General features: G+C 40.5%; 3 protein-coding genes and 1 non-coding gene across 6 annotated transcripts; 1 reads left to right on the top strand and 3 right to left on the bottom strand.

Moving 5' to 3' along the window:
• Positions 1-492: 492 nt before the first annotated feature.
• Positions 493-1,047, bottom strand: LOC101274174 (adenosine 5'-monophosphoramidase HINT1). Its single transcript, XM_004267323.4, has one exon. The coding sequence runs from the start codon at positions 1,036-1,038 to the stop codon at positions 658-660; it is 381 nt and encodes a 126-aa protein (XP_004267371.1). The 5' UTR covers positions 1,039-1,047; the 3' UTR covers positions 493-657.
• Positions 1,048-40,033: 38,986 nt separating this feature from the next.
• Positions 40,034-102,335, top strand: SP3 (Sp3 transcription factor). Of its 3 annotated transcripts, none has more exons than XM_033423590.2 (7): positions 40,034-40,174; positions 40,799-40,915; positions 41,417-41,539; positions 50,314-51,673; positions 92,209-92,401; positions 97,976-98,172; positions 100,558-102,335. In XM_033423590.2, the coding sequence occupies exons 2-7, from the start codon at positions 40,817-40,819 to the stop codon at positions 100,872-100,874; spliced, it is 2,289 nt and encodes a 762-aa protein (XP_033279481.1). In that variant the 5' UTR covers positions 40,034-40,174; positions 40,799-40,816; the 3' UTR covers positions 100,875-102,335. The 3 variants fall into 3 exon arrangements, with proteins under 3 accessions (XP_033279481.1, XP_033279480.1, XP_004267370.1); XM_033423589.2 differs by having other exon boundaries at positions 40,035-40,174; positions 40,788-40,915; positions 41,426-41,539; XM_004267322.4 differs by having other exon boundaries at positions 40,035-40,174; positions 40,788-40,915.
• On the bottom strand, positions 76,125-77,281 carry LOC105747877 (SERTA domain-containing protein 1-like). Its single transcript, XM_012532164.3, has one exon. It carries the CDS (start codon positions 77,173-77,175, stop codon positions 76,462-76,464), a length of 714 nt encoding a protein of 237 aa, XP_012387618.2. The 5' UTR covers positions 77,176-77,281; the 3' UTR covers positions 76,125-76,461.
• LOC117200530 (U6 spliceosomal RNA) lies at positions 91,294-91,400 on the bottom strand. Its single transcript, XR_004482124.1, has one exon. It is a non-coding gene; the product is annotated as a U6 spliceosomal RNA (small nuclear RNA).
• Positions 102,336-144,179: the final 41,844 nt, after the last annotated feature.

The following is a 144,179-nucleotide window of genomic DNA, read 5'->3' as shown; positions in this document are numbered from 1 at the left end:
CAGGCTTTTCGTTGCAGTGGCTTCTCTTGTTGTGGAACATGGCCTCTAGGCTCACGAGCTTCAGTAGTTGTGGCTCACAGGCTCTGGAGCACAGGCTGAGTAGTTGTGCCTCATGGACTCTAGAGCGCAGGCTCAGTAGTTGTGGCCCACGGGCTTAGTTGCTCTGCAGCATGTGGGATCTTCCCTGGCCAGGGCTTGAACCCATGTCCCCTGAATTGGCAGGCAGATTCTTAACCACTGTGCCACCAGGGAAGCCCTAGTCCCACTGTTGAGTCATTATGTTTATGATTTCCAGCCTCTGTTTTTCTATAGTGGAGAGAGAACATAAAGACACTTGTAAAACAATTATAAGTGGGGAGTTTTTTAGGCTTTACAATTTTTTTCTTCATCTTTTACTGTTTTCTAGCTCACAACTAATTTGACATCAATTTTTATTATTTATTTTTTAGTGACCTGCCTTTATAGAGTCTTTTCAGAAATCATTCAACTTCATTTTTTTTTTTCAGACCATGCAACAATGTCTTTTATTACGTATGGGTTTTTTAAATTATTTCTGCAATCTCTCCATACACAGGCAAAAAAAAGTATTGTTTTGCATATTGGAACTTGCAGACCTGATCACTGCATAGAGAAGGGAAAATGATCCCTACAATACACTTAACCAGGAGGCCAATTCATCTGCCGACCTCCAAGAACATGGAGATGAACATGATAGACAGACTGTCCCCCATCTGAACCTTCATTCACCACCATTCGATAACCCTTCTTCAGGCCCAGATCAGCAGCACATTTCTTGCCAACAATCATTAAATGTCCAAGAAGACTTTCATCGTCATCTTCTGCTGCAGAAATCTGGGATATATGTTTCTTGGGTATCACCAGAAAATGTGTTGGTGCTTGAGGGGAAACATCATGGAAAGCAAGACACTGGTCATCCTCATAAATGATTTTGGCTGGGATTTCCTTGCGAATGATCTTCCCGAAGATCGTGTCGCCACCAGGCCGAGCGGCCTGAGCCTTAGCGATCTCATCTGCCATCTCGGCCTCAACTTCATTTTTATATCATTTTTCATGTCCACTTTGAGTTTTTTTCTTTTGCACTCATTTCATTATTTTATGTAATAGACATCAACACATTTTAGAATAAATAACTGATTCTAAGGATGCAATTCAACTGTTCTGTAATGTTTCATTTAAAAAATGTTAGTCATGACCCAGTGAATTTATTTCAACCCAGTAAATTGATATGAAGACGTACAGTTTGAAAAATACTGTTTTAAAGAGTAGTCACCTAGCATTCAGTGCACCTGGCATCAGTGGGGGTTAGAGAGGGATAGAGAGTGAAGGTTAATCCAGTTAGTTAGTTAAGCATTGTTTCATTAAGAGGGCTTCTACTATATTAAAATTTTGTTGGATTAAATTTCTGGGTCAACCACCAGGGTTTGGAAATCTCCTTGCACTCAAGTTTTGGATGTGTGGCTTGAGTTTTAAAGAAACCTGGCTTGGATCTAAAACTCTCAAGCTTAGAGTTAGTGCTAATGGCCCACAGAGTTCATGTTATATAGTTAAGCAACCATAACTGAGCCATTTTAAGGCCATTTTTATTATATCCTTTTCTACGGATAGAACAAGGAAGTTAATTGATAAAATGTCTAAGCTAATATAAGAAAACAGTTTTCCTAGTTTGTGACAATATCTGGGCTTCTGAGAACCTCCATTTAAGTCCTGTATTCTTTCCAGGGACACAGCACTTGAAAGATATTTGATGGTACCAGAAAAGGATATGGCAAGCAAGAATATTTAAGTTGAAGTCAAGACCTTCCTTCTTGGTGGAGCTTCCCAGATAAAAAAGGAATTGGGGGCTATCCTGCCAGAGAGCATAGTAAAGACAGATGGGTATTTTCCTGGGTTGATAAATGTATTTACCCTGATCTGCAGGACTAGCTCTCAGAAGTTTACCCCTTTTCAAAATGCCTGTTGTTCACAGAAGATGTGGCCAGGGAAGGATGGACCATCTTTGGCAAAATATCTGGGAATACCTGCCTGCAACTCAGGTACCTCTAACCCCTTTTAAATGAGGGCACACAGTGTGATGTTCTTCATTTTTGAGGATGTTAGGCCTGGAACCTTAGGTTTGGTGTGGAGATTGCTTGGAAATAGGGCTTGTAAGGGATATGCACTAGGCATATCTCCTAGCTTCACGAGCTGTTTTTCTAAATCCTGAGATGGAGCTCCCTCTTGTAGATATAGAGAGAACACAATAATATCAGAGAGAGAAGCCAACCAGTTCTGCAAACAGGCCTAATGAGAGGTAATCACAGTTGTGTAGTCCCCAGAACTCACATTGTCAATGCAACTAGAATGATGAGGTTCTCAGGGACTGATTCATGCTAGCCAGACTCACTGAAGTCTTTTGAACAGAATGCCAGTTCACAATGGGGAAATTCATCTCCAGTGATCAGGAGACTCCTGTTTGTTCTCCAGGACCCTCACTGCTAAATCCTGTGTACCTGGGGAACCAGAAAGTTGTTTGGTGATCTCAGAATCACATGAGAGAAGTGGATGGTTTTATGGGTTGAATTGTGTCCCCTCCAAATCCATATGTTGAAGTTCTAGCTCCTTGTACCTTGGAATGTGATCTTATTTGGAAATGGAGTCATTCATTGCAGATGTAATTGATTAAGAGTAGGGTGGCCCATAATCCACTATAACTGGCATTCTTATAAATGGGGATGGCAGAAAACTTAAGTTGTTATCAACGTAAAATATACTGTTATAGATGTAAGTTGTTATATGTAAGCCACATGGTAACCACAAAGCAAAAACCTATAGTAAATACGCAAAAGAGAAAGAGAACGGAATATAGGCATACCACTAAAGCAAGTCATCAAACGACAAAGGAAGAGAGCAAGAGAAGAGGGGAACAGATAAGGACTACAAAAACAGCCAGAAAACAATTAACAAAATGGCAATAAGCACATACCTATCAGTAATTACTTTAAATATCTATATAACTGGACTATATTCTCCAATCAAAAGACATAGAGTGGCTGAATGGATTAAAAAAAAAAAGACTGAGGGCTTCCCTGGTGGCGCAGTGGTTGAGAGTCTGCCTGCCGATGCAGGGAACACGGGTTTGTGCCCCGGTCCGGAAGGATCCCACGTGCCGCGGAGTGGCTGGGCCCGTGAGCCATGGCTGCTGAGCCTGTGCTTCTGGAGCCTGTGCTCCGCAACAGGAGAGGCCACAACAGTGAGAGGCCCACGTACCGAAAAAAAAAAAAAAAAAAAAATACTGACCTATATGCTGTCTACAAAAGACTCACTTTAGATGTAAGGACACACAGACTGAAAGTGAAGGGATGGAATAGTCTGTGCAAATGGAAACCAAAAGAAAGCTGGAGTCGCTATACTTATATCAGACAAAATAGACTTTAAAACAAAGACTAAAAGAAAAAGAAGGGCATTACCTAATGATAAAAGAGTAAATCCAACAAGAATTTATAACACTTGTAAATATTTATGCACCAGCATAGGAGAACCTAAATATATATAGCAAATATTAACAAATCTAAAAGGAGAAATAGATAGCAATACAATAATAGTAGGGGACTTTAATAACCCACTTAAATCAATGGATAGATCATCCAGACAAAAAATCAATAAGGCAACACTGGTCTTAAATGACATGTTAGACCAAATGGACTTAACAGATATTTACAGAACATTCCATCCAAAAGCAACAGAATATATTCTTCTCATGTGCATATACATTCTTCTCTATCTATTTTTCAAGATAGAAAATATGTTAGGTCACAGAATAAGTCAATAAATTTAAGAGGATTGAAATCATATCAAGCATCTTTTCTGACCAAAATGGTATAAAACTAGAAATTGATTTTATGAAGAAAACTGGATAATTCACAAATATGTGGAGATTAAGCAACATGCTACTGAACAACAAATGGATCAAAGAAGAAATCTAAAGAATAATTTTAAAATCCCTGAGACAGATGAAAATTAGGAATGTAACATATCAAAATTTATAGGATGCAGCAAAAATAGTTCTAAGAGGGAAGTTCATAGCAATAAATACCTACCTCAAGAAACAATAAAAGTCTCAAATAAACAACCTAATTTTACACCTCAAGGAAATAGAATAAGAAGAACAAATGAAGCCCAAAGCTAGTAGTAGGAAGAAAGTAAGATTAGAGTGAAAATAAATAAGAGACTAAAAAGAAAAGGAAAAAATAAAGTAGAAAAGATCAATGAAACTAAGACCTGGTTCTTTGAAAAGATAAACAATGTTGCCAAACCTTTAGCTAGACTCACCAAGAAAAAAAGAGAGAGGACTCAAATAAATAAAATCATAAATGAAAGAGGAGATGTTAAACTGGTGCCACAGAAATGCAAAGGATCATAAGAGACTACTATGAACAATTATACACTAACAAATTGGACAGCCTAGAAGAAATGGGTAAATTCCCAGAAACATACAACCTACTAAGACTGAACCTTGATGAAATAAAAAGTCTGAACAGACCAATTACTGGTAAGGAGTAATCAGAATTATCCCAACCAACAAAAGTCCAAGACTGGACAGCTTCATTGGTGAATTCTACCAAGCATTCAAAGAATTAATACCAATCCTTCTCAAATTCTTTCAAAAATAGAAGAGGAGGAACTCTTCCAAGCTCATCTTCCGAGGCCAGCATTACCCTGATACCAAAACCAGTGTTAAGGATGCCACAAGAAAGGAAAATTACCGGCCAATATACTTGATGAACATAGATGCAAAAATCCTCAACAAAATATTAGCAAACTGAATTCAATAATACATTAAAAGGATCATACGCTATGATAAAGGGGGATTTATTCCAGGGATCCACAAATCAGTCAATGTGATACACCACATTAACACAATGAAGGATAGAAACCATATGATCATCCCGCTGAAGGAAAGCATTTGACAAATTTCAACATCCGTTTATGATAAAAACTCGCAACATAGTGGGTATAGAGGGAATGTACCTCAACATAGTAAAGGCCATATATGACAGGCCCACAGCTAACATCATACTTCATGGTGAAAAGCTGAAAGCTTCTCCTCTAAGATCAGGAACAAGACAAGTGTGTCCACTCTTGCCACTTTTTAGTCAACATAGTACTGGAAGTCCTAGCCAGAGCAATTAGGCAAACAAAACAAAACAAAACCCAAATTGGAAAGGAAGAAATAAAAATGTCACTATTTGCAGATGACACGATATTACATCTTCCTTCTTCTGTTTATACGTTCTTTTTTCTGATAGGTCAATGCCATGTATCATATCTCAATTTTCTTTGCCGTACTCCAGGTATGTCTTACAGTACACCTGGGTTGCTCCTGCCAAGCATTTACACGTACTACCCAGCCTATTCTGTTTTAGTTAATGAAAGAATCAGCTGCAGGCTGCTGATTAAAAGAGATAAATGAACACACCAAAAAAAAAAGCAGATTTGTGACCCCTGCCTCTCAAAATTTTGATTTGTAAGTTTATGGTGGGACCCAAGGATAATCATGTTAAATAAGCATCATAGGTGCTGTTAACCTCACTGACTATCTGTTGATTTGTGCTAGATTCTTTCTTAGAGCATAATCTAAATTCCAGGTTCTGGAGACACCCAGCTTGGTCCAACCTTGGTAGGTTGTACTCTTAGCTTTAAGGACTTAGGCATTCCCCAGCTAAGAGTTCAGAAGAAGAGTGGGTATCCAAGCCAGTCCAATTTGTTCATTCATTCATTCAACAAATTTTTGAGCATCTGCTATGAACTAAATACTGTTCTAGGGTCTGGAGATACATCAATAATACAAATAGATACAAATCCCTTACATTCTAGCTGGGAGTCAACAAATCAATAAATGCACTAGGTGAGCAGTGCTATAGACAAATACAAGCAGTGTAGAAGGATTGTGAATGCAGAGGGTCTGCAGGCATTACAGTTTTCAAAGGCGTGTCCTGGGTAGGCCTCACTGACAACATGACTTAGGTGCGCCACGTGGTTCTCCAGAAGAAGACTGTCCCAAGCAGAGGGGACAGCCAGTACAAAGTCCCCGGTCAGAAGCTGAGCACACCTGGCCTGTTAACAGAAACAGGAGGCCAGTGTGCCTGGAGTGGAGTACGAAAGGGAGGGAGGTGGCAGAGGCTGAGGTCAGAGGTTACAGGGGAGTCAGATCATGTCCTTACAGGGCATTGCAAGGCCATCGGCTTTTACTCCAGTGAGACGGGAATCAATTGGAAGATTCTGAGCAGTGACATGATCTGACTTATATTTTTAAAGTATCGTTCAGTCTGCGGTAGGAGGGACAGGAGCAGAAGCAGGGAGGACCAGTTAGGAGATGACTCCAGAAATGCAGATGAAATGTTGATGATTGGCAATAGGGTAGTAGCAGCAGAGATGGTGAGAGGTGTTAGATGTTGGATAAAATTTGAAGGTAGAACCATTTTCTGACAGATTGGATGTGAACGTTGGAGAAGACAGATGTCAAGGAGGACTCTAATCAGGGTGAACCTTACAATTCTTGCTTGGAATGCTGAACAGAAGCATGTCCAAATGAGGAAGCACATGGCAGGCATCCTATGCCCATGAGGAGAGTCAAACTGTGGGTGGCAGGGCAGAGCGGCAGAAAGAAATGGTCCTGAGGCCTGGTCCATCTCTGCACTTCCAGTTACAAGAGCCAATGAGTCCTTTGTTACTTGCCTCCGAAATAGGCTTATTGCTACCCCCACCCAGACTCTAAGGTGTCTCTGAGATGTGCTATTTGCCTGAAGACACTTATCACAGTTCCACCAGAGCTAGTCTTCAGACCTCAGGGATGACTCCCAAAATATTCCTTCTCATGCCTCCCTATCTCATTGGTCTCTTGGCAAATTGTAAGCCCCTTAGTGTACTGTGTCAGGAGCAGGGCCAGACAGACCCGGCACGGCAGAAAGTGTGAAATTATTAGCACAAGATCCCTGTTGTTGGTAGTAGTGGTGGTGCTAGTATCACCTGTATTTTACAAAATTGAGAGCAGAGATTAAGGGATTTACCGTGGATCAGAAAGTCTTCTATTTCAAATCTAAGATGGGTTTGTCTGATTAACCAATTACAATCCATCTATCACATAGAAGAGAGTAGAGCTTTTCAGGAGGAGATCATCTGGCTGGTTGCTTCACTGACTGGCAGTATACTGGTGCAGATACCACAGATGTGATCCTCAGCCTTACACATCAAATAACTACCGGGCCCCTTCCCTCAGGGTGATTAGGCTGGAAAGGATGAATTCATATAGCCCAACTTATAAGAAACAGACGTATAGACCAGCTTGTCAGATTATTTAAAATAGGAAATATTTCTCAAACTTGAGAACTTGTAGACTCTTGAATATATCCCACTTTGAGAAACATTGTATTCGTACTTACATCATGAGACTTTATGTGATCACTTGATCAAAACAGCCAGAAATGCAAATCTAGCCTGAACATGGGCATTATTCTATGAAAAGGTGGCAATCCAGGTGATGCTTGTGTTAAAATTTTTATATTATCTTTAAAATGAAAACACAAAATTTAAAAATTATTCTAAAGAATTCCTGGACCTCTAAGAATATGATTGAAGACTCCAATGTGAAAAATAATGCAATAGAAGAAAGGCTTTGTTTGAAAACGGGAGCTAGTTATGTATACAGGATGCTCTAAAGCAAGTCCACTCAGGAAACCAGATTGCAGATCAGAAGGCAGATTGGTGGGTGTAGAATAAGAACAGAGGGAGTTGGCTGTTCTCAGGGAACACAGTCCTCAGACAAGGATAGCTGGTGATCCTAGCCTGCATTTGCTCTACAAATATTTTTGTTTAAGACTCTACCAGTCATGGAGAACAGAGCTCCATCTTTCTTGCCTTATGATAGAGAAGGCAAGAACAAATTATTGTTCACTAACTTTCCTTTTCCTAGACTTCATCATGAATCCACGAACCCTCCCTGCCAATGCATCATTTCTAGGTAAATAGGAATTGTGCCCTTCTCCTGACAAGGAAGGGACTTGGACCAGATTAGGAAACTCCAGAGACCACACTCTTTCCAATTAGCACGTAACTAGTTTTTGTCATTCAACTAAAATTATGAGGGTCGCTTATATTCTATAGGAGACGGTAAAAACAACTTTTAACTCTCTTCCAATTTTGTCTACAGCAGACTCTGAGAAATCCATCATTCTTCTCAAATGACTTCTCCCCGTGTTGTCTGCCTACTCCTATTTTAAATCTGCCTTTGACCAACCCTCCCCTTTCCCACCTCCAGCCTCAGCTGAGTCAGTGCTAGGAAGTAGGGAGCACCGACCGCCCATTGCCACGTACTCTCTCCTGGCTCCCACACTGGACTGGACTGGAGCCAGGTTCAGCGCTGGGCTGCCTCCAAGCAGGCTGAGAGAATGCATCCTGTTCCTGGGCAGCGATTCCAGGGGCAACATTGAATCCTCGGAGCCAGGCAAGGGCATGTAATCCCTTAGGCCACTTGGCAAATGCCTATTGTTCTCTAGTATTGTCAGAACGGGGAGGGGGTGTGGAGGGAGCACCTGGCCAGTTTGGAAATGAGAGGGCCCTTAGGGAGCACGCGCTGAACCCCAGGGAGCCTTGATCCGGGCATGTGGTCCTTGCTGAGCCCCCTTACCTGGTCTGCCACACCACTCGGAGCAGATGCCTACACAGGCACCACCAGTGCCCTCCAGCGCCTTTCAGTCCAGCCACTGCTGACTTTCTCTACCCTACCATTTCTCAGGAATGTGTGCCGTTCATCTTCTTCCCGCAGTCTGGAATGTTCATCCCTTTTAGCTCCTCCTCGCTAAATCCTCCGCACCATTCATTCATTCATTCATTCATTCATTTCTTTTCCCTTCCAGTTTTATTGAGATGTACTTGCCATACAGTGTAAGGTTAAGGTGTACAGCATAATGATTTGACTTATATACATCATGAAATGATCGCCACAATAAGTTTAGTGAACATCCATCATGTCATATAGATACAAAATAAAGCAAAAATGTTTTTCCTTGTGATGAGAACTCAGGATTTACTCTCTTGCCAGCTTTCATATATGTTAATTATATTTATCATGTTGTACGTTATATCCCTACTACTTATAACTGGAAGTTTGTACCTTTTGACCACCTTCATCCAGTTCTCCCTCACTCTACCCCCTGCCTCTGGTAACCACAGATCTGATCTCTTTTTCTATGAGTTTGTTTGTTTGTTTTTGAAGTATATTGACCTACAGTGTTAGTACCTGGTGCACAACATAGTGATTTAATATTTCTATATATTACGAAAATGATCATCACTCCTCCCCACCCTTTAAAAGCCACAGCTGTAATGAGCCCTCTAGAAGGCCTTCTATAATCTACAACCAGAAAGGATCTCTTCTTTTTTTGTCAACAGCCATACCCATTTTCCTGGACCTATCCTAAAACATAGACAAAGTTCTGGTTTGTATTGTAGCTACTGAGATACATTTCTTATCTATTCTACCAGGAAATAAGGTAGGACATGGGGGCATGTGTGACTGCCTTTGCTTTTCTCATAAGGTTCCTCACATTGTAGTTACTTAATATTTGTTGAATGAATAATAAATCGGAAGCATTGTGCACATGGTGCACAAATTACAGAAGACGGGATCCTTTACAAGTTTCCCTTCAGAAGCTGGCCCTAAGCAGGGCTTTCCTGGAGTCTCCTCTAACCTCCCCCCACACCTGCAGCTACAGGGGCCTATTGCAGGGGGAGGGTAGCCTCTGGGTCCTTGATCCAGCAGTAAGCCAGCATCCCTTCTGACTGGTCAGTGCCTAGGCCATACCAGTTGTAAAATATTTTGAATATCACCGCTGCATCTAAGACAGGCAGCACTCAACCAAATGACATAGAAGAGAGAGTGTATTCAAGTGCATGTTATAGCAGTAAGACATTCCCATTGTGTGTGAGGCACAGGCTAGGTGTGTTGAGGGAGGCACTAGAGGGTAGGGGAGTTGGGTGTTGCTAGAAGCTGGAAAGCAGGGAATAATTGTACTTAATTACTTGTGTAACCTTGGGCAATAGAGCACCTCTGCAGTCTGGAGACCTGAGTTCTGGTGCTGACACCTGCGCTTGGATCTTGGGCAGATCACTTGACCTTGTCACAGTCAATTCATCTACACAATAGGGGGATGGTTGAGGTTATAGTGAGATACAGCATTGCTCAATGCATGTAGAAAGTCATGAATGGAGCCTCAAGAATGGATAGGTCAAGGGGATAGTGCTTGAGCTTTCCTGTTGAGCCTTCCTGTGGAAGAATCTATTTCCTGCCTGTGCTTTAACAGGAAGTATTTATTGGTTCTAGACCAAGTCTTGGAATTGAACATCTGGCAAAAGATGGAGAAAATAAACAGGGGTATTCAAACATCAGTCTGATAATGTGCCTAATAGTCTGAAGTTTTTTTTGCTTGAAGCAGGAAGTGTTTCTCATCAGGTCAAATCACAATTAAACCATGCGTTCTTTTCTCTGTAAAGTTCTTTTAAGTTCTTTGTTGTTTCTCCTCTGAAAGGGCTCACAACACATTGCCAGATGTCACCAGTGAGCATGGAGTAGGTTATGTAAATGTCTGGCATAGTTTAGTTTATTATCATTGTTTTTATTACTTGGTAAAAAGAAAAGTCACTTGTTGGTTATATTTTCCTGTGCAAATAGAATTGCTTAACAGAAGAAAAGGAAATAGAGCAACTGTTACTAAATGACCCAAAAGCAGAAGTTGAGTTCCTTTCACATGAGCATTCAAAAATGTTTCAGCCACGCACTCTGGTCTTGGCAGCCCAGAATCGGGGAAGACCTGAGCTGTGTTGAGCAAGGTCAGAGTGAAGATTTATACACCAGCAGAGGAATGCGGGCAGGAGGCAGGCATGTGGAGGTATTGGGGGTGAATCTTTGAGCAGAACCACTTAGTAGCCCTGAACGCCACTCACAAACCCAGTTATAATCATGTAACAGAAACACATGTTGTGAATTTGCTAATTTCTCAGACACATTGTGTTTCAGAATTCTTGAAAGTACCCCAGGGGAGCTCCCTCTAAATCGGTTTCATTCAAGGTCAACGCCTTGGCTAGCTGACCAGTAAGATAATTTTCTAGATTTGGGAGCCATTTGAAATATGAACGTCTTGAAGAGAAGCATATTACAATAGATTAGAATCTGGAAGAGAGATTACAAATTTAACAATATGCACTTAAACGTGAATTGTTATCATTGGTTAGACAGATATCAAATTTATTCAACCCATAATTCTCAACCTCTTTTTTTCCCCATAAAAGCCATAAATATAGTACCAAGTGGGAAATAAAGGCTGCTGGGTGATCGGTAAGACAGCTGATTGCTGTTTCTCTAGCAAAGGAAATTTTTGTAATTTGTTCATATGCTGCTGCATTAATGCTAAAACTTGCTGTCGGCTACTAATTATTCCCTACAAAAATTTGGTTTCTGTTTTTAATCTTGGTAAGAGAGCAGTTGTTATTGTAGTCTTCAGAGGAAGACTGGTACCTGAGAGAGAGCCCCACTGACAGGTGGGGCCAGTGTTTTTTTTTTTTTTTTTTTTTAAGGGAATCTTTTATTTTTATTTTTTATTTATTTATTTTGGGCTGTGTTGGGTCTTCGTTTCTGTGCCAGGGCTTTCTCTAGTTGCGGCAAGCGGGGGCCACTCTTCATCGCGGTGTGCGGGCCTCTCACTATCGCGGCCTCTCCTGTTGCGGAGCAACAGGCTCCGGACGCGCAGGCTCAGCGGCCATGGCTCACGGGCCCAGCCGCTCCGTGGCATGTGGGATCTTCCCGGACCAGGGCTACGAACTCGTGTCCCCTGCATCGGCAGGCGGACTCCCAACCCCTGCGCCACCAGGAAAGCCCGGGCCCAGTGTTTTAACGAGGGGAGTTGTGTTACACAGAAAGATTTTGGAGATGGTATTTTAACACAGTTTCCCTTGGAAGATTAAGTTTTCTAATTGCTTTTGTTGTTAAAATGCAAGTGTATAAAATATGTGTCTGATTAGTTTCATAATAAGAAGGCCAGTCCCCAATTCTCCTTATACCAGATATAAGCTAATGTTTTATTTTTACCTTAAGTTTGAAGAAAGACTTTAAATTTAAGTATTATAACTAATGGACAACACAGACAGTTATCACTTTCAGGTCGCTTATCAATATCACCTTCTCAATGAAGCCAACTTTGACCACCTTATTTAAAATTGTGATACCACCCGCAACCATCATACTCTTTCTTTTCTCCATGGTACTTATCACTTTCCAATCTACTAATTTACTTTTTTATTATATTTATTGCTTATCATTTTTCTCCTTCTACTATAAGGTAACCTTCATGAAGGCAGGATTACCCATGTTGTTTACTGATATATTTTTAGCGCCATAAACAGTGCCTGGCATATGTGTGTGTGTGTGTGTATGTGTGTGTGTGTGTGTATATATATATATATATATATATAAATAAATATATAGCAGGCACACAGCAAATGTTTGTTGAATGATTGATGGACATCTATATATCTGTACTTTCAAAACGTCTTCTGTTCAGAGAATACTACTAATATCTAAGAACCCTAAGGTGCATTTCTTAAAGGCACAGCCCCTGTGGGTGCATGTGATCAAAGTGTAGTCAGAGAACTGATGTATAGTCAGAGAACTGATGTTGGACACAAGTGTTTGATGCTCCAGTTGCTCTTTGAGCATTTACCAGAAGCAGCTGAGTGCCAAGTCTGCATAGGCCATAAGGACAAATCTCTCTCAGTGACTAGAAAGTCAAGACAGTCTGTATTTGTGAAGTGTTCATTTCTATGTACCCAGTGCTGAATCCACTGTGAGGTTCTCCTGAAAGGAGAAGGCCCCATCCTTGTTCTCAACAAGCTGGCCATCTGGCTGGGGAATTTTCTGTAGAAATGGCCACCTATGGTTCCTAAGTCTTATTAGCAAGAGGATCCACCTAATTTAAACCAAAGAACTGCTTGAATTTGAGGACTTAAAAACTCAAGTCAATGAAGATCATTAAAAGTACATGTAGCGCTTCCCTGGTGGCGCAGTGGTTGAGAGTCCGCCTGCCGATGCAGGGGATGCGCGTTCGTGCCCCGATCCGGGAAGATCCCACATGCCGCGGAGCGGCTGGGCCCGTAAGCCATGGCCGCTGAGCCTGCGCGTCCGGAGCCTGTGCTCCGCAACGGGAGAGGCCACAACGGTGAGAGACCCGCGTACCAAGAAAAAAAAAAAAAAAAAAGTACATGTAACCATTTGCTTAGACCAGTAGCCAATTCCTTTGACCTGGTATCCAAAGATTTTTAAAGGTAATTGTTTGTACAGTGAGGCTTAGCTGAATATTTTCAAAGTATCAGAGTGCCCTGGAGATGAAGAGAGATTGTATGTTTCCCTGCAGTCCTCTGCTTGCTGTAAACACCTCCGTCTCTTGTCTAGCTAAGACACAAGTTTGTGCTTGCCTCTTACCCTAGCTCACCAATCAGAGCCCCCAGGTCCTCCTGAGTGAGTCCCCCAGTGTTCATCGTCTGCTGGTCTCACTGTCTCTGGTCCCTCCACCTCCAGTCCCTCCTGCTCACTAGAGCCAGATGAATCCTTCTAAATCATGGCTTTCACCTTATCGGGTCCCCCTTTAGGAATTAATTTTACAACATGCATAGGACTAAATCCAAACTCCTCACACTACAGTTTTCTCCCATCAGATAGTTCCACCTGGCTTAGATGACCTCAGCTCCCTGCCACAGTGAATACTGTGCTCCAGTCTGGTCTCTTTGTTCTTCTTTCCCCTTCCACTTTCTCAGTTTCCCTTTCCCAGCCCTTGCTCTCCATACTTGGACCCGTCTCTTGTCTTTATTTGTACTGTTTCTCATTCATTCATTCTTTAAATAGATATTGAGCATATACCACATATGAAGCAGTGTTTTGTGTCCTGGGGATACAAACTCAGCGATTTGGATTATGCTGTCTTCCCTTCTTCCTTAATCCAAGGCAATCCAAACCATACACTGCCCTCAAGCGCCAATTCAAGCTTCACCTTCCTAAAGGTTTCCTGATTCACCCCTCCGGACAATGGTAGGCAGCTGAGTATAATGGTAAAGAGAAAGGGCTTGGGAATCAGATAAATCTGGATTGGAATTTTTTGTCTGCCACCCAATATCTATTGACTATTAGGCAAGTTACTCAACCTTTCTAAGCCTCCTATTACCTCATCTATAAAATGGGAATCATAGTCCCTCATGGGTTTGTTGTGAGAGTAAAGAGAGATAGTAGTCAATGGTGATGTTGCTGTTATCGTTCTCTTCTCTGAAACTTTATAGCAGATAAATGATGCTTGGTCACTTAAGAATGAGTGAATATTACTTGTAGTGTTTTTGTGTTTCATGAAACTCCTTCCTCATTCAGCAGCACTTAACAAGTGCACAGTGAATGTATGTACAGTAAGAGGACACTTGGCTGTCTCATTGCCTCTCTCCTATTACGTCCCCAGTTCCTCAGGGACACTGGCTTCTGGCTGTCCTTCCTATACCACCTCCTTGTCAAGATGAACCCTTTCCGTGGACTGAAAGCCATCAAGATAGAAATGGAGATGCCTCTATTTGATCTGGGGCTAATGGGAGAGGGAAACTTTTACAAACTGAAGGGTGCCTGAATTTCCAACTAGTGTTAAGTGACCATAGCAAAGTATAACCCATGGCTGCAATTTGCTCTGTCAAAGATGGAATTAAAGGTAAATTTGAAGTTTCACAACATAGTTCTCTCTATTACGGGTGCCGCTGTGCATTAAAATTGTCTGTGTGAGGCTCATTGGGATGGGCAGAGATTCAGTCACTGCTAATGCCTTAAGGAAATGGGGTGGTGAGAATTAGGGTCATTCATCCCAACTGGGGCAAGAAAGAGAACCAGGAAATGTGTTTTTCAGTCTTGACATCTTGCCAGCTGGAGCTAGAGGGAAATGTTTTTTCGAACTCATCGAGCAGCCTACTCACAAATCACAGAGATAGCTGCGCTCAACAAGAATAGAGAGAATTTTTATGTGGTCTAGTTAAAGATGTGCACCACCCATTCAGAGCTGTGCAGAGCACCCCTCAAGGACCCTTGAAACCAGACCACATCACTGGTAGAAGCCCACTTGAGCAAATGCTGTGATAACTGGTTTTATGCAACGAGGCTATTTACATATCCTCAGTAACAGTTTGGACTAGTATAAGAAAAATACAATATAGCAGGTGTGCCCACCAAATTCTGCATGTTTAGCCATCAACTGATAACTAAGATACTATCTAGTAGGTATAATATTTAGGTGTGGTTAAGTAGTCTTAAAAAGAATAAATATTCTAAATGGTTACAAATCAACTTTGCAGTTTTCAAAATAACTTTCGTATGATCTCAACTGGTTCTTATGACACCTTTGGGACAAGGGCAGCACAGATAATTATAACCATTTTACAGGTGAAGAAAGAGAGAGGTTAAATGATTGTCCAAGGTTACAAAGCCTCTAAGCAGAACTAGGATAAGACTCCTCATGGCCATTATTATTTTTGTTATTATTATCATGCTGGTTATTATATTGACTCCCTGATATACTTCTCTGTCTTTTCTGCTCTCTTTCCTATACACAGAGATTTCTGGAATGCACGTGCCCCTGAGCTGCTCTGTCTCCTCTGGGCTGGGGAGTAGGGTGTCCCTGACTGGGTTCTTGGCTTTTACAGGGGCAGATGGGGCTGGAAGCCTGGCCTGGCCCGGCTGGCTGGGTTTCTCATTTTGCCTGGGGCCAGGCCTGAGTGGGATGGTTAGAACTGGAGCCCTTTTTACATTTCATGTTTTTCTGGTTTCTAAAAACAAAACAGAGTAAGAAACCCCTCTAGCAGGAGTGCTTGTTCCAGGCAGGGTGTTCCTGCCAGTCTCCTCCTATAGGAGGACCTGCCTTTGGGCATTCCTATTCCCTTTCCTTGGTATGTGATCACTCTGATAAGTTTTAAAGATACATCACATTCAGTGTCCAGGTCTGACTGTTAGATTAGAATGCAAATACAGTAGGTTACATGGTTTCATTTCATTAAAAAAACACTATTCTTGAAGTTGGGAGGTACACATGTTTACTAATATTATGCTGAAGCTCTAAGAAGGGACCATCCCCCAGCCCCAGAGGAGTCAGCTGGACAGCTTGAGTCTGGAAGGAGTGGTGGTGACCAGCACAGGCTGACACATGCTGGTTTGGTGAGGCACAGCTCAGCCTGGCCTCTGGAGGTTCATTATCTGAAAGAGAGATCATTCACTCTCATTTGGTCATTGCTTGAACTTCTTTGGAGGAAAAAAAAAAAGAAAGAAACACACCCAGAATTTGAAGTAATGGAACTTCATTAAGTTGGAAGCACCAAGGTCATGTAAATGGGGAGGGTTTTAATTGAACAAGAAAATGTAAACCCCTACTCCTTCCTAGCTGGAACCCATCCGTGTTGCACATCTGCATTAGTCCTGCTGCCCGTGCTTTTCACGATTGTTTCTGAGGGCAAGGACCTGAGTTTTGGACGCTCACTAATCAGAACCGTGCCAGGGGAAACCCAGAAACATTTAGCAACTCTACCCAGAGAATGCAAATAGTCACCCGCTCCGGTTCAGTCCCCTTCACACAGCCTGGACACGGTTGACTCCAGAGGCTGCAGGGGAAGGCATGGCTTTGAAAGTCTCTTTCATAGCGGGTAAGCTCATGCTTTCCCACATAAACCCTGAGACAGCTGGGGAGAGAGAGATTGGAAGAAAGACAGGGAGAGGCAGGGAGACCTTGTCTGTATAGAAGAAGCCAAGAGCACAACAGCAGCCGTCAACGTGCCAGAGGGAGGCTGGCAGAGAGCCAAGAATCTCTGAGCCAGGGCTGAGCATCAGGGCAGGCCCCTCTCCCAGCACCGTTCCAACCAGGAGAATCAGACGGTGCCCACCAGTTGCCTCAGCAACCGGGGGGGTGGTTGGAAGCCCCGGGGGTTTGTTAGAACTCTGGGCTCCACGGAGGGGCCTCCTTATTCTTTCCAAACTGTGTGGGGAGCAGCTGGAGGGTCTGAAGTGGCCGTCGTGTTTGGGGGCTTCCGGAGCCACTTTCCCCAGGCCAGCTGAGTCCTGTGACCAGGAGTGGCTGAGTCACGGCAGCAGCTGTGTGTCTCTCCAGCTACGATCTGCATGTAAAATCATACTCGTTATTGTATCCTAACCTTTTCAGCATAGATGTGACTTAATTTTTAAATTGCCCTTTTGCTGGCTGGGGATTGTATTCTCTTCCCAAGTCTCTGCATCACAGTTCCTGAGTCTCCAGCGTCCTCCATAACTTAGTTTTCCCCCTCTCCTACCCAGGCAAGAAAGAAACTGAGAATTATGACTCCTAAAGTATCTCATACTCCAAGTCCTAAGAGAATCAGACCCTGGGGAGAGGAGGTGACCTCACGTACACCAGCTGTGTGCCGTCACATCCAGGGGGGCCCGGAGGACCACCAAGGCCAGCCTCCCCCCTGCCCTGGCACCTCCTCTCTTTTCAACCCCTTTCTCTTTGAAAACTAAACTGCATTCCCTAGGCTGTGGTACTCTATTTCCTGGCTCCCAGAAATCTTTGGTGTGAGAACAGGCAGAGGAATCTCCTGGGGTGTATTTGGAAGGAAGGGAGTAAGCTCAGGGTTGGATAGCTTCCACGAGCTAAATCTTAACGCTGCTGCACAATGGAATCATCTGGGAGCTGTTAAAAAATTGAGACTCTCAGGCCCAGGCCCAGATTCAGTGCATCAGACTTGCACAAAGTTTTTGTTTGTCTGTTTTCTGTTTTGTTTTTTGTTTGACAAAGGTACTTTTTGTAACCATTCCCAGGTGATTCTGAGATGCAACCAGGGTTGAGAACCACTGATGTAAAGGTGAATAGCCTGGGCATGAACACAGTCAAGGTTCCTGTGTGCTACATAATGGGTACAAACCTTATTTGTCTGCAGGAAGTCCCTCAGTCTGGGCCAGTCAGGCAGCTGTACTTGCTGGTGAAGACCTCTTTCTTTCTCTCTTTATCTACCAGATACCTCCTCTAACTTGTTCTAAGCTTGAGGGAGGTGGTCCTGGGTAAAAAGAACCCAGTTCTGTGGCACCATTATAGTAAGGGAGCTTTCGGAAAGTTAGCAGAGGAGGAATACAACTTCAGAGCACTGAGGGGAGAGGGGGTGGTTTGCTGATTTTTTCTTTACATCTAAAATAAAACCCAGAGGAGGGGTGGGCAAAGACAGAAGGAGGGAAGAAGCAGAAGTGAAACAGAAGATAGAGTCATGAACGAAAATGAGAGAATCCAGGAAGATTACCACCCCTACCCCTCACCCGCCCCCATACCTGTTCTTAGAGAATCTGAGAAGGTGGGGCTTTTGACTCTAATAATTAAAATTGCAAATGGCCTTCCTTGAAATCTGTCCTAAAATTCTGAATAGCTTTAGCTCTGGCAGCTGCCTTGGGACAGTTATTTCAGTGTCCCAGAGGAAAGATATTTTGGGGTTTAGTCCTTGCCAGAAATAAGAAGCCAAGGGAAAAGGAGAAACATTACAGAATTTCCAAAAATATTTTGATAGCAATGCAAAACTTTGTGGAGGCTTAAAGAAAAGTTAGAGTACACTCATTTCAAGAATGCCTACTGGCTTTGTATTTTGGCTAGTAGATTAATTATGTTATCCTATGTTGTCATCTGGGGAAGGGCAAGTTCACAGATACACATGTGGGAGTGTGTGTGTAAACGTGTGTATGCCATATGCCTGTGTACACTTATTTATACATTTTTCTGTTATGATTTGTGTATATGAAATAGATAAGTTCTATTTAAGTTTTAAAATAACATATAAAATAACTTTTCCTATTTGGAAAAGTGAGGGAGGTGACATCAAGTTCTAAGTCTGGCAGGAAAATGAAATAGGGAAGGCTTCAGTTAGTGATGTAAAGTTGGACTACACATCTCAAGAAACCAAATATGACCTACCTACCTATGGTCCTCAGGGCAGATGTGGGCCAGTGCTGCCTGGGCCATATGTGGGGACCTTTGGTGGGCCTGCTGGGAAGTAATGTGCTCCAAATAAAACTCGATGTTTTCCTCCTCCAGCCCTCTTCCCTCTACCTACTCCTGCTTCTCCTGCATTGCCTAAGCAAAGTCACTTCTTTCCAGTGCATCCCGGTGTTAGTGGTTAAAGGATTTTTTTCCTTCCCAGTGGCGCAGCAGTAAGGCTATTTTGTGGGTTCTTATTTTTAATGGGTTTAAGCTATTAGTTGTTCTGTAGTATTTTATTTCTTATAATGTGCTCATTTTCTCTACAAGTATCCAAGGGCTGTGTTGCACAGGGTGCAATTTTAAAAATAAAATAATTATGCCCTGGAGGTTGGCAGATTTGGGCTTAAGAATTATTGCATTGTAAGGGCATCCCTCAGTTATGTGCAGGCTCATAAATATCTGCCCATCAGTCGGCTTGTCTGGGCAGCCAGATCTGTAGAATCAGTTTGCGATCAAAAGTACTAAAAATGGCAAAGCTTTGTTTATCTCAGTAAAGAAAGTCTTCATGCAATTTGGGAGCAAGTAACAAACGTTTCTATGGTGTAAAATGAAAGTAGAGGATCTGATGAGACAAGATTTTCCTGCAGTCAAAAGTGTGAGCCCTTTTGTTTTTGTTTTTTAAAATATTTATTTATTTGGTTGCATGGGGTGTTAGTTGCAGCAGGCGGGCTCCTTTGTTGCGCCTTGCTGGCTCCTTAGTTGCGGCATGTGGGCTCCTTAGTTGCGGCAGGCGGGCTACTTAGTTGCAGCTCCAGGGCTCCTTAGTTGTGGCTCGCTGGCTCCTTAGTTGCAAGCACATGGGCCCCTTAGTTGTGGCAGGCGGGCTCCTTAGTTGCGGCATGCAAACTCTTAGTTGTGGCATGCATGTGGGATCTAGTTCCCCGACCAGGGATCGAACCTGGGCCCCCTGTGTTGGGAACGCAGAGTCTTATCCGCTGCGCCACCAGGGAAGTTCCGTGTGAGCCCTTTTGAAGGATGGGCAGCTAATACTGATTCTTACTCTGCTCCAGCACTCAGCAATTGAGTAAATAATATCTTATCTGCTCCCTGAAGTGTATATTAGAAAATTCACCCCAGTGGCTCTTTTTTTAAAAAACTTTTCCTGACAAGGGAAAGAAATTGTATTTTTCATTTAAAAGAGAAAGAAAAGTAATTTTTATTCGTATGATTATACCTGTAGGAATTTGTTTTGTTTCTTTGAATTTTAAAATTTTGATGTTGGTAACATGCAACCATCGCTCCTGCCCCCACCCCCAAACAGAGTGTCAAGTTCATATTGTTGCTAAATTTAAGATTGAGTTTAATTAGGAAAATTTTCAAGTTGAACGTTAATTGACAATGATAATTAAAATCTTATAGTTCTTTACAGTTTATAAAAAGCATTCATATGCTTGCTCATTTAATTTTTGCAACATAGAGAGTAAGATGAGGCAGGTTTTACTCTCTCTACTTTATGGCTGGAGAGGTCAAGTCTCAGGAAAGTTAAGGATCTTGTCCCAAGTCATAAAGCTGGCACATGAGGAATGTAAGTCTTCTGATCCCAACCCCATGCTCTTCTTTAACTGCTAACTGATTAGTATGGTAAGGACTGTTAAAAACTAATGAATTATGTATATGTGCCTTGAATCATATGGTTTCTTATTAAAGTTTTAAATTTTGTGAGGGTTCTTTAAAAGAAAATCTCAGCGGGTGGGCAAGCCCAAGCTTCCTATGGCTTCAGCTCCCTCTGTCCCATGGTCAGGTTTGTTGGCTCAAGCAACTGTTTTTCCTCATCCCAATATTGAATGAGATCTAGAAATATTCTCTTTCCTCTTAGCGGAGTCCAGCCCAGCTGTGACAACATTGGACCCTTTCAAAATTGGCTCACCCTAGTAAACTGAGAAAACAATTGTAAAAACACATACATGGATTAGTTTATGGAACACAGGTTTTTAAATTCTAACTTACCTACAGTCTGGCCAATAGCTGCATTAGCTTTCAGGACAGACCCCCAACTCCAGGTCCTGGGCCTTGCTTTCATCCTGTCTGGGGTGCTGGAGAGGATGTGATGCCAAGGTACTCAAACACATAAGCTAGGGTGGATTTCAGGTCTAACAAAATAGTCAGTCCTCCCTAGTATTATTCTTCAAGTGTGAGCTGTCTCTGAGTCTGTTCTGCTCCACCTCTGTTCTATACTCACTTTTGGCTCTTTTGGCCTGTTTGATCCCAAGAATTATGTTATTTATCATATGATAGAAAAGCACTAGACTGGGAGGAAGGGGCCAAGGGATAAGACCAGGTCCCCGTGTGTGACACTGGCAAGTCACTTTGCCTTTCTGGGTCTCAGTTTCCACATCTGAGAAGTATGTGGGTTAGACTGGATATCTGTCGTATTTTCCCCAACCTTTGTCCTGGAAGTCTCTCTCAGTAATCACAGATTTCCACTGGTCAGGCTGAGGTGGTGAGGAAAATGGCATGTTTAAATGTGCATATGGGAGAGGGTCAAGTTGCACCTGGGACCCAGAAATGTAGAGACCCTGCTTCTCTAAAGACTTAGGGAGCTGAATACAAACTCATTTGGGGTCCAGAGATGCAAATGACAGAGACAAGCAAGATAATGACCCCTAGACCTAGAGAAGATGCAAAACTACTGCAAGGATTGACAGATGATGCCCAGATAGGACTCTTTGCTGCTGGGATGTAAACTTCACAAGGGCAGGGATTTTCGTTCTGTTTAATGATGGATCTCATACCTAGGCACTCAATATATGCTACTGAATGACAAATGAATACTTCAAACTTGTGATAAGCTAAATAAGCAATGTGAGAGTATCTAATTTATCGAAATGCATTCACCCCAAAATACCCCCTGTGCCCTAGGGCCGATCTCTGGATAATTCTGAATCACTAGCTAAGCTACTATTCATGTAGCCACTAATTGGCTTGGCCTTTCCTCCTTCTACTTGCACTTTCTCTGGTGTGACCCTTGCCTGTGGAATGGTTGGTCTGACATTTATGGCTCTGCCATCATCAGTTAATAAACTTCCCCAGAATAATCATACTGTATCAATTCAGTCATTAAGCTGAAATGGTTAGCAAGATCACACAATCCTCCAGACTTTGATTGTGGAGAACTAAGGGTATGGTAACGTGTGGGTGGATATGTAAGTAAGTAAATATTAAACTGAGACCAAGAGGAGAAAAAGAGGAGAGAGCTGCCCTGTCTTTGCGCGTGCCTCTCTCTGATACTCAGGGATGTGCTCAGAGCAGTTGAAAAATTCTCCGCTTGGCTTGTGTTCCACTCTGAAAACAGATTTAACTTCGTAAAACAATTTCATTAACATCATTGCACATATAATAATGGCAGTCAGGGTTTTTTGAACACAAGAAAAGCCCGACACCAATAGGGAACAATCCAAATAGGGTAACAGGGCTAGGAAAAACCTGGCAGCTCTTGCAAAACCTGCATGGAGCCAGGGCCAAAGCTCTGAACTGCTGTCCAGCCACACCTCCTCTGAGGCAGGGCTGTTTCTGGTTCACACTCTTCTTCCTCAGGCAGGTTCAGGCTGTTCTCTTTGGTTTATCTCCTCTTTATAATTCAGTTCCACAACCTGATGAGTTTGCTCTTCTGCTTAGTTCCTGTTAAGAGTTGCTTTTTTCTTTTTTACCAACCTCTGTTCCATCTGAGTCTGTGTCTTCTTATGAAAGATTTCCTCTTGGGTGTGTTGGCCAAAGCACTGAACTCATTGGTTAGCCCCGTGTGTTCCTCCCAAGAGGCATGTGGGTTTACCTAGTTTGAGTTATACATGATCCTTGCCCTCTAAGCAATTTGCAACCAAGTAAACAGATAAAGCAGGTAAATATTGGATAAGGTGTAAAGAAGTAAATCAATTAACTACGACAATATAAATTACAAGGAATACGTTCAAAATGCATAATTTACAAGAAAATAGGTTAGTTGCTTTTAGTAGAGAGAGTAAAAAAGTCTGGCAGATAGGATGGATTTGTGATCTGTTCACTCCCTCATCCAGTAATAACTAAGTAAATATGCTATGTTGGACACGGTAACAGAAGGAAGATGGGTAAGACATGACACCTACTCTCAAAGGTTATAGTTTGTAGAAGAGACATGATGTGTGCACATGCCTATCTAAAATACAAGGGGGAAAGTGTTCAGTGTTTCGAGAGGTACACCAACAAGGCTCATGCAAGGGAGCAACACTTTTTGGCTGGGGAGGAGGTGCGGGTATTTGAGGTGGGCTTGAAGCATAGGTGGGATTTCATATTTTCAATGTTTCACCAGGTCACTGATGCCTCAAGGTAAAAATAAGTCTCGGTAACTGAAAAAAACAGTATTTTTCTGGCTTTGGTCCAAATCTACTATAGTAGCGTTCTAAACCTTACCCAGTCTGCCTGCCCCAGTATTCTTTGGCACTTGCCAGTTCTTAACCATTTGAGAATCATATCCTCTTTTCAGCATCTGTGCAACTTATAGAACCTATTTCCAGAGAAATAAACATACATACCCAGTTAGTTGCATGGAGTTTTCAAGAGTTCATGGACATTTGCAGCCTATTCTTGGACTCCCAGGAGTCCATGGTCTCCAGTTTAAGAATTCCTGATGCGGGGCTTCCCTGGTGGCGCAGCGGTTGAGAGTCCGCCTGCCGATGCAGGGGACACGGGTTCGTGCCCCGGTCCGGGAGGATCCCACATGCCGCGGAGCGGCTGGGCCCATGAGCCATGGCCGCTGAGCCTGCATGTCCGGAGCCTGTGCTCTGCAACGGGAGAGGCCACAACAGTGAGAGGCCCGCGTACCGCAAAAAAAAAAAAGAATTCCTGATGCAGACAGTCTCTGAAGTGTGGAAGCCATCAGTGTTCAGAGCTACGCAGCCAGGTCCTGCTGTCAATGCATTGGGAGCTGTCACATACGGAAGCCACGCTGTATTCTCTGGGATCCTCAGTGCTCCTGGTGCAGGCTGACCTGTGTAACTCTGAGGGCCAATTTTGGTTCCAAAGCAGTGCTCCTTGCTAGTGTGCACCCATGTGTACACACGCACACGCACACACACACACACTATCAGAATGGGGAATGCATTTGTGCAGGGTGTACACATTTTTAAAAGTTTCCCTGGTGATTCTGATACCTGTGATGTGCCCCTCCACGCTCACTGCCTTAGGATGCTATTACCTGTGAGCCTCCTGCATCCCTTGTGCTGAGAAACTCCTGCCTGGCAAGTGCATCAGACATGCCTAGACAGATCTGAATCCTGGCTCTGAGCCCAGCTTAGGCTCAAGCTGGGACATCCCTCCACTCCCCTTCCATGCTGAATTAATATTGCAGCTGGATGGCAAAATAAGGTCATCAACAAGGAAACTCTAGAAAGCAGGCAGTTTACAAGTGTTAAAATATTTATCACAACTTCCTTGAACAGGAGCTGGGCTGGAACCTTTTAGAATCAGGGATGTGACCTGGGGTTGTTGGCTGAATGTTGAGCTGTTCTGATCTGCAGCTTCAGAATTAGACTGGCTTCTGGGAGTAGTGAGTAGGTTGGGGTGAAAACCACATCCCCTTTCCTATTTTTAATACCACTGAACATCAGTGTGGTATCTGCCTCAGGACCAAGGCTGGATTACCTGATGGGCAGAGTAAGCATGTGCGTCAGGCACCAGCAGTGCCCTGTCCCAGTTCCTACTCCCACTTTAATCAAAGCTACATGGGCTGTTGTCCCCGTCAGGATCCCCTTCTCAACTGGAAAGGGCAAGTCAATCAGAACTTTACTCTGGGCGTATAACGGTACCTCTTTATTCTGGAGGGCAATCTGTATCTCTGAAGACTTGAGGACAAACACCTAGTTCATATACTCCAGTACTTTCCAGGAATTTCTACGTTTCTAACAGTTACTCACAAACACCCACTCTATCTGGGTATTGGGTCAGGCACTTCAGAAAGGAACCATTGGCTTCCCTGGTGGCGCAGTGGTTGAGAGTCCGCCTGCCGATGCAGGGGACACGGGTTCGTGCCCCGGTCCGGGAAGATCCCACATGCCGCGGAGCGGCTGGGACCGTGAGCCATGGCCGCTGAGCCTGCGCGTCCGGAGCCTGTGCTCTGCAGCGGGAGAGGCCACAACAGTGAGAGGCCCGCGTACCACCAAAAAAAAAAAAAAAAGAAAGGAACCATTTATGGTGAGTTTGTGGTAGGGAGATATTCTGGGGAATGTGTGAGGAGGAGGCCTTCCTGAGACCCCTTGATTCACAACACAAAAGCGACTATGTCTACTGTCTTGTGAACCAGGCCTTCTTCTTGCCTTATGTTTTTCTTTTCTATTTGTTTTTTCTTGGCTGAAATTTAATGTAAAACTTTTGCTGTCTTAAATGTTTTCATTAAAAAAAAAAAGGGAGGGGGAGAAGAAGGCTTTTAAATCTTTCCGGTTCTTTCTAATAACTTTCAGTTCTGACATTTGCCTTGAAATTGCCATGACTTTAGGCAAGAGGAAGGGGAAGCAGGAAGAGAACTCCTGGCCTCCCTGAGCCTGACTTCGAAGCCTAGGCTCTCCTCCCTGTGCAGAAGGAGCCAGGAGCCCCCGGGAAGGACTTGAAGGCGGGGGTGCTCACAAACAGTGGACTGGGAAGCCTTACTCTGCACAACACTAAAGCTGCTAAAACAGATGATTTTGAGGTTTGGGAGCTGATTTGTCTTAAGAGGTGGGCTTTTTTTTTTTCTTTTATTTTAACTGAGAGTTACTACTATCTTTGGAATTTATTTCCTTGGAGGTTGGTGGCAGCCTGAATTTGGCAGTGTTCAGGGCAGTGTGCTTTTGAATTTGCTTTCATTTCTTTTTTGTTTCTTTTTTTCCTCTCCTAAAGCTTGGGGTTGTGAGGACTCAGGGCATGGCTTCATTAGGAAAGGGAACATGTCAACCTTTGCTGAAACTGCTGTGCTACAGGATGCCTAGACTCGCATGATGTGCCCTGAATAGGGACAGGCAGGATTCAGGACTGAGCTCAATATTAAAACCAAAACAAAACCAAACCCAAACCCAAAAACAGCTATCAAAGGCAGAAAACAAATGAGAACATTTCACACCTCTGAATTTCAAAATTAAAAGACAAGTTAAAGACTGGGAAAAGTGTGTTTGAAACATATGTAAGAGAAGTTTAATGTCATTTGAAAGTGCACCTTCAGGACTTCCCTGATGGTCCAGTGGTTAGGACTCTGCGCTTCCACTGAAGGGGGCACGGGTTCGATCCCTGGTCGGGGAGCTAAGATCCTGCATGCTGCGTGGTGTGGCCCCCACCGCCCAAAAAGTGCACTTTCAAATCAAGAAGAAAATGGCGAATACCTCAACAAAGGGTATAATAATATAATAATGCACAGTATAAGAAATACAAATGGTACTAACTATATAAAAATGCTCACCCTCGCTAGTAATCAAAGAATTTCAACTTAAACAAAAAGCCATGTTTTTGATTATCAAATTGGCAAAGATTAAAAATAAAAATAGAAACTGAGGTGGTGAGTATGTGAGAAATGGGTACTTACTTTTATAAGTAGCTAGCGAGTGTATAAATTGGAGGGCAATTTGGCAGTGCATATCAGAAACCTTAAAATTGTGTGTACCCTTTGATACAGCAAATCCAATTAAAGGAATTTAACTTTAGGGAACTCCCTGTCAGTCCAGTGATTAGGATTCTGTGCTTCCACGAGTTAGATCCCTGGTCAGGGAACTAAGGTCCCACAAGCTGCATGGCGCAGCCAAAAAAGAAAAGGAATTTAACTTTAAGGAATTATCATGGATCTGTGTAACTATTTAGCTACAAGGCTGTTAAATAATATACCTATACTATGAAATACGCAGGTATTAAAATGATGTCATAGGTATTTAATTATATAAAAGGATATTCATAATATGTCAAATTTTAAAAGTTAATTAAAATTAGCATATAACGGGACTTCCCTGATGGTGCAGTTGTTAAGAATCCGCCTGCCAATGCAGGGGACACGGGTTCGAGCCCCGGTCCGGGAAGATCCACATGCTGCAGAGCAACTAAGCCCGTGCGCCACAACTACTGAGCCTGCACTCTAGAGTCTGTGGGCCACAACTACTGAGCCCACATGCCACAACTACTGAAGCACATGCACCTAGAGCCTGTGCTACACAACAAGAGAAGTCACTGCAATGACAAGTCCGTGCACCGCAATGAAGAGTAGCCCCCGCTCACTGCAACTACGGAGAGCCCGCACGAAGCAACGAAGACCCAACACAGCGAAAAATAAATAAATAAATAATTTTAAAAATTAGCATATAACAGTATAATCCAATTTTTACAAAAGAAAATCTGATGGATAGAGAAAAAGACTAAAAGGATGGAAAAGAAAGTTAACAGTTATAACCAGTGGTTTTTCTAGGGTAGTGGAATTGCATTTAATTTTTCTTCATTTTCATCATCTCTGTTTTATAAATTTTCTACAGAGAATATATTTTCTTTTCATAAATAGAAAAATAAACCTTCATAGCATTATACATTTAGCCAAATGGTGGTATATTTTCATCCCCTGAGGATGGTGCCAGTGGAAGAAGCCTTATGGCTTCAAAGGTAACTTGGGCAATGAGCTCTATCATTTTCAAATTTTAAATAAGAATTTTTTGAATTTGAAGCAATTTGATTTTGCTCTTTGTGGAATAGTAATGTGAGGACTCTCTCTAGAATTAAAAATTCACTCTGACTCCTAGACAAGTGATTTAATCCCCTTTTAAAATTAAAATGATGTTCTGAGGAAATTAAAGTCCACAAGGACTAACGTAACCATGAAAATAAGCACTGACATTTGCAGAGTTTAAAAAGAAATTAGGGCCCCAAAGCCCATTACACCAGTCTAAACATGAGAGAAACATCAGACAAACCCAAATTGAGAGTGGCATTCTACAAAATACAATTGCTCCTCAAAAGAGTCCAGGTTGTGAGAAGCAAGGAAAGACTGAGAAACTGTCACAGGTCAGAGGACACGAAGACAGGACAACTAAACACAACGTGGTATCCTGAGTTAGATCCAGGAACAGAAGAACATTAGTGGAAAAACAGGTGAAATCCAAATAAAGTCTGGAGTTTAGTTGGTAGTAACTCACCAATGCTGGTTTCTTAGTTTTGACGAATGTACCAGGGTAATATAAGATGTTAACATTGTACGGTGACTAACCATCCTGGTTTGCCTGGGAGAGGGACTTTCTACATATGAAATATACACTACTCATCTTTTTATTATCTTGCCGTTTGTGTTTTCAGAGATACTTGTTTGCAGGTGGCCTTTTAAATGTATTCACTTTTAGTATACATTAAATAGACTTTTAAAAGTTTTTACTTCTTTCATTCCATTGCTTTATCCATGGATTTTACTTACTTTTGAAATATTCATTTCTAAGCCTTTGTTCATATGCTTTCATCTCCTCTCAAAAAAGTTTCCATGATTGGTTGAACCCCTTTATGCACAGGTCCCTATACTGTTCTTATAGAGTCTTTCACTCCAGTATTCTACTAGATTTTTAAAAGTGAAGATTCTAGTTACTTTTTTTCTTCCCATTTAAAAAAATCGAGGTAAAATTTACATACAATAAGACATCCTTTTCAGGCACAATTCTATGGATTTTGGACTATACTAGATTTTTTACAATTGTAATTCAAATATTCTCTTCTTGATTCTTAATAGATGTTTGAATTCATCAATCAAGATAAAGATGACTTGAAATACTTACGGACTATGTCTATACCAGTTATGATAAATACAAACTTCATTAAATTATTGTTCATTTCCTAAATATTCCTTTTCTCCTGAAGATTCAGAATTATTAAGTTTAAATTTCATGGAGGACAAGACATTGGTAAATTCTGTAGGAAATCAATGATTGAAAGTATCAGAAAGTTATGATTTAATTTAAAAAGTCAGCATGAATTCACATCTTATCTGCCTCAGTTATGTGAAGTAACCTCTGGGTCTAACAACAAATATCAGCTGAGGGAAGCCATGAACCAATTACTTGGGATAAAGCACCATGAAAAGAATACTATACAAACAACTAATCTGGAAGTTAGAGAAGTAAGGTGTAAGGATGAACTACTTAAGTAGATTAAACATTGACTTTGATATCGAAGTGTGGAATAGTTTGGAATGGATGGATTACAAAGCTCTAGGGATCAATATTAGGACCAATTTTATTCATTTTATATGTCAATGACTTAGAAGAAGGAACATGCAGTTTTGTATGTTATACAAAACGAGAGGGAGGGACAGTCAATACAAAGAAGGAATGAAAAGACTTGAGTAAACTAGGAACAGAAGCAGATAAGTGGCTTATTCAATTCAAGGTGGAGGAAATATGAAGAAGAAAGATCATCTCATAGTAATATGAAATCACAATGTTCAAAATAGAGTAAAAGAATGAAAACTCATTAGGTGAGTAAATAAGCATGCTAGAAATAAAATAATTCAAATGCTATGAGTAAGAAAGGAATATTAACTATAGAGTTTAAATATTAATATTCTAAGTAAAAACATTAAGTGTATTTTTAATGTAGTAGACTAAAATAATAACTCACTGGAATATATATAATTAGAGCAAATAATTATGCTTTGGGAATTCCCTGGCGGTCCAGTGGTTAGGACTCCGAGCTTTCACTGCCAAGGACCCAGGTTCAATCCCTGGTCAGGGAACTAAGATCCCACAAGACACGTGGTGCGGCCCAAAAAAAGAAAATCGTGACATTTGCTGTCAGGGTTGAGAGAACACTTGTATTCTGGGTAGTCTATCAATACCAGAAATATCTTATTAGGTGGTAGAGTCACCTAATTTATTATTTATTATGCTTTATAATTTACATATATATTGCACATATTTTATATATATCAAACGGTATATAATAAAGACATTTAAAGATTTCCTTACAAGTTTGTGATGATTTGTTCAGCTGGTGAATGCTAGTTTTGTGGCCCCTTTACAATCAGCAGGTCATATCACTAGCAGTTTCTCCATGAAAATAAGATGTCTGAGACTTTCATCTTAACAGAATACAAATTCGTGGTGTATTGAAATCAATGAACCATTTAATAGATGTTTGTTCATTATTTTCTCTTTGCTCAACAAATAGAATTGTTTCCTGAACTTATATCAAACATGTCTCTTTTGATAAAGCATAAAAATCTAACATTTTCTTTTAATATTTGAAATTCAAATAAGTTAATGTCATAGCTTTAAAAAAAAAAGTCCCAGTGGGACAAATGAAGAGTTGTTTTCTTTTCAAATCATACTCCTCTCCTTCCTTGAGAATCACCACTTACAAGTCACAGAAAAAGGGTGAGACATCATGCTGGGGCACAAAACATGTAGGATTGAAACAGTGGTGACAACGTGGTCATGAATTAAGCGTAATATTAAGGGTACATACTCTATGTGTCTTGGAAAATTGAAAGCAAGGGAATTACTAATTGCTGGAAGTAATGGCTTTATGGAAGAGGTTAAGACTTGAACTGAGGCTTAAAAGCTTGTTTGAATTTGCAAGAGCACAGGGGAGAGGGCAGGACAAACGTGGTGGTAGAGTGAGTAAAGGTTCAGGGGTAGGAGTGATTACACACATAGGGCAGTGAGGGGTTTGTATGCATTAGATCATGAGAATCACTAACATTTTTTTTTTTTTTTGCGGTACGTGGGCCTCTCACTGTTGCGGCCTCTCCCGTTGCGGAGCACAGGCTCCGGACGCGAAGGCTCAGTGGCCATGGCTCACGGGCCTAGCCGCTCCGCGGCATGTGGGATCTTCCCGCACCGGGGCACGAACCCGTGTCCCCTGCATTGGCAGGCGGACTCTCAACCACTGCGCCACCAGGGAAGCCCTCACTAACATTTTTGAGGCAATGGAAGGTTAATTTGGTGGCAGATGCAGAAAAGAAGGGCGCAGGAAAGTCTGGAGTACCATCTAGAGCTACAGAAGTCCAGACAGGGCAAAGCACCCTTTGATCTCTTTCAGAAGGAGCTGTCTAACCCTCAGTGATTTCTGAATTTGGAAGATACTCCTTTAGCAATGTATGTAGTGGACTTTAGACTTTGTTATTTCTCTTCTGTTTTATCTGGATTTGTGTATGTTTATCTTTTGTCTCTTAAATGGATTATCTGCTTCTTGGCAGTAGAGACCAAGCAGTATCTTATGGAATAGGGTTCAATAAATTTTGTGGTTTCAGAGGGTAGCTGAGAGAGATTCTGCAGGAAAACTTGTTAGCACCTCGTAACTGGCTGCCAGTGAGAGAAGAAAGAGAGAAATGTGTCAAAGGCAATTTCATGTATGGGCATCTGAGAAAACGAGAACCTTGCTGTCAGAGATAGGAGAGTCACAAGGGAGAGGGGAGTTGGTTCTGTAGAAAGTTATCAGTTTAGCTTTGAACATTCTGAGTTTGAGGTGAAAGTGAGACATTCCAGAGGAATTTACAGTGCTTGAGGTTATGGAACTGGAACTCAGGTGACAGGAGACAATTACAGAGATTTGGGATTGAATATAGAGATGGCTAAAGTTGCAGGAATGGTCGAGCTTCCAGGGGATGAGCTTGTAAAGAAAAGCTCAGGGAATCAAAACCTGAGTCTGGAGTAATGTTCATCATTTAGGAGCTGGAAGGAGGGAAAGAAACACTAAACCTGCACTGTCCAGTATGGTGGTCACTAGCCACATGTGGCCATCTAAATTTAAATTAATTAAAATTAAATACAATTAAAAACTCAGTTCCTGGGTCACAATAGCCACATTTCAAATGCTCACTAGCCACGTGTGATTAGTGGCTACTGTAATGGACAGTGCAAACAAAATGTTCCCCTCATCATAGTTTTATTGGACAGCATTGCAAAGATATACAGAAATACTCATTTGAGAGAAAACCAGAAAGCCGATGACCTTTCAAGGGAGGAGAAAGTTTAAGGATGAAATGTTTACAGTGTCAAATGCCGAAAAAGAATGAAAATCTGCGTAGGGACAATCCATGGATTTGGCAATAAGGAAGTCATTGGAGACCTTTAAGAGCAATTTCAGGTAGCATGGTAGGGACAGAAACTGATGTAGCATTGCATTAGTAAGGCAGTAGGTAGAGAGCAAGTTATTGAGACCTTGGGCAAGCAAAGGAAAGAAAGAAGACAAAAATTAAAGAAAACTGCAGAGTCACATGGAGGGGTTTTAAAGATGGGGGACTTGTTCATGTTTGGAGAATGGACAGAGGCGTATGAAGATGTTAAGGGCTTTGTCTGGGGAAAACTCCTGGTTTCTCTTTTTACTGTCACAGTCATAATCCTCAGAACGCTTCACTTCTAGTCACCAAATGTGTGTTTTCTTAAAAAAACTTATATATTTATTTATTTATTGGCTGTGTCGGGTCTTAGTTGCAGCACGCAGGATCTTCGTTGAGGCATGCGGGATCTTTCGTCGCAGTGTGTGGGCTCCTTGTTGCAGCACTTGGGCTTCTCTCTAGTTGTGGCCTTTGGGTTTTTCTCTTCTCTAGTTGTGGTGCACGGGCTCCAGGGTGCGTGGGCTCTGTAGTTGTGGTGCGTGGGTTCCAGGGCACGTGGGCTCTGTAGTTTGCGGCACACAGCGTCTCTAGCTGAGGTGCGCGAGCTCAGTAGTTGTGGTGCACCGGCTTAGTTGCCTCTTGGCATGTGGGATCTTGATTCCCTGACCAGGGATCGAACCTGCATCCCCTGCATTGGAAGGCGGATTCTTTACCACTGGACTACCAGGGAAGTCCCCAGATGTGTGTTTTTAATCCCGCACTAACCAGTTCTCCAACATCAGCTGGATGTCCTACAATTCAGTTCTGACACTGTCTGGAATTAGGGTCAGATCTCACAGGTTAAAGGCTCAGCCCCACAAGCCTGTCCCCACTTCAGACACCAGTTGCAAGTCTTAGATTGTTTCCAGTACTTCTGACCGACCAGCGATAAGTTGGGGTCCCTACAACATCATATTTGGGTTTGATGATTTGCTTGAATGTCCCACAGAACTCAGGAAGACACATTTACCGTAAGGGATATAGATGAGCAGACAGATGAAAAATACGTATGGTGAGGTTTGGGGAAGGGGTTAGGAGCTTCCATGCCCTCTCCTGGCATGCCACCTTCCTAGCATCTAGCAATCTGGAAGCTCTCTGAACTCCATACTTCAGGGATTTTTATGGAGGCGTCATCACATAGGCACGACCGATTATTGACTCATTTTCCAGCCCCTCTCCAGAGGATAGGGGGTGGGGCTGAAAGTTCCAAGTTTCTAATTGTGGCTTGGTCTTTATAGTAATTGGCCCCCATCCAGGAGCCCACTTGAAGTCAGCTCATTAGAACAAAAGATACTCCTATCATCCAGGAAATTCCAAGGGATTTAGGAGCTCTGTGTCAAGATCCAGGGTCAAAGCCAAATATTTGAACAAAAGATCCTCCTAGTGCTACTATCACTTAGGAAATCACAAGAGTGACAGGAGCTGTGTGCCAGGAACAGGGCTGGGGGTGTGGGGAGGGGGCAGAGAGCAATACATGTATTTTCTGTTATTTCACAGGCACCCAAATCCCTGCCCTGCATTTGCTTCTCTTTTTAGCTATGAGTTCAAGTTTACAATAGTCTGTAAACTTGGATAGCTCATGAATATCCTGCTAGCACCTCCAACTCAACACATCTAAAATCAAACTCATGATTGTCTGTCCCATACCCATTCCATTTTTTATATTCTTTATTCCCAGCTCATCTTTCCAGTTACTAAAGCTGGAAAACTTAGTCATATGTGAATCATTCTCTCCCTCCCCTCCACTCCTTCAGTCAGTCAGCTGCCTGGGCATGCTTATTTTTAATACCTCTGCCATAGACTCATGTATTAATTTATTCTTTTTGTTTGTTTGTTTAAAATAATGATTATGAAATATTTCAGGCAAACAGGGCAGTAATAGAGAAAAATATCATAAGGATAGTATACTCAGCCTAGCTTAAGAAAAACTTGAAATATGAAATCCGTTCAGATCCCATCCTTCTCTCCATACCAAGGGTAATCAACATTTAAAATTTAGTATTTATCATTCCCATTCAAGATTTATAGTTTTACTCCACATGTATCCATATATAGTATAGAATATAAGTCGGTATGTTTTTAAACTTTATATAAATGGTGGTATATTGTTTATTCTACTATAACTTTTTTTCACTCACTATTATTTTTGAGATTTATCCATGATGAATCATCTTTCATTTATTTTAAATGTTATTTAATGAATATACCATAATTTATTAACCATTGTGCATTTTACTGTATATAATGTGTATATATATATGTACACCCATATTTCTATATATAATAAATATATGTGTGTGTATAATTGCTTTTATTTTTTTACTCGACTCTAGAGTTGAAATGGAGTGATGACATGGTGCAGCATTTCAGCCATTTTTTGGGTAATTGGAAAAATTCTATTCCTCAAGGCAGGTAAAAACTCTTTTCAATATTTTCTACAGTTCTATCCAGCTTGCTCTCTGCCACCTCATTCTTTATTTTTTCCTCTTTCTCTTACCTCATCTAACTAGGCCTTGGGCATTGTTGGCTCTTTTTGAGAATAGTTGGTAGATCTGTCTGGCTTATAGAATTAAAGGATAGAAAAATGGAATTCCCTGGCAGTCCAATGGTTAGGACTCGGCACCTCGGCCGTGGCCCGGGGTTTGATCCCTGGTCAGGGAACTAAGATCCCACAAGCCACACCGTGTGGCCAAAAACAAACAAACAAAAACAAAAAATTCCATTATAAGATAGAGATTTAATCATGAAATAAATTTGAATACACTTCATGTTGAAGGTTATTGTTCATCATTGAGAGACACCACAACTTAATGGCATCAGGTTTATTTATTTTTAAGTATTATTAAAGTATATATATATACTTTTTTATAATAATTTTTTAAAAAATAAATTTATTTATTTTTGGCTGCATTGGGTCTTCGTTGCTGTGCACGGGCCTTCTCTAGTTGCGGCGAGCAGGGGCTACTCTTCGTTGCGGTGCGCGGGCTTCTCATTGCGGTGGCTTCTCTTGTAGAGCACGGGCTCTTAGGCACGTGGGCTTCAGTAGTTGCCGCACGTGGGCTCAGTAGTTGTGATTCGCGGGTTCTAGAGCACAGGCTCAGTAGTTGTGGCGCACGGGCTTAGTTGCTCCGCGGCATGTGGAATCTTCCCAGACCAGGGATCGAACCCGTGTCTCTTGCATTGGCAGGCGGATTCTTAACCACTGCACCCCCAGGGAAGTCCCTTAAGTATACTTTTAAGTGTTAATATTTTTAAGTAAAGCTACCTCATAAGTTTGCTAACTTATAACCAAGAGAATTTCTAGCATTTTTATATTATTCAAAGAAAGATAATTCACAAGATACTTTCTAGCACTGTATATTCTTCTAAGACAGATTATTAACAAGGTAGAAATGCATAATCCACCTTTTCTTAGAAAATTGCAACAACTCAGAAATATGGCAGTAGACTAAGCTTCCTGGACTGACATGAAGATGACTTCAGAAGTGTTACGGATACTTAGAAAATTTAGAATACCCAGGGACATCAATAGCCTGAATGAAAAGAATGGGATTTCTTGAATTGTAAAAATATCAGTCCTTTTGTACCATGGTGATATCATTGGTGTGGAACTTGAATGAAAATAAGGGTCTAACTCACTTGGGAAAGTTGATCTTGAAAGAGGTGAACTATTATAAGGTCAAAGAAATTTTATCATACAGTATGTATTGCTTAATTGTAATTTTTTAATTCATCATTCATTTTCCCACAAGATAATTGTCTTGACAGTCTTTCTGCTTAGTATTAATTAAACATCCACAACGTGTTCAGTATTGGTTAGAGCATTCAAAATATATGACCCCTAACACAAGGAGTTCACATTCTAAGAAGACTTGCTTTAAAAATGATCTTCCTGGGCTTCCCTGGTGGCGCAGTGGTTGGGGGTCCGCCTGCCGATGCAGGAGGCGTGGGTTCGTGCCCCGGTCCGGGAGGATCCCGCGTGCCGCGGAGCGGCTGGGCCTGCGCGTCCAGAGCCTGTGCTCCGCAACGGGAGAAGGCCGCGGCAGTGAGAGGCCCTAGTACTGAAAAAAAAAAAAAAAAGATCTTCCTTATAAATATGTATGTTTGATCTACTTTATTGTGTTTATCTTTTCTCTTTTCTTTATTTTTTACATAACGGGTGAGTCTTTTCAGTTGATCATTTAAGAAGACTTGATATGTTGATTGGTGAGACTGACGCGTGGGTTTGAAGCCTGACTCTGCCATTTATTTGAAAATGACACTGAGCAAGTCTGAAAACCTTGCTAGCCTCAGTTTCCTTATCTATACAATGATGAACCTATGATACTTACCTATTAGGGCTGTGAGGATTAAAGATGCAAAGGAGTTGGCACATAGCAAAACCTCAAAAAGCTCTCTTTTTGGTAGACTAAGTAAAAATAAGACAGGAGACACGGCTTTTGAGGTATATATATATATATATATTTTTATTTTTTTGTTTTTTTGCGGTACGCGGGCCTCTCACTGTTGCGGCCTCTCCCGTTGCGGAGCACAGGCTCCGGACGCGCAGGCTCAGCGGCCATGGCTCACGGGCCCAGCCGCTCCGCGGCATGTGGGATCTTCCCGGTCCGGGGCACGAACCCGTGTCCCCTGCATCGGCAGGCGGACTCTCAACCACTGCGCCACCAGGGAAGCCCTTTTGAGGTATATTTTTGAGAAAGTAGGGAAGATATGAAATATGAAGGAGGTTAAGTACACCTAGTCAATGTCAACTAGAATACTTCTGAAATATGATAGTGATTAAGTAGAACAAACTTGAAGATTCTTGAAATCCAGTGTACACAAGCTGAAGAGATTCAGAGGTGGGTAAAAGGAGGGTCACAATCACAGCAACAAATTCAACAAATTTTATGTTAAATAGACATTGACTTAGGTGGAACTATACAAAATTGCCACCTTTTTAGACAAAAAATGGGTGAATATTGGCAATTTAATACTGTTCACTTAATAGATGTTCAGAAGGGAAGAAAGGCAGTAGGGGCTGTGAAGGAAAGGGCAGAGCCCTTTAGCTGTGGTGCAGTTAACCAGGGCTGTCGCTGTTTTTAATACAGAATGGCTAGGCTCCTGCAGATGTGAACCAAGTATTATTTAGTGCCCTCTTCTCTTTGTAGAGAAAAAGGGGATTGAAGATGTCATGCCAGTGGGTCTGTAGGTCTTTGAGGCCCTTTGACATTCATCACGGTTTCCAAAGGATTTAACTTACAAAAACACAAATAAGATTTAAAAAAGTAAGTGAGGAAATTGAGAAAAAGGGAAAATAAAGTGACATTCAGATCTCCTGCTGTGATGTAAACAGTGACCAGCATAGAGCTTCCTCAAATCATCTTTGGAAAGGAGAAAGTATAAATAATATCCAGCACAGCTCTTCCCTTCTTGATAAGCAACTGCAATTTCTGAGTTCCTATGTAATGTAGCAGTAAGTGCCATTGAGAGGCCGTCTTCTACCGAAAAACAAATCTTTTAATTAACACAAATTGTATTTCAAGATTTGACTACAGTACTGGAATAGCTAAGAAAAGATGTTCTTTCCAGAGACTACCTTCATTTCCAGTCTTCTTAAGATATTCCATGACAATAACTCTTTTCAGTGTGGTCTGAGCAGGTCCTCTGAATCTGATTATGTAGTAGTGATACTTTTGGTATATGTGTCTCTTAAAAGCATTTCATTAAAAGCAGAATAGTTAGCTCTGGTAGGTTATTTCTCCAGTTAGATTAGATGAACTGTTTTTGCATCTTGTCAGAATGGTATATGGACCAAAAATGTTTGAAAATGATTTTTTATTTCCATTTGTCAATTGGTATCAGTGAGGAAATGAACTGAATTTCTGTGGCCAAGTACTTTGCTTTCTATGGGTGGCTAGACTAAGACTTTGTGAAAGGGGCATGGAGGTAGTATGCTTAGACTCATAAAACACATCCCCACTCCTAGAAAAACACCTGAAAATGTCTGAAGTATCTCTTCTAGGGAAAGAGCTATTCTCTATCCACTACATCCATGTCAGTAGAAAGAGTGACAATACTGTGACTTCCCTCCCTCTCTCCCACTCCACTTGTTTTCACTTGTCCTCCCCTGAAGCCTCCCATCCCTCTTTTTCTTCTTCAAAAATCAGCTTATTCTATAACACTTTAATTTTCCTTTAGAATTTAAGTGTAAAATGGTACAGGGAGAGTTTATACAATTTACTTTAAAAAGTGATTCTTCTACTTATGAGACAAAAGTTCTCACTGTTAGAAGACATCAACTTCATTCTTAGATGTAGAATTTCAAGTCTTGTTTTTGCATGTTTGTGGTTTTTAGGTCATTTCCCTGGAAATTCCGTCTTTCGTACAATTAAGTGCCCATTAACCATGCAATGTTTCTGATCCTATGAGAAGATGAAAATATAAAAACTAAGATGCAAGCTCTGTCTCTCATAAAAGAATTCTTAAATTCTTTTCAGTTAGCGCACACAAAATCTAGTTCAAGTGCTTGGGCTTTACAACTCCAGCCCCCAGCACAACTTTATTTACGAAACAAATATAATAATCACAGTTGGAACACTAATTCTTGGAGTCAGATTTCTAACAAAAAGCGTATGGTGGACAGCATTTCTACCTCTTGAGCTTAACCTCTCTCTTGGCAATTAGATCTAAAGGTAATAGGCAGAGATGTCTCTTAGTTGGCAACATACAGACACACACACACAACTTGAGTATTTCTCCCACCCAGGATGACATCAAGATGTCAAGCATGCCAAAGAGCAAAGGAGTGTTAACCTAATCCAGTAAGCGAAACGGGATTTTTAATTAAAGTGTAACTAAAATGTTCCAAGAAAAAAAAACTTCGCTGAGATTCACTATTTTAAAAATGCTGGCAATTATTGATGGGCTTTTTCAGATATTTCACTCGTTACCAAGACGATTAAGAAGCAGGGAATAATTTATGTTTGTGCAACAAAATGATTATGTGGCCGAAAAAAACATTTTTTTTAAAGGATTGTGTCCCTTTGAATATACGCACTACGTATTAAATGAAATATATTTGTCTGCTTTGGTGCCACTGGCCAGAATGAAAGCTCTCCTATCTGTGAGGTGAATTGAGATTTCTTTTCTGCTTAAAATGCCTGCTTCCAGGGTACGTAAAAGTGGGAGACTGGTTGGGAAACCAAGGGCTAAGGGGGATGGGAACGAGATGGCTCAGACTGAATCTAAGAGCTGAACGTGTACGAGAGAAAATCCTCCTCCAGCCTCGGAGGGGGTGTCTCCCCCAATACCAGCTCCCTCCTCCCGGGCTCGCGGGGCGGGCCCGGTTTGCTCAGTAGCAGCAGCGGTCGCAGCAGCAGCCCCGGGGCTGAGCGGCGGCGGCCTCCTGGCAGCGCAGGGAAGCAGAGGCTCCGAGAGCGCCCTGGGGAGATCCGGCTGCCGCCGGGATGGAGGAAGCGTCGAGTGGAGCCGGATCCTCCGGGGACGGATTTCCTCCCCAGCTCAGCCCCCCTACAGCTTGCTGGGGCCTGCTCCGAGCGCCTGCAAGGTGGAAGAGGCCTTCGCCTCGGCCTGGCAGCGGCAGCCGGCGAACTGGGCGGCCACAGCGGGGTAACAGGCGAGCCGTGGCCGCTCTCGGGAACCTTCGCCGCCACGACCGCTCATTGTCTCTCCCCTTCCACCCGGGGGGCAAACAGGAAGCGCGCCGCCTGGCCGAGTGACGGACGGGCATCCGGGCCAATGAGCACTGCCTACGAAGAGCGTGGTGGCGAATGAGCGCGGAGAAGAGGGGCGGAACTTCCGGGCGGGCTGTCACCCTCTTCCCCCCTTTTGGGCTGGAGGCTCCACCTTTTGTGTTTCCCGCACAGTCAATCAAAATAGGAAAAAAAAATCCCCGGACCGCTCCGGCCGTGTCCGCCGCCGCTTCCCGCATCCTCTCCCGCCGCCGCCGCCTTCGCTCCTCACCATGTGTAAGGCGGCGGGGAGCCCCGCCTGAGGTGCCCTAAACACACTATGACCGGTACGTAAAGCCGAGAGAGAGCAACCCTTGCTGCTGCCGCCGCCGCCGCTACCGCCGACCACAGCCAGCCGGGGGCCACCGCCGCCGGCTCCCGGCCCCCTGTGTGCGACCGAGTGTCTGTGAGAGGCAGAAAGCCGCAATCCCCTCCGCCTCCCTCCCCTCCCCGCCAGCTACCGTCCACCCCTCAAGCCCCAGCAACGCAGTGTCCCCGCCGGGCCCGGGGCTGGCGGCCCGGGCCGCCGGGAGCGTATCCCCCCGTGTGCGGGCGCGGGCGGCGGGCGAGCGTGTGAGTGACTGACGGTGCGAGAGGAGCGAGCGCGAGTGAGAGCGAGCGGCGCGAAGGGAAAGGGGAGGAGAGGAGAGGGGGCAGGGGCAGCGCGGGGAGGAGGAGGAGGAGGGAAAGAGGAGGAGGAGGGTTACAGGCAGCGGCGGGCGGGGGCAGCAGCAGGAGGGGAGGAGGGAGCAGCCGCCGCCGCCGCCGGGGGGCGGGTGGGGGAGGGGAAGGGGACTCGGTCCGGGCTTTCGGAGTAATTTCGCCTCGGCCCGCGGGCCCCCTCCCTCTCCTCCACCCGCCTTCCTCCCCACCCCCACCCCCCCCGCGCTGTGCCTGCAGCTCCCGAAAAGCCCGTGAAACAAGAGGAAATGGCTGCCTTGGACGTGGACAGCGGCGGCGGCGGCCACGGCGAGTATCTGCAGCAGCAGCAGCACGGAAACGGCGCGGTGGCGGCGGCGGCGGCCCAGGTGAGGAGCGGCTTAGCCCCGGCCCGGCTCCCCCCTCGCGCCGCTTTCTCCTCCCCTCGCCTCTCCCCTCCCTCCGCGCTTCTCTCCTCCCCTCCCCCCGCCCCGGGAGCTGCCCGCCCGAGGCGCCAACGCTCCGACCCCGCCCGCGCTCCCCCGCCCGCCGTCTTTTTGTGTGTGTGTGAGTGTGTGTGTGTGTGTGTGTGTGTGAGTGAGAGAGAGAGAGTGTGAGTGTGTGTGAGCTTGCGCCCTCCCGGGGCTGGGTTCCGGGCGGAAGGTGGAGGCCCGGCGCGCGGCCCGCCGCCCGCCTTCCCGCGGACGGTGGAGCCCGTGTGCGTGCGAGCCGGAGGCGAGGAGGAGGAGGAGGAGAAGGAGAGCGCGGGCTGGCGCTCGCCCGGGTGCAGCCTGCGAGGCCCGAGTCGCACTTCCTGTGCGAGCGCGGCCCGGCCCTAACCGCCACCCCCTCCCCCTGTCTTCCTCTCTGAACCCGCCCATCGGGGGTAGGACACTCAGCCGTCACCGCTCGCTCTGCTGGCCGCTACCTGCAGCAAGATAGGGCCACCATCGCCGGGCGACGACGAGGAGGAGGCGGCCGCCGCAGCCGGGGCCCCCGCCGCCGCCGGAGCGGTAAGTCTCGCGCGCGGCCCGCCCCCGCCGAGGCCCTGCGCCCGCCATCCCGGGCCCGCGGCGCGCCCGCCATCCCGCCCGAAAGGCCTCCCCGGCGCCCGCGCCTTCCCGGAGAGGGACGGTCGCGCGGCCGGGGCGCCCTTTCCTGCTCTTTCGCATGCTTGTTCGGATTAGAAGCCAGACCAGGCTTTCTCTACATTGTCACTGCGGCACCTCCATCCAAATTCACTACAAAATGAAGTCTGAGAGGGTGGGGGTAGAGGACTCCAAAATGGATGTTAGAGCAATTCGTATCAGTGCTGAAAACTCCTTCGCCGAGCGCTACGGAAATTTCAGGCACAGCCTATCGGCCATAGATAGTATCAGCTACGGAGGCAGTGTCTTCAGTTTCTAGTATTTTTTGAACTCGGGGCTTTTCCTGCTGGAAGTTACTAGATCTTACCGATTTAAGTGTTAAATCGTTTTTTTACAAAAAGGAACAAAGGTTTACTCTTTGAATTACTCCTGTATACAAGAATGAACACTTGAATACTTTTTGAGTGCTTTTTTGATGGCCATTCTAAATTGTCGAATTTTAGTTTTTGCAGACTACTTAAATTTACAGTAATTTTTCATAAATGGAGTTTAAGTGATCGTTGAAATCGGCGAAGTTACGTAGTACTTTGGCTCTTGAATAGGTATACCAGTGTTAGAAACAAAAGTACGTGTATGGAATTATATCAATATTTACATTAATGCTAATGCATACCATACTTAGTTGAATTTGGTTGGCAAAGCTATATTTTCATTTTATTGTGATTGCCAGTCTGATAAGATGTGGTGGGATTCTCTTTATAGGATTTTTAGTTTGTCGGGGGCAGGGGGAGGAGCTGGCCAGTGTTACAGGAGGGCTTCATACCAATTAGCTATAAACTGTTTCTAAGATTTTTGTGAATTTTATATTCGTTTGTATCTTTGTTGTTGCGTTAGTTTAACATGTAGATGTGTTCACTTATTAAAATAATTGGAACTTCTCCCATCATTTTTGCGTGTTTTTTTTTTTTTAATGTGGATTATGGGAATCGGTTTGTTTCGTGATATTTTGAATTGTCACTGTGGACAAAAAAGTTTGATATTTGGTATAGTCTGCAGGAAATTCTTAGTATTCCAAGGCATTAAAAGTGAAGCTAATGTTAAGCTATATTAAATATTGTATTTTTAATTTTAGTGTTTGAAATTATACTGTAGAGGGATGTGAGTAGATTTAATGACTTAAAAGTATGACTTTAGGTTTTGTCCTCTTGTAAGCAGATTAAAATGTAAAGGCTTAAAATCATGTATGTGAGAGGCATTGTTACTTTTTAAACAAATTTATGGACTGGTAAACCTCTTTTATGAACTATATCCCGTTAGGCCCACAATGCCACACACACACACAAAAAAAGTTTATCTTAAAAACCATTGCATGAGTAAAATTGCAAAGCAGATTGCTTCTACTTATCTTTTTTAATCTTTCAAATAGAACAAAAAACTTTTTGTAACTGCAACTTACCAAGTTTTTAGATATCAGTTCAGTGATTGGGGGAGGAGAGAAGTGAAGGAGGAAGTTACAGGTAAAAAATATGTGTATGTACATGAGTCTCACCCAAAGAATAGAATACTGTCTCCAACCTTACCCTGCTGTGGCCATATATTTGTAGGGAAGTTGTTTCCATGCCTCTTCAGCTCCTCTGAACTGCCAAATCTCTACTGACATCACATTTCCCGCCAGATGAACATGAACCAGAATCAGTCTGAGCATTTTTTCTTTGTATGTTTGGTACCTGTGCATAACATTTTTCACTGAGTAAAAATTAGTAAGACTGCTTGAGTATGTTTGCCTTAGCGAATGGGAAAATTATTTTTCCAGTTCAAAGATGAATTTTAGACATGGACATCTCAGAAAATGAAAGAATTTAAGTGATTTCATAGTAGTTTTCCCCACTTAAAAATGTGCTTGGATAATGTTACTTTATTCAAATTGCTGGGAATTATGAGAGGTTTAGGGAGAGATTTTTTGGAGCTGTGCTTTTTAAAAATTTTATTTTGGGTTTATTTCATATTTACACAAAAGTTTCAAAGATAGAACTGAAAGGTACCTTTTACCTTTCACCCAGCTTCCTCTAATGTTAATATAACCATGGTACATTTGTCAAAACTAGGAGATTAACAATGATACAGTGTTATTAGCTAAACTATAGATTTTGTTCTGATATCACCATTTTTTCACTAATGCCCATTTTCTGTTTCAGAATCCAGTTCAGGATACCACATTGCATATAGTATTGTTGTGTTTAAAACCAAGGGGAAATATACACATAAAATGCAACTTTATACTAGTTTAGTTTGGCATTTTAAAAAATTTTTTATTTATTTATTATTTTTGGCTGCGTTGGGTCTTTGTTGCTGCGCGCAGGCTTTCTCTAGTTGCGGCGAGCAGGGGCCACTCTTCGTTGTGGTGCGAGGCCTTCTCATTGCGGTGGCTTCTCTTGTTGTGGAGCATGGGCTCTAGGCGCGTGGGCTTCAGTAGTTGTGGCGCGTGGGCTCAGTAGTTGTGGCTCGCGGGCTCCAGAGTGCAGGCTCAGTAGTTGTGGCGCACAGGCTTAGGAGCTCCGCGGTATGTGGGATCTTCCCAGACCAGGGCTCGAACCTGTGTTCCCTGCATTGGCAGGCGGATTCCCAACCACTGCACCACCAGGGAAGCCCTAGTTTGGTATTTTAAGATTAAAGGGGCATTGAAAAGCCAATAGCTGTACTGCAGATTTGCTTTACATATTTTCAATTTAGAATTTGTTAGAGTATGTTATGTGTTCATCCTGGATCCTGGCCAAGAGTGTTTGGTTACCCTCAGTACAGAGCTGAATAGGTCTAATCACAAAGCAGTCTCACCTGTAATGTCCCACAGTGTGGACTCTCAAAATTGGTTTGATGGCAAGGCTTTTATACTTATTATTAAGAGTTGTGTAGTTTTAGTAATAGATCAAGGTATAGAAAAAGTAGACCTTGGGCATCCCTGGTGGCGCAGTGGTTAAGAATCCACCTGCCAATGCAGGGGACACGGGTTCAAGCCCTGGTCCGGGAAGATCCCACATGCTGCGGAGCAACTAAGCCCGTGAGCCACAAGTACTGAGCCTGCGCTCTGGAGCCCGCAAGCCACAGCTGCTGAGCCCGCGTGCCACAACTACTGAAGCCCGCATGCCTAGAGCCCGTGAGCCACAACCAGAGAGGCCACTGCGACGAGAGGCCTGCGCACCGCAACAAAGAGTGGCCCCTGCTCGCCGCAACTAGAGAAAGCCTGCGCGCAGCAACGAAGACCCAACGCAGCCAAAAATAAAATAAATAAATTTATAGAAAAAAGAAAATAAAAAGTAGACCTTTATGAGATATTAACTTGTCCAATCTACATTTGTGTGAACCTGTGAATTACTAATTTGTTTATTTCGTTTGTAATTCAGTGTAATAAATTGAACAAGTAAATATTATGAAAGGCATTGCCTGAATTTCAGTTTAACTTGTAAATTTAGTGTTCATTTACTACGTAAATGTTGGTGAACTACAAAGTGAATAATAGCTTATTTCAAAAAAAGGTTATTTTGGCTGTTATTTCAAATAAGACTTACACTGTCATTGTAAGGAATTCATTAGGTAATTGTTTTTGTATCTGCAGTCTGTGTTCTTTACCGTTCCTTTGAAGATTTTAAGAAACTTTAGTACTTGCCTAAGAGTGGTTCTTAAGTTTGTTTTCACCTTAGCTTCACACTTGTTTCCAGTTATATTCTTTCCTTGCCCATTTCTGGCTTTCATAAAGCCATTAACTGAGAGGTTAATAATCCTTTCTAAATGTGATGTAACAAGTTGGTATGAAGTTTATTTTTTTCCTTTACACAGCTGTTATGGAGAAGATATCCTTGGGTGGGGTGTGTGTGTGTGTGTGTGTGTGTGTGTGTGTGTGTGTGTGTGTGTGTGTGTCCCCGTCCATTTTATGCCTGGTTGTAGAATTTGCTATAGCAGTGTCCCAGGGCTACTCTTGGATGTGGTCTTATTTACCATGTGATTATGTGTTTGTATACAGAGGGAAACTCGGATTACCTTCAGTTACAACCTTTTACAGTAATGCCAGTGTCCATGTTAATAGGTGTTTTGTTTGTCAATAAGAATATTAGAATTACTGAGAGAAACACTGGTGGATTTTTCTTTTAATGTCTAGGCTTAATGAAGAGGGTTATCTTCAATCCAAACCAAATACTAATTCTTGCTTGGGATATGTATTTTTATGTCTCCCTCCCTTTGTAGTGTTTCCAGTAGCCTAACACCACACATTTAAAAATAATTAATTAATTTATGGCTGTGTTGGGTGTTCGTTGCTGTGTGTGGGCTTTCTCCAGTTGCGGTGAGCAGGGGCTACTGTTCGTTGTGGTGCATGGGCTTCTCATTGCGGTGGCTTCTCTTGTTTTGGAGCAAGGGCTCTAGGCACGCGGGCTTCAGTAGTTGTGGCTCATGGGCTCTAGAGCACAGGCTCAGTAGTTGTGGCGCACGAGCTTAGTTGCTCCATGTCATGTGGGATCTTCCTGGACCAGGGCTTGAATCTGTGTCTCCTGCATTGGCAGGCAGATTCTTAACCATTGCGCCACCGGGGAAGCCCCATCACACATTCTTACAACTGTTTTTTGGTCTCAGATTCTAATTTACCTATTTTTTTGGTATGCTGCTGATGAAATTTCTCTTACAAATGAATGGTTTTAGTAGGCTTTGTAGTTTTGAAATATTGGGGGGTTATTGTGGAATTGGTTTAAAATTGGTGTAGAGTTTTTCATTGAAGACTGTAATATCTCAAGGTCGGTTTTATTCATTTTTCCTATCATTTCCTTTGCAATAATTTTAAAATACTTTTATTCATTCAGTAAGTATTTATTGCTCATTATGCTAAGCGCAATTGGATGTTTTTCAAATCTGTCTTCATAATCTTAGTTATCATAAGGATAATATAGGATTATATAGTGCTTTACAGTTTATGACGCTTAACACTTTCTTTAGGATCTTATGACCCTGCAAGGTAATATTTTTCCCATAAGGTCCTGCTCTAAATCACACATGATTCCACAGTTCTAGCTAGGCTAGAACCCAGTTATGAATTTTTTCCTTTCTAGTGCAATGTACTCCCTTCTTCTAAGCATTTATAGTCTTAGCTTATATATGTTTATAAGTCTTAGCTTATATATGTTTAGCTTATATATGCTTAGACTTATATATAAGTCTAAGCTTATATATGTTTCAGTGTTCATAAATAGTTTTTATATATGCTCTTAACCTTAGGTTTACTCAAAAAAGTTCAAGTATATCATTTTGTCCTAGGTTTGGAGATTTCCCTTCAATTAATGGCCTGCATTGTTGGGAAAAGTGGTACTGTAGTTTATTTTTATTTAGCTTCTGGAGAAGGGGGTTCTAGTATTTATTCAGACTTGTCATTTGAGTAGTTGTAAGTATTTTCAAGGAATTTCTTGAACTAGAAAGCTGTTCACTTATGGTTGAATATCTGCTCTTATTAAGATTTTGTTAAAAAAAAAACTCAGATGCCATAAATTTGACTTTTTATTTTAAGGATGAAAAAGAGACAAAATGCCAGTACGGTTGTCTCTCTATATCTGTGGGTTCTGCATCCTTGGAGGTCTGCCTGTAGTATACATTTTATGTAAGGGAATTGAGCATGGGGGATTTTGGTATCTGCAGGGTCCTGGAACCAATATCCTGGGGATACCTACGAATGACTGCATTGTAAAATTAATTTGTATGTAAGATACTATATTTGGTATAAGTTGAAAAATTGTATATTTAATGCCGGTCAGAAAAAATTCAAGGTTGGTTCTCCATAGGTGAACAATAACCTTAAGAAGATAAGAATTGGATTTGAAGCACTATACTTTAGTGTAGATTTCAGTATAAAGGATAGATTTAAATATCTTTAGTTTATTTAAAATGCCAAGCGACTGGGCTTCCCTGGTGGCGCAGTGGTTAAGAGTCCGCCTGCCGATGCAGGGGACACAGGTTCGTGCCCTGGTCCGGGAAGATCCCACATGCTGTGGAGCGGCTGGGCCCGTGAGCCACGGCCGCTGGGCCTGCGCATCTGGAGCCTGTGCTCTGCAACAGGAGAGGCCACAACAGTGAGAGGCCCACATACCGCAAAAAAAAAAAAAAAAAGCCAAGAGACTGAAGTGAAACATGAATTGTTACTCTAATATAGGGAAAGATTACTTAAGCTTGTAATTTTTATACCAGGTAGAATTTGAAGAATGTAGGCTACTTTTAAAGTCTGGTGCTTCATTTTAACAATTTAAGTTTGATAAGTTTAAATGTTTGTGTTTAAAAGATAGATCACTATTTTAGTTCAGGCCTGGACATTTGTACTGGGTCCTACGGTTTCTCTGCCTTTATTGTCTTCAGCCTTTCAGTCTCCTTCACTAGGTCTTAGTTTATCTTTATAAAGCACAGATCTGATTGCGCCACTCACTTGCCTCAAAACGTTTTATAGCTTTCATTCACTATCTGTAGGATAAAGTCCAAACTTGTTAGTAGGACCTGTGAAACCATTTACTACAGGCCCTGATAAAAATGTCTAGTCCTGTTCCCCATTACTCTTTTCTATGAATATGAATGTTTTCTGGATCCTCTCGAACTCCAAACTATACATTATTTTTTTAGAGTCTCTTAAAAGTCTGTGACTTTATTTCTATACTTTGTTAATGCCTGTATTTCTGCTTCCTAACCACACACAGTGAAATCTTAAATTTTATCCACAATTACTTAAAAATCTCTTATGTGAAATCTTTTTTTTTTTCATTTTTCTGTGTTCCCCCAAAGTGTTCTGATTATATGCCTAGTGTACACCACTATTCACATAGTAGTAGCTTGTATGTGTATGTCTGCTTGGATAGATTGTGAACCACTTGAAGATGACCTTACATATCTCATGGGCTTACTCATCCTTATTTCATCTTGGCAGATAGGCTCAAATGTCTTGAATGGAGTCATTACACTGTGGTTCATCTATTGAAATATATACTCTTCAACTGTGTGTGTACATGAAAATTAGGTAGTGAGTCTTCTTAAATTTTTAGGTTCATCTGGTTGTACAATATTTGTATTAAATTTTGTGGAATGGTTTATGTTGAGAGAACAGTATTTGTCTTAACCTTTTTTTTTTTTATGGTCACAAGACCCCCCTGTGAGAATATGAAGAAACTCTAGATACCATTGCCCCCACCCCCACCCCAGGCCCTCTATCAAAAAGTTGGTATGCTATTTTAGAGGATTTAAAGATCCCTTGAATCCCAGGCATGGATCCTAGGTTGAGAATTCTGGGCTAGATATGCTCATGTTCTCATTGTCTAGTGGTGTGTGGAGTTATGGGAAATCATATACAGATCTAGAAGGAAATGGGTTAGGGATGGCATTATTTTGATGGTGATTAATTCATATAGGGTCTCATTCCCCACATCTTTACCCCTGGTCTTAGTGGGAGACAAGTATGGTATAGTATTTAAGAGCCTGGCTTCTGGAGTTAGACTGGCTTAGTTTTAAATCCTGTTTTGGCCATTTGATAGCTGTGTGATTTTGTCTGTCAATTTTGTCATCTGTGATATGGGGATAGTCATAATACCTCATAGGATAGTTGTAAGCAACAGGTGATATAATCTTATAAATCCCTATCATGGTTCTTGGCATATAAAAGTGGTTTTTGGCATATAAAAGAACGGTTCAAATGTTAGATGTTACTGTTATTATTCCTTAAAAAATTTACCCTTTGAATGTCAATGTCAAAAAAAAATTTGACATTGATTTGTTGGGTTTTATTGCTTTCTACTTTCCTTCATTGGTATTTTTCTAGTCTTGTCTAATCCATAAAATATGGAGATGATATCTGAGATTCTAGCAGGTCACAGAATACAAAATATATATGTCTAGCATTCTTCTGCAGACTTAGGTAGAAATAGTAGGTAAAGCAAGTCTATATCCTCCAGCTTTTAGATTCTAGAAAAACCTTTCAGATGGGCTGACTTTGCAGTGGTGGTCACAGGGCAATAACCTTTCCTCATTAAAATTTTTTAAGGTCTCATATTTTTTTAGTAGTTCATGGGAAAAAGAATTTGATGGGTCACTAAAGGAATCGCCCTCACCCTGAGTTTACTCTGGAGTACCTTAATACATGCCATGAAAGAGTAGCTTTAATTGTTTGATTTAAGGTTGCTATCAATTACATTGATAGCAGTAATATACAAATCTTAACTTTTTCTAACTCAGGGAACTGATGACACTGCTCTGATATTTCTTTTTCGTATGCGTATGTAATGTACCTGATTTAGTGGTATGTTGTTAGTGAGTTTTATACCTTTTGAACTCTTTTCAGTGAGGTATGTTTGGTTTGAGCTGTCCGTAATCTTTTCTCTAGCTACTTCTACTTTTACTTATTTATTTTTAACTGTAGATCATAGGTGAGGGATTAGAAAATCAGTTGGTAGTCATAAATAATATTCTAATTGAACTTTTTTCCTGCTCAGATAGCATGGCTTATCTTTGCAATAACTAACAAAATTGGAAATGATGATTATTGTAGTTTATATAGTACTTCTGTATTTGAGCTGTGTTGTGTTACTAAGAGAACTTTTATTTTCAGGTGGTAGGATTTATATCAGTTTTTTGAGGATTGGATTAAATGTACCACAAATACATATCACATAACATTTTTTGTTTTCTTTATCCAGACAGGTGATTTGGCTTCTGCACAGTTAGGAGGAGCACCAAACCGATGGGAGGTTTTGTCAGCCACACCTACAACTATAAAAGATGAAGCTGGTAATCTAGTACAGATTCCAAGTGCTGCTACTTCCAGTGGGCAGTATGTCCTTCCCCTTCAGAATTTGCAGAATCAGCAAATATTTTCAGTTGCACCAGGATCAGATTCATCAAATGGTACAGTGTCCAATGTTCAGTATCAAGTAATACCACAGATTCAGTCATCAGATGGTCAGCAGGTTCAGATTGGTTTCACAGGCTCTTCAGATAATGGGGGTATAAATCAAGAAAGTGGTCAAATTCAGATCATTCCTGGCTCTAATCAAACCTTGCTTGCCTCTGGAACACCTCCTGCTAATATCCAGAATCTCATACCACAGACTGGTCAAGTCCAGGTTCAGGGAGTTGCAATTGGTGGTTCATCCTTTCCTGGCCAAACCCAAGTAGTTGCTAATGTGCCTCTTGGTCTTCCAGGAAATATTACCTTTGTACCAATCAATAGTGTCGATCTAGATTCTTTGGGACTCTCGGGCAGTTCTCAGACAATGACCGCAGGCATTAATGCTGATGGACATTTGATAAACACAGGACAAGCTATGGATAGTTCAGACAATTCAGAAAGGACTGGTGAGCGGGTTTCTCCTGATATTAATGAAACTAATACTGAGACAGATTTATTTGTGCCAACATCCTCTTCATCACAGTTGCCTGTTACTATAGATAGTACAGGTATATTACAACAAAATACAAATAGCTTGACTACTACTAGTGGGCAAGTCCATTCTTCAGATCTTCAGGGAAATTATATCCAGTCGCCTGTTTCTGAAGAGACACAGGCTCAGAATATTCAGGTTTCTACAGCACAGCCTGTTGTACAACATCTGCAACTTCAAGAGTCTCAGCAGCCAACCAGTCAAGCCCAAATTGTGCAAGGTATTACACCACAGACAATCCATGGTGTGCAAGCCAGTGGTCAGAATATATCACAACAGGCTTTGCAAAATCTTCAGTTGCAGCTGAATCCTGGAACCTTTTTAATTCAGGCACAGACAGTGACCCCTTCTGGACAGATAACTTGGCAAACATTTCAAGTACAAGGGGTTCAGAACTTGCAGAATTTGCAAATACAGAATACTGCTGCCCAACAAATAACTTTGACGCCTGTTCAGACACTCACGCTTGGTCAAGTTGCAGCAGGTGGAGCCTTGACTTCAACTCCAGTTAGTCTAAGCACTGGTCAGTTGCCAAATCTACAGACAGTTACAGTAAACTCTATAGATTCTACTGGTATACAACTACACCCCGGAGAGAATGCTGACAGTCCTGCAGGTGAGTTTTCCAAGTCATGTCATGCTATAGATAAGTTCAGTGAGGTGTTCATCAGTATCTGGCTGTCTTTAAAGGTGATGATACATTTCCCTGTGTCTTTGTGAAAAGTCAACACCAAAACGTGTTTCAAATTGTTCTTCATTGAAAGATTGTAGTTTTTGAAGTCAAAGATTCATTTCTCTGTTATGCCAATTACATTTGTTTTTCGTCACTTAGTTTTGTACATTTTTTCACATCTGATTGGTACTCTCAAGCATCACAAAATTTTTATTTGGCATGTAAGGTGTCTTGGCTGTTCTTGGTGTGATGTAAATTAAATGTTCTATGCATTTTATTTGGTTGGGCAATCAGGTTGGTATAGTGAAAACATGGTACTGGGAGTAGGTACTGTTTATGCTGTCTCACCCATTAGCTAGCCTGTGTGGTTTTGGCTAAGTTACTTTTTCTCTTGCAAACTCAGTTTTCTCAGCATGTAAAATGCAGCTGTTGGCCTAGGTAACTATATCTAGGGTACCTTCTAGACCTAAAATTCTTCAGTTCTGTGATAGTTTATTCTTACAAGTGTGAAGTACTTAAACCTAGCTGTGTTAGATATGTTATTATTGATAGCCTGGGTAGAAATTTTGGAAGTCTACTCTTTGTTGTGTTAAGAATTAAGTAGTACATAATTATTTAATAATAAAAATATAAATCTCTTTTAAAAGATAGTATCCTCATTACCTTAGTGCTGTTATTTATTTAGATAGTGTTTTATTGAATCCTTTGTTGTACACTAAATTCTTACTTTTACTCTTTTACGTCATTATTTGGGTTTTTGTGGAGATTGTGCTGTTATAACCTTCCACTGAGTCAGTGATTCTAAACTCTTAAATTGGGACACTTGGATTTAATTTTTTGAAGTAATAGTATTTTTTCTTTTGAGGAATTTGTGATATATACTTAGAAAATAGGAATTGTCTGTGCTTAGAAAGCCTTTAATTGCATTTGAGCCTTCTGAAGCTATGGTTTAGAGCAGCATTCTCAAAGTGTGGTCTGTGGATCTCTGAGGATCCCTGAGACCCTGTCAGAGGTCCTTGATATCAAACTACTTTTCATAAAAATAGTACAGTTTATTTGCCTTTTTTCTTGTATAGACATTTTCACTGATGGTGGCTAAAACTGCTGTGTTTTAGCGCAAATCAAAGCTGTGATGCTAAACTGTACTAGTAGTTGTATTCTTTATGACCATCCACTTGCAGTTAAAGAAAAATGCTAGCTAGCTTCACTGAGCAATGACCTTGATGAACAAGTCAAAAGAGTTATTTTTACTAAACCTTGACCCTTGAATGCTGCATGTCCTTTTTAAAATAATAGCTTTATTGAAATATAATTCACATACTATAAAACTCGCCCTTTAAAGTATATAGTTTAGTGGTTTTTAATATAGGCACAGACTGATGCACCCATCACCACTCTCTATTTTTAGAACATTTTCAGCACCTCCCCCAAACCCCGTACCCATTAGCAGTCACTCCACATTCCCTGCCCCGTCCCCTGAGCCCCCCAGCAACCACTAATCTACTTTCTGTCTCTTTAGATTTGCCTATTATATCTTATCAGTGGAATCATACAGTATGTGGCTCACTGTGTCTGACTTTTAATTTACCATAATATTTTTAGGGTTCATCTGTCTTGTAGCCTTTAAACGTACTTTGTTCTTTTTTGTGGTTGAATAATATTCCATTGTATGGATATACCACATTTTATTCCTTTATCCATTGATGAACAACATTTCCATTTTTTAGCTATTAAGAATAATGCTGCTATGAACGTTCGTGTACAGTTTTTTGGTGTGGACATGTTTTTGTTTCTTTTGGGTATATACTTAGCAGTGGAATTGCTGGGTTGTATGTTTAACATTTTGAGGAACTGCCAAACTGTTTTTCCAAAGTGACTGTACCATTTTACATTCTCACCAGCAAAAGGGTTCCGGTTTTTCTATATCCCCACCAACATTTATCATTGTCCTCCTTTTTGATTTTAGATATACTAAGAATGGGTGTGAAGTGGTATCTCATTGTGTTTCTGATTTGTAGTTCCTGCTGCATGTCTTTGTAATATTCTTTATGACAAAATGGGAAGTATACTTTAATAAAGCACTTCTGCATACCAAAATAAGATGATTATCTTTGAAAATATATATATTGTTTTCAATTGAGCAATTGTATGAGTTGCAAGCTGAACTAGGTGCTATTTTTTGGAAACACATTTTACTTGAAAGACTGACAAACTATGGTTATTGAGAGACTCATGTACTTAAGTGACAGATATTTTCTAAAAAGTATAATGAATTAAGTGAGCCTGTCCTTAAAAGGAAAAAAACTTGACTGTTTGCTACCAATGATAAAATTTGGGCTTTCCAGTGAAAATCAGAATTTTGGAAAACTTGAATCTACTACTATGAACTTGGTAACTTGTTAATAATTACATACTTTTATGATGAAATGGACAGTGATATTAATATTAATAAATAGCATTTTGGGGGATACTGTATTATAATGAAATATGCCATCATTTGGAAGATCTTTATGATAACTGAGTGAACCAGTAGTTTTCAGATGATCAGCTCATGTTACAAAATCCTGCATGGGTAAAAGATCCATCTGTTCAGAGTTCAAGATAGGCCAACAACAAGCATGTGGAAAGTTTACCAATATAGTTTCAGATTCTACATTACAACTGACCTTTAAGAAATTTAGCACTTGTCAGATTTGGTATAGTATCCAAGAAGAATAACCACAATTGGCTGAAAGACTATCAGATTACTTCTTTTTCCAGCCACATATCTTTGTGAAACTAGATATTCTTCATATGCTTCAGCCCAAACCACGTATTGCAACACACTGCAAAAGCAAATATGAAACTCCAGTTGTCTTCTTTTAACCTAGATATTAAAGAGATTTGCAAAAAATGTGAAACATGACCTCTCTCCTCATTAAACTTTTATGTATGTTTTTGGAAAATAGTTGTTTTTCATAAAATCTTAATTTGTGTTAACATTTAATGGATTTATTGTTTTCAAATGAATCAAAACATTAAAAATTTCTCTTCTAATTCCTAATACAGTAAATATCAAAATAAATACCCTACATTAACAAAAGCTTTTTGGGGACCTCAGTAATATTTAAGAGTTTAGAAGGAGTCCTGAGACCAAAAAGTTTGAGAATACTGGTAGATGACAGACTTCTGAGGACATAGGAGATAGTTTTTAGAAACCAGTTTTTAAAGCTTCCACAAAGTTAAAGTTATGGAGATCTATACATGTTAGAAAAACACCTCTAGAGAATTTATTTGTAATTTTGTGGATTTATGTTGGTCATGAAATTAGATTGATATAAAGCACTAAGTGCTCAGTACAATAATTTATTTCCAAAATACTATCAAAATAGCAACAGTGTTTGAATTAAATACAAAATCGAATTTTTAGGATGATAATTTAGTTTATTGTATGTTGGCAAGGGAGGGTAAAATAAGCACTCCAGAAGGCCATTAAATTTGAATTTTTTTCCAAATTTTAAAGGAATGGGGAAAGAACTTGAGAAAATAAAAGTTAAAGAGAATCAGAGTAAAAATGCTGCATAGTACATAACAGCATATTTAGAAATAAAAACCAGGAAGTTGTAATTTGGGGATAATTTGGTAATAGGAAAACTACCCCTTGGTGTACTGTCTTTTTAATTGGCAAGAAGGAAGAAATTATTTTAGGATGTGTTTTCTTACATGAAAAATCAGTAAAAAAAAACTTTATCGATGTTAGAGCATAGTATGCACAGATGAACTGCTTAAAATTTTGACACCATTGGTTTGCATTTTGGTGAGTATGGAAACAACGTAACACATTTCCCAAATAAATGAGACCACACCGTTTTTTTTACTAGGACTCTGCAATTTCTTTGACCTTTTTTCTAAGATCCTCTTTCACAAAAATGACCTCTATTCCAACCTGTTTTAAGAAGTGAATCTGATTCAGGGTCTCTCCTCATGAGGGGTATGTTTAGTGCCTCTTATCCCTTAGAAACCAAACCCCCATCTTCCTTGGAACATAGAGCTCATTGGGCCCCAAGCTGCAACCCCACTCACTCCCTTTATTTCTTTTCCTTGCCCACTGAGAAATGCATGCTGTTTTTGAAATTTAATTTTTACTCTACCATTTGCTGTGTATTTGAAGCTAGGCGATCTTTCTGACATCTTTTCGGGTGAGAAAATTTCTCCCAAATTCAAGCCAAGACTTAGCCAGTTTCTCAAATTTTAGTTCTCTACCCGATTTTGGCTTATCCTCTAAGATTGGGTATATGTAAAGCTTGGTGTCATGCACATTTTAAAATATTGTCATAACTATACTGGTTGTACAGTTTTTTTTTTATCCTGCTTAATTTTTAGTTACTTTTTTTGGTAGGGTGACCATACCTGTTAAGTATTTAGGTCAGGAATTATATTCTATTTAATTATCTATTAATATAGTTAAAAAGACCCCACATGAGAAAGAGCTAAGAGTCAAATTCACTGCCTAAAACCAGGGCCTGGCGTAGGATTCCTTTTTGTAGAGGTGAGCTTAAAAAAAAAAAAGTTTGTTGCTGTCTGTTACTCTAAGGTACAGCTTAAATGAGGCTGTACACTTACAGAAATGAGAAGAGGACATGGGGAAATAGGAGGACATCAACAATCTTGTGATCAGATTCTGAACCAGTCTGAACCATTGAGCGATTAACTTGGTGTCTAGATTTATGACATCTCCAGTATTAGCTCTGAAGCCAATAAAAGACCTAGGTCTACATTAGGGCCAGACAGACTTGGTGGAAACACTTGGAAAAATGCCAGGCATGGAGGTATAATGCAGAGAGAAAAATTATACTCAGTATAAGCCTGAAAACCAAAATTGCAAAATACATGATGAAGGGAAAATCTATGAAAGATAGCCAGTAAAATCAACAATCAAGAGATGAATTCATGTCCAATTAAAGAAAGATAATTTAAAAATCTGTGAAAGACTTTAAAATCAGTATGTTTATACCTGTCAATGAGATAAAGGAAGCTGTAGCATCTTTAGAAAAGAAGTTGTGAAACAAAAAAGGTAGATGTGTAAAAGAAACAACCAGAAATCCTAGAAAGGAGAAGCATATTTCATTGATTCAAAGACACGAATTGTTTAACGTTTTAACATTTCTTCTGAGATATGAGTATATCTTACCGACCATGGCATGTCAGTGTTTAATTTACAGTGCTTTTTCTTTTTTACTAGTAGTGGTATGTCTTGATAGCATTGTTTAGATGAAATAGAAAAATTTGGCGGGACAAACAGGAGAATCTTTAGGCTGGACATAGAAAAAAATGAGTGAATAGTAATATACTTAGAAATTTACCCAGAATATAGTTTAGAGATAATGAACAGGTAGAGACTTGAAAGATTGAGAGTCACCAACATAAGATTTTCAGAAAAAGAGAATAGAGTGAATGGCAAGAGAAGCAGTGTTGGATGAGATAATGGCTGAGAGTTTTCTGGTGTTGGAGATACGTAGTTTACAGATGAAAATTTTGCTTCAAGTATTAAGAAAGATAAACAAAAATAAGTCCACCCCTGTCTTAAACTAAAATTTTGGAGAAAGATAATCTTAAATTTTAACAGAAAAGTCATATTGCTAACAAATTACAGACCTACAAACTTCTCAACAGCCACACACATACCAGAAGATCATGTAGTAGTATCTTTATAGCACTGAGAGAAAGTAACCAGCAGGCAAGAATTCTGTATGCAATTAAAAATCCTACTTAAGAGTTAGAATATAATGAAGATATTTAAAATAATCAAGGACTGAAAGTTTATTATTCAAAGACCCTTATGAAACTAACTACTGAAGTGTTAAGTAGAAAAATGGATCCAGAGGAAATGAGGACATAGTAGTGATTACAGTGGGTAAAAAATTAATAATTTAACTGACCGTAAAACACTAGTAACTTTAAGTTACAGAAAATTTCAGAGATACACCAAAGCAGATAAATGTATGATGAACCTTAAGGTAACCACCTCGCAGCTTCAACAGTTATCAACATTCTGCCTTTCTTCTTTTCCCACTGTTTGAAATTTTACTCTTGCTGGAGTATTTTAAAGTAAATTCCAGAGAGTGTATAACTTTACCCAGTAATACTAATGGAGTGATTTGCACGGTGTGGTCTAGGAGTCCCAGACCCTTTTCATAGGTGTCTGTGAGGTCCAAGTTATTTTCATAATAATACCAAGATGCTATTTGCTTATTTCATTTTTGCCTCACAAGTGGTGTACAGTAGAGTTTTTCAGAGGCTATATGATATATGATAACACAGCAGATTGAACACAGAAGCAGATATAAAGATCTAGCTTTTTTTTTTTTTTTTTTAAATTGAAGTATTGTTGATTTACGATGTTGTGTTAGTTTCAGGTGTACAGCAAAGCAGTAAAGTTATATATATGTATATATCTATTCTTTTGCAGATTTTTTCCATTATAGGTTATTATAAGATATTGAATATAGTTCCCTGTGCTATACAGTAGGTCCTTGTTATCTGTTTTATATAGAGTAGTGTGTATCTGTTAATTCCAAACTCCTAATTTATTCCTTCCCTCTCCTTTCCTATTTTGTAACCATAAGTTTGTTTTCTATGTCTGTGATTACATTTCTGTTTTGTAAATGTTAATTTGTATCAGTGATCGCATATATTTGTCTGTGTCTGACTTATTTAACTTAGTATGATCTAGCTATTTTCTAAGAAGCCAGATATTAAAGATATTTGCAAAAATGTCAAACTATTCTAATTTTTAAAAATATATATTTTTCATAAGAGGATGTTACTTATGTTAACATTTATGAGTTTGTTACTTTGAAATTAATAAATCAACCTTTAAAATGTTCCCAGTTTTGATTCTTAATATGGAAAATATTGATATATAAGCAGAGGACAACTGAAATCTTCATTCAAATTTTTTAAAAATGGATTTTTTTCTATTTTTTTTAACAACATAATTTACATACAGTAAAATTCCTTCTAAAATTTTAGTGCACCATTCTGCACTTTCAGTAACTGAACACAGTTGTATAATCACCACCATAATTAAGATATAGTATCATTTTACCACCTCTCTCCATTCCCATATGCAACTTCATAGTCAGCCATTCTCCTTTACCCTTGTTCTCTGGCAAATAGGTGTTACTCACATAAACAAAAACTCTTTGAAGTCCTCAGTAATTTTTAAAACTTAAAGTGATTCTGATATCGAGAAGTTTGAAAACTGCTGCGCTAATGTTAAGGATTTTAAGAAACATAACCAAAGTACCATTATTTACAATACCCTAAATTTATAGTTATCCTTTAGTATTATTTAATAGCCTTGTAATGTTTAGTTTTCCCCAAATGATTAAAAATACCTTTTTAGAATTGATCAAGTTAGGATTCAAACAAGCACTGTGTCTTTTATTGGTTCATGTGCCTCCAAGTCTCAGCTTTTCAAATAATAGTTTTAGCAGCTTTTCATTGTTGTAACTTGGATTCATTATTTCATTAAGATTTGCAAAATGGTGATTTTTCTGATTTTCTCAGTCCTTTTGTGTTAAGCTGTGATTTTTTTCTGAAAAGATCCTTCCCTTGTTAGCTATTTGGTTACCCCCGAAGCACAGTTTGTACAAGAAAGGCAGGATAAGCTATTAAATCCATTCCTTTTATTTATCTGTTTTCAGAATGAGTTGGTGTCTTAGCTGCCATCAGAGGTTCTCTCTCTCTCTTTTTTTTTTCCTTTGGTGTATCATGGTGAACTCATTTTTTATCAGTTGTATTTTAATACATGGTATTCATTATTCTTGGAAATTAATATTTATATTGTTAAGAAATGGAATACTAAGCCTAAAAAAGAAATAGCGGTGTGGGACTTGTGGGGATTGGTTCCTGGGTAGAGGTTCTTGTCATTTTTAGGAGGATCAGCTTTATAGAAAATAGTTTTAGCCATTTTACATCAATTTATAATTTGGATATAAGTAATTAAGAGAACAAAAGTGTGATTTTATATATATATATATTTTTAAATTAAGACTGTTTTTTTAGAGCAGTTTTAGGTTCACAGCAACATTGAAGAGGAGGTACAGAGATTTTCCATCTACCTTCTGCCCCTACACATGCATAGCATCCCCCATCATGACGTCTCTCACCATAGTGATACATTTGTTAAAACTGATGAACCTACGTTAATACATCATAATTACACAAAGTCCATAGTTTACATAATGGTTCACTCTTGGTGTTGTACATTATTTGAGTTTGGACAAGTGTATAATAACATATCCATCATTATGGTATAGTAAGAGTATTTTTACTACCCTGGAGACCCTCTGTGTTCTGTCTATTGCAAAAGTGCAATTTTTAACTTCTAAACTGGGGCAGGAGGTAGAAAATCATCAATCCAACAGAAAATAGGAAAGGAGAAGAAGTATAGCAAAGAAAAAGACTAATATCATGTAGAAATTCAGGACAGTCCTGAGAAGAAAAAAAATTAGTAATCCTACAACCAATAAAGTTGGTAAATTGCCTGTATAATCTTCTGGTCTTTTTTTGGTGCATATTGCATACTGTGTCTTTACACTTTGGGGTCACTTTAAAATTGAGGTCATATACACAACTTTATCTTTTTTTTCCAAATAATATATTGTGTGCATTTCCCAGATCATTAGTTTTCCACAACATGATTATTTAGTTTCATTACTAAGTATTTTGGTGAGGATATTTCATGATTTAACGAATCCTCTCTTGTTAGGTGTTTAGGTTATTTTTCATTTTTTTCCCGTTACATAGAAATCTTTGCTCACACTTCTGATCATTTCCTTATGCAGAAGAATTTAAGGCTTTTATATATACTGCAGAAACGCTCTTTCACCCCCATTGTTTGCGAGGATGGGGTTTTTTGTACTGGGATGTCATTTTATCAAATGGCAGTTTTGGGGTGGTAAAAATAGACTCTAATACATTCATTTATTATTGGGGAACTTGAACATTTTTGCATGTTTATTGTCTATTTGTGTTTGGTCATTATCCTTTCATGTTTTTTGCTTGTTTTTCCCTCACTACTGATTTGTAAGACATTTTTAAAAGACATCTTTATGTTAAGGACATCAGTCTTTTGTCACACACCACAGATATTTTCTCCATTTGTTTGCCATTAAGTTTGTTTAGTGGTGAGTTTTAGTACATGTAAGTTCTTACTAGACTTTTTTTTTTTTTTTTTTTTTTTTTGCGGTACGCGGGCCTCTCACTGTCGTGGCTTCTCCCGTTGCGGAGCACAGGCTCCGGACGCGCAGGCTCAGCGGCCATGGCTCACGGGCCCAGCCGCTCTGCGGCATGTGGGATCTTCCCGGACCGGGGCACGAACCCGTGTCCCCTGCATCGGCAGGTGGACTCTCAACCACTGTGCCACCAGGGAAGCCCCCACATCTTCTTTATCCATTCGTCTGTCGATGGGCATTTAGGTTGCTTCCATGACCTGGCTGTTGTAAATAGTGCTGCAATGAACATTGGGGGTGCATGTCTCTTTTTGAATTATGGTTTTCTCTGGGTATATGCCCAGTAGTGGGATTGCTGGATCATATGGTAATTCTATTTTTAATTTTTTAAGGAACCTCCGTACTGTTCTCCATAGTGGCTGTATCAATTTACATTCCCACCAACAGTGCAAGAGGGTTCCCTTTTCTCCACACTGTCTCCAGCATTTGTTGTTTGTAGATTTTCTGATGATGCCCATTCTAACTGGTGTGAGGTGATACCTCATTGTAGTTTTGATTTGCATTTCTCTAATAATTAGTGATGTTGAGTAGCTTTTCATGTGCTTCTTGGCTATCCGTATGTCTTCTTTGGAGAAATGTCTATTTAGGTGTTCTGCCCATTTTTGGATTGGGTTGTTTTTTTTTTTAATATTGAGCTGCATGAGCTGTTTATATATTTTGGAGATTAATCCTTTGTCCATTGATGCGTTTGCAAATATTTTCTCCCATTTTGAGGGCTGTCTTTTCGTCTTGTTTATGGTTTCCTTTGCTGTGCAAAGGCTTTGAAGTTTCATTAGGTCCCCGTTGTTTATTTTTGTTTTTATTTCCATTACTCTAGGAGGTGGATCAAAAAAGATCTTGCTGTGATTTATGTCAAAGAGTGTTCTTCCTATGTTTTCCTCTAAGAGTTTTATAGTGTCCAGTCTTACATTTAGGTCTCGAATCCATTTTGAGTTTATTTTTGTGTATGGTGTTAGGGAGTGTTCTAATTTCATTCTTTTACATGTAGCTGTCCAGTTTTCCCAGCACCGCTTATTGAAGAGATTGTCTTTTCTCCATTGTATATCCTTGCCTCCTTTGTCATAGATGAGTTGACCATAGGTGCGTGGGTTTATCTCTGGGCTTTCTATCTTGTTCCATTGATCTGTGTTTCTGTTTTTGTGCAAGTATCGTATTGTCTTGATTACTATAGCTTTGTAGTACAGTCTGAAGTCAGGGAGTCTGATTCCTCCAGCTCCGTTTTTTTCCCTCAGGACTGCTTTGGCTATTCGGGGTCTTTTGTGTCTCCATACAGATTTTAAGATTTTCTGTTCTAGTTCCGTAAAAAATGCCATTGGTAATTTGATAGGGATTGCATTGAATCTGTAGATTGCTTTGGGTAGTATAGTCATTTTCACAATATTGATTCTTCCAATCCAAGAACATGGTATATCTCTCCTTCTGTTGGTATAATCTTTAATTTCTTTCATCAGTGTCTTATAGTTTTCTGCATACAGGTCTTTTGTCTCCCTAGGTAGGTTTATTCCTAGGTATTTTATTCTTTTTGTTGCAATGGTAGATGGGAGTGTTTCCTTAATTTCTCTTTCAGATTTTTCATCATTCGTGTATAAATGCAAGAGATTTCTGTGAATTAATTTTGTATCCTGCAACTTTACCAAATTCATTGACTAGCTGTAGTAGTTTTCTGGTGGTATCTTTAGGATTCTCTATGTATGGTATCATGTCATCTGCAAACGGTGACAGTTTTCCTTCTTCTTTTCCAATTTCTATTCCTTTTCTTTTTCTTCTTCGATTGCCGTGGCTAGGATTTCCAAAACTGTGTTGAATAATAGTGGTGAGAGTGGACATCCTTGTCTTGTTCCTGATCTTAGAGGAAATGCTTTCAGTTTTTCACCATTGAGAATGATGTTTGCTGTGGGTTTGTCATATATGGCCTTTATTATGTTGAGGTAGGTTCCCTCTTTCTTTTTCTTTTCTTTTTTTTTTTTTTGCGGTATGTGGGCCTCTCACTGTTGTGGCCTCTCCCGTTGCGGAGCACAGGCTCCGGACGTGCAGGCTCAGCGGCCATGGCTCACGGGCCCAGCCACTCCGCGGCATGTGGGATCTTCCCGGACCGGGGCACAAACCCCTGTCCCCTGCATCGGCAGGCGGACTCTCAACCACTGCGCCACCAGGGAAGCCCGAGGTAGGTTCCCTCTGTGCCCACTTTCTGTAGAGTTTTTATCATAAATGGGTGTTGAATTTTGTCAAAAGCTTTTTCTGCATCTATTGAGATGATCATATGGTTTTTATTCTTCAATTTGTTAATATGGTGTATCACATTGATTTGCGTATATTGAAGAATCCTTGCATCCCTGAGATAAATCCCACTTGATCATGGTGTATGATCCTTTTACTGTGTTGTTGGATTCTGTTTGCTAGTATTTTGTTGAGGATTTTTGCATCTATATTCATCAGTGATATTGGTCTGTAAATTTTCTTTCTTTGTAGTATCTTCCTCTGGTTTTGGTATCAGGGTGATTTGATGGTGGCCTCATAGAATGAGTTTGGGAGTGTTCCTTCCTCTGCAATTTTTTGGAAGAGTTTGAGAAGGATGGGTGTTAGCTCTTCTCTAAATGTTTGATAGAATTCACCTGTGAAGCCATCTGGTCCTGCCTGGACTTTTGTTTGTTGGAAGATTTTTAATCACTGTTTCAATTTCATTACTTGTGATTGGTCTGTTTATATTTTCTATTTCTTCCTGGTTCATTGTTGGAAAGTTATACCTTTCTACAAATCTGCCCATTTCTGCCAGGTTGTCCATTTTATTGGCATAGAGTTGCTTGTAGTAGTCTCTTAGGATGCTTTGTCTTTCTGCTGTGTCTGTTGTAACTCCTCCTTTTTCACTTCTAATTTTATTGATTTGAGTCCTCTCCCTCATTTTCTTGATGAATCTGGCTAATGGTTTATCAATTTTGTTTACCTTCTCAAAGAACCAGATTTTAGTTTTAGTGATCTTTGTTATTTTCTTTGTTTCGAATTCATTTATTTGTGCTCTGATCTTTATGATTTCTTTCCTTTTGCTAACTTTGGCGTTTTGTTTGTTCTTCTTTCTCTAGTTCCTTTAGGTGTAAGGTTAGATTGTATATTTGAGATTTTTCTTGTTCTTGAGGTAGGCTTGTATAGCTATAAACTTCCCTCTTAGAACTGCTTTTGCTGCATCCTATAGGTTTTGGATGGTCGTGTTTTCATTGTCATTTGTCTCTGGGTATTTTTTGATCTCCTCTTTGATTTCTTCAGTGATCTCTTGGTTATTTAGTAACATATTGTTTAGCCTCCATGTGTTTGTGGTTTTTACGTTTTTTTTTTCCCCCTGTAATTCATTTCTAATCTCACAGAGTTGTGGTCAGAAAAGGTGCTTGATATGACTTCAGTTTTCTTAAATTTACTGAGGCTTGATTTGTGACCCAAGATGTGATCTATCCTGGAGAACGTTCTGTGCGCACTTGAGAAGTGTAATCTGCTGTTTTTGGATGGAATGTCCTATAAATATCAATTAGATCTATCTGGTCTATTGTGTCATTTAAAGCTTGTGTTTCCTTATTTATTTTCATTTTGGATGATCTGTCTATTGGTGTAAGTGAGGTGTTAAAGTCCCCCACTATTATTGTGTTACTGTCGATTTCCAGCAGTTGCCTTATGTATTGAGGTGCTCCTATGTTGGGTGCATATATAATTGTTATATCTTTTTCTTGGATTGATCCCTTGATCATTATGTAGTGTCCATCCTTGTCTCTTGTAACATTCTTTATTTTAAAGTCTGTTTTATCTAATATATGAGTATTGCTACTCCAGCTTTCTTTTGATTTCCATTTGCATGGAATATCTTTTTCCATCCCCTCACTTTCAGTCTGTATGTGTCCCTAGGTCTGAAGTGGGTGTCTTGTAGACAGCATATATATGGGTCTTGTTTTTGTATTCATTCAGTGAGCCTGTGTCTTTTGGTTGGAGCATTTAATCCATTCACGTTTAAGGTAATTATCGATATGTATGTTCCTGTGATCATTTTCTTAATTGTTTTGGGTTTGTTTTTGTAGGTCCTTTTCTTCTCTTGTGTTTCCCAGTTAGAGAAGTTCCTTTAGCATTTGTTGTAGAGCTGGTTTGGTGGTGCTGAATTCTCTTAGCTTTTGCTTATCTGTAAAAGTTTTGATTTCTCCATTGAATCTGAATGAGATTCTTGCTGGGTAGAGTAATTTTGGTTGTAGGTTCTTCCCTTTCATCACTTCAAATATGTCATGCCATTCCCTTCTGGCTTGTAGAGTTTTTGTTGAGAAATCAGCTGTTAACCTTATGGGAGTTCCCTTGTATGTTATTTGTCATTTTTCCCTTGCTGCTTTCGATATTATTCTTTGTCTTTAATTTTTATTGATTTGATTACTATGTGTCTTGGCTTGTTTCTTCTTGGGTTTATCCTGCATGGGACTCTCTGTGCTTCCTGGACTTGGGTGGGTTTTTCCTTTCCCATGTTAGGGAAGTTTTCGACTATAATCTCTTCATATATTTTCTCTGGTCCTTTATCTCTCTCTTCTCCTTCTGGGACCCCTGTAATGCAAATATTGTTGGATTTAATGTTGTCCCAGAGGTCTCTTATGCTGTCTTTATTTCTTTTCATCCTTTTTCCTTTATTCTGTTCTGCAGCGGTGAATTCCACCATTCTGTCTTCCAGGTCACTTATCTGGTCTTCTGCCTCAGTTATTCTGCTATTGATTCCTTCTAGTGTATTTTTCATTTCAGTTGTTGTATTGTTCATTGCTGTTTGTTTGTTCTTTAATTCTTCTAGGTGTTTTTTCTTTAATTCTTCTAGGTCTTTGTTAAACATTTCTTATGTCTTCTTAGTCTTTGCCTCCATTCTTTTTCTGAGGTCCTGGATCATCTTCACTATCATTCTAAATTCTTTTTCTGGAAGGTTGCTTATCTCCATTTAGCTTTTCTGGGGTTTTATGTGTTGTTCCTTCATCTGGTACATAGTCCTCTGGCTTTTCATTTTGTCTGTGTTTCTGTGAATGTGGTTTTCCTTCCACAGGCTGCAGAATTGTAGTTCTTGCTTCTGCTGTCTGCTCTCTCTCACAGGGAACTTTTTAAAAATGCCAACAATTTGTGTTGAGCATCCTCCCAATTCTAATTTAATTGCTGCATTAGGCCTAGGAAAGATGTATTTTAAAAGCCCCCAAGAGATTTTGAAGTACAACTGGTTTGAAAATTAGTAGCTTAATACAGAAAGAATATAGATAAAGAAGAGATTGGAAAATAGTATCTTGAGCCTCAGATTATTTTCCTTGATTTTTCAAATGCAGTGTCTAGCACAGAATCAGAGGTAGTTGGGCGTATGAGGAGACGACATGCCATGAGTGAGAACCAGCAGAAACATCAGACAACAGAAGTAAGACTTACTGGGACTTTATATACCACATATGGATTTAAACAATTGTTTTACTATGGTCTGGAAGGAAAAAGCCAAGGTTGAAAATTTTTAACAGAGAATTGGGGATTGTTATGAAAATGACATGGCAGATTGTAAAAGGACCAAATACAAATTCAGGAACTGAAACTTAAAATGACCAAAATTGAGGGAAATCCTTGGCTGAATCTGAGGACATTTTCAACATTTAGAGGGCAAGAAGTAGAGGAGCAACCAGTAAAGGAAATGGAAGGCGCTTCCAGCAGAGAGGAACATCCTGGAAGCCAAGTGAATGAACCACTTAAAAGGAAGAGTTCTCAACTTTTCAGATATTGTGGAGGGTACATAAGATGGTAAAGAATGGGAATCCAGTTGTTGTGGTTTCAGTGGAGTGTTGGGGAGAAAAGTCTGAATAGAGTGATTTAAAAGGAGATGAAGGGAAGAGGGAGTAGCAACAGTAATTACAGACAAATAATTTAAGGGTTTTTTTCTGTTAAGAAGAAGAATGTTGAAATAAGACATGGTAGTTGGAGGTAAGCTTGAGGTCAGGGTGGGTTTTCCTGGGAATGTCTCAAAAAAAAGGAAGAAATTGATGATGCAGGAAGAAGGTATAATGGAGGAAAGTTATTACGAAGGCAAGCAAGATGAAATACAGGACACAGGTATAGAGGTTGGCCACAGAGAAGAGTGGGAATAATCATGTTTTAATGGGAAGGGCATGGGATAGGGCTTTGCGGGTACAGATGTGTTGGTAGGAAGATAAGGTCATTCTTGTCAGGTTGCTTCTGATTTCCTTTTGTTATAAGAAGCTGAGATGGGTGAGGAGGACAGGTTTTAGAAATTTAAGAAGGAAAAAGGCATGAAATGGTCATCTGAGACAATTGCAAAGTGAAATTATTGGTGAGACAGTTGCAGGTGTTACTGGGTGCTCAGTTGAATAATTAGTACAATTGTGTTTTTTCTCCAGTTACCTTTAGTTGCTTGCATGCAGGTGCAGGGTTAACTCTTTTCTGTTTCCTGGTAGAAAGTTCCAAGTCCTTTTGGTTTTATCTCTGCCATGTTTTTGTGATCTGTTCTTCCTTTCCATTCTCATTTTATTAGTCTGGCTTTTACTGTTCTCCTAGGCTGTTGTTACAATAATTTGTTTTCCATGCCTCTAACCTTTCCTCTTTATAGTGCATTTAAAATTCTTTTTCGAAAAATTTTTTCTTGAATAATAAGTAATACCTGCACAAGGCATGCATTCAGAAAATATATTAAAGGGTAATCATTAAAGAGTTAGTCTCTTTCCCTCCTTATCTTAACCCCCCAGTTTCTCTCCCTAGAGATAGCCATTGTTACCAGTTTTTTGGTTTTTTTTTTTAACTGTATGGAATATCTCTGGTGGAAGGATACATTTACAAACACTACCATACCTATGTATTCTCTACCATTCCCTGAAATTGTACCATTCTTCTGCATAAAAAATTTTTATGTTGGATCTCTTAATATTACAAGTAGAGAGCTATCTCATTCTTAGCAGTGACAGTAACAGTGTTCTATTGAACAAGTATCTTGTCATTTAGTAAGATCCTTATTGGTGGGTATTTATTTTCTATCTTCAAATTATACTGCAGTGAATATCCTTATACACATATTTTTTTTCACTTATGGAAAATATGTGTATCTGAAGAATAGATATATATCTAGAGATCATATACATCTTTAATTTTGGAAGATACTGGAAGTTGTTCCAGTATATCCTTTACATCAGTGAACACAGGTCATGTTGTTGCCTTCTTTAAAATCTTCACTGGCTCTTCCATTGCTTTATTTTTTATTTCATTTGTATTGAGGTATAATTGACATGTAAAATTGTATTCCATTGCCTTTAAATTGAGGTTTACTTACCACTGTGTATAGAGTTCCTGCTGTGTCCAGTGCTGGGCATACAAAGGTGAATAAGATACTTCTTGCACCAGAATTGTTGATAATCTAAAGATTAGACTGGGTATTCTCAGTCTCCACGTTACTGATATTTTCGACCTGATAATTCTTTGTTGTGGGGACTGTCCTTTCCATTGTAGGATGTTTAGCAGCATCCCTCACTAGATGCCAGTCGCACCCCTTAATCCTTCATTCATGACAATAAAAAAAGGGCTTTAGACATTGCCAAATGTCCACTGGAGGGCCAAATTTCCCCCCTTTTCTTTGAGAACCATTGGGTTAGGCAGTCAGGTAGAAGATTCTGATGTAATGTGGTAAATGGTACACTAACATTGAACCACAGTTGGGAACGGGGAGGAGTAGAGGAGTAACCTTTGAGTGGACATCTTCCAAGGCTTAGCTCAGATACTACCTCATCCCATAGCCTTTCCTGACTCCTGCCTCCTTTATTTTTAATAGCATGTTTCTGTATTACAGTTAACATGTTTGTCTTCTTTTGGAAATCAGCAATTATTTCTTATTCATCTTTTGATCTCTGCATTTTTTGAGAGTGAATGAATGAAATGTCAGTAATAGGTACAGGATAAACATAGGTTTGTGTGGTAACATATAATGTAAATTTTACCTGCTTGCTTCTGAAATGATTAACTTGGTTCAGTTGTGTGAGATTCCTGGTACTTGTTTATTTTATACTGCTTCCAGTTGTGTAATTGTGTTAAATGTGTAGCTTTTTAAAGACTCTTGGCATTGAGAGTTATGTTTCAGAAAGCAATCTATAAATCTGTGGGGGGAAAAAAACAAGAGAAGCCAAAGGAATTTAGATTTAGTCTTGTCTGCATATGAGGAAATTTAGAAGAATTAAAGTTCAGAGAAGTCTTAGATCAAAGAGGGTTCCAGCTGTCAGGGAAGATTTTATGGAAAAGAGAGAACTTCAGTAGAGGAATATAGATTTGTATAGGTAGAAAGATGAGGGGAAGGTATGTTCTAACAAGGCAAAAAGCCGTATAAGTGAGAATAGAGACAGTCTATCCAGAAGACAGTTTAATAGCCCAGCATTTCCCAAAAAATGGCTTGTAAGATATTAATGGGTATTATTAAATAGGTTATGAAAAATTCTCATTAGCTTATTAAAGTCTGAGAAATCCTGTGGAAAATAAACCTGACTGTTTAAGGAAAGGAAGCAGCATCCTTTTTCTTTTTTAGACTATACATCTCTGGAGATAAGTATTTCATTGGGTTAATTGTGAGAAACGCTTTGGGAAATGCAGTAACAGCATAAATAGAAGGCTTTGATGTTGTCTGGGGACCAGAGACTGTTAGGACATGTTTGGGTAAGAGTAGACAGCGCTAAGTACTATTGGTGAGGATTTTAATATTTTTAACGTAGGTCCTTGAAGGTTTTTGAACAAATGAATAACATGAATAAGTCAACTCTTTGTACTTTAAGAATATATTGGAATGGGAAGAAACTGGCACTGTAGATGATAGGAAGCTATTTCAATTATACAGGGATAAAGTAAGGAAGTAAAAATGCTCGACATTTCAAAAGATAAATCTACAGGATTTAGTGATAAGCTATCTGGAATAAAAGATGAGTCCTTTAGGGCTTCCCTGGTGGCGCAGTGGTTGAGAGTCCGCCTGCTGATGCAGGGGACACGGGTTCGTGCCCCGGTCCGGGAGGATCCCACATGCCGCGGAGCGGCTGGGCCCGTGAGCCATGGCCACTGAGCCTGCGCGTCCGGAGCCTGTGCTCCGCAACGGGAGAGGCCACAACAGTGAGAGGCCCGCATACCACAAACAAACAAAAAAGATGAGTCCATTATTTTAAAAAGATCATACCATGGGCAGAGTTCGGAAGGGAAACTGATCTGGGGGAAGTAAAGGGATACCAGTTTTAATGGATTGAATTTGTGGTGCTAGGTTGCAATGACTATTGGTGGTAGAGATAGAGGACTGAGCTCAAGACAGAGGACTGGAATTCTGTAGAAGAGAGGTGATAACATGAAGTCATAAGTAGGTAAACTGAATGAGAAAGTTATAAGTAGGTAAACTGAATGAGAAAGTTATAAAAAAGATTTGGGGGAGATTTTTGGGGATGGGAACTATAAATTAATTAGGTACTCTGTTAGCATTAATAAAAATGCATGAAAATGTGTATATTTGGTACCATTTCTAAGATATTCTTTTAGGATTATAAAGTTTTAGTGGGTAGTAGATTTCTTTGGGTAGCAGAAAAACAGGTATTTCTCTTCGATGTCTGGCATCAGAAAGTTTAGTTTGGATTCAGTATAGTTTTGGTTTTGTTTGTTTGTTTGGGGTTTGGCTTTGTCTTATTATTTTCTCTCAGAAAGTCGTCTACATTGATTGCTTATTAGTTCGAGATATTATCACTTATTCTTTATTTAAGAGTTTATTTTACCCTGATTCATAATTAAGGTAGAATACCCGGCTTCAAAACAAGGATTTTATAGGGCGGTATTAATGGTTATATGAAACCAATCCCCATATATACCAGCACACATGTATTCCCTAAGCAAAATTTGCTGTTTTATTTACATTAGTCCCTCCTTGTGATGCTTTTTTTTAATTAATTTTGGCTGCGTTGGGTCTTCGTTGCTGTGAGCAGGCTTTCTCTGGTTGTGGCGAGCAGGGGCTACTCTTGTTGCGGAGCATGGGCTCTAGGCACGGGCTTCAGTAGTTGTGGCCCGTGGGCTCTAGAGTGCAGGCTCAGTAGTTGTGGCACATGGGCTTAGTTGCTCCATGGCATGTGGGATCTTCCCGGCCCAGGGCTCGAACCTGTGTCCGCTGCATTGGCAGGTGGATTCTTAACCACTGTGCCGTCAGGAAAGTCATGATGCTCTTTTATTGCCTACCACTTATACCTCACTGAGATACCGTTTAATACCTAAAACTTCATGTAATCCAGCCAGTATCTTGGGTCCTCTAATAGGGTAAAATTCTTTCTTTGGATGCTTAAGTGAAGGTGGAATAGAGTGTAAGAGTTTATTTTTTAGAAGAAAGGGGTTTCAGCCTTAGACCTGTAAAAGTAGAACTTTAGGCTTTAAAGTAATACCTTTATTTGGGATGAATAAATAGGCAATTGGTGTTTTTTTTTTTTGGCGGTACGCGGGCCTCTCACTGTTGTGGCCTCTCCCGTTGCGGAGCACACGCTCTGTACGCGCAGGCTCAGCGGCCGTGGCTCACGGGCCCAGCCACTCCGCAGCATGTGGGATCTTCCCGGACCGGGGCATGAACCCGTGTCCCCCTGCATCGGCAGGTGGACTCTCAACCACTGCGCCACCAGCGAAGCCCAGGCAATTGGTTTTTATGTTACAGTGTTAAATGGCGGAATGTTAACTTCTAAAGGAGATAAGGAAATCTTTTAGAAAAAAGTAGTAGAAGTATCTTTAGTTTTGATTAATGTTATTTTCCTCTCTTTTGTCCATTTTGAGGAATAAATGTGGCTTTTCCTCTGTCATTTAATTTTTCTTCAGCCTTGTTTCAGTGGCAGTAGTCCCTTGGAAAGGCTTGATAAGAAAAGTTAAAGAGGATTTGAAGTACTTGTTTGCCAAAATGAAGTAAAAGGAATAGTATTTGAGATCTAGTCACACTTTTTCAATTGCTTTTACTGACTCTTCAGAAACTTTATTGAAAAAGTTACGTTTCATAGCAAAGAAAATGCATTTGTCCTAGAGTTCTAACTATCTAGTAGTAGCTTACTACGTCATTGCTTTATTTGCTTTTTGAAGTAGGTGTCTATTGGGAAAAAAGGAAAATTTAAAAGATATAGTTCTTTGAAGACATAATTTGGAAGTTTTTAATTGCACTTTAAAAATTGGGTGTGATGATCATTAGAGCTATCTACCTGTATTTCCGGATTTCTTTCCGGGCACAACCAAGTTGGATGCAGCTGTGTAGCTTGCTTTGGCCAGTGAACTATGTATGCTCTACTGACTGTTCTACCAGGCTGGATCTGTAAGTGAGGAAAGCATACAGAACATTCTTGGCTACGGTGGACATGAATAAAAAATAAGCCTTCGTTTTAAGCCACTGAGATTTCAGGGGCTGTTAGCTACTGCAATTTTATTTTGCCCTGCATGGTCTAATATGGTGGCCACTCGCTCCATGATGCTGTTAATAAGCACTTGAAATGTGGCTAGACTGAATTGAGGTGTGATTAAGTATAAAAATATAAACTGGATTTTAAAGATTTGGTATGAACAAAATGTAAAATAACTCAATAATTTCTACATTGCTTGCAGGTTGAAATGTAATTATTTTGGGTATATTGGGTTAAATGAAATATATTAATTTCACTGTTTCTTTTTACCCTTTAAATGTGGCTACTAGAAACTTTACGATTGCATATGTGACTTGAATTATATTTCTATTGGGCAGCATTTATGTAACCTATCCTGACTAAAATCAAAGTTGGTACAAGCAGTAGGGTACTCTAACAGAACCCCTCAAATGTTGCATTGGTCAGGGGTCAGGTAGCAAGGAAACTGATATTAGAGGCTGGGAAGATGCGATGCAGAGAAGCATTTGGTAAAACTTGCCTGCAATAACTTGGAAGGCCAGTAATGTACCTAATGCATTTATAGCTTTAGGGACGAGGCTGGAAAACAAATTGTATTTTAGCTGTTGTTGGCTCCATTTGACAAGATGGAAGAAAAAAAAATGAGCTAGAACATGATTGGCTAGTTTGCAAGTGGGAATGAAGAGCAATAAAGAGAGGCCAGAAATTTGGGGAATTGTAGGATTGGAAGAAGCAATTGTTTCTCACTGTCAGTCAGTAAGAGATGAAACTAAGAAGCCTTTTGAGCAGATAATTAAAACTTTTCTGGCAATCAGCGTTATGACGATCACTCATTGTTAAAAAGTCTGAATGGATTAAGGTGATTCAGAGTAAAGGTCTACTTAAGGGGGTGGTGCCTTTCTGTTGGGTTAGGGAAAAGAGACTTTTTTTTAAAGGTATGGATTCCCTACTAAAGCCAGGTAGTTCCAGGGCACCCACAATTAAATAGAGAGAAATAGATAGCACACAGTCTCTTGGGGCAAGAAAGCAAAGAAATGTAGAAAGTCTAAAAGACATATCTAGAAAAAAAGCTATGGTTCTAGACATTGGCACTTGGCAATGGCTAGAACAGATAAGAAGTGTCTAAGTTTTTCAGGGAGTTGTACAGCCCAAGAAACCAGCATGGAAAGTGTGAAGAAAGTGTGATTGCATGAGTTGGTCACCACCCCCTAACCTTCTACCAGCAGGCTGAAAATTCCTCTTAGCTAAGGATGTACACTCCCTGTGTTCACTTCACTTGTGGTGGAGGAGGATAGCAGGCAAGAAAAAAAATCTCCTGGAAGGTAGAGCCAAAAGGCTCAGAGAATACTAGACTGAGAAATTCCTCCCAGTGATCAGTCAGAGAATTCTCTCCCCCAGAACTGAGAGCACTTACACTATCTGTTCAGCGGGGTATGTGAATTGCTATGAACTATTGACTATTTTATCTCCTGTTCCTCCTCTTTTGAACAGGAGTGTTTTTTATGGTTATACTTAGCTTTTTCTATCATTGTATATTGTGTCTGTGAAGGGAGGTAGGTAACTTGATTTAGTAAACGGGTCTTTGTGAACAAGGGCCACGTCTGGACCTGAGAGCTTTGAGCTTGGTGCTATAACTAGGTGGGATTTTTGGGTTATCTTCTGCATGAAAGGGGACAGGTGTATCCAAATGTGGGAGGAAAAGTAAATTGAATATTTGATCAGCACAGGGACTTGGGAATCATGCTTCTTCATAAATAGACCACTTCTCTTCTAAGCACATGATAGGATTGCCCTTTCATGCCATTATTGAAATCAGGCATGGCTCTCTGACTTACTGTGGCCAATAAAATGTGAATGAAAGTTTAAGAGCAGGATGTGATTTACCACATTACCTTTTACCTTCCTTGGCAAGACAATCTTGGAAGCATGTGTCAAGTGGAGGGACTGTGATAAGCAGATCTCTCCTGCCAACCAGAGTTGGACATGTAAAATTAATGAGAAATAAACTTTTGTTATGTCAAGCCACTGAGATTTGGGGATTGTTTGTTACTGTACCACCACCTCACTAGTTCCGATTGATGTGTTAGGTTATAATTTTAGTCACAGTAGGTGCTCAATAAATGTTTGAATTGAATACATTGAAATTTGAGGGCAGAAGAAAATGTACAAATTCTGAAACTGCCAAAATACAGCTTTTTGGCTTATATTCCTTATAATAGCCAAGCCCACACATGGACTAAGTGCTCTCTTTTATGTAGAGGTAATATGGCAGAGAGATTGTAGAAGACACAGGAAAAATTAGAGAACAATGAAACCTGTAACATTTTAACTAGAAATAATTGTTCAAAGCTATACGTAGCATCATTATGGTTTACTGGATCATTTAAAGCATTGTTTCCTCTTTCTGGTGGTAAAAGCTCAAATTAAGATTGTTGAATCTATAGAAAGTGTAGTGAATAATCCTTAGAAAAAGTAATATGCATTTTAAACACAGAATTGAGGAAATCAAGGGACTGTTTTGTTTAAAGGGAATATTTTTTTAAATGAGGTGAGTAGGGGAAAAACCCTAAACCATTATCTTTTTTTAACCCTAGTGTCAGTGGCAGCAACATCAGTTTTAGTTCAGTGCTAGAGCAGAACCTAACCTCAAATGAAGCCTTAGGTAGAACTCCAGTGTATAACACTGATCTTATGGGGTTGCTCTGATTTATATGAGGATCTGAGACTTTATACATAGTCATCTTTTCTGCTGACACCTGTAGTGTCTTTTAAGAAACTATAGTTTGAAAATCCCTTTGCTGGAGCAGGTATAGCCACTGTGGCCATCTTCATTTTTTTTTTTTTAACATTAAAAAAAATATATTTATTTGTTTGTTTGGGTTGCGTTGGGTCTTTGTTGCTGCACGGGCTTTCTCTAGTTGCAGTGAGTGGGGGCTACTCTTCATTGCGGTGTGCGGGCTTCTCATTGTGGTGGCTTCTCTTGTTGCAGAGCACAGGCTCTAGGTGCATGGGCTTCAGTAGTTGTGGCTCGTGGGCTCTGGAGCGCCGGCTCAGCAGTTATGGCGCACAGGCTTAGTTGCTCTGTGGCATGTGGGATCTTTCCGGACCAGGGGTCAAACCCATGTCCCCTGCATTGGCAGGCAGATTCTTAACCACTGTGCCACCAGGTAAGTCCCCATCTTCATTGTTTTCAGTTTGGGTTTCTTAGGAAAAGCTTTAGGTTCTTTCTGTAGACCTAATTTATCCAATATTTATACACAGTTTTAAGAATCCTGGCTGATTTCCAAGTTTAAAACTGGCTTGGAAGATAAACATTAGAATGGACAATGGATGTGTAGCCTGAGAGATGGAGGATGGAAGAGTTGGGAAGAAGGCAAAAAAAAAAAACCCCAAAAAACCCACAAGTAGATACAAGAAATAAAAAGCCAGAATTCTGTATATGTTTTTAGTACAATGTTCTAGGGCTTGTTTACTACCATAAATTATTTTTACTAATGAATTTGAGTCATTAGACTGAGCTTCCCACTAAAGAAGGTAGGTAAATATATAATGAATTCTGGAGAGATGTCCATTCAAAATATGGTAACCTGTAGTTATCTGGTAAACTACCATCCTAAACAACTCATGCCCTGAAGGTTTAAAATTTTAGACGTTTTCTATGTATTTTTAAAGTGATATACAAATAATTAAACATTGAAGTAGTAGATCATACTCTTTTCTTTTTTTTTTTTTTTTTTGAGACTTCCCACGACTGGCTTTAATTTCAAAAAAACTGGTTGGGGTCTTTTCCCACATCAGGGAAAGAGTATGCCAAGCTGTGCCTCCAGGGATTCAGCACTGGGCCTGGTCCAGTCACATTCCAGCCACCAGGCCCTGTCATTTCATCACACGGGCCAATTCCAGTCTACCCCCATCAGCCAGAGACCAGAGGACGGAGGTGAAGTTGCCCAGGACTGGATTCTTTCTCTCCAAAGCCCCTCTCTAGGGAAGCCAGCTGTGTCTTTCAAAGGAGAGTTGGTCCAGCCACCAGGCTCAGTTTGGACACCAGATCAACATCCCAGCTCTGGGGGAGTCAGCACCCTGGCCCTGGTGGCCGCTCCAGTGCCTGTGTACCCACCAGCACGTCCATGAGGTAGTCCAGTTCGGCCTCATCCAGCTCTGGAGCTTCTTCCTTGCCTGGCCCATCCTCAGGGCTGGATTTGTGGCCGTCAGAGGCTGGTGCCCAAAGTTCACGGTCATACATTGTGTCAGTGTCCTCAAACAGGCCCTCAAGCCCATCGACCAGCAGACATCCAGTGGCTGGGCCGAGCAGGTCCAAGGCACCCAAGCTGGGTGCGGCTCCCCCAGTGGGGTGGCGTGGTGGCCCCTCATCTACCAGGGGCTGGGGAGCCTGGCTCAGGCCCTCAATATGGCTGAGGTCCTCCAGAAGGCTGGCCATGGAGGCTGAGAGGGAGGCATCAGAGCTGGCCAGCAGGTTGTCAGCTATGCCTGGGGCTGTAGGCAGGCTGGGCATAGGTGGCAGAGCAGCTGTGGGTGCCATGCACGCCTGAATTCGCTGCAGTGTGTTCACTACCAGCACCAGGTGCTGCAGGTCCGGTTCACTCTGCCGCAGGCTGTGGTGGAGCTTGAGCACCGAAAGGTCAAAGAGGGAACGGGAGGCCACGGCTGGGGGTGCGTGTGCCACTGCTGGGTGGCCAGGATCCAGCCACCAGGTGTCGACTGCCAGGGCTTCTTTCCCCTCCTCCTCCTCCTCTCGCTTTTGCTTCAGGCCCTTGCTCAGCATCATCCAGCTCACCAGCTGCCAATCAGAACGAAGAGGGAGCCACCCGCAGCCAATCAGGAAGCGGTGGCGGCAGCACTGCTCGCCCGGTCCCCTTCAGCAACTGGCGCCTGAGTTGAGAGACAAGACGCAGTTCTCCATACTTTTTTCCAACGTTTAATTTTTTAAAGAGTTTTGTTTGTTTGTTTTTGGCTGCGTTGGGTCTTCCTTGCTGTGCATGGGCTTTCTCTAGTTGCGGTGAGTGGGGTCTTCTCTTGTTGTGGAGCACGGGCTCTAGGCACACGGGCTTCAGTAGTTGTGGCTCGCAGTCTCTAGAGCGCAGGCTCAGTAGTTGTGGCGCACGGGCTTAGTTGCTCCGCGGCATGTGGGATCTTCCCGGACCAGGGCTCGAACCCGTGTCCCTGCATTAGCAGGTTGATTCTCAACCACTGTGCCACCAGGAAAGTCCTTTTAAAGAGTTTTTAATAATTAAAACTTACAAAAGAAACCCAGGTTATATAAATTTGAGATGAGCATATAGTATACTATATGCTATTGCCATTGTATTTCAACAAATTATGATAATACATAGTATTCAAACAACTATCTGTTCTTCCATAGCTATTTTTTAAAATAGTGTTTTAACAGATGACTGCAAACCAATTTTTTTTTGACTGTGCTGCGAGGCTTGCAGGATCTTAGTTCCCCAACCAGGGATTGAACTTGGGCCCCTGACAGTGAAAGCGCCGAGTCCTAACTACTGACCCTCCAGGGAATTCCTGACTGCAAACCAGTTTGGAAGAGAATTTTCTTGCAACATGAAATTAGAATGGATTAGTAGTAGAATTAATGTAGAGCTATATTTTGCACCCTTGGTGAGTAACATAAACATAGCTTTGTGAACATGGGAGAAGATATGTTTATCTACCGGATGGATGATATAAAAACTGAGAATAGGATTGTGAGAGGTGAGGTTAAAAAACAAAATCATGTATAACTTACTACGTTTTTGTATATTTCCCCTCTTGGCCTTCCTAAGAAGACTTAAAAAAAAAATTGGTCCTGAATTGCTTAGGCTGAGGAGGTGTTCTGCTTGTTCCAATGATGATTAGGTGCTAGGGAGGTAAACTACTGTAGGGATCCAATTTATATTGTGGTCACGGTTTGTTTTGAATGAAGAGCAAAATTATATCTTCCAGTTTAAATACTAGTATTCATAACATGTGACTTCTGGTTATCATCTTGTCTCTAAAAATTGAATCTACTCTTAGTATGAATGTTTGGTACTGTTAGGATTTGAATAGTGAGAGTTGTGAGAGCTGCTGGTAACAAATCACTTTCTTATTGTTTCTTAGAGGGCAATCAGGACTTTTTGAGAACTATCTTTTTGGTATTATTTTAACCTGGGGGAGTGTTGGAGGAAAACAGCTTTTACTTTTTAAAAAACTTCGGAATAGTTTTAAAGTAGTCTTTATAAATCTGAAATTAGAGAGGAAAACTAGTCTCTGCAGCTAATGGAGGAAGGGATGAATCTTAGCAAAGAGTACCATTTGCAGTAATATCTTATATTGATGTGTATCCTTCATAGTTAATTTGAACTTCTTATCTGTGACACTGAAGATTTCATCTGTAAGATTCCTAACATAAGTCATCTCTGAGAGTGGGAAGTAACGGGAGATTTTCCCAGATTTTTAAAAATTATAGTAAAAAACACATAACATTAAATTTACCATTTTAAGTGTATAGTTCAGTAGTGTTAAATATATTCACACTGCTGTGCAACAGGCTGTAGAACTTTACATAATGAAAAACTGAAAATCTGTATCCATTCCCCTTCTTTCCTCTTCCTAGCCCTTGGCAACCACCATTCTACATTCTGTTTCTATGATTTTGTCTACTTTTGATACTTCATATTAGTAGACTCATAGAGCATTTGTCCTTTTGTGATTGGCTTATTTCACTTAGTGTAATGTTCTCAAGGTTCATCCATGTTGTAGCACATGACAAGATTTCCTTTTTAAGGCTGCACAATATTTCATTGTATGTCTATACATTTTCTTTATCGTCCCCAGATTTTTTAAGTCGCACTGGTTTGAACAAACTACAATTAAAACTACATATTCATATGTAAGGAGGCTAGACTGCTATTCCTGGGAACTAGCCCTGGGAGGGAACTGATTTTTATTTTTTTGGTGGTACGCGGGCCTCTTACTGCTGCGGCCTCTCCCACCGCGGAGCACAGGCTCTAGACGCGCAGGCCCAGTGGCCATGGCTCACGGGCCCAGCCGCTCCGCGGCACGTGGGATCTTCCCGGACAGGGGCACAAACCCGTGTTTCCTGCATCGGCAGGTGGACTCTCAACCACTGCGCCACCAGGGAAGCCCCCTGGTTTTTTTATTGAAGTATAGTTGATTCACAGTGTTGTGTTAATTTCTGCTGTACAGCAAAGTGATTCAGTTATATATATATACACATTCTTTTAAAAATTATTTTCCATTATGGTGTATTACAGGATATTGAATACCATTCCTGTGCTATACAGTAGGACCTTGTTGTTTATCCATTCTGTATATAATGCATCTGCTAACCCCAGACTCCCAATCCATCCCTCCCCCGTACCCCCTCCCTCTCGGCAATCACAAATCTGTTGTCTAAGGACATGGATTCTTTGAATAAGATGTTGTCGGGCCCTTGACATCTGCCCTCCATTGTGCTCTACTCTACATTGTGCTCTACCTCAGAGGTCTCAGACTTTGCAAAGTTACACACAGGTAATGTTTCCCATCCCAGTTTTCCCCAAATTATTATAGTGACCACCGTAGGGTTGCCAGTATTTGGATGGAGGGGCGGTGCTAGGTACGGACATTTTTAAAAGCGCGGGAACTGATTTTTAGCAATGTTTATAATACGGTTTTGCATAATTCTTTGTCTTATGTCCTGGCTCCACCACTTTTTAGCTGTGTGACTTCAGGCAAATAACTTAACCTCTTTGTTTTCTCATCTAGAAAGTTGGGGGAAAAGTATGACTAAAACCTTAGGGTAGTTGGGAGTACGAAGTAAGTCAGTGTATGTTAAGTGCTTGTAATAGTGTCCAACAAGTAGTAAATCTTATATGTTATCGTCATCATAGAGTAGAACACTGTTCCTTTTTTTTTTCCACACCTTTATTGGAGTATAAATGCTTTACAATGCTGTGTTAGTTGCTGCTGTACAACAAAGTGAATCAGCTATATGTATACATATATCCCCATATCCCCTCCCTCTTAAGCCTCCCTATCCCATCCCTCTAGGTTGTCACAAAGCATCAAGTTGATCTCCTTGTGCTGTGAAGCATCTTCCCACTAGCCATCCATTTTACATTTGGTAGTGTATATATGTCAGTGCTACTCTCTCACTTCATCCCAGCTTCCTCCCCCCGCCACCGTGCCCTCAAGTCCGTTCTCTACCTCTACATCTTTATTCCTGCCTTGCCACTAGGTTCACGAGTCCAGCTTTTAAAAAGTCCATATATATGCGTTAGCATATGGTATTGAACACTTCCTTTAACAGTAACTTATTTAGTACTTCAGATTAAAGTGAAGTTAGTATTTCACTGTTCACAGTGTATTAATTGCAGGTCATAGTCTCTCTCATATATTTGTGGTATGTCTGTAAAATGAGGTCTTCTGTAAGGCATATTAGAAAATCAGTCATTTCCAGTTATGTTTATATCTATGTGTGTGTATCTTACAAAAGCTTGTATTGTTTAGATTTACTAGGAAGAATACTCCTATTAATGTATAATCTCCAGTTGGGTAGAAAAGGTTTGAAAATAATTTGGGAAACTGCTGTAAAAAAAAAATAGAAGGGGGTTGGATTTGAAAAAGATTAGTAGAGATGAAATAAAAGATTAAATTTAAGTGGGGGAGGGGGAAGGGAGCAGTCATAGAAGAGTAATGATCCAATCTAAGGAGATAGGGTTTATGGGAAAGAGATTGCTTCATGTTAAAGCAGAGATTTTATATATATAAAGTTTATATTTGTTAAAGAAAATTTGGTTTTAAAACCTTCCCCTAAAGTGTTAACCTCTTTTGATCATATTAGTGAACTTATATTTTTAGGAATCCATGTCTATAGTTTAGAACTATCCCATTGAAAGAAAAACTAGAAAAAAAGACTTGGTAGCTCTGAAATGTCCATAGGAATCTAAATAGTTATGAACGTGAAAATGTAATTAAACAATATACGAGATCTTGTAGGATTATCCTGTAATTCTCTTTAGGTGATTTTTATAGCAGGTGAAACTGATTAAAGAAAAATGTAAGGAAAATAAACTTTCAGAATCAAATGAAGTAATTTCATCAGTACTTTAAAAATTGAAGGCAGAGAACATGAAAGCCTTTGATAAGAACAACAAAATCCTAATGATGCGCTATTGATAAAGGAGAATGTCTCATTTTATCAATAGTACTGTAATTCATATTTATCTGGTATTATTTAAATATGCATGTTTCAGACTTGATAAACCAGTAAATAATTTATCTTAAATATTCAATTAGCTCTATTGACAAATAAGTAGCAAATAGTCTCAGGAGGAGGCATTTAACATTTTCTTGTAATATTTTTAATAGAAATCTAAACATACTCTTGTTATTAATGCTTAACTAATATTGATTATACAGATTGCCATTGGTGCCTTCACTAATTCCATGTCATTTGTGTTTGTGTTACATATGATAAGCCTGCTCACTTACCCACTTTTTGTTGCTTTTAGCATGCTGCTGCATATTGCTGTTTATATGTACTTGGATATGCTTGGATTAAATGGAATTGTATTTTTTGGTTTTAACTGAATGTCCTTCAGAGTGGACAAGTGGCTTTAATATTCATGTAAAGAAACCATGGATTGAATAGAAAAGAAATGCAAGTATCATTGAAAATGGTAGAGTTTCCATCTGCTATTGATAACACTGAATCTTACCTAAATATTGTTGTGACATTATCTAATATTGAGCTATCGCAGTTAACAATACATTTGTTTATCTTATATAACTATTTGTGTTTTATACTGTTTAATAATCAGTTAGAATAGTATTACTTGTATATACTTAATAAACACATTTACGGGGTGCATGTTCACAACTTTACTAATAGTGTCGAGCAATCAAGAAGATTTGGAGACCACTGGCTTCATCCTCTTCCTAATCCACAAAAACAGCCAAACTCTTTGAAGTCATCAGTGCTATATAGTGGTGTCTGTGGGAAGTTGGATCCATCTACACCCTCACCACCACACTTCCGTACGCCAGTCTCTACTTTTTTGGTATTCCTCTACTTAAAGTGTATTAATGACATGTTAAAATAATACCTTTCTGTTATTTTGTGTTTGTCCATTGGCTATACAAGAAAATTAGTCTTATCTTTGTAACCATACTGTGTTGTGTGTGTGTGTGTGTATTTTTTCATCATTTAAAGTCTCTGTTTCTCTCTCTTTTCCTTTAGCTCTTACCGAGGTGTGCAGGAAATTGGAAAAAAATTTTTTTTCATTTATATATCTCTTTCACAAACTTGTTTTATTGGGGTAGGCCTTGAAAACAACTATAACTATGGCACAAAGATACTGTCAGTCATATACCAGGCCAGGTGAAGTGGACATTTAAGCATTTTGAGGTAGAGAATAGATATAATCAAAAACCAGTGCTGTTAGTTTATAAAGTTCTTAAATGTATACTCAAATGTCCTTGAGAATTTGTTTCCATTGCTTACATTTTTTTCTTGCGTTTAAAACTTGTTATTCCTTAAGTACCAAAAGTCAAGTTTAAATAAGCATGTTCATTTTTATATTACTAGTGTATATTATATAGGTAGTGCTACTGAAAATAAAGGTGAGTTTACACTATTTCAGGTAGTGTTATGTGTTAAATCTACCCTTGTGGGCTAGTTTAGGACCTTCAGTGCCCTTTTTATAATGCTTACTTTCCCTGCAGAACTCTTGGAAAGACTTGTATATACTTGTTTCTAGTTCATTTCCTTCCATTTTCTTGAATGTACTTTGGGCAGGGTTGTATTCCCACTTCTCTATTGGAACAGCTCTTGTCAAGATATTACCACATTGTTACATCCAAAAGTCATTTCTCAATCCTCATTTTACTTGACTGACAAGCATTTGACATCTTTGATTATTTTCTTCTTTTCTTTTTTTTTTTGTGGTACATGGGCCTCTCACTGTTGTGGCCTCTCCCGTTGCGGAGCACAGGCTCCGGACGCGCAGGCTCAGCGGCCATGGCTCACGGGCCTAGCCGCTCCGCGGCATGTGGGATCCTCCTGGACCGGGGCACGAACCTGTGTCCCCTGCATCGGCAGGCGGACTCTCCACCACTGCGCTACCAGGGAAGCCCCTGATTATTTTCTTCTTGAAATGATTTCTTCACTTGGCTTTTGGATACCAGCTTCCTCCTGTCTCACTGGCTTTTTTTCTTTCTTTCTTTCTTTTTTTTTTAATCGCTGCTTGTCAGCTTTGAAGTGCCTAGGGTTTCTTCCTATAAATATATATATATACTACATTCCAGGTGACTCTCAGTAACCAACTGTAAATGTTGATGATGCCCAAATTTATATCTGTGGGCCATACTTATGTTTGAACTCCAGATCCGTCAGCCGCCTAATCAACATGATCATTTGGGTATTTCATAGGTACTTCAAAACTTTCATATCCAAAAATGGACCCCTGAATGGCACCCCTCTCCCGTAATTTTTTCTACCCCCACTCTACTCTGTTTCAGTTAATGGCAACTCCATCTTTTTAGTTGCTCAGGACTAAAACCTTGGAGTTATATTTAACTCCTTGTTCTCACACCTCACATAAAACCCTGTTAGCAAATGTCTTTGACTCTACCTACAAAGTATTTCCTGATTCTGACCATTCCTTACCACTTACTCATTAACAACTAGTTTTACGCCACTGTATCACCCCTCTACTCTCAGTGGCTTCACTCACTGAATAAAATGTAAACTTTTATTTTTTTTTTTGCGGTACGCGGGCCTCTCACTGCTGTGGCCTCTCCTGCTGCAGAGCACAGGCTCCGGACGCGCAGGCCCAGTGGCCATGGCTCACGGGCCCAGCTGCTCCGCAGCATGTGGGATCCTCCCAGACTGGGGCACAAACCCACGTCCCCTGCATCGGCAGGTGGGCTCTCAACCACTGCGCCACCAGGGAAGCCCTAAAATGGAAACTTTTAGTGGCCTACAAGGTAGTACACAATGTATAACATCATATATAATCTTACCCCACCTTTACATTTTTATCTCTGCTATCTTGTTACTTACTACTCTTCTTTCACATTCATTTCTTTCTAGCCACACAGGCCTCCTTGCATTTCTCTGAACACACCAAGCATACATCCACCTTGCTCTTCCTTCTACCTGGAATACTTTCCCCCACCTTCTTGCTCCTTTGCCTCCTTCAGGGTCAGATGTCACCGTATTAGCAAAACCTTTTCTGGCCACTTATTTAAAACAGCAAGTACTTCTCTCCTTTCACTTTCTGTCTATCCTTACCTCACTTTATTCCCATAACAGTTCACCACCACACAAAATGCTGTGTACAGTTGACCCTTGAACATGGGTTTGAACTGCTCAAATCCATTTACACGCAGAGTTTTTTCAATAGAAAATACAACAGTATTACACGATCTGCAGTTGGTTGAATAGGCAGATGTATACGGAAGGAGAACTATAAGTTACACAATGGCACTCCTAACTCTGCATTGTTCAAGGGTCAGCCATATTTACTCGATTATTTGTTCTGTCTTTTCCCACTAAAAAGGAAACTTGATAAAGACATGAGCTTAACTGTTGTTCACTTTTATCCTTAGAACCTAGAACAGTGACTGGCATATTGTAATCACTCACATATTTGTAGAGAATAACATTATGTCCTAAACTTCAAATTGAGTTAATTTTTGGAGCACAGTCATCTTTTTTTTTCTTTTGATTATGACTTTATTCTTTTACAATAAAATCCCTTAGACATTTTTTTTCTTTTTCTCTTTTTTCCCTTTAATTCTTTGTCCCATAGCACAGTGTCTGATATCCAGTAGATTCTTAATAATTACTTACTGAATATGGAAGTGTATTATCATGCGTTTAAGACACTGGAAATTCAAATGAGAAATAAAATGTGATTAATTTCTTGGTCTTGCTACTGCGTTATCTTAACGAGGGGTTTATTAATTTCATATGGACTAGTGCTTAATAGTGCAGGCTCCGAAATTCAAATGCCTGGGTTCAGATCCAGTGCAATACTTTGCTGGGAGCCCAGTCATCTTAAGGTTTTGTTTGTTTATTTATGTTTTTGTTTTTAATTCCAGTGGTGGGAGAAGGGGCTAGTTGGTTATACAGGAACTAGAGATGAAACCACAACAAACATTGATTGACTGTCTTTAACAAATTCCCTAAGTCATCTCCTATAGATTACTTTAAATTTTTTTATTTAGAATGATCTTTCAAAGTATAGTATACACTCAGAAAAATGTACAAATCATAGGTGTGTAACAATGATTTTTTATAAAACAAACACATAGGAAAAATTACTACCTGGATCAAGAAATAAGATATTGCCAGCAGTTCCTCAATCTCCCTGTACCCAGTCATTACGCCTCGTAAAGGTAGGCAGTCACTGTATAGTAGTGTTTCCTGTTGCTTTGAGCTTTATTTAAATGGTATATCTGTCTCTCTATAGATAGAGGTATTATATGTAAGAGAGAGTGTGTATGTGCCTTCTTTTGTTTAAAATTATGTCTGTGGTGTTCCTGTTGCATGTAAGTTGTTAATTTTCATTGTTTTAACATATTACACTGTATGAATGAATATATTATGATTTTTCTATTCCAACACTAGTGGATATATGAGTTACTTCCAGTTTAGGATGAATTTCTGTACTTTTGGTGTCATGTGTATATGCCTTTCCGTTGGAGTGAAATTGCTTCCGTTATAGGGTATACATAGGTTCATCTTTAAAATATACGGTCAAAAGATTTCCAAAGTTGTTATACTGATTTACACACCCACCAGCAGTGTGGGAGAGTTTCAGTTGCTCTATTACTTTGCTAACAGGTGACCTGTTAAAAAGTTTTAGCCATCTTGGTGGATGTGTAGGATATTTCACTATGATTTTAATTTTAATTTTCCTGATATCTAATAATATTGAGTACCTTTTCATACTTCTGTGGGCCATTTTGATGGGTATCACTTCCCCTTCTCCTGAGCTTTATAAACAGTAGATTTCTGAGGATAACTAGGTACCATGCAGGACACTAATGCAGCATGGTAAAAAATATTTTGCTATTATCTACACTAAGATATAGAGGAAGATACAAACTTGACTGCCTAGTACTGAAGACCTATTTTTTTGTTTTTTTGGTTTTTTTTGCGGTACGCGGGCCTCTCCCTGCTGTGGCCTCTCCCGTTGCGGAGCACAGGCTCTGGACGTGCAGGCTCAGCAGCCATGGCTTATGGGCCCAGCCGCTCTGCGGCATGTGGGATCTTCCCGGAACGGGCACGAACCTGTGTCCCCTGCATCGGCAGCGGACTCTCAACCACTGCACCACCAGGGAAGCACTGAAGACCTGTTTTTAAAGGTGTCTGTATTAAGTTGATAATGCAGGTTGGCAAAGAGGAATTATTTAAGATTTACTAGATGGGTGAAATTTATGATTAAGATTCTAAAATACCCCAGATGTGTATGAGCAAGAAAAATGATTAAAAATTGGGTATAACACTTCTTGGGCAAATAATTTATTGTCTTTAATGAGCACTTTGTGGTCCTGTCCATATGAACTGACTCTTTTTTGTTTTCAGTAAGTAATGCTAGAAAATTAAGTATCCATTTGAGATAAAATTAAATTTTTAAATCTTCTCTATATGTATTATTTGCAGATAGAAGGAGCATAGAGAAGTAGAGGGCAGAGTTTTCCAGGTAGATTATTACCTAGACTGGAAGTTCCTCCTTAAGGAAGGGTTTGTTCATTTAGTCAGATTGTATTTTCTGAGCACTTTTGAGTGAAGCATTTATTATCTAAAGGGATGTATGAGCCAGTAAGTAGAACTAATTCTACCATAAGCATGTATAAGGGAGATGACATTTGAACTAATATTGAAGGATAAGTAGATGTTGGTTACATGAAAAAGGAAGAGAGCTAGAAAACAGTCCAGGCAAGAGAGGCATATACTTATGGGTGTGACATTGAGAAAGGACATGGGTTCTGACAGTGATGAGAATTTCAGTATTTTAATACTGAAGTTGGAAGAGCAGTTGCGGCCAGATTGAGAAGGTTCTTGAGTACCAAATTAACAAGTTAGTACTTAATACTGTAGAAAATAGAGAATTAGTGCAGGTAATGAATCAGGAAAGTGATGCCATTAGATTTTGTATTTAGGAAGAAGATTCTGGAAGCTCTGTAGAAGTTGGATTGGCAGAAGCGAGACATGAGAGGCTGGGAATGGACTGACAGGACTCACCTGAAATTGATGGTTTGAGCCATTAGGTGGCTTGCAATTATCAATAAAGGGGGAAGCAGGAGAAGGTTTGGTGAGTGGACAAGATGTGTTCAGTTTGGACATGTTATGTTCTATGTGCCTTTGTTTTATTGGAATTCAATAGGAAAGAGAACTAAGTTATAAGTATCCATGGCCATGACACACTCTTTAAAGATATTTTGTAGGTTCCAGTTAAGAGAATTAACAATAGGAGTAGGAATGACCTGTAATATCGTTATCCCCTCAGTCAGGTTGTATTTCATTCTTGCCCTCTCTCATCAGTTGCTTTATTTGTTCTCTACGATTTCTTTAAATCTTCTCTCTCTCTAGACTCCTTTATCTGCTCTTAATATTATTCTGTCGTCCTTTTTCCTTGTTGTCTTGTCACAAATAATGTAAGATGAGTAGCTTTAAAAACATCTGACAAAATTCCTCGTTTTATGGACTTAAAATTTATCCAACTCTGGATATGTGCTATCCATATGCTGTCTTTTATTTGACTTGTAAAAAAGCTAATACTATGTGGTATTTGTGCATATATTTAAATGTCTTGTCATAATGATGCAGGTGGACACCTGATTATAAAGGAACAGAGGTCAGTACTCATTTTTGTTGTGTGTTTGGATGAATTTTATACATATCTAATTCTTCATGCTTTCACTGAGGAAATAGAAACCATTTCCCCTTAATTTCTAGGCATCAAATTCTCTCTGCCTCTGGGGTCTAGCACAGTTCATGGCACATAGTAGCTAATCACTTATTGAATGAATGTGCCTATATCTTTTCTTCCCTCATGTAATAGAGGAGGTGGCTGTGCTCCAGCAGTTAAGCCTGTAAGTGCTATGGCTCATCATCTCCTCCTGACTTCTTAGGGACTTTATTCTTGTGTTTTCAGTCTCTCCCTCTATAGTGGATCTTTCTCATGAACATTTACACACGTTCAGGTCTTCCCTGTCTTCAAACATAGAACAAAACACTTCTTCCCCCAGACTCTCTTTTTTGGTCCCCTTTAGCCTGTAGTGTCATGTTTCTGTCTCCCTCTCAAGCCAGACATATCTGTACTTGTTATTAAACACTTTTTCACTTCTTGCCCATTTTCTTAGTTTCCTTCTTGAATTTTCTGCAGTATTTGATGTTGACCACTTTTCCTTTCTTTAATGTAGCACATTTTTCTGGGTACGCCTTTCCTGCACAGGTTCATCCTCTTCTGCCTGTTCCTTAAATGTCTGCATTCCTCATAGGCTGCTTTCTCTCCTCATTCTACTTATAGTCCTTGAATGATCTAACCTACTACTTTGGATGCACTCCATCTGTGTAGATCCAGCTTTTTTACTGTTTTGTCTCACAAGCTGTTCAGACTCTGTGACCAGCAACCTTGAATTAACTGTCCTTCTTTACCTCCACCTGAACCTTCTCCAGTGTTTCCTATTGCAGTGAATGGCACCACCATCTACCCTGTTGCCCAGGCCAGAGTGCCCTCTCTTCCCATTTCCCCCCTTGATTCTTAGTTGTAGTTTTTCTGATAAAATAAATTAATTTTAAACTGTTAGAGGCATTTTTCTTGGTTGCACATTCTAGTTTTCATTAGTATAAATTCAGGAGCTATTAGGGCACATTTGATGTCTTTAGGCTATTTTTGGCTCCAATTATTAGTGACTGGTGTAAATCTAAAATAAATGTCCATTAAGATTTTTAGTTTACATAAATCAAAATTAAAATGTGTAGGAATTTATGTTTTATCAAAGATGATTATATTCAGTGTTTGTTCTAAATCATGTATTGTGGGGGTTTTTGTTTTCATTTTAATTTTTTTTTATTGGGGAATAGTTGCTTTACAATGTTGTGTTAGTTTCTGCTGTACAATGAAGTGAATCAGCTATATGTATATATATATCCCCTCCCTCTTGGACCTCCCTCCCCCGCCCCCAATCACGCCCATCTAGGTCACCACAGAGCACCGAGCTGAGCTCCCTGCGCTATACAGCGGTTCCCATTAGCTGTCTGTTTTACACATGATAATGTGTATGTATATGTCAGTCCCGATCTCCCAGTTCATCCCACCCTCCCTTACCACTCACCCACCATGTCCACACGTTTGTTCTCTATGTCTGCATCTCTATTCCTGACCTGCAAATAGGTTCATCTGTACCATTTTTCTAGATTCCACATATATGTGTTAATATACAGTATTTGTTTTTCTCTTTCTGACTTACTTCATTCTGTATGACAGACTCTAGGTCCATCCACACCTCTACAAATGATCCAATTTTGTTCCTTTTTATGGCTGAGTAATATTCCATTGTGTATATGTGCTGCATCTTCTTTATCCATTTGTCTGTCGATGGGCATTTAGGTTGCTTCCATGTCCTGACTATTGTAAATAGTGCTGCAGTGAACATTGGGGTGCATGTGTCTTTTTGAATTATGGTTTTCTCTGGGTATATGCCCAGTAGTGGGATTGCTAGGTCATATGGTAGTTCTATTTTTAGTTTTTTAAGGAACCTCCATACTGTTCTCCATAGTGCTGTATCAGTTTACATTCCCACCAAACAGTGCAAGAGAGTTCCCTTTTCTCCACACCCTGTCCAGTATTTATTGTTTGTAAAGTTTTTGATGATGGCCATTCTGACCAGTTTTGATCTGCATTTCTCTAATAATTAGTAATGTTGAGCGTCTTTTCTTGTGCCTCTTGGCCACCTGTATGTCTTCTTTGGAGAAATGTCTATTTAGGTTTTCTGCCCTTTTTTTTTGGCGTTACGCGGGCCTCTCACTGCTGTGGCCTCTCCCGCTGCGGAGCGCAGGCTCCGGACGCGCAGGCCCAGCGGCCATGGCTCATGGGCCCAGCCGCCCCGCGGCATGCGGGATCCCCCCAGACCGGGGCATGAACCCGCGTCCCCTGCATCGGCAGGCGGACTCTTAACCACTGCGCCACCAGGGAAGCCCTCTGCCCATTTTTTGATTGGGTTGTTTGTTTTTTTGATGCTGAGTGCATGAGCTGTTTGTATATTATGGAGACTAATCCCTTGTAGGTTGCTTCATTTGCAAAACATCTTCTCCCATTCTGAGGGGTGTCTTTTCATCTCGTTTATGGTTTTCTTTGCTGTGCAAAAGCTTTTAAGTTTCATTAGGTCCCATTTGTTTATTTCTGTTTTTATTTTCAGTACTCTAGGAGGTGAGCCAAAGAAGATCTTGCTGTGATTTATGTTAAAGATTGTTTTTCCTATGTTTTCCTCTAAGAGTTTTATAGTGTCTGGTCTTATATTTAGGTCTTTAATCCATTTTGAGTTTATTTTTGTGTATGGTGTTAGGGAGTGTTCTAATTTCATTCTTTTACAAGTAGCTGTCCAGTTTTCCCAGTGCCACTTATTGAAGAGACTGTCTTTTCTCCATTGTATATTCTTGCCTTCTTTGTCATAGATGAGTTGACCATAGGTGTGTGGGTTTATCTCTGGGCTTTCTATCTTGTTCCATTGATCTATATTTCTGTTTTTGTGCCAGTACCATACTGTCTTGATTACTGTACCTTTGTAGTATAGTCTGAAGTCAGGGAGCCTGATTCCTCCAGCTCCGTTTTTCTTTCTCAAGATTGTTTTGGCTCCTCGGGGTCTTTTGTGTTGCCATACAAATTGTAAAAGTATGGAATGCTTCATGAATTTGTGTGTCATCCTTGCACAGGGGCCATGCTAATTTTTTCTCTATCCTTCCAATTTTAGTATATGTGCTGCCAAAGCTAGCACTCATGTATTGTTTTCTTTTTTTTTCTTTTAATTAGTTTTCTGAGTTGAAAAAACCTCTTAGTTTCACATAAGGAAATGATGTTATATCATTATCGATACAAAGAAAGATGTTTGGCTATGCTGACAGAACAATGTAACTTCCTGCCATATCCACTCTTCCTCACCATTGCATGCTCATTTTGTTTCCCAGTCTGCTTTATAATAAAACTCATTGAAAATAGAAACTCTCTCATACTTATGCACCTCCTTCCACAATGATATTGTGGTTGTGGCCATTATAGATTTTTAGTAAGGATTGACTTTAAAACTTAAGTTTATGAGTAATAATTTCATTGTACCTACTGATAGGCATAATTTCATTCCCATAGGACCTACATTTTGCATTCCCATAGTATCTACAAATATGCGTAATTGATACACGCTGTAAAAAAGAGGTTTAACAGGCATTAGAATTTGTTCTATTCTGAGTTGACCATTGATTTATTGACTATTTGAACAATTATAACTGAAGTTTCAGATTGTTTTATGACTCAGCTTGCTCAAAAGAAATTGGCTTTCTTAATGAATTTTTAAAAGCAAGCTCTCATGGTGGCTTTATTCTCTTTTTGGCTTAATCTCTGATATTTAGAATAAAATAGATTGTTTTAAAAGAATAATCCACAACAAGGAGCAATGATTATGCTCCACAAACAGATGATTTTTTACTTTTACATAGTATTTATTCATTTTACCTTAGAGAGGCTCAGATCTCATGCTATCTTTTTGGGCCAGTGGGCTGCTTCTCATCTGTATTTGTTTTCTTCTTTAGATATTAGGATCAAGGAAGAAGAACCTGATCCTGAAGAGTGGCAGCTCAGTGGTGATTCTACATTGAATACCAATGATCTAACACATTTAAGAGTACAGGTGGTAGATGAAGAAGGGGACCAACAACATCAAGAAGGAAAAAGACTTCGAAGGGTAGCTTGCACCTGTCCCAACTGTAAAGAAGGTGGTGGGAGGTATGCACACACGAAACATACTTTTCTTTTTAGACTGTTAATATCATCACCCTAATTTTTGAAATGCTGCATGCCATGTCACTTAACTAAGGGAAATTATTCATTACATGATCATCTTGTGTGTTTGTCTGTATGAGTGTGGCAGAAAAAGTTAGAGAACAAAATATATGAAATCAAATTTTCAGTTCTAAATGCCTGTTTTAAAAAAACTAAAATTACTTAGTTTACTTAAAAAAAAAAAAGTATAGTAAGATGCCATTTAACAGGCCCATATTGGATATTAGTCTGTTTGCAAACCAGCAATGGATTTGCCTAAATACTGATTAAAAAGCTGATTCTTCTCTACAGTAGAAACTAACACAACATTGTAAAGCAACTATACTCCAATAAAAATAAATTTTTATAAAAAGTTGATTCTTAGCTTGAGAATAGCAGTTATATAAGTTCAGAAATTGTTAATAAAGCATAAGTATTTTCCATTTTCAATAGAAATGAATAATAAGCCTTAATGATGGAATTTTTTAAAAAGTGGAACTGTAATATCTCCATTCAGTGTTTCCAGAAATATTAAGAAATAATAACATGACAGGAATAAACTCAAAACAGATCAGTAATTACATTAAATGTGGATGGATTAAGCTTAATAATTGAGAGATTGACTCTCAGATCATATTTAAAAGACATAAAGCCCAGCCTTATATTGATTATAAGGAACATCTCAAATTGGTGCAGGAATGTTGAAAGTAAAGGAATGGAAAAGACTTACTAGGCAAATGTTAACAAAAAGGAATCTTGGACATGGTAAGATTAAGGTGAAAATATCAAATGGATAGATAGGGATATATTTCTTTTTTTTTTTTTTTTTTTTTGCATTATGCAGGCCTCTCACTGTTGTGGCCTCTCCCGTTGTGGAGCACAGGCTCCGGACGCGTAGGCTCAGCAGCCATGGCTCACGGGCCCAGCCGCTCCGCGGCACGTGGGATCTTCCCAGACCGGGGCATGAACCCGTGTCCCCTGCATCGGCAGGTGGACTCTCAACCACTGCGCCACCAGGGAAGCCCAGTGATATATTTCTTAATAATATGAAGTTTTCACCAAGAAGATTTAATAGCCATGGTACCTTTTCCCCACAACTTTGAAATACATAAAGCAAAAACTGATAGAACTCTAAAGACATTATAACCATGTCCTCTAGTCATAGTGAAAGACCTTAATATAACTCTCTCAGAAATGAACTATTTAAATAGACCAGAAAAAAAAAAAAAAAACCCTGTTAATGAACTTGACCTAGTAGAGCCTCTCTGCCTTTTGAGTTGTTTTGTACATTGGCCAGCCCATTCACAATGATAGTAATGACTAGTAACTGTTAATACTGAGAGCTTACTGTGTTCTAGATGGTCTTATAAGTGAGGCATGGAGAAGTTGAATGATTCTTTACAGCATACACAGCTGGGATTTGGACCCAGTTTCTTATCAAGGCCTTAACCACTGCACTGTACTGCCTCCCAGGTGAATTTGCTTCTTCTCCATCTGATCCTTAGGCATTTGTATTTCCTACTGGTAATTATTCACTTGTTTGAAGTTTTACTTATTCTTTGAAATGTTTTGGTCAATTTAAATAAGTTAGTGTGGAATTCTGGTTAGACAACTTTTCTGAAATTTACTCTCATTTTTACGGGAACTTTCAAGATAAATTTTCATGAAAGTCAAATGTAACTGAGGGTCAAGGCCTTGCCTGTATTTTGCTTATTCTTTTCTTTAAATTGAAAATCTTTAAAAATTATTTTTATTAAATTAATACATGTTCATAAAAATTCAGAAATATAGAGAAGTTTTAAAAGAATACCAAACTTCTACCCTACTTCAAGATGACTATTGTAACATTTTTGTATATATCCTTCCAGACTTTACTCTCACTGTTTTATGTGTCTGTTTTTCTTTTGAAAATTTTTGTGATCATATTTCCAAGTGTACATAGAGTTTGTATCCGTTTTTTATGACCGTATGGTATTCTATGGTATGGATGTGTAAGAATTTAACAACTTTTGGGAGTTTATTGTTGAAATTCTAATTCTTACACATATATCTTTGCACATCTGATTATTTCATCATTATAAGTTGGCAGTGGTGGAATTGTTTTATCAAAGGGAATTGTCTGCTAGAAAGGTTGTATCAATTTATACTCCCATCAGTGGTGTATGAGAGTATGTTTTCCCACACCCTTGCCAACAATGGATTTTATAATTTTTAAAAACCTTTTAAAGTCTGAGAGATGAGAAGTAATTCCTCACTATTGTTTTATTCAGTATATTTTTGTTACTTTATTTGAACATTTTTTGTTGTGTTATTTTACCATTTCAAAATTTCTTTTGTGAATTATTTCTTTGTCTTTTGTGAATCTGTTAATTTGTCTGTCATATGTGCACATATTTTTTTCCAGTTTTACATTATCTTTCAACTTTGTCAGTGGTTTGCAAAATGCATTTATTTACACAAGTAAAGAAAGTTCACACTTAAAGCTTGCAAACCTTTTTTTAAGCACAAAATTTTTAGTTGAGATGCATTATTATCATGCTATTAAAAGTCTTCCTTAAACTGAAGATTATAAAAATACTCATATTTTTCCAGAACTTTTGTGAGTTCACTTTTTAATAACTTATTCTAACAATTAAAATTGAAGTTCTTAAGAAAAACAACTGTTGTTTCTTAGAGCTCATTTGAACAAAATTCAACTAATATACTCATGATAGGCACAATTGTATCATTGACAGTTGCTGCATCTAATTAATAGAAGCACAACATATAGTAAATCCTGTTCTGCAAAGGTGAGGTAGGTGGCACTTTATACATTTTAGAATATTAGCCTTTCCGCAACAGTATTCTTTTAAAAAAATAATAGTACGTATAAAGTGGCATCTTTAGAGAACTAAATTTTATTTTTTTACCTTTTTGAGCAAGGTGTAAAATATAATTAAATATTTAAAAACTGTATTCATTTGGGCATTTAGCCAATATTTATTAAGCAGAACCAGACTTCAGAAACTTTATACTCTAGTGGAAGAGACAATTTTATAAAGTAAAATAAATTCTAAAGGCGTTATTGTTATATAGGTTTTGTGTGGTTTAGACAACCTCAATCCAGTTTTAAAAAATTTAAGTTAATTTGTAAAATCTGTTTTCTTCCCTGTTAGCCTTTCAGTTTGTGTTCCGTTTCTCCTGTCCCAAGCAAAAGACTCGATTTACTTAACTTTTCTTAATCCCTCTACTCAGAATTTAGCTTTTTTTATTGTGTCACTCTGTCTTTGCATTATTAAAATTTTGGGAGCAAGTTTAAGCAGTCAAGAAAATGAACTTAAAATTGTTAGTTTTGTAAGATCATGTAATAGGTATTAGTGGTGTAACTATATAAATCAAGAGGAAAACTTACGGTAATCTTTTACTACTTGAAGTTTGTTGATAAATTCACTTCAGTTCTCTTCCTTCACATCACATGCCATAAATCCATATCTGGCATATCTAGATCTTATCTTGAGTAAAAAAATTTTTTTTAAATAAAAACTTGGACCTCGGTATTGGACTTTTTCCCTTATATTGTATATTTTTGTGTGCCCCGTCTCCATTTTTTTTTCTTAGTTGCCTGTCCCATTTTCAGACGAGTATGTCTTGTTACCTTATAATTCAGTTGATGAAAACATCTTTCCCTGGATTTTTGGTTCTTTGGGAACTCATATTTGTTGCTGTAATTTGTTATAGTCTTGTGCTTTGTTCGTGCTCTCAAAGCTAAATTTTGCTAAGTTAGTAAAATAGCACTTTTGAATTTATAAAAGCACATTGATTCACCTGAGTGATAGGATTAGAAGAGAGGCAAGAAGATAAGAGTGTAGAGTGAACTGAATTGGGTTCTCTGTGAAATTGCTATGGTGAACACAATATGTAAAATCGGTTTGTACACCAATAGCCACAGACATTGCTCTTTTTCTTAGGGCCATTTAAGAATAAAACAAATTTAAAAAGCTAAATTAAATGGAAATATTATTGGCTTTGGTTAAGACTTTGGCATTGCAGGTGAGCCAGCAAAACCTGTTTCACTCAACTCAGCTCTTTGAAGAGAGTAGAAATTGGGGGTGGACTGGAGCAGAAACTAGAATTGTGTTAGATTATGACATCCTTGCCCTTGAGACAACAGCATGACTCCTCCTTGTCTTTACTTATGCTATTCCTCTGCCTGGAATGCCTTCCCTCCTTTCTATCTAAATCCTACCCACCTCCTCCACGAAGCCTTCTCTAACTACTGGAGCCCACATTGATGTCTCCCTGTTCAGAACACCTATGGCATCTAACAGCCAGCACTGCACCGTTTAGCACTGTTTGTCCTATGGCAATTTCACATGCTACTGAGTGTGAGTACATTAAAATATAAATGTGGGGAAATATGCATTTTTCCAGTAAAATTTGAAAAACGATAGGTATATTATATACAGGAGGATTTGCAGGCTTATGGAAGGTTTACAGGCTATACCTAGACTGTGAGATTGTGGGAGGAGGGGAAGTTGGGGGGGGTCTTAAATGTACCTTTTTGTAATCTCAGAGAAACTGCAAAGTTTATATAATATGATTTTGACAGTTGATGAGTCTAAAATGTCAGTTTTTTATAAACTCATTTGTTTTTATTCAGTAACTAGCCTTTTTCTTTTTTTTTGAGGTTGAGTAATAACATTTTCTATAGTGTTTAATATGATTTGAATATCAGTTCTGGAATCAAAATCGTTTTCTTCTTGCTTAGGCTAAGATACCTGTGTTCACCCATCTAATAAGCACATATCTTCTAAACCCTGTTCTTGGTATCAAATACTGAAATGTAACAGATGTCAAATTTTGCAATGTGGAGAAACTGCATTTTATTATTTCTCTGATTTATAATTTTGGGTATCTTTGCATGGTTAATAGGGAATTTTAACTGTAAAGATAATTTTAATTTATTTCATGTAGTTCTAGGGATCTAAGACAATAGCTTTGTCTAGATTTTTTTCTCTGATTTTCTCCAAGTCAGTGTATATTCAGGGTGTGGCCATACAAATATGTGAATAAATAATGCTTATATCATCTTAATTTAAAGTCTTCTTAAGGTGCCTTAATTGTACCTATGATTAGTTATGCATTTATTGTTGGTTTATTTACTTTTTAAATTAGCTGACATCATGACTTTGAATAGGCCATTTAGTTTCTGGTACAACTAATTTAATCAGATTGGGCCTATGCATAGAATTTGGGAATGGTTCTGACCGAATAATAAATAACTTTACTATACTCTTTATGTATGAAGTGTTCTTTTAAATTATGTATTTCTTGAGCATATTTACATTTGGACAACACTCACATTAGTTGTGGAGTAAAATGAATATGTAAAACTTATTAATTTTTCTTTAAATTGATTTTAAATGGTCTTGGTTTCTGATTGACCTCACAGTGATAATGTCTTCTATTTGAAATTCAACATGGGGAGTATGATATGAGTGATAATGTCCATTTGAATATTTTCATATAAGTATATATTATTCTGTGTGTGTTTTTTAGAGGTACCAATCTTGGGAAAAAGAAGCAACACATTTGTCATATACCAGGATGTGGTAAAGTCTATGGGAAGACCTCACATCTGAGAGCTCATCTGCGTTGGCATTCTGGGGAGCGCCCTTTTATTTGTAACTGGATGTTCTGTGGTAAAAGATTTACTCGAAGTGATGAATTACAGAGGCACAGAAGAACACATACAGGTTACTAATATTTACTTTTAACAGATAAAAATTAACTGTAAGGCTACATACTACCTTGAAATTTTTTTTAAGCATACCTTACTGAACTGAATCTTTAAAAATATGACCAATTACATCATATTTCTATCTTCAGTAACACCAATTTAAAAACACTAATTCCAAACAAGTCAGTATGGCTTATTTTATAAAATAATGTTTCATTTTATGCAGACTTTGGTTAGCTTTTGTTTTCATATTATTCAGTGTCTTAAGCCACATTTATCTCATCATTGTTAATTATGTTAATGTTTTAAATTAGTTGTGTGTTTTTACTCTTGATCATTATCTTCTTCTTCCTCCTTAACACTGTAATAAATAATAATTCCTTTTCCTCTGATAAATTCAGGCATTTCACCCTTTCTTGTTTTAATGTGTGTGAGGTAAGCAAAAGATATTTCACTGAGGAATAACCAAGGCATTGTTGATGTGAAGACTCTTTCATTTAGTTGTTTTAACACATAGTGTTGTGTGGTTGTTACATGAAATGGACCTAGGAATGACCCAAATTGAATTCTAACTTAATATAACATATACAGATATTTTTCTTCTACTGCCATTAATGATCAAGGTGTTGATCAGTCTATGCTCAATACTGAAGAATTGAAAAATATATAATGCATTTACAAAGTTTAGAGAGCTTAGAAGAAAGAACTATGGTGAAACGGTGGACGATATGGATTTTGAAGTCTCTTAGATCTAAATATATAAAATAACCCATGAAGTATGTAGTATTATGTTACATGCTCTCCTCGTTTTAATTTCTGTCTCATCAGGTAGGTAGACAGATGAGCTTAACCTGTTTGAAACTGCAACGGACAATATAAGAAAGTAGATAAAGTGTGCTTGGAGGCAGAGATCATTATTGTTGGGATAGTAAGGCATTTTTGAGCATGGCCCTATAATAGAATTTTCCTCAGTGGAATTTGATCAGCAGGATATAAAAAGAAATAATGTAAAAGGGAAAAAAGGTCTATGATCAAATAAGTGTAGGAAACACTGTGTTAAAGAGGGTTACTATACAAGTACCTTCAAGGAATGCCTCTTAGGACCTTTAATAGAATGTTAATGAGCACTGTACATCTCCCAAGTCGCGGGAGGTAGTGGCAACCTCTCATTGTGCCATTTTGCCATTTTGCCATGGAGTATGTCTCAGGACTAATGTTCCAAGAGAAGCTTTGGGAAATACCTTCCCAGAAGAATAGAATAGTATATGAATAGAAGAAGTGAGATCATTTGTCACGAGTGAAGATGAGATTTTATTTAACACATTTCTGTTACGTAGGATTGAACCACGTTATAGAAGTCATTGGAAGTTAGGTAATGGAGAGTCTGAACTGTTTAGTTATCTGCAGGTTACTCTTGCATTCCCATACCACTTAGTACAGTGGTGAAGTTTTGTACTGTAATAAAATTTGGTATTTAAGGAAGATTTGTCTGGCATTGATTTGTTGGATTGGAAAGGGAGAGACTAGTGTGCCATTGTAATATAGTTCAGGCATGAGGTCTGATGAGGACCTGCTGAGAGGAGAGGTGCTGGAACAAGAGATACGTAAGAAAGACATTTTGAAGAAAATAAATTAAGAAAATACTGGATTTGTTTATTGGTTGAGTTCTCCTTAGATTCCTTGTAGGTTGGCCTTTTGCCTTATCTTCTAATTGTCTTACATAGTAGGTCTTCAACATAATAGAAGTTCTGTCTGTCTTTTGTATTTAAAATAAGTATTTAAGCTGGGAAACAAATTTAGGCATCATAGAGTCTTATTAACTTTTAACACCATGATTTATTAGGCTTGCTCTTGATTATTCCAGCTGAAATCAGGTCATCTGGCCATCTCCATTATTCTTGGGACTACTCAGTCTTTATTAGACTTCAAGCTGGTGTCTTGGCTTTAATCTAGAAGTACTCTGTAGTTACTTAAATTCGCATTTAAGAGTTGAAGGTTGAGTATCAGGGATCTGACATGTTAATAATACCTTAAATATAGCTTAAAACAGTGTATTTTTCTTTAGAGAAGTATGCTACAGATAGTCGTTTTTAAGCTGGTATTTTGTAACAGATGTTTCAAAACTATTAGCATAGTTGAGGTATTAAATTCTTACCTGAATATCAGTGTATAATAAGTTTGAAGATTGCTTTTCATCCAGAAATAAAGGTGACATGTTTATTTAGGGGAAAAGTATTCTATGAGAGAAATCTTGCAGGGACAGCTCATGAAGCTAATATAGTTCTAATTGAACTCTGCTCCCTGTCCCTAACTGTCAGTGTTGGCTTATTTTCTTTCTCAGGGAATGATGAGTCTATTAATGTTAAATTTAAAAGACTAAGTAACGTAATTTCTTCAACAGGTGAGAAGAAATTTGTTTGTCCAGAATGTTCAAAACGCTTTATGAGAAGTGATCACCTTGCCAAACATATTAAAACACATCAGAATAAAAAAGGTATTCACTCTAGCAGTACAGTGCTGGCATCTGTGGAAGCTGCACGAGATGATACTTTGATTACTGCAGGAGGAACAACACTGATCCTTGCAAATATTCAACAAGGTTCTGTTTCAGGGATAGGAACTGTTAATACTTCCACCACCAGCAATCAAGATATCCTTACCAACACTGAAATACCTTTACAGCTTGTCACAGTTTCTGGAAATGAGACAATGGAGTAAATATTACACAAATACTTATTCATCGTGGTTATTTTTATACAGTAGTGAGAAGAACATCGTTCCTAAGTTCTTAGATATCTTTTTATTGATGTGCAAAAATTTTTGGATTGACAGTAACTTGGTTATACATGACACTGAAATGCCTTACTTTGTATGATATTCCATAGTATATTAAAAATGGTAAAATTGCATGGGTTTTGTAGGTACTTTTGGAATCTAGAAGAAATGAAATTTTACCAAGTTATATAAAGAGAAAATTGAATTTAACAATGCGAATGGTAGTCTAACCAAATGCATCAATCCTGTGTGGTTTAGTGTAAAAATGAGAACATGTTGGTATTTATCTATTGTAAGATAAAAAAAAAAGTTGGTGGGTGAAAGAAATCATGTTATGATAAAAAAAATTTTTTGTAATTTTCTTGATGACTGGAATTTTTATTATGCATAACTGACAAATCAAGTTTCCAAGCAAATGTTACATAGTGTAGGCTTTACTTAGCTTATCAATTTGTCATTTTGAAGCTAATTATTTTAATTAGGTTAACTATGTACAATATTTTAAGCATTACTCTTGTAAGATTTTGAAAACTACATTTTAACATGGAACTCTAGGGATAGTCACCTTTTAAATCCTGTTGAAAAGCCATGTTTAAGATTTAATTTGCCAAAATAATGTCTTGTTAATATTCTTTCAATAACGAAGTTGGGCAATATAACCAATGTTTAAAAAAGTTTAAAATGTATAGGTTGAGGCATTTGGGTGGTAAGAAAATGTTATAGTGAATTATCCCTTTTCTTGAGTATTGGAGGACCAAAAAAATAAGGTGTTATTGCGTCTTAGCAGTGATTTTTTTTTTTTTTTTTTTTTTTTTTTTGAATCCAATCTTGTTTCCAAAAACCACATGTCTGCCAGGGCCTTAAAAGCCATCATGTAAATTACCAGTAAAGTATAACATATGCAAACATAACAAAATCACTTCCATAGTGATGATACTCCAACCATATGGATATTAGTCATAGAGAACTAGAGGTTTTATGATATTTTTTTAAGTCTTTTTGTTTGTTTGTTTTGTTTTTGGTCTAGGTAGTCAGTCTGCACTTAAATATCAACCATTTTCCTTTTTTGCTTTTTCCCTTAAAATTTATATGTATCCAGTACATTTAATTGAGAAATGTATGTTTTTTATTATGCTGTATTTTCTTTTTATTTTTTAATTATTGTTTATATTTTCAATTATTAAAAAATGTACAAAATAAAGTTTCATTGCTGGTCTTGTAAGAGCTATACAATTTTCCAAAATGTATACCTATAACTGCAGCAGTTCACTTATTTCAAAAATTTGGGATTCTGTTCATTTGTTATTCTTAAGACCACCTCAAATTTAAAGGCTACCTTATTGTACGTTTAAAGTGTATTATAACAGTGTGGTAGTTAATAAAACACTATTTTTTTTTTTCTTTTGAGTTTGTTGTATTCCTATGCATTTAAAATAATTTCAGTGGTATGGGGTAAGAAAATCAGTGTGGTTTATTTTTCTTAGCATTTTATTTGCAGATTCTTGATTTCAGATGCTGAGATTATTGTAAACAGGTATATTAAAAAGGGAAGAGTAGAGGCTCTAGCAGATTACTATTTTTTTTGCCTAAAAATGAACTTATTAAATAGAACTTTTGAAAAAAATCTTTTAGCCCACATTGATTCATTAGAATTTTATCAATCCATTTTGCAAACCTTATTTTTCCTTTGTTTGTTTCCCCTGTTAAAGCAATGCAGGATATTGATTTATCAAAAACTTGAGTTTACATGAAGATTCTTGAAAATGATAGCATAAGACAAGCTTTGGTAACCATGGCAAGAGTTATTTGAAAGGGTTATGTTTTTGAATTTATATATGTCTAATCATAAAGGCAGGGTAAGAGGGAAGGAAAAATTAACAGGATATTAATACGACTATTTTAGATATTTTAAAATAAAAAATCCAATTACTTTCTACGTGTATACAGTGGGGTTAAAGATTTCCATTGTCTGTTTTCCAGGCCCAATCTGATACTGTCAGTAATATCTTTGAACGCATAGGACAATGCTAGATACACATAAAAACACAAAGTTTTTTCTCATGTGAGACTTAAGCTTGTGACGTGAAATAGGAAGTATTACTTGGAATCATAGAAATTAATGAATGTACATTTATTTTGAAGTTACATGGTTAGAATTTGAGTCTTCAAACTCCTGTAAATAATTTCTAGAATTTAAAAAATTAGGTTGTGTGAAGAGGATTATGTGAGGAGGTTGCTCACTTGAGCAAAAACACCTATTAAGTCAGGAAATTAAAAAACTTTTTAGAGTGCGATAGTAGAGCTGTTTTTAATATTGAAAATTTATAGTAAGCTTATAGAGAGTTTTTGATCCATGAGTTTCCAAGCAAATTTTATCAGTTCTTAGAACATGAATGCAATGAAGATAGTAAGTAGTCTTAAATATTATTTAAATAAGTTTTTAGATTTTTTTGAGTGCCCACCTGGAATATACCTGTGAAGTTTGGATCTTTACCTAACAAAGAAATGAAAGTTATTGTTCAACCTCAACCAAGGTGATTTTAAATACTTCTTGATTTTTATTGAAAAAATGTTGAATATACTCTGGAAACTTAATATTTGAAGAATTACCCTGAAGTAATTTTTTTCTAGTTATAAAATCTATTAGTATTGTGTATGGGTATAATATTTCTTAGTGTAAGTATATTCTTCAATAAGGTGTTTTTGGCAATTGCTTTATTTTTGTAAAGGCTAGAGTTAGTGCATATTCAGTATATTTACATACAAATAATTGCTGTTTATCAGAACATACTCATCTAGTGGACTAGGTGTCTATACTCTATACCTCAATTTAAAGAAAATAAACACTTAAGAAAATTTTATTTTCTGTTGAGACTTAATGCCTTTGAAAAGTAATTCAATTACTTTATTAAATTAAAAGTAATTATTAAATTACTTTAATAAAGTTTTAAAGACATACACCTATTGCAAAAGGCCGGGTGCCCTGTAAGTAACTTTGGGCAAAATAATGAAGATGCTTAAGTTATTTCCGAATAGTGAAAACGCTTAAATAGTAAAAATACATGTACATGTAATTTGAAAGCATGTCAAACATATTTCATAGAAAATAGTTCTTAGCCAGTATTGTTCATCGGAAAACACTGGGACCATTTAAAAATGTCCACAGGCCTAGCTTCGTTCTTGACCTAAATCTACATTTCTGGAGATGGAGAATATACACACGTGACCCGTGAGTGCCGGTGGGTTTGAACTGTGGGGTGTCTGCTTAAACGCGGCTGTTTTTCAGGAGTAAATACTGCAGTGCTGTACAGTCTGGTTGGTTGAGTTAACAGATGTGGATGAATCAGGCATAGTGAGGGCCATAAGTTATATGTGGATTAACCCCCTTGTTTTTCAGGGGTCAACTGTATGTATTTTTAACAGCTCCTCAAGTGGCTCTGATAAACACTCCTGGGTTAGAATCACTCTAAATAGAGCAAGCATCCCTTTAGTATCTTAATTGTAGTAAGGATCCTATTACTGACTTACTCATGATTCCAGAGTTTTTGTTCTATTAAAATTTTTATTGTATTCAATATTGTTTGAAATGTGGGGTTATTAATAATAACATTTGGTTTTAAAATATTGTTGGTCATGCTCCCCTAGTAGACGATTTGGTTTTCAGTTTTAATTATGTTAAGTAGAAAAGAATTGTTTTCAGTGTAAGAGAACAATTTGTTTTACTAAACAGTATTTTTAAAACTTTTTGCCATGAGTGAGCAGTAAGTCTTTTGTAGTCTGATAATCAGCACAGAACAAAATTGGTCAATATCTTGGGAACAAGATTTGATACTTTAGTGAAATCATGTTTTTTATTTAGTGTTGGAGACACAAAGATAATACTGACTTGGCCCCTTGTCTTGTTCAGGCAGATTTGTGTATAATCAAATATATTGTGGTAAATACATGCTAGTGGCAGATAAAAAGCGCTCTAGAAACTTAAAAGAGGGAGAATTCTGCATGGAGTAGTTGGGAAATTCAGGCAGAGGAGATGGCTCTAGCAAAGGAACAGTGCAATTTTGCTATGGATGATAGGGGAAATTGTGAGAGATGGAGTGGGGACGTTTTGGAGGAGGGGCTGTCAAATTGAGAAGGGGATCAGATTTTAATCTTTACCAGTGGTTCCTAATCTTTTTGGGATCATAGGTCTTCATTGTAGTCTAATGTTAAAACTGTTCAAACACTACATGGGGATTCATTTGAGCAAAGGCCTGAACCTTGGAAAATAGCCACGTTAAAGGAACTGGTGGAGAAAGAGGAGTCCTCAAGGAGACTGACATAGAAACTGAGTGTCAAGATGGTGATGAACATCAAATGCAGTAGAGAGGTCAAGTTAGATGAAAACAGAAAAGATTTTGGCAATAAGGAGTTGCCAACTGATCTTTGTTAGCAGTCGATGGGTCAAAAACTGAGGACACAGGAAAAGAGGCTATGGAGACAGGAAGCATAGGATATTCTAAATTAAGTGGTGAAGAGAAGAAAGATGGGCAGATGTGTGGCTCAGTCAGGATTAAGAAAATTGTTGGAAAATTTTCTGATTATATAAGTGATACTTACATTGATAAATATTAAGAAAATAAGAGTATGAAGGAATTTAAATAACCTCTGAGCTACTCAGAGGTAACTATTATTTCCTTTGAAAATGCATATCGAAGTTGGAGTTGAAATTTAGAAAAAGCTGCATGATTTGCTGTCATGTAACATGATTTATATCGTTTTTTTAAATTACATATTTTAAGATACATGATGTGCTGAAAAAGGAGTCTATTGCCTTTAGCCTTCCTCTCCGCACCCCCCAGCTTTTTAACAGCCTTGCTTCTCTCCTAAATCCATATTAAGCTACATACTATATGGTGTGATATTGGGTAGGTTTCTTATCTTCTTGAAACCTCATTTTCATCATCCATAAAAAGGGGATAACTAACAATAGTATCCCTCATAGGATTGTTGCGAGGATTAAAATGTAAGCATTTAGTATAGTTCCTGGCTTACAGTAGGGACTCAATAAATGATATCTTCCCCTGTCCCCTACACGTTTATTAACTGGAGATTTCACTTTTCCGTAGTGAAGGGACCAGTGTTTTGGGGCGTCCATTGTTTAAATATGGTTCATGCATTGATTTTCACCTTCAGAATGAGGGGGAGTTTTCAAAGCAGAAATCTGAAAAGAGAGCTATGGAATCTAAATTGATAGTGGACAATGTGTCTGAAGTGACTGCCTCATCAGAAAGGATGGAATAAGAAGGAAAGAAGGAAACAGAAATTACACCCTGATAGAGAATTCTAGTTTAACATTTCTAGGAACCAGCCAAAGAATCTTGAGGTTCATTTTGATTGAAAGGTAACATTTATAATTTAGTGGTCCCAACCTTAAAATTGGAAGAGGTCATCAAAGAAATGCAGCTTATTTCTCCAAAAGATGTCTAAGCCTCCAATTAATAGGCAACAGTGAAATAACAGGAAGTGTTAGGGTAGATACTTTTTAGGATATCTGCCCAACTTATGTCCCATTTTCTGAATATTACTTCCTGCCACCTTCAGGGGCGAGCTGTTTAGATGATTGGACAAGGAGTGGACATCTGGTCAAATTTGAGCCAATTAGATGATTTCTCCCAGGAGTCGGAAAACTGATGTCTTGGGAAGTTGCATTTGGAACCTGCGTGTGAAGCAGAAAGAGAATAAATCAAAGATGAGAGACCATACAATCCCAGAAGAAAAAGATGAAGAGAGAATGGCTGCCTTGATTCCTGATAACTTTGGTTTTTGTTCCAATGTTTTGTGCCTGTGCATTTCCTGTTCCTGGGTTCCATGAGATACCCTCAAAACCTTCCAGAGACTCCCCCACTTCTATCTTCAGGTTTTTCTTAAGTTTGAGAGGCTGTTACTTGCTACCAAATAGTGCCAACTAAAACATCTTTGAGATACAATTCCTTCTTGAATAAAATACACTGGTTCAAATGGTTGATGACTTGGTGCTGTAGAAAATACCAATGAAAAGTCATGGTTAGTGCCAGATCAGTTAGGTTTAGGTGAGGGAAAACTCAGCATAGAGCCTGAATGAGTCAGAAAGGGTGAGCTTTGGAGGGCCAATAAGGTGTGCCCAGGAGAACTGATTAAAAGCCCTAGAGGTCCATCTACAGTCTGAGGATACTTATCAGAGGGCTGTGTCTATGTTTGTGTCTGTGTTTGGTCTTAATGGAGCACTGACTTTTTGCCAGCATTAGCTTTATGGTTAGTATCTTCCACCACATGGTCTTATATTTTCATGATGTCTTCTGACTCAGGTGCAGTTTGGTTCACTTTTAATTGTGTGTACCCAATTACTTAGCTTCCTCTCATCCAGATCCTTTAAGAATTCTTAGTTAATTGCATCTTTCCCATTTTTACTGTTGGTAAATTTGTGTGGCTTTTTCATCTTGAATCATTTAGTAAAGGTGAAAACTTTTCACAGTGTAACATAGTGCATAGATTTTGGACTTGGGCACACGTGGGTTTATGTCCTGGCTCTGCTGCTTACTAGCTGTGTGACCATGGACTCTACCTTTCCACCCTGGGCCTCAGTTTTTAAAAATGTAAAATGGGGGTAATAGTAGCATCATCTTCATAAGGGTGATGGAGGAGATTAAATAGGTTAGTGCATGTAAACCACTTCCCACAGTGCCTGGCACATAGTTAAGTATTAGTAAATGTTAGCCTTAGAGAAATCAATAATCTTCCTACACTTGGAAATAATTATCCCCATCTTGTATTAATGTGTTCATTCACTTAGATCCCCCTAGTTTTCTGTCAGCAGACATTAACAAAATTCCTAGTATTCGTATTGTGCCTTTTTGATGAAGCATTTCAAATATATAGAAAAAATATAGAAAACAATATAACAAATACCTGTGTATCCACCATCCAGTTTTTACAGTCTTAATCATTTTACACATATTTGCTTGTTTCTTTTAAAGAGAAACGATTATAGCTATAGTTGAAATCTACATAGTCCTGTCTCATTGCATTTCTTTCCTTTCACACGCAGGGGTAACTGCTGGTCTGAATTTGATGTTTATCAGAATGATACCATGAATGGTTTTAAATGCTTACTATATGTGTGCATATATAGGGTTGTTTTCATGTTTTTGAAACTTTATATAAATGGTATCATACTGTACATAATCTTTGGGCACTTGTTTTTGCACTCGTGTTTTTGAGATGTATCCATGTTAACACATGTTCCTCTAAACTATTCATTTTAAATGCTGTAGTTCGTTGAGTATATCACAGTTTATCCATTTTCTTGTTGATGCACATTTCAGTTATTTCCAATTTTTGTCTATTATAAACAATGCTGCAATGAAATACTTGACATGTTTCCTTGTGCATGTGTGTGAGTGTTTCTCTGAGATATGTATCTAGAACTTCAGTCACTGGTCAATAAGATATTCTTATCTTCAAATTTACCAGATATTGCCAAATTGATCTCCACGGTGTATGTGCCAAATTCCACTGCTAGTAACAGTACATAGGAATTCACATTTTCCCACACTCTCCCCAAATCCTTGGACTTGGCAGGTATTTCTTTCCAGTGAAAAAACCAATGCAATTTTATTTTGGAGTCTGACAAAGTGCTTTAAAATCCATCTGGGAGAAAAACAAGCAGGTGTAAAAAGTTAAAAAGGAATCAGAAAAACAAAGCCATGTATATATAAAGATATTGATACCAGTAGGCATAACCAAACAATGTTAACTATAGCAGAAACAATGCATGTTTTTCTTACTGGTTCCACCATTTAACTCTCATTCAACCCATGCCTTGGTGTGGTACTCCCCACAGCCTCTCACTGTAGGGGTTTCTTCACACAGTATACAGCCCTCTTGGATTGAATATTGGAAAGAAGGCTCAGGCCTAGCTAGCTGTTTTCCATGATGTTCACTTTTCCCAGGGGCTGGGAGTATAGTCTGTGCTGTGGCCTCTTGCCCTGTTTTCTCCCAATTCTTCCCCCTCCATCTCCACCCATAGTCCAGCTCAAGTAGTCATAGATCAGCCCATCAGCTGCAGAAACCCACTTCAAACTGGGGAAATTCTTTCTTGCAGAGACCCCAGTGTTGCCACTTAAATATATATTTATATATATATCTAAAATATTTTATATATATATCTCCATTCCTACATGAATGATATGAAATAATTCATGATTTTGATTCTGATTTCTCTGTATTCTGGTGAGGTCGAGCATATTTTTCTTATGTTTATAACCCATGTTTCCTCTGAAAGGAATTATCTATTTGAATTCTTTGCCCATTTGCTTTTATGGTTATTTTTATTTTACATTGATTTTTAAGCATTCTTAATAATATTCCAGATACGTATTATTTTAGATATATACGGGCAGATAATATCTTTTCCCAGTCTGGCTTATCTTTTAACTTTGTTTATGGTGTTTTGCATGTGTGGTAGTGTTCTACAAAAGTTTTATTGAATCTGTGTCTTGTAGCTTTTCTGTCTTAAATTCTCTGGTGTCATAAAAGTATTTTTCTCTAAAAATTTTCTTATTTTGTCTTTCAGTTTGGCTTATTAATCCACTTTGAAATGATTTTTGTTCATGGTGTGAAGTTCCTAACACTTTTCATGTGGATTACCAGTTGTCTCAGCACAGCTTATTGAATGGCCCAACTTTTCCCCACTCATTGTAATGCTACCTCTCATTTATCAAGTTTCCATTTGCGTGTAGGTCTATTCCTTGATTTCTTTCTGCCTTTCCTGTGCTGAGACCATACAATCAATACCATGGGTTTCACTTTTTTTTTTCAGTTGGAGTATAATCGCTTTACAATGTTGTGTTTCTGCTGTAGAACAAAGTGAATCAGCTATATGTATACAAATATCCCCCCACCTTGAGCTTCCCTCCCACCCCACACCCCACCCAATGCCAGCCCTCTAGGTCATCACAGAGCAGAGAGCTGAGCTCCCTGTGCTATACAGCAGCTTCCCACTAGCTAGCTATTTTACACATAGTAGTGTATATATGTCAGCACTACTCTCAACCCGTCCCACCCTCCCCTTCCCCCTGTGTCCACAGCATGGCTTTCACATCTTGATGTCTGGTAGGGCAGGTCTCCTCTGCCCACCCCTTACCTGTCCTTCAAAATAGTTCTGACTGTTCCTACCCACGGACCTTCTTTATCTCCACTTATTCAAGTCCACTTTAATGTCCTTTATTGTTTTCTCTTTGAAAGGTCTTAACACATTTTTACATTTATTCCTATGTAATTTTTTTTTCTGGGGAATAGGCTTTTTTTAAGTTAATTTGTAAATTGATCAGTGTTGGTCTTTATAAATGCTATTGATTTTTATAAATCGATTTTGTCTATTCTACATCTTTTGCTAGTTCTAATATTTTGCCTATAGATTCTATAAGATTTTCTATGTAGACAGTCAAATGGGCCTCAAATAAGAAAAGGTTTGTCTCCGTTTCCAATTCTGATACCTTTATTTAAACAAAAAGTATCTTACTGCATTGGCAGCTTAATATTAACTAGAAGTGGTGGTAACAGACATCTCTGTCCTGTTTCTGACTACCATTTACCTTTCTTTCCCACACGTAACCCTGTTTGAGTCTTCTGATACATACTCGGCACTTGGGATAAAAGAATTATCAATCCATAGTTCCTGTCCTGAAGGATATAGTTAGAGAGGCTGATGACATTCTGACTATAATTACCTTTCTGACTTAAATTAAAAAATTCTACCTGGTTTCTCTAGTTTCATGTACTCTTTCCATTATAGCAACATATTCCTTCTATTTCAAAGTTAGGGGAAGATTAACTTTTTTTTTAATACACATGATCCTCTAAGAGCTACAGCATAAACCTGCTAACTGTCCACAGCTGTGACATCTGGAACATCATACACCAAGCATGCAAGAGCCTGATGTGGGCCCTGTGTCTGCTTGGCACGGGGTTATATACATGAGGGTGCCTAATAAAGCTTCTGTGACATTCAAAGAAAGAACATAGCGGCTGACTTGCTCAGGCTCTACTGTTGAGCTCAAGGCTTACTTGATAGGCCGAGTTTCAGGGTAGGAAAAAAACAAAGTAAGAAAAGTTGCTAATGGGGTCTGTCTTTCTGGCCAAAGTCTTTTCAAAATCTATTCTACTACTGGAGACAGTCAGCCCTGAAGTGGAAACTGGAGACTGCAAGGCAGCAACATATGCACACAACCAACTTTCTCATCACAGTGGGTGAAGAAGGAAAAAAATAATAATCCCGCCCTGTAAAATCATTGCTCTGATGACAAGGTGGAAGGGGCAGTAGGTGTAAACACCACCCAGAAAGCCCAGGGGCTTGTATCTGGCTCCTCTCTGCTGGCCTGCTTCCTTCTTCAACTGGTAAAAAGATTAAAGGGACAGCTTTTGAGATATTTTTTGTGTCCCAAAATTTAAGATTGGGACACAGGGAGGAGAGGCTTGGAGAAAGGAAGTGAGCAGCTAAGAGCCGCTGATGTGGAGGAATGTGCAGGAGAATCATGGGGCAGGGCTCAGCCTTCAGCCCTGGTGCTGGGCATGCTCTTAACCATCTATACGGAAAGAACGTCTGAATTTATTCACAGGAGCCAACTTCTTGCCGCTGGTACAGAGTTTTAACATTATTTGAAGATGGCTCTTGGGATTCTGCCCCAGAGTCTTTGTTCCTGAGGCTCCCCTCTCAACTTGAAAGCTGCTGGGGGGCAAGCTGCAAACTTTTATTCCTCTGGCTTTGCTTTGCAAGGGCAGAGGAGACTGTCCCTTTCCAAACAGACATAAAACTAGCAGGATCCCAGGGTGGCTACTATCAAGTTGCCAGACAGGCCTCCGGCTGCAGAAGGGCCTTGTTCGTGCTTATCACGGATCTCTAAGAATCAGCAGCGCCAGGTTGCTAGCTCCTTTATTTCTGGCCAAGTTTCTTCTGCCTTCATTTCTCTCTTGCCAGATGGACAGGCAGCGAAGGTGAGTGAAGTCAGCTTCTTGAAAGAGTGGTCCACACTCTCTACCTACCTTCCTTTCACTCTTTTCAGTTTCCTCTCAGTTTCTTCTGCCCCATCACTCCACTGACAACGCTCTTGACAAGTCTTGAATGACCTCCATGTCACTAAATCCTGTGACACAAACATTCACATCCTGCTTGACAAGAGTGTTCGGGTCAGTTGGCTATTCTCCCCTTCTTGATACAGTCGCTTTCCTTGACATCCACGGTCCTCCTGGGTTTCCTTCTGCTTCTTTCCACGTCTCCTCTTCTTTGCTGGCTTTTCTTCTTTTTCTACCTGACACTTAAATGGTAGGTGTTCTCCAGGCTTGCTCCTGAGCTGATTTCTCTTCTCACATTACACTCTTACTGGATGACCTCATTCATTCTGGGGATTTCCTTTTACTTCAGACATGGGCAACTCCCAGAGTTCTGTCTCTACTCCTCACTTGAGTTGCAGCTAAGATATTGAACTATCTGTTTAGGCTCCTCTGTTGGCAGTTTTGAAGGTACCTCAAACTTTATGTATTCAAAACTCAGTTTCTGCGTGTCTTCCCCTAAACTTGGACTTTCAGGATTTATCTGAATGACTAGCATCATCATATGCATCTAGATGCTCATGCCAGAAAAGTGAAAGTTAACCTGGACAGCCCCCTTCTCATCCCCCATATGGGTCCCGTTGATATTCCAGGTGTCTCAAAGGCATGGATCGCTCTACATCTCCTCCGCCAGTATCCTGGCCAACAGCCATCATTTTTGCCTGGATTATGACAATGTCCCCTAATTTGGGCTCCCCATAACCACTCTTCTTGAACCCCTACTAATCTACTCTCCAAGTAGCAGCCCAGAATGATTTTTTTAAAAAATATATCAGTCTCATTAAAACTCTTGATTGGCACTTCAAATAGCATCCTGAGTCTTTGCCGTGGCCTGGTTGGTCCTCCTCAGATGACCTCAGATGAGTCTGTACCTCACTTGCTGTGCTCCGGCCACAATCCATCTCTCACTTCCTCATGTTCCTTCCGGCTTGCCTCTGGGATCGTGTATTCTGTCAGGGATGCATTATGACTTCTGTGGGCTCTAGGCACTCTTGCCTTTAAGGGCTCCTTCATAAGTAATAATAAAAAACCATATATTTTATGACTACATTGGTACCAAGATGAATATAATCCAGGTTGGATTTTTTTTCTTTTTCTTTTTTCTATCGAGATTAAAATCACATAACATAACCATTTAAAAATGTCCAATTCAGTGGCATTTAATATAGTCACAATGTTGTGCAACCACCCCCTCTGCCTAGTTCCAAAACATTACTGCAAAGAGAAACTCTGTACCCATTAAGCAGTTACTCTCCTCCCAGTCTCTGAGAACCACTATTCTGCTTTCTGTCTCCATGGATTTACTTATCCTGGATATTTCATATAAGTGGAATCATACAATACACGGCCACTTGTATCTGGCTTCTTTCACTTGGCATAATGTCTTGGAGGTTCATCTGTGTTGTAGCATGTATCAGTACTTGATTCTTTTTCACAGCTGAATAATATTCCATTGTATGGATTTACCACATTCTGTTTATCCTTTCATCCACTGATGGGCGTTTGGGTTGTTAACCTTTTTGCTATTGTGAATAGTGCTGCTGTGAACATTTGTGTGCAAGTATTTATTTGAATGCCTGTTTCAACTTTTGGGGGGTGGTATATACCTAGGAGCATAATTGCTGGGTTCATTATTCTCCTGATTTTAAAAGAAATTGAAAACATTTTCGTGGACCCCTAAACATATTGTGAGCCTAGGCACTACCGTGCCTACCGTGCCTGACATTAATTGCACCCTGAATTCTTTTCCTTCTGTCTGAGATGCTTCTATTGCATCTTTGCTGCACCAGGAGAGGGGCAGCTCCAGTTTGTGAAATGTCCACTGGGAAGACCTCCTGTGCCTTGTAGAGCAGATGGGGCTCACTGAGTAGGGCAGAGAGTGGATTTATTTTCAGCTTCCATTCCAGTGAGAAATGTGAATTGATGGCAATGGTCAGTCTGAGCTCAAAGCAGAGAACTGCCCTGCATATCTGTATCATCAGCTCACCTTCTGGCTCCCTCAGCTGGAGCCTATCCAGGTCCCCAGCTCCTGGCACCAGGGTCCTCTTGGTTCTCATGCTTTCACCCTATTTCACTACTTCCCCTTGGGGAACCTGACCTTAACAAAAGAAAAAATGACCAATCTCTCTAGTCCTGAGGATGGCACTGATGGTGTTAGATAGTAAAATATAACCATGTGATGCTGCCCTAAATATTTTTTTCAAGACCTTGTGCTTTTTGGAAAGTCTCAGGTAAAATTGGAACTTTATGAAGAAAGAAATTCCAAGTATCAATAGAATAATGTATAACAGAGAGTGTGGTGATTTCCCTAGCATTATATCATATATCTCCTCTGGCATTTTTGCAGCAACCTGCTGGCAGCAGAAGGGGGTGGGCAGGGATAGCCATGTTTTGTCGAAATACGTCTTTCTCTTTTTATGTTAACCTCCATGTTCTTTGTTTTCCTTCTCTGGACTTCTTTTTCTTACATGTTAGTTCAGCAAAAGACTGAAAGGGGGCTGGTACAGGGCTTTTATCGGAGGGGATGAAGTATCTGAATTTACCAGCTTTACCATTTAGAGTTATCTCTGTCTTTCTCACTATTTGTCTGCGTACCAGGTGGTTAAGAGGAAGAGCCTGGACAGATCTACCATCGTTTCATGTTCTTTGCATCCATACTTCCTTATGCTGACATTTGTAACAAGAGACAATTTTAGTCAGGAAAAGTCCCTATCCAGTTTTTTTTTAAGTCAAACCCACAATATTTTCCATTCCCCCTTTTAATTACATTTGCTCTGTGGTTTGGGAAAGCAGACCACATTGCTTGCTGCCTAAATTATTTTCTAACTACCAAATTGCTCTGTCCCTGAACACATGCCCAAATCATCTCCTACATGTTTTCAGGCAAGCTGGCTTTTAGGACATTGAATTATATATATCCTTTATTATGATATATAATTACAGCATCAGTGTCTGTACACCTTTGGAACAAATATATGTTAATGACTTTTTTCCTGTTTCAAAAATCTTAAAGCAGTTCTTAGGCATTAAGAGGTATTGTCAACAGAGTAAATATTGAACAGAAGATTGTGGGCAGGGAGACTCCAGAGAAATCAAAGTTTCTGTAGATTAACCTAATAACTTTACTCTTGCCATGATACCTCTTAATATATTTTGACAGTTAGTAACTAGTGCATTTCCCTTCCTCCCTTTGAATTATTTTTGTGAAATCAAATGGGTCATCACGAATAATAAGATTATTATGACTAAAGATTACTCTGTAATCTTTTATTTTATCACATCAAAAGTAGCTCCTCTTGGAGATGTTTAAATAGTATTTGTCAGTACTTAGCAAATGTTTCACCATGACGGAGAATTGCCTCTGCTTTTGTCAAGAGCTCAAGATGATGATAAACACCACGGTAATACAGAATGGCTAGTGGGTCTGGGAAACCTAAGAACATAGGCCAAGATTATTATGGATTAAAAAGAAAAATGCAAAGAGGAGAAAGAGTAAAAAAGGGCTGGGGACCCCAGATGACCACGGGTCCAAAGTGAGCCTCAGCTTCTGCTATTGGCCAGAGAAAAAGCTGTAGAAAAAAGTTTGGGCAAAACTAGAATGAACATTTGCTGTTTATCTTCATCAGGTAAGATACTCTAAGGCCAGACAAGATTTTCTCTGAGCCTCTTGGCGCTGCTCAAAGAAATAATGAGCTAATTGGCCACTTCTTCCTTGTCAAAATATGATAGAAGCAACCCTGCAAACTAACGTCCTGAAAGTGTCGGGAGAGATAACTTACAGGGCACAGGGATCTCCCTAACGTTGATTCTAGTTGTTGTTGTTTTTTCCAGTAAATAACGTAGCAGAAACGAGAGAAGATAAAAATGTTTCATTTTTGATTTCCATTGAATAGGATTCTTATAAAATGGAAGCTTCCTCCGCTGTCCTTCTCTGACCACCCTGATGATAGATCAGTGCCCACAATGTTTCCAGTACAGACTTGGCTCCAGTAGCTCTGTCATTGAAAGTAATTTGATAACTGCTGCGATATTCTTTCCTGGGCTACAGTCCTCTGCCTTCTGTCACCTCCCAGACAAACCTGAATGTCAGGAGAGGGACTGGGGGACATTGCCCTGGGTGTACCATTGACGTGGAAGGCGATGAGGTCCCTCGTCACTTTCCCCAAAGTGGGAGAAGATTGTGCCACCAGGAAGTGTCAACATGCTCTTGTCCCTCCATGGGTGAAAAAAGGCTTGAAAATGATTTTGATGCAGGGCTCCCACTGCCAAGTATTTGCACCAACCAGAGAAAGGCACTCGGGGCAGATGCAGCCCCTCTAGGACTCAGGGCTTGGCAAGGGGACTTGGCTAGATTTCAGTCCCTACTTGCACTCTTGTCCAGGTTCTGTCCTGCATAACGGCGCGTGGTGGCTCTGATCCAATACGCCCCTTAACCAAGGCTGATATGATTCCTGCAAACGGCAGCTGCAGACAGGAAACTTAGGCGGATTGTTCTTGGCACTGTGCCACTCTTCTTTCTCTAGTCCTCTTCTCTCTGCATCTCTCTCTTCTCTCCGCCTGGGTCCTGCTACCTGGCCCCCCAAAGTCAGCACACAATCCAGGTCTCTCCTCTTAGACTTCTAATCTGGTTAATAAATCGATGCTCAGTTGCTAATGGTTAATAATATATTACTCTTCCAGATACAAACTTGGATGAATATTTATAGATTGGGCCACAGCATTTGCATTTTAGTAGAGACCTGCCAGACCTCAACCCAAAAGGAGAAACTATATGAAATGGCTTCTAGACTCTGTTTACTTCCAAAAGGTCACTTAACCAAGATTTGGGCAGCTGCCACCTTGTGGCCAGGACTGCCCCCATGAGATTGGAGGGGCCAGTAGGCCTTCTGGAGTTGCTGCCCTCAGATTTCAAGATCACTGTTTTATGTTACTAATCAAATGGCTATAGCTTTAAGCTTCTACACAGTAGGAAAACTTTGAGATTCAGTCTGTTTTTGTAAGATTGGAAAGCCACAGAAAACTTAAGTAAGATGTAGAGTTTTGGGAGTTTCTTTTAAAAGACGTAGAGTTATCCATTGCTATTTAGTCTTGGGCTGTGAATTTATTCTAAATCTTTCCTTCAGGCCAGACTTCTTCGGGGTTTTTCTTGCTCTGGTCTTCAGCCCTAAAAAGAAACCAGCCCCTGTCATGAGCTTGAGAGAGAGTTGCAGGGACAGGCTCCGTTAACCTCATGCAGGCAGGAGTAATATTTTCCTCGGCCTGTTCGGTAACCATGCTGCTATCACTCCCTCTGTCACTGCCTTCTGTCTAATTAATACTTCATTTACATAGGAAAAAACTTCTTTAATTAGACATTGCATTTCACTAATCCAGCCTTCTGCTAAAAATCACATTTTAGCAAAACTTTGTATTTCCTAGACTCTTTTAAAAGTCATCTGTATCTTTTTTTTTTTTTGTAATTAGTAAAAATTTATTGTGCACACACTGAGAAGAGAGTTTGAAAACCAGGACTCCAACCAAGGCACAAAAGGGGGGGAGGGATAAATTGGGAGATTGGGATTGACACATACACACTACCATACACAAAACAGATTAATAAGACCTACTGCCTAGCACAGGGAACTCTACTCAATACTCTGTAATGACACATGTGGGAAAAGAACCCAAAAAAGAGTGGACCAATGTATATGTATAACTGATCCGCTCTGCTGCACACCCAAAACCAACACAACACTGCAAATCAACCACACTCCAATAAAAATGCAAAAACAAACAAACAAAGCTTGGCCCCTTTTCTCTTCTGAGTTGTTAGAGTGTATCTACCATAGAATACAACAGTTTTTGTGCAGCTCCTCGGTGTTTTAATCACAATGCAAAAGCAACATGGCTAATCTGCACAATCTACATGGATGACAACTCGCTGAAATAACTATCAATTAACAACATAATTGTCACTTATACGTTGCCAGCATTAAAGTAGGCAATTGTTACTTCTGTGAGGCTTTTGTGCTTTCTTTTTCTTCTCTTCTCAGGGTGTGGATATAGGGCAGGGGCCTGGGTTGAAAAGTTTAAACTGATGACCAAGTTAATTGTTGTTTTAATCACTGTGTGTGTTTTTTAAATTAATTAATTAATTTTATTTATTTACTTTTGGCTGCGTTGGGTCTTTGTTGCTGCGCGCGGGCTTTCTCCAGTTGCAGCGAGCGGGGGCTACTCTTGGCTGCGGTGCGCAGGCTTCTCATTGTGGTGGCTTCTTTTGTTGCGGAGCACGGGCTCTAGGCAAGCGGGTTTCAGTAATTGTGGCACGCGGCTCAGTAGTTGTGGCTCGCGGGCTCTAGAGCGCAGGCTCAGTAGTTCTGGCGCATGGGCTTAGTTGCTCCGCGGCATGTGGGATCTTCCTGGACCAGGGCTCGGACCCGTGTCCCCTGCATTGGCAAGAGGATTCTTAACCACTGCACCACCTGGGAAGTCCTAATCACTGTGTTTTAATCACGACCTTTCTTATAGGTCGTTGTAAAGTGAAAACAGTGGTGCTAGTCATAAAATTTCACTCCAGCTTTGGTGGGTGAACCTTGCTTTGGTTCTGAAATCTCTACAGCATCAAATGCTTTGCCAGGTCTATAGTCTCTTTCATCGGGAGCTATTGCAGACAGAGCATGACATGTGCTATTTTGTTCGATCAAGACGATGGCAAAGAAAACGCATCCTCTGTGTGAAGGCAGAGTCCACTTTTGCTAAAGCAGCTGGAAAGAATTGAGCCAGTGTGGTCAGGATGATGACCCTGGTGTCTTCCTCTCTATGCCGTGTCAACAAGAGCACCTGGCCACCACAGCCTCTGTGAGTGAGTGGGCACCAGTAGAAGGAGGAAGGGCACCAAGAAGATCTAAAGTGCCAGGCCCTCCTTATGTGTTGTGTATATCTCTCACTTGGCAGAAGGCAGTCATCCAGGTGGAACCAGGTTCCTGGTCCTGCAGGAACACCTTCAGGAAGAGCTGCTTCAACGTAAGACTCCAGCCTGTGTTTGGGTGCAAATAACTTCATGGTGCAAAATCATGTTCTACTAGCCAAGACCTGGAGCTGGCTAAAATAGGAATTAGGACATAAAGAAACTGGTTGTTTTGCATTGGGTCAATTCATCTGCACATCAACAGATAGCACTTCTTCATCTGAAGGCAAAAGTCTGACTTAGAACTTGCAGGAAGCAGCCACTCCCTCCTTGAGGGCGTTGCAGTGGCATGGAGAGAAAACAGCCTTCCAGCTAGACCCCGGGGTTTGGAATATCAGTGCTTTGAGTTATTGCTGCTGTGGCCAGGCTCCTTTCTAGGATCTTTAATTTATTACCTCTAAAATGGTGAGAATTTTTCCATTTTGTAGGGCTGTTTAGAGGGTTAAGTAGGTTGACACGTGTAAAGCGTCAAAGATTGTGTACTGTTGGTGCTTACTAGTGGCTTGGTCACTATTAATTTAAAGAAATAGCGACGAAGTCACTTTTACTGACCTAAAAATATTTCAGTTAATGAAGTAGGTTTGCTTCTTTGATTTTAATGAAAGCGAATTTAAATTCTTAAAAAGAAATTTAAAAGTCGTCAATTAGTGTTTACATTTTTGAACTCACTTTTAAAATCCAATGAGCTATTACTCTTATTACTATTCATAATAACTTCACTGATCACCAACCCTGAATCAAGCTTTTCTGTGCAGCTGGGTAGGTGCTGTTTCTAAGTGAGCCAGTTTTGCAAACAGACTGTGACATGTACAGGCGGCATTTAATAATAGTATAACACATGTTCTTTGTCTTCCCCTTGTGGTTACATCATTCAAGTGTTTATAGTATAGTCAGTATTCCAAAGAGAGCAAGAACTATTATCCTAACTTAGCAATCATGTCTTACTTGGAGAAGATGTGATTCTGCTTTTTTATGCCCATTGGCTTAGGGTTGGGGGCGCACGTTTTAGGTGCCCAAAACCAAGGTTTCTGGTTATTTAATATTTTGCATATTTTCCTTCTGTAAATGCTTCCCCTTAAGCAAGCCCATTGTCGTGCTTGTCACTGACTACTATGGTGATTCTGGATATGTGTAGGCTTCTCCAGCTGTGTGGAGATGCACTTCAACTTGGGGCTCCTCCCTTCGAAGGGTACGTTTGCTGCACGGAAGAACAGTTGCCTCTGCTGATAGGGAACGTCTCATTGCACCTCTTTTCCACACCATCTGTCAGACCTGGACCCATTCCAAATGCTACGGCTTTGTTGGCAGAATGGCCTTCCTGCTACAGAAGTTTTGTAATCTGCTAATTGATGGGGTAAGGAAAATTTATATTTGGGTTACAGCTGAAAAGTTGGATGTTTCTTTGATGGGCCTTTAAATACTGACATATGCTGCACTGGTTTTTGATTTTAGGCATCCTCGTTTGTGCACGAGCACACACTCTCCCCTGTGTTCTCTGCCTCATTGAGAATATGGCATCCTTTGGAGAAGAACACCAGTATGATCTACTGGGGAATTATCCTCTACTTAGTTTACTCATTAAGCAATGATTTTAGTATTATTATCCCTTTGTAGTATGAGACAGATGGCAAAGAAGGAGTTTGCTTTACTGCACAAGATGCATTGCTGGACATGGCAGATCTCCCTGAATGGTTAATATCTGCAGTATTCATTCTTTCTAATAAGCATCTTGGCCTTTGCACAGGGCCTGCTTCTACACTCATCTTTTTTTTTTTAATTTAAGTTTTCTTTAAAATTATAGTTTAAGTGTCTCTTTTTTAAAACATTTTTATTGGAGTATAATTGCTTTACAATGGTGTGTTAGTTTCTGCTGTATAGCAAAGTGAATCAACTATACGTATACATATATCCCCATATCCCCTCCCTCTTGTGTCTCCCTCCCACCCTCCCTATCCCACCCCTCTAGGTGGTCACAAAGCCCCGAGCTGATCTCCCTGTGCTATGCGGCTGCTTCCCACTAGCTATCTATTTCACATTTGGTAGTGTATATATACATATATGCTACTCTCTCACTTTGTCCCAGCTTCCCCTTCCCCCTCCCCGTGTCCTCAAGTCCATTCTCTACATCTGCGTCTTTATTCCTGTCCTGCCCCTAGGTTCTCCAAAACCATTTTTTTTTTCTTAGGTTCCATATATATGTTAGCATACAGTATTTGTTTTCTTCTTTCTGGCTTACTTCACTCTGTATGACAGACTCTAGGTCCATCCACCTCACGACAAATAACTCAATTTCGTTTCTTTTTATGGCTGAGTAATATTCCATTGTATATATGTGCCACATCTTCTATATCCATTCATCTGTTGATGGGCACTTAGGTTGCTTCCATGTCCTGGCTATTGTAAATAGAGCTGCAATGAACATTGTGGTACATGACTATTTTTGGATTATGGTTTTCTCAGGGTTTATGCCCAGTAGTGGGATTTCTGGGTCATTTGGTAGTTCTATTTTTAGCTTTTTAAGGAACCTCCATACTGTTCTCCATAGTGGCTGTATTAATCCACATTCCTACCAACAGTGCAGGAGGGTTGCCTTTTTCTCCACACCCTCTCCAGCATTTATTGTTTGTAGATTTTTTGATGATGGCCATTCTGACCGGTGTGAGGTGATACCTCGCTGCAGCTTTGACCTGCATTTCTCTAATAATTAGTGATGTTGAGCATCCTTTCAGGTGTTTGTTGGCAGTCTGTATATCGTCTTTGGAGAAATGTCTACTTAGGTTTTCTGCCCATTTTTGGATTGGGTTGTTTGTTTTTTTTGACATTGAGCTGCATGAGCTGCTTGTATATTTTGGAGATTAATCCTTTGTCAGTTGCTTCATTTGCAAATATTTTCCCCATTCTGAGGGTTGTCTTTTCATCTTGTTTATGGTGTCCTTTGGTGTGCAAAAGCTTTTAAGTTTCATTAGGTCCTATTTGTTTATTTTTGTTTTTATTTCCATTTCTCTGGGAGGTGGGTCAAAAAGGATCTTGCTGTGATTTATGTCATAGAGTGTTCTGCCTATGTTTTCCTCTAAGAGTTTTATAGTGTCTGGCCTTACATTTAGGTCTTTAATCCATTTTGAGTTTATTTTTGTGTATGATGTTAGGAAGTGTTCTAATTTCATTCTTTTACATGTGGCTGTCCAGTTTTCCCAGCACCACTTATTGAAGAGGCTGTCCTTCTTTGTCTCTTGTAATAGTCTTTATTTTAAAATCTATTTTGTCTGATATGAAAATTGCTACTCCAGTTTTCCTTTGCTTTCCATTTGCATGGAATATCTTTTTCTATCCCTTCACTTTCAGTCTGTATGTGTCCCTAGCTCTGAAGTGGGTCTCTTGTAGACAGCATATATACAGGTCTTGTTTTTGTATCCATTCAGCCAGTCTATGTCTTTTGGTTGGAGCATTTAATTCATTTACATTTAAGGTAATTATTGATATGTATGTCCCTATTACCATTTTCTTAATTGTTTTGGGTTTGTTATTGTAGGCCATTTCCTGCCTGGAGAAGTTCCTTTAGCATTTGTTGTAAAGCTGGTTTGGTGGTGCTGAATTCTGTTAACTTTTGCTTGTCTGTAAACGTTTTAATTTCTCCGTCGAATCTGAACGAGATCCTTGCTGGGTAGAGTAATCTTGGTTGTAGGTTTTTCCCTTTCATCACTTTAAATATGTCCGGCCATTCCCTTCTGGCTTGCAGAGTTTCTGCTGAAAGATCAGCTGTTAACCTTATGGGGATTCCCTTGTGTGTTATTTGTTGCTTTTCCCTTGCTGCTTTTAATATTTTTTCTTTGTATTTGATTTTTGATAGTTTGATTAATATGTGTCTTGGCACGATTCTCCTTGGATTTATCCTGTATGGGACTCTCTGCACTTCCTGGACTTGACTATTTCCTTTCCCATGTTAGGGAAGTTTTCAACTATAATCTCTTCAAATATTTTCTCAGAACCCTTCTTTTTCTCTTCTTCTTCTGGGACCCTGATAATTCAAATGTTGGTGTGTTTAATGTTGTCCAGAGGTCTCTTAGACTGTCCTTAATTCTTTTCATTCTTTTTTCTTTATTCTGCTCTGTGGTAGTTATTTCCACTATTTTATCTTCCAGGTCACTTATCCGTTCTTCTGCCTCAGTTATTCTGCTATTGATTCCTTCTAGAGAATTTTTAATTTCATTTATTGAGTTGTTCATCATTGTTTGTTTACTCTTTAGTTCTTCTAGGTCCTTGTTAAACGTTTCTTGTATTTTCTCCATTCTATTTCCACGATTTTGGATCATCTTTACTATCATTACTCTGAATTCTTTTTCAGGTAGACTTCCTTTTTCCTCTTCATTTATTTGGTCTGGTGGGTGTTTACCTTGCTCTTTCATCTGCTGTGTGTTTCTCTGTCTTCTCATTTTGCTTAGCTTACTGTGTTTGGGGTCTCCTTTTCGCAGGCTGCAGGTTCATAGTTCCCATTGTTTTTGGTGTCTGCCCCCAGTGGGTAAGGTTGGTTCAGTGGGTTGTGTAGGCTTCCTAGTGGAGGGGACTGGTGCCTGTGTTCTGGTGGATGAGGCTGGATCTTGTCTCGCTGGGGGGCAGGACCATGTCCGGTGGTGTGTTTTGGGGTGTCTGTGAACTTAGTCTGATTTTAGGCAGTCTCTCTACTAATGGGTGGGGTTGTGCTCCTGTCTTGCTAGTTGTTTGGCGTGGGGCATCCAGCACTGGAGCTTGCTGGCCGTTGGGTGGAGCTGGGTCTTAGCGTTGAGATGGAGATCTCTGGGAGAGCTCTTGCCGATTGATATTACGTGGGGCTGGGAGGTCTCTGGTGGTCCAATGTCCTGAACTCGGCTCTCCTACCTCAGAGGCTCAGGCCTGACACCAGGCCAGAGCACCAAGACCCTGTCAGCCACAGGGCTGCTGGTCTTGAAGAGTCCCCTGGAGAGGCGGGGCTGCTGTCCCTCACCCTGGGGCCATTCATCCATGTGAACCTACACTCAGCTCCTCATTTAAATGCAAAGTTGTTCTCAGTCCTTTTCCCCTACAAAAGGCTGAGGACAGGAGAATCCTAGGGAAGGAAGTAGCATAAAAATCATGCTGTTCAAGTTGACCTTTGTGGTTGTCCTCATCCTGAAATTGTGCATTAAAACTCAGCGTGAACAAGCCCCACATCTTTGAGCATGGTCGTGCTTACTGAGCCAGACCCACGTCCCTAAAGCGCAGGAGCACATGCACGTGTTGGGGGCAGTGCACGAGTGTGGTGTGACATTGTGCCTCTGGACCCCTGGGCTCCTCTCTCAGTGGCAGCCCTCTCAACCTGCACTGAACAGCGCCTGGCACAAAGAAAGATGAGGATGAAAGAGGATTTCTTCCCTACCTTTGAAAACTTCAAAAAAATTGTTCCCAGTCTGGTTCTGATGATCCATGTCTTGAGCAAAGCGCGCACAAAGATTGGAAATCTGCCCACTGATCGGAAATAGTTTTTGGAAAGTCAGATTTAATCCCACGAGCCAAATGATCACTACCAACAGCGTTCAGGGAAAACCAAAGTCCACAGCAAATTTTAATTTGGCAAGTGCATAAAATGTTCAAAAGAGCAGAGGTCTCATTTACATTCCTCCCTCTTATATGGGATTTTCTTCTATATTAGTAATTGAAGGGTGAAGCCTATAGAGCACAACTATATCCCATAATAGCCATCGGGGACACACTAACAACTTCCTTGAAGTAACGCACACTAGGGTGTTTATGGTTCAGTGTCACATAGGCTCTCTTTGATCTAAATTAGGATTCATTGGCAAACTCACAATAGGCTCCACATGTACCCCTCTCAACCTCTTTCTTTTAATCATGGAAATTAGAGATGGAAAATACCCATTAAGTCACTTAGTCCACTTCCCTGCCAGGGTGAAATTGTTGCCTGTGTTACAGGGGTAGTGCTTGCTCCAGCTTAAATTTAAATGTCTCAGGGGATAGGCAGTCTCCTGATTTTATAATTTTCCTCTTTCCCTTAAAATTCAGAGGAGGAAAAATACAAAACGGAGGAAGAGATTTCCTCCCCTCCTGTGGGTTGGAAGTAACATTGGTGGGTCGGTGAATGCGCTCACATGGTGGCAGCTTTCTGGAAACCACACCTCTTGAGATGGCCGTTTCATTACTGGTAAGGGACACAGTTAAATTCAACCCCTGTCTCCCAGCGTGTTTTACTCTCCAGCTTAATGGAGCTCTCCAGATTCCTGGACTTCTCCTGTAAACTCGAGCGAGCAAGCACTCCAGCTTTGGTGAGGGGGCATGAGGCCCAGCAAAGGAGAACTTTTGTCTATTTTAGGCTTGAGGGTTGATTAGTTATAAACTGCACAGGCCCTCCTGGTTAGAGTGTGATGTCACCCATGAGGTGTGAGCTCATGAATGCAACACCGCCTGTCTTATTCCACTCAGTGACCAGTTGAGGTATTTTTCTACTTGGAACATTTGGCATCTGAAAGATGAGAGGTGCGCATGGTCGCACAATGAATCCTCTCAGCAAGACCGCCACTCAGCGTCTGCCTGCATCTCCCACTGTGGAAGTCAAGTCGATGGGAAAATAGCAACATCCGCTGACTGTCTTCCCAGTGGGGCCTTTACTGGAGAACACACGGCAACGGCTGAGATGAGACTTAAAAAGGGAAATGATGACCCATGATGAGATTCACATTTGGGGTTTATTTCAGAGGCTTTCTTTTAGTTTGCTAAAATCATCTGTGAGATTGTATTAATTTAGGAAAATCTGAGAAGTGAACATTTCAGATTCTGATACAGATGTTTTAGAGTGGGATTATTCACATAATAAGATGGGAGTCTCCCCCACCCCCAAATCCCTGCCTCACATTCACTGTGGGTTCCATGAAGTAGCTGACTTTCCTAATGCATTTGAAGGAGGATCAGGTTTGCAAAACCTGATGCAAAACAATGTCTTAGGAAGATACTTACTGTGGTTTCTATTAGGCAGAAAAAGTTTGTCTTTCGATATGTCTGTATCAGTTGTACATTCACAGAGACATGTTTCAGGGCTTCTACAATGTACAATGTATTCCTGGGATGATTCTTGTTTTAAATACCCTTGGGTAGCAATGGATAATAGTTCTTCGAATAGAAAAAAAAAGAGAAAAGGTTGGAATCAGTTATAAGTTGATGGCCTAGAATTAGAATTCTGTTGAATGCAATTCTAGTATTGGATCCTGTACTTGGCTAATGAAAATCTCAAATTTTAAAGCGCTTGTGGCCAAGACTGCTTGCTGTTCTCCCAGTATCCATTCTCCCTGATTTTAGTGCCTCCGTTTCCCGCCCACCTGCCGTCTCACTGTGTCCTGGCTGAGAAGATGTGAGGGAAGTGGTGTGGAGCCCCCTGCAGTGTGTCCTTAGGGACACACGCCCTTCCCCTCTTCCTCTTGCTGTTAGCCTGGAAAGCGGACGAGGTGGCTGGAGCCCCAGCTGCCGTCTTAGAGCACAGGGATGAAGACCACATCCTGGGAGTGACTGAAGGTGGCTGCGTCCCAGATAATTTCATGGAGCTGCCAGACTAACCCTAGAGAAACCTTCTCTGAACTTCTTTTCCATGAAAGGCTAAAACCTAGTGGGTTAAAGTCACTGTTTTCTCAGGGTTTCTCACTGTTTTCTCAGGGTTTCCTAATCAAACCTAATCCTGATTAGGTAGATACTTAACATCTCGTTAAAGCCGAAATATTTGAGTTTCTGCTGATAATCAATGCCAGCTCACATTTATTCCTTTGAACATGGCCTTGAAATGTTCAGAGACATAGGTGTATGGAATAACCCCAAACTTACAGATTCTCAGATATATGATCAACTAAAATAACAATAAGGACTTTGAGGAAAAGTGTTTTCATTCACTTTCTCGTATCTATTCTGTTCACAACATGTAGGAATGTACACACACTCTCATTCCATAGAGGATTTAACGAGAACACAGGCCAAAATAATGGGTAGTGTAAATAAGAATAGAGTGAGGGCGAGGAAAAGCATAAGTAGGGAGTCAGGACCAGGAAAAGATAAAAACGGACAGAGGTACAGGTAGGTTCCAGAGAGGTGTACGTATATGAGAACATTTGTGGTATGGGAAGAAAATACATTAGAATGTTGAGAGACATTTTTCATCTAGAATGACAGGTGTTAAGATTTAGTGCCATCTAACATGTGTTTGTCACGTGCTTCCCTCAGCTGGCCCCTGACACTTCCGGAAGGCGTTTGAGGAACGCTGGGCAGACGCTCTACAACCAGAGAACCCCAGAGCCTCCTTGTGCAGGCTGGGGCATCTTGCAGCGCACGTGCATCCAGTTAAGTGGATTTCTAGTTTGTATTGCCCATGTTTAAGTATATCCTCATAAAAGGAGGATAGTAGCTTAAAAATATTTCTGCAAAGGAACTGCCGGTTTTGCTTCATACTGGTATTATCTTCAAGCAAAGAAGGTACTGGTGTTGCCTGAGCAAGCTCTTTGTTAGACTCATTAAAAGTAATTATAGGGCTTCCCTGGTGGCGCAGTGGTTGAGAATCTGCCTGCCAATGTAGGGGACAGAGGTTCGAGCCCTGGTCTGGGAAGATCCCACATGCCGTGGAGCAACTGGGCCCATGAGCCACAATTACTGAGCCTGCGTGTCTGGAGCCTGTGCTCCACAACAAGAGAGGCCGCGATAGTGAGAGGCCCGCGCACCGCGATGAAGAGTGGCCCCCGCTCACCACAACTAGAGAAAGCCCTTGCACAGAAACAAAGACCCAACACAGCCATAAATAAATAAATAAATAAAATTAAAAGTAAATATCATCTAGTTGGGGCTGAAAGAAGAGGCTAAAATAATTTTGAAATTATTAGAAGACCCTTTGAAATATGCATTTATATCCCCATTCATTAACAATGAACTTCAAACTCTGTGTATATTATGATTTATATTATCTTTTTTTTTTTTTTTTTTTGCGGTACGCGGGCCTCTCACTGTTGTGGCCTCTCCCGTTGTGGATCACAGGCTCCAGACGCGCAGGCTCAGCAGCCATGGCTCACGGGCCCAGCCGCTCTGTGGCATGTGGGAGCTTCCTGGACCGGGGCACGAACCCGTGTCCCCTGCATCGGCAGGCGGACTCTCAACCACTGTGCCACCAGGGAAGCCCTATATTATCTTTTATTTAAAGATAAATCCCTATACCTAATAGGGATTTATCTTTAAATTTTTCCCTTATGGAGATGGTGAGATTTAAAAAAAAAAAGGTTCTGGGGCCCCTAGTATAGGCTATAAAGGCCCACAACTTCAAGTTTGATTCTGAGCTTCCTAGAAGTTTAAAAAAATGAGAGAGACAGAAAGAGTGATGGACAGTTAGGACATAATTTTCATGCTCAGAAATGACAAAACATATTATTTTCTCAAGATAAGTAAAGCTTTTCTCAGCTTAAAAAAAAGAAGAAGTTTTTTATTTGGGCTTTTCCTTTGGGGCCTGGGTGACACAGTGGACAATATCCTCAAAAACTTTCCCACGGCAGATGCTGTAAAGCGTTTCATTTGACCGCTTCACACAGGACTTTTGGTAAAGGTTGACAGCAAAATATCCAAATGCAGCTCTAGGAAAGACATTCTACGAGGGACGAGGGTGACATAGTGCAGGGATTCAGCTCTCTGCTGGTGCATCTAAATGCAAGGCTGGGACCTAGAGTAAGTATACCTTTCCATAAACGTCACTTCCTCCCGCGGGTTTGGGTTGGAGCAGGCTGCAGCAGGCTGAGCTTAGGTTCCCTGACACGGCTGGAGTGTTGGTTACTCAGCGTGCTAGTTGGGGCAGATTCACATGCTTGGGAAACTAAAGAGAGGGACCATCTTTATGAGAAAAACAAAGGAGTTCAGGGATGCCCTGACCTGGGTGGAGACCCATCCCACCTGTGCCGAGAGGGTGGTACCCAGGCTAAGCTATGCATGTTAAACTGGGACCCAGGCTCGCACGGCAGCAACACCAAGGGGTGAGCTCATCACCTGCTCCCATGATTCCCTCGGCCTTAATGCGGGCAGTCAGGTGGAGGTTTTCCCCATCCATGACCATGATTAGATTTCAGGCAGCAGAATTTTTTCCTGCTTTCACGCTTTCAATGAAAGCTTTTCCTCAATACTGATGTGTGTGTTTCTTAGGCAGTTACTGGCTGGTGAGGAACACGAGGCCCAGAATCAGCCTACCTAATTCTGAACCCTGGCTCCACTGCGTACTAACTATGAAACCTGGGAAAATTTACATCTCTTTTCCGTGCCTCAGTTTCTCATTTGTCAAAAAAAAAAAAAAAGAATGAAAGAAAAGAAAAGTGTGTGAATAGTATCTCATAACAATGAGAATTAAATGAATTAATACCTGTAAACTGCTTAGGACAGTGCTTAGGGCTGCTTAGGAAACGTCACTGATTTATAGCATAAGCAAAGAGCACATAACTATAAAGAAATGATGGGCTCTGGAATCAGGCTGCCTGAGGTCACCCCTTGGCTCTTCCTTGTGCCACTCGTGTGGCCTCCCTTGTTCCTCCCTTGTAACTTGGGGACAGGTTGCCACGTTGGTTACTCGAGCCAGCATCTAGAACATAGTCAGGACGTGCTTGCACGAGGTAAACTTTCCACACGTGCTGTTTGCTACTATTCTTTTATTTATTTATTTATTTTTTTCGGTACGCGGGCCTCTCACTGTTGTGGCCTCTCCCCTTGTGGATCACAGGCTCCGGACGCACAGGCTCAGCGGCCATGGCTCACGGACCCAGCCGCTCCGCGGCATGTGGGATCTTCCCGGACCGGGGCACGAACCCGCGTCCCCTACATCGGCAGGCGGTCTCTCAACCACTGCGCCACCAGGGAAGCCCATATGCTCTGATTTTCTTAAATCTGTGCAAAACGATTGCCAGAGCATTGCAGAAACAATACATTTCAGTCCACATTTTTCTTGAGGAATTTCTGTGCCATAATTTGGTTAACATCTCTGAAGTGGCAAACTTGTGATTTGTTTTCACTGAAATCTCCCGAGACTCCCAGCTCTGTCATAATCCTCTGACCTTCCTGTGGGCCTCGCCCCTCCCTCCTCCCACTCACCCTCCCTCCCAGCTGGATGACATTTCCTCTGAAGATGACAAAACTGTGATGCCCGTGCCTAGCAGACTGGAAACTTGCAACACTGAAGCAATGAGCTCCTCCTATTTGTTATGTTTTGGGTGTGTTTTCCGAGCTCAAATGTGAAAGTTGAGATAAATCTGGGTAATGTTTCATGAATCTCTCCCCCCCTCTCCCTACCACTCTACCTACTAGTTCTTCACGTGCAATGACTGTTCACCTCAGGTTCCAATCAGAGCCCCCAGGACGGCCTTACGGTGGGGGGAGGGGAGCTGTGTTCTCTTGGATGCAGTTGGATGTGCTTGTGCTCGAGGCCCAATTGAGACATCTGGGACCTCATTAAAGATGGGTTAAGGAGGATGCCAAAGGGCTTTTGAAAAAGTTAAATCTCCTAAACCACAAAAAACCTTATGCTCTGTGTCCGCACCGGGTTAAACCGGGAATCACCTTCTGCTGGCACACACTCGTGTGTGTATTGGCTGCTTGAATGTGGAGATCTATCTGTGCCCATTGGTAGATGCCCCTGCCGCAAGCCCCTGTGCCAAGCCCTCTCCCTCGCCCCAGCTGCTCTGGACCCCACGGGAAGCCTCCCTTCGCTCCGCCACGATCCAGAATGTCATGCCTAGACTAGACCGGCTGGTGAGGTTAACTAGACCGGCTGGTGAGGTTAATTTGTAAAGTGTCACTGTGTCACAGAGCTGGCCCCAGTGAGCCCCAAGCATCCTCCGTCTGCCCTCTCCGAGTCTCTTTCCTGTCCCTTGGCATCCTTGATCCCTCAGCAGCCTTCACATCTTGACTGGTGAGAGCTTCTGCTACTCACAGGTGTGACAGGGGTCAAGTTCGTACCCTGCCCTGGCTTCAGATCGCCCTCTACAAAAGGGAGATAAGAAAATGACTGTGGCCTGGAGCTTGGCACATGGGAACCTCTCAAGAACATTAGTTCTCTTCCTCCTGCCGCCCTCTTCCTCCCCTCCCCCTCCTCTTCTTCCTCCCTCCCCCTCCTCTTCTTCCTCCCCTCCCCCTCCTCTTCTTCCTCCCCTCCCCCTCCTCTTCTTCCTCCCTCCCCCTCCTCTTCTTCCTCCCCTCCCCCTCCTCTTCTTCCTCCCCTCCCCCTCCTCTTCTTCCTCCCCTCCCCCTCCTCTTCTTCCTCCCCTCCCCCTCCTCTTCTTCCTCCCCTCCCCCTCCTCTTCTTCCTCCCCTCCCCCCTGCCCTCCCCCTCCCCCTCCTCCCTTCCCTCCCCTCCCCCTCCCCCTCCCCCCTTCCCCCATCAGAATCATCTGGGGAGCTTGGTAAAATCCAGACCACTGGGCCCTACGCCCAGACCTTCTGACTCAGTAGATGTGTGTGTGTTGGGGGTGGAGGAGAATTTGCACTTGTAACAAGTTCCAAAGTGACACTGTTGCTGCTGGTCCAGTGACCACACTTTGAGAACCACTGCCTTCAAGCAGTGTTTCCCCTCCTTTCCTGGGCACCTGTTAAGGAACAAAGGATCTTGGGTCCTGTCCCAACTTGCTGTACCTGACTGTCCGGGGAGGGGTTTGGGCTTAGTTTCGTTAATAGGCGTCTAATGGCTCTTATCTTCCGGGAGGTTTGGAAATGCAGCCTTAAAGCAACATGAAGTGCAGAAGGAGACCCACAAGCCTATGTGAGAAAAAGAAATATTTGAGTTTGGAGTTTTAGAGTTGCTGGTGGTTTTGCTGACAATTTTTTTAAAAAATGTTGAAATAAATATATTTATAAAAAAACGCTAAAAGTGTTTTAGGACTTCCCCCTCTTTTCATCCCAAACTCAGCCTCGGGCATTAGTACTGGATCTCCTAATGGATGGTAGAGAATGGACTCAGCTAAAGCAGCGAGCGGGTCTATTGTGGAACATTGGTCAGCATGGTAGGGCTTTTCTGTATAGAATATAACTTACCTCAACTTATTTTTGAACCCCATCTCACAGATGATTTAGGGGATGGGGGAAATTTTTTTTTTTTTTTTTTTTTTTTTTGGTACGCGGGCCTCTCACTGCTGTGGCCTCACCCGTTGCGGAGCACAGGCTCCGGACGCGCAGCCTCAGCAGCCATGGCTCACGGGCCCAGCCGCTCCACGGCATGTGGGATCCTCCCAGACCAGGGCACGAACCCGCGTCCCCTGCATCGGCAGGCGGACTCTCAACCACTGCGCCACCAGGGAAGCCCGGGGGAAAATTTTTGATTGAAAACTGAAGACTGATATCTCTATTTTCTGCTTTAAAACAGTTAATTCAGGGTCTTACTGGTAAATGCTCAAACGTTGGGAGTTTCTCCCCCTTCCTCCTCTTCTAGCCAGTCTGGTTTCTGGTGTAGGGGGATGCTCAGGGGTCCAGTGTATCAAGGGAGAGGGGATAGATGATCCTTAAAGATGAGGGTCACCTGTCAGTGATCTTGATGGCCTGCGCACAATGTCATGATGATCCCAGCAGCCCTCAGGTCTGCATATGATTTTCTCCTGGGGTAGCAAGTCTCCTGCCAGGTTGACAGTGGGTCCATGACTTAGATTTTCAAATGGATGCTGGCATTTGTTCTGCCAATGAAGAGGAGGAATTTATATACACATTGGTAGATGTCTATGAATTTTCTTGGGCTCAGGAAGATTCAGTGACTTGCCCTAGATCACAGAACCTGCTTTTTAGTGATTGACCAGGGGCAGAATGCAGGTCATGTGGTTCTTGGACAAGGATTTGAGATGTTTGCCCCATCCTGTGTCACCATCCCCACACCTGTGCCTGCCCACAGCTCATCCTTCACAGCCCCCTGTTTCATTCTATCTCCATATGCTGATCTTAGCTTCTCCAGATCCATGAGACAATTTGTTATGAGAAATTGACAGGGTTGAGCCAAAATCTGCTGTCTTTAGACCTAAATATGACATAGACCTCAATTCCCAAAGACTTAAATGCCAAGCTGTGTAGAAAAGTGTCCCATTCACTCACTCATTCACGCATGCACGTATTTATGGAGCCTCAACCGTGTATCGGCATTGTGCTGGGTACCAGGGAACAAGTACACAGCAAGGTCCCAGACACAGGCACGTAAACATGAAATTGCAATACCAGGCAGCCTTTGATTAAGATCAAAGTACTGATGCTGTTCAGTAAGAGCTTGGAGGAGAATGTGCCTTGTGCTGGGACAGTAAAGGATGCTTTCATTGAGGGGCTGGGTCTTAGGGCCAGGCTCTGGGCTGAGTTAAAGCTCAAGGGGGTGGGATGAACCTGACAGGTGTGGAGATTGAACTGTGCAGGACGCCACACACCACAAGTGTGTCCTTGGGTGGGTGAATTCTAGTGAGTTGTCAGACGTCATGGTCATTTACAAACTGGCAGAGCAGATGACATGGAGACTATGGAAGAAAGGGATGAAGAGTAGGGAGAGGGGATAGAGTTTGATCTTGTGCCACCAGGAAGATGTTAAATTTCATAGTATTTTATCAAGAGCAGACGTTGGTGTGATTTAAATTGATTCAAATGCATAAACCACCAAATCTTAGGTGCACTAAACTCTCTAAGCTTTGGGAAAACTGGAAATTTTACGATCTATTGATTTCAGTGCTCCATTGGTGCACCGGTGTAGCAATCGTACCTAAGAAATGTTTAATATGAAGTCTATTTTTCCTCTCATAAAACTTAAGGATGAAATGTATGAGGGAAGACAACACAGGGTATATTTTTGTAGAACTAGTAGTAAATTCAAATTATCCTACTGCACAGCTGGGTCCGTTCATTGGCCTGACTCCAAAAAGTTATAAAGGGAATGCGAGCAAAGGCAGCTTCTACTCCTTGGAGTTCATCAAAATCCGAACCTTTTACAATTCTTTTTATGTTGGCCCTAAAATGTTACTTGACTGAAATAATCTTCCCCTGGATAGCAGAGAATGTCTCACAAACTACAGATTGATTGATATCCTTGACATTCCAGGTTCCCGATAGCTAATGCTGGCCCCCCCTTTTTCTAGAATACAGATCTTGTGTGTGATTTAAGGGTAGGAATGATTTAAGACTCAATTACCCTCCTTTTAACAACGCCTATAGTGCCTCGTACTCTGAATTGTATAGCATTTCCCATTTGGTTCCCTGTGCTCCAAATAATTCTCCTCTCCATTTTTTTTTTTTTTTTTTTTTTGCGGTACACGGGCCTCTCACTGCTGCGGCCTCTCCCGTTGCGGAGCACAGGCTCCGGACGCGCAGGCTCAGCGGCCATGGCTCATGGGCCCAGCCGCTCCGCGGCATGTGGGATCTTCCCAGACCGGGACACGAACCCGTGTCCCCTGCATCGGCAGGCGGACTCTCAACCACTGCGCCACCAGGGAAGCCCCCTCCTCTCCATTTTAACGCACCGACTTCTTCCTTGACTTTAAGACTCACCTTGAAAGAAAATGAATATTTATTGATGCTTCATATACACCAGTCTCTGCACCAGCCACTGACATCGGTTGTCTATGTAAAATGATCAACAGCTCTTTGAAGAAGCGATTATCTTTGCCCCCCCCCCGCAAAAAACCCTAATTTTTCATTTTACAGTGAAGAAAGCAAGGGTCAGGGAAGCTAAGGAATTTGCCCATCGCCACATGTGGCGGTGGAAGTGAATCAAGGTAGCTGCGGGGCCGTCTATGATTTCTCCTCATCTGAGAAAGACCCGCAGTACCCAGGTGTCGGGGGGAGGGCCCTGACCCTCGGCAGACCAACCGAATCATTCCCTAGGGGTTTTGCAGCTGGAACTGGGGAGAGGGAGCTAACCTCTCCCCAGTGCTTAAACTGGGAATGAGGAAGAGGTCGTGGTTGCACTCCATGGACAAAGCCCTCCTGGGAGAAATAATGCTGACTCAGAGAGAGAGGGAGAGAAAGAGAGCACATGGGGGCTGTGAGGCCCTGGGCCCCGCCCCCTCTGACGTCCAGTGGCCTCCCTGCCCTTCCCAGACCCCAGATGGGGATGTGAGCCTTCCAATAAGTTTGCGCTTTCGCTCAAGCTAGTTTGGGTTTCTGTCTTTTGCAGTTGAGTGTCCTAATTTTCCTGGTGTGCAGCACCGAGATTTCAGAATGTATGCCTTTTCCATCAGCTGTAGGACAGGAAACGGAGGTTGTCCTCACCAGGCCTTCCCTGGCTCAATCCCGCGGATAACCTGTAAGTGATGTCATCTGGTCACACCCACCCCATGGCCTTCTTCTTACGTTTGGGGCAACAAGGAAGGAAGGCAAGAGTCTGACAGTAGCAAACTGCATTCCATGCTATGACCACAAGTACTGTGCTTGTTCCGCGTGACTTACCTGAGCACACAGACTAGGACTTTTGAATTATTACATCCAATATTGGGACATCTCAACTGTAAACACATTTAATAATGGGACTTTGAGTCTAAATGAAGTCTTGTGAGAAAATCTGGAATTAAACTATCTTTGAGTCAAGAAACAGGGAAGCAAACAAGTATCCAGGCTTACAGAGTATGCGCAAGGCTACATTTGGTTGAGAGACAGAAAAAAGTCATTGGAAAGGAGGTAAACAGCAAGAAGTGTGCGTGGGAGAATGAGCGAAGGCCGAGTGCTTCGCCCTGAACCGTTACCTGCCCGGGCTAGTTCCTGAGGCCTGAGCAACAGAAAATACAAGGCAGGGATTCCCCCCTGGAAGGAGCTCTTGCTTTATTTTGATAGCGGAGAAACGTGGATTCAGCAGACAGGCTCAGTGTTTGCAAGGTGGAACTGGAGAGACCTCAAGCGGTTAGACCTTCTCGGTCACCTCCCTTGGCCTCCCTTTGCCCCGGGCTCCTCCCTGGTAACGTGAAGACAATCACAGACGCTCCCTGCCAGCTCTAAGATGCAATCATTCTGCGAGCAGGAATGGAAAGGGAACACCATATGCCGTTTTCCGATGGAATCTCAGTAGGCACCCACTTAGATAATGCGTATCTTCTAGAAAAGTCAGAGGAGACTGGATTAGCGTGGCTGCTTTTCTGCTCAGTGGCAGCTGGTGGAGGGAATGGACAGAGACGGTGCGACTCCTGTTATCCCCATGAGTGACTTGTCTTTTGTCATCTACTTCCAATGAAAAAGGAAAAATGTTCTCCCCATCTCCACCCCTGGCCCTTTATAAGGAGTAAAACCAAATCTAAAAATAACAGGAGGGAGCAGGCTGAAACCGGCAGGCAAGGAAACCCTGGCAGCTCAGAATTGGAGCACAGAAGAGCTTTAGCTGGAAGCATGTACCCAGGAATTGCCTGCGTTGGAGTGGATGATAAGATGTGTGAGATCATCCCTGTGACCTCGGGACTGCGTTTCAGATTTCCGCTTCTTGCTCCCAGTGGGAAGCAGCTGATTCCTTCCTTGGTAGAGGAGAGAGAAATACAGAAATACAGGTGTTTGCTTATGAACTGAGGGAGAACGTAGCATCTCTCCTAGGTACCGAGGCGAGTCTCAGTCTGCTTTGCAGAGAAGTGGGCTGTGAATTGAATTCAGTGCGTGGGCTGGAGGAGAGCCAGGAGGCCAGCTAAGGGCAGGGTAGTTTCCCGAGGGAGCTGGTTTCTGGGTATGAGCTGCCCAGGAGGAGCGTCCTGGAAGAGAGCTGCACAGGGATTCCCAGCAATTGTCTTTCCAGGATGCTCACGAACGTGTTTGGGAAGAGCAGCACAGGGGTGCGTGAGGCGGGCCAGAAGAAGGTGGTGTTTCTTGAGGTAGAAGGCACCTCCTGGAGAAGTTCTCTATCTGTGCAACTAAATTTATGTGTCCTTCCACAGGGTCGGAAAATAGAGCTTCTTGGAGAAGGTGCGGAACATTTATAGGGACAATACCTGGTCCAGGTGGCTTAGAAGCAATGCCAGCTGAAGTCTCTGGATTCATCAGGTTGCTGTAGAAACAAGCACGCCCCAAGCTCCGGGGTTTAACAGAGCAACCTTCATTTCCTGCTCCTGTTACGTGTTCCCCTCAGTCGGCAGGAGGCTCTGCCCACACAGCCACTTAGAAGCCCATTGGAGTAAGCTGCCCCTCATCGCCCTGGAGGGTCCCATGGGGTTTTTCTGTGCTTTCTCGCAGAAAGGGCACTCCCTCCTCCTCCCAGCCCAATGGTCAGGACTAGTCACACGGCCACGCCCAACTGCAAGGGGGCTAAGCCTTGAGGAGTCGTCTGTATGCTCCAGTCAAGGAACAGTGAGGATAGCATAGCACAGGGAGATCAGCTCGGTGCTTTGTGACCACCTAGAGGGGTGGGATAGGGAGGGAGGGAGGGACACGCAAGAAGGAGGAGATATGGGGATATATGTATACGTATAGCTGATTCACTTTGTTACACAGCAGAAACTAACACACCATTGTAAAGCAATTATACTCCAATAAAGATGTTAAAAAAAAAAGATTATGATAAAAAAAAAGGAACAGTGAGGCTTCACGTGGAGGCACCATTGATCATTGGGCATGCTGGGGGGGTGACAGATTAAAGGGGTGTTTAGCATGATCCCTGGTAATACAAAGAGATGGGGTGGTGGGTAAGGATTAGAATATGTTTTCACAAATACAGTACAGTATTCCCAGAAGTTCACTGGCAGGCATCAAACTGGTCATTTGGCAGGTGGGATGAATTGGCTGTGTGTTTGTGTGGTAAAGGGGCAGGAATTCAGGCTAGAATAATTCTATGGTATTACTTTTGTGAATGCTCCTGGAAACTCACATAGTTAATTTGTAGGTGGTTAGAGTGTCGCTTTTTCTTATTTTGACATATATATATATATTTTATTGAGGTACATTGATTTACAATATAGAGTGTGTGTGTGTGTGTGTGTGTGAATGCTTACTCAGAGTATAAAGCGTAACAAAGGCCTAATTTTATGAAGAACATATTCTTTAATGATTTGGGGTTAATATTGATTGCATATCCATATGACATGACATGCTGTGGACCTCTAGTTCTCCCCTCCTCCCAAAAAAGAAGCAAAGGAGGACCTTAAATATAAGAACAGAGATGAAACCTTCAACTCAATAACTCTCCAAAGAAAGCAAGTACTCTGTACAATTGAGATCCCATGGGTGAGCCCAGTGGGACAAAGTGTACAAGCTCGTCTCATTTACAGCTGCATACTTCTAGCTAGAAGGCTTTGCCAGTATTCTACATAGTACAGTAATTTCAATGTAGTTTACATTCTCCTTGGATAAAAAATAAAGTGGTGATTGAGACAGTCTACCATTTGGTTATTTGGGGTTGTTTTTGTGGATTATTAAGCAAATAATCTACGTATCACATCACACCATTCTGGTGATGATGCGTTGATGATACCTGCTGGAGTTAGTCTCACTCAATCTTTTTGTTTTTAAAGTTAACCTTTTAGCAAATATTTGCTGTTTTGTTTTACTGAATGAACCCATTTACTATTTTTTTTTTACAACTTAGAAAAGTCCTATGAAACATTCAGTTAAAGCCAATAATGAGCACGATCACTTATTTTATCATATGACTTTGTATACTTTAACTGCAATATGCTTTCAACACACATTTATTTATTTTAATTTTTTTTAGTTAAAGACATATTTTAATCTAGTTTTCCCGTTTTATACTAAAATCATTAATACAGGTCACAAATTGCATTTATTCGCAGATATCTAGAAAACAGTCAAAAGTGTATCTATCTCTCTGTATAGATTTTAGTAATAAATTTTATTTGAACGAGAGAACTTGTGCACAAGAGTTGAACAGCATGATTACAGACTGCAGCCCTCCCCAGGGGAGGCACAGGTATGTACAGTATGTGAGACAAAGTTGCACCTCAGAGCTGATCATGATCGAGTCAAAAACACCTGACATACAGAATACGTGCTAATAAATTTCCTTCAGGTCACGACCAGCATGAAAAAAAATCAGGACACAGATACTCAGCAAAGGCTCTGTAAATGTGCACAGCAATATGCTGCATTTAAGAGTTAAAATCAGACTCTACTTAGTGTTAGCATCAAGCCCTTAGGAGAAATCCAAAAAATACCTCCTTTCCCGTTCACACACGTCAAAAACTATTCATTTTATTGAACAGATTCTTTATGCCAGCCTTACACACACCTTATTCCTAAGACTTAAAAAAAATGGGATCTAGAAGACTTTAAAAAATGGACTTAGAATGAAGAAAGACTTCGAGAAACAATGCAAGCATTTCAGAGCTTCAGAACATATATCACAAGGAAATCGATCACAGTCTAAAGGAGGTTCAGGTGCCGCCTTCCTTATGGAGGCTGAGTGTTCCTGACGGGGTCCTGTCACTGTGGCTGAAGCCTGAGAGGTACAGCCTCCTTCCTCCCATCGTGGGCCATGCTGAGCATCTTTCCGTTGCCCTTGGAAAGGCTGGTCTAAGATGACTCTCAGCCAAGCTTTTTTTTTTTTTTTTTTTTGGCTGTGTTGGGTCTTTGTTGCTGTGTGCAGGCTTTCTCTAGTTGTGGTGAGCAGGGGCTACTCTTCGTTGCGGTGTGCAGGCTTCTCATTGCGATGGTTTCCCTTGTTGCGGAGCATAAGCTCTAGGCGCGTGGGCTTCAGCAGTTGTGGCTCGTGGGCTCTAGAGCGCAGCCTCAGTAGTTGTGGCGCACGGGCTTCGTTGCTCCGCGGCACGTGGGATCTTCCCGGACCAGTGCTCGAACCCGTGTCCCCTGCATTGGCAAGCGGATTCTTAACCACTGTGCCACCAGGGAAGTACTCAGCCAACCTTCTTAAGAAATATGATTGTCAAGGGGTTGATGACCTGGAAAGTAGATTCCACCAACAGTGATATATTTTAAAATTATCAAAAGATCAAAAATATATATAAAAAGGAAAAGTTCTCGACCCTTCTCACATCATGGCACTGACAAAACCCGCAGTGTCAGAGCAACACAACAGGGGGTGGTGCTGTGAAATGTGGCCACATTAGATGTAGCAGTGTGGAGGCAGATGCTACCCTGAAGTCTCACAGGTCAAAATGATAATTGGGAATTTAGGATGCTTCCAGGGAGGGCTCTACAAATCCTGGTCGAATATAATTTCAACTGTATACATAAGACACAGGTTCAAAGTTTTCTCTCTACAAGAACTGGTGGGCCATTGCCATCTCTTGGCTTCCCCAAGCACACTCACGGCCCCGGGAGTGTCAGGATGGTGGGATCTCTGTTTCAGCTCTGCCCCTGACTAGCTGTGTAACTCTCGCTAACCTATATACTCTTTTTCATCATCTGTAAAATCATCAAATTGATGATTTTTAAGGCTTCTAGTGCTGAAACTGCACAATATAAGCCAAAGGTTCTTCATAGGGCTGTGTACAAATTCAGTGAATTTTTTAAAAGGACAACATATGTCAGGTGACCTTGGCATGTTCCTTGTTGATTTTCATAAAGGTTCCATCAGGAGGTCCCCAACTGCCGAGAATACTCAACAGCAAAGGGATAGTCTCTTCCATTTTCCTAATGGTGTTGGGAAAACTGGATAGTCACGTGCAAAAGAATGAAACTGGACCCAAAATTACACCACTCACAGAAGTTAACTTGAAATGGATTAACGACTTAAGTGTAAGAACGAAAACTGTAAAACTCCTAAAAGAAAACATAGGGGAGAAGCTCCTTGACATCAATCTTGGCAATGACTTTTTGGATATGACAGCAAAAACATAAGCAACAAAAGCAGAAATCAACAAATGGGACTATATCAAACTAAAAGGCTTCTCCACAGTGAAAGAAACAATCAAAAAGCTGAAAAGGCAACCTATGGAATGGGAGAAAATGTTTGTAAACCATATGTCTGATAATGGGTTAATATCCAAAATCTATAAGAAACTCACACAACTCAATAGCAAAAACTCCAAACAATCCCATGGGCAGAGGACTTGAATAGACATTTTCCCAAATGACTAACAAGTACATGAAAATGTGCTCAATATCAGTACTCATCAGGGAAATGCAAATCAAAAACACAGTAAGAGATCGTCTCAGAGCTGTCAGAATGGCTATCATCAAAAAGTCTACAAATAACAAGTATTGGCAAGGATGTGGAGAAAAGGGAACCCTCGTACACTGCTGGTGGGAATGTAAATTGGTGCAGCCAGTATGGAGGTTCCTCAAGAAATTAAAAATAGAACTACCCCATGATCCAGCAATTTCACTTCTGGGTATATATCCGAAGGAGATGAAATCACTGTTTTGAAGAGATATCTGCACTTCCATGTTCATTGCAGCATTTTTTACAATAGCCGAGACATGGAGACAACCTAAGTTTCCGTGACAGGTGAATGGATGAGCAAAATGTGGTGTGTATATACACCGTGGGACACTACTCGGCCAAAGAAAAGAAGGAAATCCTGCCATTTGAAACAACATGGATGGACCTTGAGGGTCCCTTTCAGGAGCCTCCCTTAGCCTATGCTAATTGAAATAAGTCAGACAGAAAAAGGCAAATACCATATGACTGCACTTATATGTGGAATCTAAAAGCAGCAAACTCATAGAAGCAGAGAGTAAAATGGGGGCTTCCAGGGGCTGAGGGGTGGGGAAATGGGGAGATGTTGGTCAAAAGGTACAAACTTTCAGTCATAAGATGAATAAGTTCTGGGATCTAACGCACAGCCTGGTGACTCTAGTTAACGGTACGGTACTGTATACTTGAAAGTTGCTGTGAGAGTAGAGGTTTAAGGTTCTCACCATAGCAACAGCAACAAAACGGTAATTATGTGAGGCGAAGGATGTGTTAATTATCCTTATTATGACAATAATTTCACAATATATACGTGTATCAAATGATCACAATGTACACCTTAAACTTACACAACGTGACACGTCAATTATATCTCAGTAAAGCTGGGGGGAAAAAAGAGGTCTCCAGCTGCTGTCAAGCCTGGCCACGTTGTGCCCTGGACAGGTCTTCTCCTGGCCTCACTGGTGGCCCTGTAGGCAGAGGAAGGCTCTTCTCATCTGCCTGAAGAAGTCAAGCACCAAGTGGCTTTCACTACAGGTTCGTTCTGAGAGAACGAGGATGGGGCCAGGGCGGTCCCAGGCAGTGCGACTTCTGGCGCTAACCCGATTTCCCGGTCCCGTCCGGCCCTCCATTTCCATCGCAATGAGCTGGATCTTCACTGTTTGTGCTCAGGGTGATGTACTAGCTCCGATGCATTTGGTGCCTGCCAACTGTTGACATTTGCTAGGACTTGGTAATCCGATAGTTTAGTTTATCCTTTTAGGTGGGGGAGCGGGAGACACCTAACTAATTTTCCAACAAAAACTACAAACCACTTGCTCCCAGACATGTGAAATGACATGTTTCTCCTCGAGCGCTCGCACCAGGCTCTGTGGCTCCACATTCTTTTGCTTGGCTTGCTCTGCCTGCAGGCTTCCCCATTTCAGATTACGGCAACTTCATCTTCCAGTTGCGCAGGCCAAGAGTTCTGGAGTCGTCCCACATTAAACTGGCCAGGAAACCCTCTTGGCTCTACCTTCGCTCCATATCTAGAATCCAGCCTCTTCTCACCACTGCCACTGCTACCACCCAGCTCCAAGTCCCTAGCACGTCTTGGCTGGCCACTTTCAGGAGCCTCGCAACTCTTTCCCCTGCTTCTGCTTATCCTTGACACAGTGATCCTGTTACAACCCAGGTCAGCCTACATCACACCTCTGCTCAAGACCCTTTTTGCCTGCCATCTCACTCCTGGTAAAAGTGAAAATTCCAGCTGCACTCTACAGGGCCTAACAGGATCTGGCCCTGTGCTGACTCTCTGACCAACCCTCCTGCTCCTCTTTTTTTTTTGCGGTACGCAGACCTCTCATTGTTGTGGCCTCTCCTGTTGCGGAGCACAGGCTCCGGACGCGCAGGCTCAGCGGCCATGGCTCACGGGCCCAGCCGCTCCGCGGCACGTGGGATCCTCCCAGACCGGGGCACGAACCCGTGTCCCCTGCATCGGCAGGCGGACCCTCAACCACTGTGCCACCAGGGGAGCCCCTCCTACTCCTCTTATTCATCCTCTCCAGCCATACCAGTCTCCTTGTTCCTTAAGCAAGCGAGCCATACTCCTGCCCCAGGGCCCTTGCATTGACTGTTTATTCTGTCCGCAATGCTGTTTCCCCAGACCACTGTCAAGCTTGCTCCCTCATCTCCTCTGGGCCTTGACTTAATGTCACCTTCTCAGGGAGGCCTACCTGGTCTCCACTATCTAAAACTGCAAAGACCACTGATGTCTGCACTCCTTCCCGCTTTACATTCCTCCATCGTACTGACACTATCTAGCAAACTAGGTATTTTTACTTATTTATTTTCTTTCCCCAGGAGAATGTAAGCTTCTTGGAGGCAGGGATTTTTGCCTGATTTGTTCGCTGTGGTTTCCCCAGCTGCTAGGAGAGTGCCTGGCACTCAGTAGGTGCTCAGTTAGGACTGGATGGTGCTGGGAACACTGCCCAAGGCCACCGGATACGAGACAGGAATGCTCTCCTGCCCGAGGCCACACATTCAGACCAGCTTCCTTCTCCTTGCAGAGAACATACGGAGTCATCCCATGTCATCTTTCATCTGAACGTTGAAATCGAGACTTTTTCTAGCATCATTGGCACAGGCTCGAGCACTGCTGATTCTCCAGAGGTTTTCATCTTGATGAGAAATATGGTAATCAGACTCTCAACCCCCAGTGACTTTGAGGCTTGAACAGCCGCTTTGGAGTTGGGCATTTTGCCTTCTAGAGCAGTGTTTCTCACCCTCGAATGCACACACGAATCACCTGGGCAACTTGTTAAAATGCAGATTCTGTTTCAGTAAATGTGACTGCGGGCCAGAGTCTGCAACGAATTCCCTGTGCTGCTGCTGAATTGGGGCTGCATCAGAAACAGCCAGGTTCTAGTCCCTTTCTCCACGGGCACACGTTAGAGGGGCCCCCACGTGTATTGTCTGTATTGGACTCCCCAGATCAGCATTTAAAAAGGCCAGCGCTCTGGGGCTGGGTCTTGTTAAAGGCCCCCCCGGGGCTTCCTGACTTTAGAAGCAGCACCTGGTCCAGGAAAGCCCGGTCTTGCTTAGGGCAGTGCCCATCGCTAGCCCTCTCCCTGTATTTCAGGGTCCTGGGCCC

This window comes from Orcinus orca, chromosome 7 (assembly GCF_937001465.1).
Source record: "Orcinus orca chromosome 7, mOrcOrc1.1, whole genome shotgun sequence".
In the NCBI taxonomy this organism is placed as follows: Eukaryota; Metazoa; Chordata; class Mammalia; order Artiodactyla; family Delphinidae; genus Orcinus; species Orcinus orca.
Note: the sequence above shows the minus strand (reverse complement) of the source record. Positions and strands in the feature narration are given on the sequence as shown.

Excerpts from the sequence above, each read along its gene's own strand:
- SP3 (XM_004267322.4), top strand. Across the intron at positions 40,916-41,416 it reads TGGCGGCGGCGGCGGCCCAG|GACACTCAGCCGTCACCGCT; the intron begins GTGAGGAGCGGC and ends CATCGGGGGTAG. Across the intron at positions 98,173-100,557 it reads GCACAGAAGAACACATACAG|GTGAGAAGAAATTTGTTTGT; the intron begins GTTACTAATATT and ends TTTCTTCAACAG.
- LOC105747877 (XM_012532164.3), bottom strand. The coding sequence starts at position 77,175 with ATGATGCTGAGCAAGGGCCTGAAGCAAAAGCGAGAGGAGGAGGAGGAG.
- LOC101274174 (XM_004267323.4), bottom strand. The coding sequence starts at position 1,038 with ATGGCAGATGAGATCGCTAAGGCTCAGGCCGCTCGGCCTGGTGGCGAC.